At 38.9% G+C, this 127,207-nt stretch overlaps 9 protein-coding genes across 12 annotated transcripts; 6 read left to right on the forward strand and 3 right to left on the reverse strand.

The window, feature by feature from the left end:
* Nucleotides 1-2,327: 2,327 nt before the first annotated feature.
* Nucleotides 2,328-64,804, forward strand: nexmifb (neurite extension and migration factor b). The gene is made up of 3 exons (XM_041991034.1): nucleotides 2,328-2,437; nucleotides 51,240-51,370; nucleotides 59,080-64,804. Exons 2-3 carry the CDS (start codon nucleotides 51,289-51,291, stop codon nucleotides 63,300-63,302), a joined length of 4,305 nt encoding a protein of 1,434 aa, XP_041846968.1. The 5' UTR covers nucleotides 2,328-2,437; nucleotides 51,240-51,288; the 3' UTR covers nucleotides 63,303-64,804.
* A 4,119-nt stretch (nucleotides 64,805-68,923) lies between these two features.
* rlim (ring finger protein, LIM domain interacting) lies at nucleotides 68,924-76,116 on the forward strand. Of its 2 annotated transcripts, none has more exons than XM_041990133.1 (4): nucleotides 68,924-69,047; nucleotides 70,099-70,329; nucleotides 71,965-72,072; nucleotides 72,179-76,116. In XM_041990133.1, the coding sequence occupies exons 2-4, from the start codon at nucleotides 70,161-70,163 to the stop codon at nucleotides 73,963-73,965; spliced, it is 2,064 nt and encodes a 687-aa protein (XP_041846067.1). In that variant the 5' UTR covers nucleotides 68,924-69,047; nucleotides 70,099-70,160; the 3' UTR covers nucleotides 73,966-76,116. The 2 variants fall into 2 exon arrangements, with proteins under 2 accessions (XP_041846067.1, XP_041846068.1); XM_041990134.1 differs by lacking the exon at nucleotides 68,924-69,047 and adding an exon at nucleotides 69,582-69,706.
* A 772-nt stretch (nucleotides 76,117-76,888) lies between these two features.
* Nucleotides 76,889-78,689, forward strand: glod5 (glyoxalase domain containing 5). Its single transcript, XM_041990135.1, has 4 exons — nucleotides 76,889-77,357; nucleotides 77,760-77,915; nucleotides 78,155-78,310; nucleotides 78,433-78,689. The coding sequence occupies exons 1-4, from the start codon at nucleotides 77,301-77,303 to the stop codon at nucleotides 78,574-78,576; spliced, it is 513 nt and encodes a 170-aa protein (XP_041846069.1). The 5' UTR covers nucleotides 76,889-77,300; the 3' UTR covers nucleotides 78,577-78,689.
* A 4,631-nt stretch (nucleotides 78,690-83,320) lies between these two features.
* LOC121643098 (cis-aconitate decarboxylase-like) lies at nucleotides 83,321-86,866 on the reverse strand. Its single transcript, XM_041990315.1, has 6 exons — nucleotides 86,802-86,866; nucleotides 86,333-86,387; nucleotides 86,013-86,200; nucleotides 85,533-85,625; nucleotides 85,153-85,358; nucleotides 83,321-84,587 (listed from the first exon to the last, which is right to left on the reverse strand). Exons 1-6 carry the CDS (start codon nucleotides 86,817-86,819, stop codon nucleotides 83,660-83,662), a joined length of 1,488 nt encoding a protein of 495 aa, XP_041846249.1. The 5' UTR covers nucleotides 86,820-86,866; the 3' UTR covers nucleotides 83,321-83,659.
* A 322-nt stretch (nucleotides 86,867-87,188) lies between these two features.
* On the forward strand, nucleotides 87,189-92,032 carry LOC121643093. The gene is made up of 11 exons (XM_041990310.1): nucleotides 87,189-87,229; nucleotides 88,127-88,301; nucleotides 88,397-89,860; nucleotides 89,941-90,033; nucleotides 90,113-90,217; nucleotides 90,342-90,451; nucleotides 90,550-90,741; nucleotides 90,825-90,987; nucleotides 91,099-91,264; nucleotides 91,382-91,476; nucleotides 91,559-92,032. The coding sequence occupies exons 2-11, from the start codon at nucleotides 88,145-88,147 to the stop codon at nucleotides 91,642-91,644; spliced, it is 2,631 nt and encodes an 876-aa protein (XP_041846244.1). The 5' UTR covers nucleotides 87,189-87,229; nucleotides 88,127-88,144; the 3' UTR covers nucleotides 91,645-92,032.
* A 4,603-nt stretch (nucleotides 92,033-96,635) lies between these two features.
* LOC121643094 lies at nucleotides 96,636-101,432 on the reverse strand. Its single transcript, XM_041990311.1, has 9 exons — nucleotides 101,359-101,432; nucleotides 100,704-100,817; nucleotides 98,957-100,621; nucleotides 98,738-98,837; nucleotides 98,512-98,660; nucleotides 98,298-98,410; nucleotides 98,096-98,185; nucleotides 97,672-97,794; nucleotides 96,636-97,578 (listed from the first exon to the last, which is right to left on the reverse strand). Exons 1-9 carry the CDS (start codon nucleotides 101,411-101,413, stop codon nucleotides 97,369-97,371), a joined length of 2,619 nt encoding a protein of 872 aa, XP_041846245.1. The 5' UTR covers nucleotides 101,414-101,432; the 3' UTR covers nucleotides 96,636-97,368.
* A 1,034-nt stretch (nucleotides 101,433-102,466) lies between these two features.
* LOC121643099 (glutamine amidotransferase-like class 1 domain-containing protein 3A, mitochondrial) lies at nucleotides 102,467-104,524 on the forward strand. The gene is made up of 5 exons (XM_041990316.1): nucleotides 102,467-102,547; nucleotides 103,050-103,162; nucleotides 103,329-103,500; nucleotides 103,610-103,811; nucleotides 103,903-104,524. The coding sequence occupies exons 2-5, from the start codon at nucleotides 103,055-103,057 to the stop codon at nucleotides 104,093-104,095; spliced, it is 675 nt and encodes a 224-aa protein (XP_041846250.1). The 5' UTR covers nucleotides 102,467-102,547; nucleotides 103,050-103,054; the 3' UTR covers nucleotides 104,096-104,524.
* Nucleotides 104,525-110,292: 5,768 nt separating this feature from the next.
* LOC121643096 (cis-aconitate decarboxylase-like) lies at nucleotides 110,293-114,455 on the reverse strand. 2 transcript variants are annotated; one of them, XM_041990314.1, is made up of 6 exons: nucleotides 114,321-114,455; nucleotides 113,902-113,956; nucleotides 113,338-113,525; nucleotides 113,044-113,136; nucleotides 112,714-112,919; nucleotides 110,293-112,048 (listed from the first exon to the last, which is right to left on the reverse strand). In XM_041990314.1, exons 1-6 carry the CDS (start codon nucleotides 114,336-114,338, stop codon nucleotides 111,121-111,123), a joined length of 1,488 nt encoding a protein of 495 aa, XP_041846248.1. In that variant the 5' UTR covers nucleotides 114,339-114,455; the 3' UTR covers nucleotides 110,293-111,120. The 2 variants fall into 2 exon arrangements, with proteins under 2 accessions (XP_041846248.1, XP_041846247.1); XM_041990313.1 differs by having other exon boundaries at nucleotides 113,338-113,528.
* A 216-nt stretch (nucleotides 114,456-114,671) lies between these two features.
* Nucleotides 114,672-119,337, forward strand: LOC121643092. 2 transcript variants are annotated; one of them, XM_041990308.1, is made up of 11 exons: nucleotides 114,672-114,697; nucleotides 115,400-115,575; nucleotides 115,671-117,161; nucleotides 117,242-117,334; nucleotides 117,414-117,518; nucleotides 117,653-117,762; nucleotides 117,863-118,054; nucleotides 118,138-118,300; nucleotides 118,518-118,683; nucleotides 118,911-119,005; nucleotides 119,091-119,337. In XM_041990308.1, the coding sequence occupies exons 2-11, from the start codon at nucleotides 115,419-115,421 to the stop codon at nucleotides 119,174-119,176; spliced, it is 2,658 nt and encodes an 885-aa protein (XP_041846242.1). In that variant the 5' UTR covers nucleotides 114,672-114,697; nucleotides 115,400-115,418; the 3' UTR covers nucleotides 119,177-119,337. The 2 variants fall into 2 exon arrangements, with proteins under 2 accessions (XP_041846242.1, XP_041846243.1); XM_041990309.1 differs by lacking the exon at nucleotides 114,672-114,697 and adding an exon at nucleotides 115,211-115,239.
* Nucleotides 119,338-127,207: the final 7,870 nt, after the last annotated feature.

The raw sequence follows: 127,207 nt of genomic DNA on the forward strand, positions 1-127,207 counted from the left end.
TCACTATGGTGATCATTAGCATATGTCTTGTACTTAACACTTGAAGTGAAAACATATTTAATGTAATAAATTTTACTCTTCTATTTCCAAAGTAATTTGATGTATGCGTGTATTCCTGTGTGTTCAGGCATTACAGAAGAATATTGATAGATATGATAAATAACCCGAACACTCAGAGGAACTGGTATTATATTAAAATCAAATGTTACATGTGACATCAGTTGTGATATCTGTGACTAAGCTGCAGTACAAAGACTCCTATTGTCTGTGTTTTGTTTGAGGTCATTGCATTACATTGTTTAGTGGATCTATATCATTGAATGCACAGAGACAGAGACCTAAAATGTATGAGTAGAGACAAACCTTTAATTGGGAATATACACTTCTTCATGCACATCTAAAAATAACAGAAACTTCGGCTGAAGAAAAATGGAAAACAACTTTTTGAGTTGCCCTTACATCTCTTCTACCAGAAACACTACACACTGATGTGTACCGCAAAGCTGCACAGCGCTCCTGGTGGTGAAACTGTCAAGAAGAGTTAGGTTTTTTTCCTTAAACAGAAAAAAAAGAGTGAAGTGAATTGAAGTTTCAGTCTTAGCCAAATAAGATGTTGCTCTTAACAAGATCATGGCAAACTCGAACCTCCTTGAAGAGTCAGAGCCGATGGGACTTTGGATGGTCAGCATCTTCCTTCATCTCTGTTCTGTTTACACACACCTTGATAAATTCAGATTCAGCTTAAACTTATTTAGCAGTTTGCAAGACACATGCTCAGGCAATCATAGCAAACCCTCCTCTATCTACAGAAACGGCATCCTCTTGTTCCCCCCCAAAAACGTCTATAATAGCAATCTACAAAAAGAATACCACTTTTATTCCTAAATCTGATTTATTTCTTTATTTATTCTGTTGGTGTTAATCAACTTTGGATAAACATAGATGACTTAATAACCACTTACTTAGACATTGCATTTGTCTGATACATAGAAGTTTAATAAAAATGCACTCTTCATCATGTGTTATTCAGATAACCAGCACAGATAACCCTACTACAACACTAAATCACATTTAAATAAGCAAACATTCCTCATTGCATGATTAATCATGTAAACATTATGCAAGCTGCTTCAGATTGACATTCTGTCAACTAATCAATTAACTGACTAATTGTTCTACATTTAGTTAAGGGGAGATTAGTAAAGGCAATCAATTTTTATTTTATGAATTTATTTCTCCTCTGTGAAAATAAAGTGGAAGGTGGAACCTGAAATATTATCTTAACCTCTCAGAAGTCGGAGCACCTGACATTTTATGGATTATTATGTGGTTATGGAGAAAATTACCAGCAAAGTGAAAATCATAGTCACTGTGGGGGCACACATGAAGAAGCTGAAACTTTGTAAGGACAATACCATACTCGTCTTCCACCTACTGTCATGTTTCAGATAATAATAACCTTCATACTACTGTAGAGTTTATACTGTAGCCTACACATCACGAATCATTCCATTTTAAAGAAAACATTTAGCCATTTTTTATAAATAACACAAGATTTTAATCAAATGGGTGATTCACTTGTTTATCTACTTTAGTCCCTCAAGTCTGTCAAAATATTGCATCCAGTCCGTGTTGTGAGCGGGCTTGTCATTCAGCGCACAGGCAAAAACATGAGTAGCCTATTCATTATTCATGTCATTGCAGTTGCCCTGTTATGATACAGTCTTATTTGGAGTGGGCTACCTGATTTGCTCAGCGCGTCCGTCAAAGCAGTGCGTGGCCCTGCGTCGGCTGGCTGTGCGCGCTCATAGGTCGCGCCGAGAAGAATCGGAGGGGGAGCTGGCACAGTGCGCGCCTACGAGACTGCGCGTCGCAAGGAGGGGGAGAGGTCCAGCTGCAAAAAAAAAAAAGAAAAAAAAGAAAAAAAAAGAAAAAACAGAGAGAGGGAAAGAGAGAGAGAGAGAGAGAGAGAGAGAGAGAGAGAGAGAGAGAAATACGCCGTGACAATGGCAACATCAAGCATCTCGTAAAAGGTAGATAAGAGGCGAGGGGGCGCCGCGAATCAGGAGTTTGAGAGGCGACGACCGCCGCTTGTCCCGAGAAAAGCGGCGAAATTAGGATATGCTGGCTGCCCTGTAACGCGGTTCCTGGATTACGAATTCTTCCGTAATTGAAAATGGAGCGGCGGGGGAGAGGAGAGTCGCGCTGTCTCCATCATTGAGAGGCGCGTCCACCTGCTATTACTGGAGGCCCGGGCTGCTGCTGCTGCTGCTGCTGGTGGCGGGGAGGGTGGGCTGGGGTGGGAGGGGGGTACATGCAAGGGAAGTGTTTGCATTTCGGGGGAAAGACGCATCTCTGATACTACTGTCCAGAGCAGCTGAGAAGGATCCCATTGCGACGGGGGAAAAAACGCAGTTTGGGCGCATACGCTCTGGAGGTAGGCAGTGAAATCGTTATTATGCTGCTCTTCAGCGTGCCGTGTGTATCTGAATAGGGAGAGCGAGCTCTATTAGGTATGCACATGACAGCTCGATTTACACACACAAACACACGCACACACAGGGTTATGTTCCTGATTTTTCCTGTTTTGGTCTGATCGGACATGTTTGTTCAAAGGAGAAAACACACCATGCATGCGGTGTAGTAGCAGCCCTACCTCCTTGGGACAGCTCTAGTAGCCTACATTCATTCGTCTCTGCTCCATCGATTACCCATTCCCTGCGAAAAATACCCCCACTTACTTAAAGCACGAGCTCAGATCCATTCGCTTTAGGCTCAGAAATGCAACACAAATACAGATGCCACGTGTGATTGTTCACATTGAAGGCAGCTATCTTGGACTGTTTGCATGTTTTGGAGACAAACAGTGGCCTGTGGACGTCATTTTGAATAAACATTATGCATCCGGAGTAGTTCTGCCCCAATATGAATAAGGAATGATTAAAGGGGAATAATCCATAGTCCAAACTAATGAATGATTCATGAATGGGCTATTGAAACCTAATGGGATAACACATCATCTTACAGCTAGGCCTCTTCACCGTGATATGGTGAATAAATGATTCATAAACGGTTTATAAGCACAAATTCCAAGAATTGGTCTTCACATCACCACAGCAGAGTGCACACAGGTGCGCCAAAGCATGTGTGAATGCCTGCGCTGTGGGGGTCACTAGATCAGTAGCTTACTGTGTCTGTGCTCCCCTTTAAGGACGCTTCATGACAGATGTTTACTGGATGTCCCAGTCAGCCACACCGTCAGCCGCATTCTAAAAAATAATGAGCTGCTGCAGCTCTGAACAATGGTCATGTGAGGGCGTAACTTTGGATAAAAGATTATTTAAATTGAATTGCATTTTAACAAGCTAAAAAATAATATTTTTTCTCTGCAAAGATGAGATTTTTAGATACGAACTTTGTGAATTTAGTGCCACAGGCAATGATGTGTACAGCACATAGTTACTGACCTGACATGACTTGCTTTGATGCAACCTTTGTTGCCTGTTTGACAGGGTGCTTTGTTTTTCTTCCTTGTACACTTTGGGTATGTTTGAAGTATTTGCTTTAAGATCATAATATAATGTTAAACTGCAGGGGCAGAGGGGCAGAAGCAGTGAGTTGCTGCCTGCTACTGCCCTCTCCTCTAATGTGAAGACAGCAGTGGAAAGCAGATAGAAGGCCATGCATTGATTGAGTCAAAGAAAGCCTATAAGAGGGACAAATTGAGTTGACACGTTGATGTGGGTGTCATTATCATGTGTGACGGCACAGTGTGCCATTGAGCCCGAGGCTATGTGACTTGGGGAGGGGAGAGGGCCTCTTTGCTCAGGCCGGACAGTCTTGTTTGAAGATCGTACATGTGGAAACCGTGATAGCTATCATATCTATGTATGTGTCTTGGTTGTGTAATGTGCGATCAAGCATGCCATAGAGATTTGTACATACTGCATTTGCCATTCATGTCTACACCTGGTCAGTCTCATTGCTTCCACTAAAGTGTCATTTTCTGTTCGGTTTAAATTGAGTGAGAAATCGGTCCAATTACACATTACAGCACCACAGCTCTGTTCCCCCGTAGCAAGGACAGCGCTGGCAGGTTTTCTGGAAATGTGTTTAAAATGCTGTTGGAGTATTATGTTGCAGTAATAACCAGCAGCTTGTGTACACAGGCTCTTATCTTTCCCTGTCCATGTGTGCTCGGTTGCTTCTCCTCGACTTCAGCCTTAGGCACATGTGTCAGGCCTCTGTGTCTCTCATATTATAGTCTCAATTATACTCAATAAGTCGATCCTCATCAGTCATCCCTTTACTTAGAAGTGGGCACTATATTTATAAACAAGGACTCTGATTGGTATTTTACTCACTGTATGTTGGGATCATTCTAAAGCAAAATGAAAGACATGCTGCAGTATCATAAGCAAGTGCTCCCAAATTAGTTATACTACATGTTCTGACTTTAACCAGGTGACATCTCATTAAGCACACAGAAAGGGCTTTCCTTGACTGTGTGACGCTGTGCTGTTTTACATCTGGAATGTTGGGGTTTTCTCAGATCACTACAAAGCACCTTGACTTTTTGCAATATACATAGAAGCACACTAAGCCCATCTGGACAGACTGAATTGTTCTGCACACTGGTTGTGTCAGGCCACTGCATGCTGAGGCCTGCAGTGTCGACCCCAGCCCTGTGTTTGGGCTGTGACATGCTGGCTGTGGCCCAGCGGAGGCAGTCTTTCTCTGTGCTGCTGCTTCTGCCGCTGCTGCTGCCGCTGCTGAGTTCTGTAATTAAAGGCAGAGGTAAGTCCAGGGGAGAAGGCTGGGCCCTGATTGCTTTTCATGGCTGTGAGGAGGGAGCTGCAGCGTGTCATGAGGGACTGAGTCGCTGCTGAGCTCTTTGCTGCCCCCCCAAAAGACACAAACAATGCTTCTTTTGCACTTGCATGTGCACACACTTAAACATAAACTGCTGCACACATTTACACACAGTGGCTGACAGAGGCAAAAAAAAAACAAAAAAAAACAAAACATCTGTAGCTGACAGGCAAACTCTGCTAATCTACTTAAAAGAATGCCCTCCTTTTAAAAAATATGTGTCAGTATGAAATGTGCAGTGCTGAGGCAAAACTGTTACAGCAGAGTGATGTAATGGCTCAAAAACAATGCAATCAGAGACATTAAGGAGTTTGCTGTTTATTGGCTGCTCTTTGGCATTGACAGAGCAGTTGATTGGACTAAGTGTAGATGTGAGCAGAGAGCAGAGCTGCCCCCCTCACCTTCATTTCTACAGCAGAAGCTGAACCGATGAGGGCTGCTATGCACTCTTAAGGCCGAGCAAACACAGACTTGCTCACTTATAGAATTTGGGTGGGCCCCATTGCCTTTTAAAAAGATGAGAAAAAATGGCCTCCCCTTCTCCTTTCAGTGGATTCATTCATGTCAGCTTGCTGGTTAAGAGGGTTTACACTATCTTACAAATCCTTTCAGAGAGATTCCTGTGGAAGGCAGAAGGAGCAGGAGCACATAGATTATAGGAGGTTGAAAAAAAGGACAGAGAGGGAGGCATTTTGGATAAATTTCGAATTCCAAGTCCAGCCTCGTTCTTGTATCGTATTCATGAATTAGTTCTGCCAGGATAATTAAAGTAATGCATCAAGTTTCCAAACATGAACAAATAAAAGTCCAATTAAACTGGGGTCCATTAAAGTACTTTTCCCACATTGCCTACTTGATCTCAGTATGTAGGCTGGTGGCCACTGGGACCATGAGCAGGCAGGCTTGACGTTCATAGCTCATTTCCTGCTTCCACATCAGACCCCCTTATATTGCAGATGGATAGATAATGTGAAATTTCCCCAGATCTGTTTGCACTCTCTCAGGCCCCCTTGAATTTCAGCTTGTGGGATTCTTGAAACAGATAGCAAGACCTGATGCTGGGAAATTTAAGAAGGAACTCAAAGGTGGAGATTTAATGCAGTGGACACAGGTGCAATGATGAGAATGGTGTGAAAGCAGTGGAGTCGCAACATGTCTTAGAAAGGGAGGAATCTATATGACAGTGCTGGATTTTAATTGGTTTCACACAGTGTGCTTCTATGTATGGTTCCCTTTGTAATGACACACATCGTGGCAATAACGGCTCTGTTTTTTGTTATATAATAACACTAATAGATTCCCCTTGTCTGCAATGCCCCTTGTCTCATTTGAACATATTTTTTGTCATGTTGGAGCAGCAGCAGCTCTATATTCATGTAACATTGGACACATACACTGTCAGGGTTCTGAATACTGGAATAATAAGCCACCTTTATTAGTCTTATTTTTGATTTGGAGGCTGGGAAAAAGTGGGGGTGGGATGAAATAAAGGGCCTGATAAAGAGAATGGGAGCAAAACATTGCAGGATGCATTGTAAAAGAGGGAAAACAGGATGAGAGGAGGACTGGATGTGGTGGGAAGATTAGAGCTAGTGCAGGACAAATTGAGGGCGAGGGGACAGAAAAAAGGGAGAGACAGTTATTGTTGGAGGTGGGGGGTTCAGGGTGCGTCCAGTACAGCCAGTTGGAACAATCAAATGATCGTAAGAGAGACAGTGTTGTTCCTATGGGAGGGAAGCTTGCTGTGCCCTGGATGTTTCCCTGCACCTTTCATTTTCTAAATGCTGTTTTGTCTGTTCACCACTTAACAAGCCACCAGTGCCTCAGAAAGGAACCATGCTTTATTTGCTGCTGTACATAATTACCAGCCATTCAAGACAGGCTTGTTTTCCACTCTAAACATTGTTGGGAATTTATGTACAAATAAGTGACAGGCTATATTTTGCAGGAAATCTTTTTGTAGTTGAGTCTGTGAAATTTATGTCACTGTGGGCATTCAGTCAAAGATCTGTTGTAATTCATTTCTCTTTAATTGCACCGCTGTTTGTGGAGACGTTGCCATTTGTGCCCTTTTCAAACATTAGTGATAATTGAACCAAATAGCTGCTTTATCAGAAGTTGTGGCTGATGTAGAGAGCAAAGTGACAAAAGCCTGTTTGGCAGATGCAATGGTGTTTCTGTCAGATAGAGTCAGCTGATGAAAAGTGCTTCACTTTTCATTTACCATAGCACGCTGGAGGCCAAACATAATCCATGCACAGCACATCTTAGCAGAAGTCAAATGTTTTTGAATATCCTAACACTGAGAACTTGAATTGGAATGCATACATGAATTTCAAGTTGGATCTGACCCTGATCTGTTGGATGATGTTGCTGATGATACAACAGCATGACTGCTATTCTACTATGGGTAATAATTATAATCACTCACAGTTAGTGGTCCTTGTCACCGGAGTGGGGCAAAATGGAAATAATAATTAGGACTTCTCATTTCAGATGCATCACAGGAGAGTGTATGAAGTGTGTCGGGTGGTTGCTTGACTTCTAGGATGTACAGCTGTGTGTATACTCACTGTTTTCCCACTGTGTGTCAGGTCCAGCAAGTCACAGTGAGAATTTCTGCTAGCTCTGAGTTTCTTCTCAGCTTTGTGACTCCTGTTATTTTTTTGCAGTGCATGCACATACACACACACATCCCCCCACACACACATACAGTATATTTTACATTATGACAGTGACCCAGTCATTGCTGTCATAAACAAGTAACTAATTGTAGCATGAAGAGTCTTGAAGGGCCAGGATGTGGGCCTGACATTTATTCTCGGCTCACCCTTGACAGCAACATACTGTGACATGCCGGAGCTCTGTCTTGTGCAAAAAGACATTTTTCAACTCACTATCTCTCACTGCTCCTCTAACCCATTTCCCCTAGTCATCATTCAGCGACACTGTCAGAATACAGCCCACATATATCACAGCTGAGCCTGTAAAATGCTCTCCACATGGAGTCAAATATGCACCTCAGTGTAGCCGTCGCTGATAAAAGAGCTAATTCATCACTTAGTCACACAAAGCCTTATAGAGTCTCTGTGATATTTGGCAAATTGTTGGAGTTCAGGATCTTTGAATTTGCTGAATAATTTCCAGGCTTTCTGTGTGATACCAGTATTGGCTTTTACAGTTTAACTTTATCTTTGACTTGAGTAACCTGTTTATCTTTCACTTTTTCTATGTCCAGTTTAAAACAGAGAGAGAAAATTTAAAGTAATACACATAGATAGGCTTTCTCATTCTCTCTAATTAGGCTTGGAATTTAAAATATTATGACCTTTTTCTAACCCACTTTGTGTTCATACTTAATTTCTAAACGTAGTTGATTTTAAATAATAAACTGTAATTGAGGTGAACTTGAAGTTTGGCTGCATTGTCTTGAATTAAGGACATTTATGGAAATCAGAAGAAGAAAACTAATCTGCAGTTATTTAAAAAAAATAATAAGACAAAGAATCTACACTAAGCTGTGTGCTGTGCTGTGACTTATTTGGCTATCAACTCATTTCTCAAATGTCTTGAAAAGTTTGCTGGACAGAAGTCAACAACTAATTAAACTATCCTTAACTGCAGTCCAATGAAGAGAAAATTCAAACCTGAATGTGAGATTGGTTTTGTAATGTAAATGCGATTTGGTTTGTGATTTAACCCTTTGAATTACAGCTTCCCCAGTGTTAATGCTGAATATAGTATATGAAAACATGAGATGGAGGATTACCACCTGAGATGACATCAAAATATGAACTGCTCTATATTCTAACACAAGGATGCAAAGTTGAGATATGAATGGCTTCACTTACCAACTGCAGGATGCAACCTATAGTCAAAACACTGAAGCCAGAAGTTTACATTTCCTCTAGAACAAGTTTATACTTTGTCCTTGGATGAAAAACAAAACAGTCTTGTGTTATTTATCTTCTTTACATCACAATACATCATTTATCTCTCTACATGTTTTCTGTGTTGCACACATACAGACACATGCATGCACATGCAGGCACATGGAGAGCACATGTTAGGCAATATGTCAAAAATCAGATACAAATGTGTGTTTTTAAAACTCTCCCAGTGAGGTGAAAATGGAAACACGTGTTATGCTGAGGACTTCATGTCCATCATGAGAGATGCAGCTCAACAAGCGGAATCTACTGTCATTGTACTAGCTAATTTCTGAGTCATATTAGATCCAAATAGATCCAATATTCTTTTCAGGTTTATTAGCATTAATCTCTTCTCTGGGATCTGAACTTAAAGAATATTAAGATGAGTGGTTCCCAAACTGGGGGGCAGGCCTCCCAGGGGGGTCCCAGAGTTGTGCCATGGGGGCGCAGCAAGGCTAAATAAAACTTATAGTTTTTGCTCTGCTAGCAAAACATCGACAGTACCAATGAGCAAACGAGGATGAATCAAGAACAGAGATTTAAGCAACAACAACAACAAAAAAGACAACAAAATATGATGAGGCATATCATGCCCAAACCTTGACCAGGTAATAGTCAAGTATTGGTAATGGTGAATAGTGTCAAGAGACACCACAGAAAAAGTTTGGGAATCATTAATGTAGAGCAACTCAACTTATTAAAACTGTTAGCAAAAATGAGTCTGCGCTGAGGTTTGAAAATGCAATGTGACTTTAAAGCTGAGTGTAGCTGTCACATGATGTCTATATGTCTGTTGCACAAGATAGAATTACAAATTACGGGAATTATGACTGAAGCAAGTGCATTTGTAAAACTATGGACCTGCAGGTGTGATTCCTGGATCAGGTGTGTCGTGTAGCATGAAAATGAATCATTAATACATGCATCATGCAATACTTCAAATAACAAATACTTGAATATATGGTACTAATCTGAGGTGCCTTTAATAAGGACTCCGGTCCAACTCTGGACCTTTAGCATACTGGATAATTTTGCAATGGGCACAAAAGCAGAACTCAAAATTTATTTTTAAGGTTTGTGATATTGTTGATCATGTTTGTTATATTGTGGAGCACTAATTGGTACTTTTATTGTTGTCAAGTGCTGCCCAATCATGTTGATCGATTAATCTGACTCAGGTATGCTGCAGCAGAAAACACCCACAAAATGCAGGGCAGTGGCCCTCTAGGATCGAATGTGCATGGACACCCCTGTCCTATGTAAAACACAAGCTGTCCCCTGATAATGATACTGATTCCAGTACTTGTATTTAGAAGCTTAATGTGGTCTGATAAAATTTATAAAATCTACTTTATTTCCCTGGCATCTTGTGAGTGCTGTTGTGCTTGGAGAATCAGCTATAAACAACACAAATATTGCAGAGTGATCAACTACACTGCACTGAATGCTAAATATTGTTTAGCCTAGCTTTGCATTCTGCTTTAAATATATTCTAGAGGAAATTGACAGGTTATATAAGCTTGGATTTTTTTTTCTATTATACTGTGCTCTTCTGACGTAAATGAAAAATAATGATATACATTATTAATGAAATACAAGATGGCATAGATAAATGGAAATTATAAATGTCAGCTCTCTGAATAAATGAGGTTGGGTGAGTGAACATGACCGACACACATTTAGTAAGTTAATGTTTATTGCTTGAATCATTTGACATGGGTATGCAAACCTCTGTACAAGCTGAAATAAAATGTTGCATCCCTTAAGGGCATTTTGTGAAGGGAGGCTAATAGGTTAGCAATGCACATTGAGCTTAAAGCCAAAGGATTCAATAATATGAAGGTAGTTATTAACCAGGTTTCACTAGAGAATGCCCTAGTACTTTTTTAAAATTAGCATAACCCAGCTTTTACTGATGGTTCAGAGTTGGTTTGAGCAATCCAGGAGCATGTTTATGTTACAGCCCACATGATGATGCACATTACTACTGTACCGTGCTTCAATGGGTTGCAGCTGTTTTGGTGACATTAGGAGGATCTGTGCACATCGATGTGGAGGTTTTATTGCTCTAACTGATCAAAGCATATTGTCAGCTGAATTCAAAACTTTTGAGCTGTAGAGATGGCACCAGTGTACAGAGGTGCAACTTGCAGACATTGTTTTATAGTTATGTTTTTATTCTGGGTCCTAATTACCTGCGAAATTCACTGTACACTACTGATATTTGCACAAAACTAAAGCAGATTAAAAGACTTGATATTTACAAGGGAACTCTTGAAAGAAAATTCAATAAAAATGCATTAAAGTTTAATTTAGCTAAAAACTGAAGTGATTTTAATGTATCCTTTATTATTGTGACAAACCTAAAAGTCCTTTTTTATTTAGAACAGATCCAATGTGCAGCTGTAAAGCACTATTAGAATTAAACAGCAGGTACTGTGTTTGAAGAAGGAAATGCAAAAATAAACACTTTCACAAAGGCATACAGTATAATACAACAACTTCCTGTAAGCTTTCCTTTCTTGCATATTTTAAACCAACAGCATTGTTTGTTTTTAATGATTTGTCTGAAAAACTTTCACATCTTCCATCATAACAACTTGACTAATGTCATGCAAAAGATCCTGTTGTGGTGATCAACAAAGAAAGCTGATATTGAATTTGCTTGGCGAGACATAACTGCACTCAAAAAAGAGAAACAGCCTGTTAGTCCAAGTTTCTCAATTGTAACATGTAGTTTTAACTTAAGAAAATATGACTGTAAGCTTTACATGAATAGCTTGTGTACATTTTAGGTAAAACATTACAACTCAATATTTACTTAATTAATTCATGTTGAACTAACATGAATGAATCAAGTTCAAAGACAGACATGGGAAAATCTCGGGCACTATCGCGAGATTACAACTCCAGAGAAGAGGAGAACACAGTGCTCTGCAGATGAGGATCATGGAAGGTAAGCTGGAAACTAATGTCATCCAAGAAAATTAATTACTATGCTTGAATGTATCTAAATATATATTTATATATACGTACATAAATTTAAGTATTATTGGATTAATCGGTTTATGACTGTACAATGAGCAAAAAAGAAAAAAAAACTAGCTATCGGCCATGATGTAGGTAACGACATTGTGTAACGCTTAATTAGTTTAATGTGTTAATGTGTTACTGCAGTTTATGGCAGCTGATGTTTGCGATATCGTAAGTTCACCATGTTGATGACATTTCAAGATGTATTTGTAATGTGTAAAACCAGAAGTAGAAAGAGAGAGAATAATTTTCAACGCTTTTGAGGTAACACAAATCTATCTGAACAGATTAAAACCTAGGCACTGTTATATGTTGAATCTGTCATCATCAGAACATTTCTTGAGTTGATTTTTTTTTTCATTTGTTTTAGCATTTCAGTAACCTATGGTAAATTCCTCTGCAGTGAGGTTTTAAAAAGATACCAACTATAGAGCTGACTGTAGCTATCAAATACTGTCTAAATAATTGTTTCAATATGTTATATTCACACTGCAGTGCTGTGAGGGAGAGGCTACATAATTGGAGTGATTTGTTAATTTTTTCATTTGTTATTAATTATTGTTGAATACGTTTTGCAATGCAGATTTGAAGATCACAGAGATTTTGCATCACTGGCTGGTAAAGCTTTTACGAATGTATGAAACTCAGTGATTAGTCAAAATGTGCTTGTTATAATGTGGTCAGCACATTGTTTTATGAAGTGTATTGAAGTGTGCGATTTTTCCACAACCTGTTGAAATTACATCAGAAGGAGTGTGTTCAAAAAATCCACTTTTAAAGAAAGGCTGAAAACACCAGAGATTGAGTAGAATTAACAATTCTTTGTTTAGCCAGCAAAAAGAAAAATGGTAAATGGTCTGTATTTATATAGCGCTTTACTGTACCTGGGATGATACCCAAAGCGCTTTACATTATACATCACATTCACCCATTCACACACACATTCACACACTGATGGCGGAAGCTGCCATGCAAGGCGCTCAACCACGACCCATCAGGAGCAATTAGGGGTTCGGTGTCTTGCCCAAGGACACCTCGACATGAACTCGACTTGGCCGAGGATCAAACCTGCAACCCTTGGGTTACAAGACGAACGCTATACCTTGCTGAGCCACACCGCCCCTAAAGCAATACATATCTCTTAAGAGGAGGTCCATCTTAGCCTTAGCTGCTGAGCTCTAGTACAGGAAGTGCAGAGTTCTCAGGTTCAGCCAGAAAGACCCGCCTACCTCAGTTATCTTCCTCATTTTATACTGATACAATGCATGTGGCTATGTGCGTGCATGTTGTGCGCGTTCATGTAAATGTGTATTTTTGCAAGGTGCATTGTTCCTCTTCTTGACTTTTCTCCCAGGCTGTTTTCCCACAGTCTTACTTTTTTTTTTTCTTTTTGCTAACAATTTAGGTGTTTTATTTTCTTTTTTCTGCTTAAAATGTTTAGATTAATTTGTGCTTTGGTCCAACAACACTTGATCAGCTCAGTGCTTCTTTAAACTACCACTTTTTAAGAAATGTGGAGGTGTAAGGAATGTTGTATATCCGTGTGTGGTAGACCTGAACTTCTAAAACATTTCAGAATACAGCACTTTCTGAGACAACGCTATCCATGTCCTCATGCAAATTGCCCTTGTACTTTTAAGACGTGGAATGCTTTGCGTATTCATTTGAGTAGAGTTCATCCCAAAACAAAGTCTTCAGAGATTCAGAAATTTTCCACATTTAGTTGTCATTTGTGTGCATGTAACAGCCGTTCTACAGAGAGAGAGTACTTTATACACATTGGGACTCATTTAAAGAATAATGAAACCGTTGAATGTATGTTTGAAGGTTGCACTTTTCAAATCAACATTTATGAAACGTTCCACTCACACAAGAATAGGAAGCACAACCCCCACAAACTGCAACATTTCAAGTCTGCTATAGTCACAAACACCCAAGTTTTACAAGAAGATTCCGACAGTCCTGGAGAGGTTGCAAATAATCATTATGACCCTGAGGTTCTGGCACCCAGTACATCTTCAAGCTGTAATGCAGACATGACTGAGAACCTGTTTGATGTATTTGAGCAAACTTTTGCTGCAGTGTTGTTCAAGTTGGAGCATTTTTCCCATGTACCAGGATCAAAACTGGATGAGTTTCTGGAGGAACTTAACTACTTGTTAAGATCAGCCACATTTCCATTCTCGATTAGGATTCTTGACGGTTTATTTAAAAAACATAGCATTACAACTGATGAATCTTTTATAGCAGAAGTAACATCTGTTTTCTGTGAATCGAACCCTTTGCTCAAAGCTATAGGAAAGAGTGGTGCTTTAAGTACATCTTTTCTCCGCAACCAGTTTTACAAAAACAAATTCGATGCGATACAACCTACTGAGTACACAGTTGATGCTAAAGAAAAGAAAAGTTTTCAGTATGTGCCTGTCCTGAAATCACTGCAGCAGCTGTTTGAAAGAAAAGATGTTGTGGATAAGGTAGTCGAAAATCACAGTGAACAGCAAAGAAAGGCGTCTGTCGAGCAACACGTTTACAGATCTTCTCAAGATGGATCACACTATAAGGATAGTATTTTTCTGGCAGGCGGTGAGTTGAGAATTTTGTTAAAACTGTATATAGATGAATTTGAGATTTGTAATCCACTGGGAACGTCTCGCAGGAAGCATAAACTTTGTGGAATCTACTGGACTTTAAATAATTTACCTGCAGGCTTACATTCCTCACTACACTCGATTTACCTGGCAGTCCTGTGCAAAAGTGATGATTTGAAGAAATATGGTTATGAGCATATTTTACATCCTCTTCTTCAAGATGTAAATACTCTAGAGCAAAAGGGACTTAACATTCCACTGCTTGGCAAATGCTTTAAAGGAACAATCCAGTTTGTCGTGGCCGATAACTTGGAAGCTCACAGTTAATCAGATTTGAATGAGAGCTTCTCCAGTGGTTATGTTTGTAGATTTTGCACTGGAACAAAGGTGGACATTCAGACAAGTCAGGTGAAGTCAGGTGCATTCAGTCTCAGGAGAAAAGAACTTCATGCCTTTCATGTGAAAACAGCTACACAGAGTGGTGCAAGTTGTTTTGGGGTGAAGAATCATTGCATTATCACTAAAACACTCACCCACTTTAGTGTTCACACAGGCTATCCTCCAGATGTCATGCATGATGTTTTCGAAGGCATTGTGCCAGTAGAGCTTGCATATTGTTTGGGTGTCCTTGTAAACAAGAAATATTTCAATCTTGAAACACTCAACAAAGCCATCTTTCATTTTCCTTATAAGTGGGGAGACAAAAGAAAGAAGCCACATGCAGGCCCACTTACTTTTTCAACAAGTAAAACAATCGGTGGGAATGGCCATGAAAACTGGTCCCTTTTAAGACTGCTTCCATTTATTATTGGGCGTTTGGTTCCTGAACGTGAACCAGCATGGGATGTTCTGTTGGACTTAAAAGACATAATAGGGCTTGTAGTTGCTCCAACACATACAGATGACTCAGTTGCCTATCTTGAGCTGAAAATTTCAGGACACAGACAGAAGTTCCATGAACTCTTCCCTCATGTGCAGCTAATCCCAAAACATCACTATGTAGAGCACTATCCTCAACTAATAACTAATGTTTGGTCCTCTTGTGGAGCTATGGAAAATGAGCTTTGAGGCAAAGCACATTTTTTTCAAGCAAATTGTGTGACACATCAACTGCTTCAAAAATGTGCCCCTCACTCTGGCAAATAAGCATCAGCTCATGATGGGATATCACATGAGACTGACCAGTTTTCAGAAATCTGCTCCAGAGGTCCCAAATGTTTCTACACTTCCAGTGGATGTTTTAAAACAAGAAATAGTGCAAGCTACTGACCAGCACTTCCCTGGAACAACAGAAGTTCATCTTGTTAACAGTGTGACAAGTAATGGTGTAAATTATAAAAAAGGAATGCTAGTTGTTCATGGCTGTACAAGTGGACTGCCAGACTTTGGGGAAATTCTTCAGATTTACATTGTGAATGACAAACCATGTTTTATTGTAAAGAGACTTTATGGGTGGTATAGAGAACATTTCAGAGCCTTTGAGCTGACATCTTTGGCCTTTGAAACGCTCATGATTAGGCTTAATGAACTGGCTGATGACTACCCTTTGGCAGATTATTTTGTTGGAACCACCTGAATGGTGACACTGAAAAGATTTATCAACTTATAAGATGTGCATATTATAAGAATATATATTTTTTTTCATATTGAAACCTGTTCATGTTGTAACCTATCATTGTTTTACATATTTAGATTGCTGAAACATGTCTTGACCTGCAAAGCTCCGGATAATCTTAGAAGAAAACAACTCACAAAAACTGATTCTCCCAGATGGAATTCCAGAATCTGTCAATGAACTTGCAGAGTTTACAAAGAAGCAGTTTGGAATAGAAGGGAGCTTCAGACTTCAGTATATGGATCCAGACTTTGAAAATGAGTTCACCAACTTGGACTCAGATTCAGATGTCATGGACAAAGGTACCCTCAGAGTAATTTTTAATTCAGAAACGCCTCACCTGCCTGATGGATCTCCACCACCTTCTTATTCAGCGGCTGCAGCCTCCCAGTCTCTAGATGACAGCTCTTCATTTGCATCTGGCAGCTCATATGACACGGATATCCTGTCTTCTCCTGAGTCAACCTCCTCACGGTCCTCCAGTTGGCCCCTTGTTTTCAACATTCCTCGGTTTTCTTATGAAACTGAGCTGCAGCTTGAAAAAGCCAACACTGCGTTCAGAGAGACTGGAACCTTGCTGAATCCTAATGTAAAACTTAAATCAGCAATCATGGATGGTTTGATGGAGACAATTGTCAAGTACAAAGTCTACCTCTCTGATGCCGAGTTCAGTGAAGTAGCGGAAGCTGTTATAACGGCGCATCCTTGCTTGAAAGAGAAATCATGAAAATCGTTTCCACCTAATTAATTTATTTATTTTCAACATTAAACATTTCAGTTCTTTAAACCAAATATCCTTGGTTTGAGTCAACCACATATATCTGAGTAAAGTAAACTCATTCTTTATGATTTACTCTGATCCTATTTAGAGAAGTCTTTTAAACCCTTTTAATTAATTTAGATTGTACAATACAATGAAGTTAATTTAACCGATGTAAATTAAGTTGAACTAACCTAAAGTATTAGTTTAAATCAAACAAATGTAAAATTTGTTAAACAGACACAATTGAACTGACTCACACTAGAAAGACAAAAATGAGTTGAACAAACTTAAATAAATTAGGTTGACCCAAATAAAGTATATTGGATTAAAACAACAACTTGTTTTATGTTGAAAAAGAGTAATTTAATTGTGTGGAAATGATTTCCATGATTTTTTAAAGTTCATTCAACAAATTATTTCTTTGAGTGTGTATACAGCTTTAATGTATCTTTTCCTCACGTACCTCATATATTTATTTATTTTATTACAATGTTTGTTCATCATATTTTGATCAAACAGCATTCAGTAATTTTATGAATGCACCGAACTCATTTTATATCAGCACACAAAGTGAAACTCCTCACTTTCGTGGTTAGTGATAGATATTGCTACGGTTACACCCCCTGTACCTGCATTCCCAGCACTTCTGAAGGACTCCCTGACGAAAGTCTGTCCTAGGCAAGCAACAAACGGTCTCATATGCAGAGTTCAAGACCGTCTTCAGACTGGTCTCAGTGTCACACATAATATACAGCTGTAGTTTAATAAAAGGCACAATACGAACTTTCTTTCAGCAGGGAAACATTTGTACTAGAGCCAAGTGTTAGCATATATCTGCTGTGTCCCTTGTTAATGATAAACATACATATTTAACCCATCTATTTGTTTCGATTTGTTTTCTAATAGTATAATCAAGCAGAATCTGTGAGATCAGAATTATCTATGTGTCAATATAATAATATATTAGAGATATGAAAACTTTTTTTTTTTTTTTGTCACTGCTCAGTTTCTGTCCTATGGGCTAAATAGTTTTTGAGCATCATAAAACCAGATATTTCTCTTTTATATTCAAATGAAGCTATGTACAACCTACTCCTTTGATATTTGTCTTTGAGGTGTGTGTATATGCTTGCGCATGAGTGCACCTTTTTGCCTTTTGTGTGCACTATTTGGGATTTGCTTGTGGTTTATTTATGCAGGTAATTCCATTGAGAGAGACTCTTTGTAAGAGTAGGGCTAGCCATAGGATCTAATAGGTTTAAAAACTGCTATCAAAGATGTATGCTGCTGCAGTGTTTTGGCTCAAGTGATGAGGCCTCTGGAGAGGTGGTGTATCTATGTGCATTGTGCATAAAGTATTTGCTACATGCCGCTTGTTTGTGCATGTGTGTGTGTGTGTGTGCATATATGCATATGAATTATCTGTTTTAGCGGCTGCCTGTGCTTGCAGAAGCCCTCTTTGCCGACTGTTAATCCCTTGCTACTCAGTCTATCTGGACTTGGTGACCTGACAGAAAATTAGCAGTAACAAACACTGTGGCACACAGTCTGTGTCTCTTTCTTATGCTCTTACAAATCTGCCCACAACTATTGAGACTCTACAATGAATGCAGTGACAGTCTGCCAAGCATTTGGAAACACGGATGTGTTTGCATGCACATGCACAAGCTTATACGGCCCCCTGAGCTTCTATGTGGGCATGGAAGTTTGTTATTGTGTATGCATGAGTCGGTCTGCGCTCATATCATAATAAAATTCTTTATATTTTTTTCCTTAATATGGGTACAAAATGCAAACAAATAAACACAGTTATTTGGATAAGACTGAGTGCCCACAAGGAACACATGTTCAGAGGACAAAGGCTTTATTGTAGAGAGAAAAGCAAAAAAAAAAAAAAAAAAGTAACAATTTACACTTTGACTTCATCTCTTGGGGCTTTATGAAATGTTAATTTAAGTTCCCATTATAAAATGTATTTAAGTGAGACTAAGAATTAATTCCATTAATCTTGGAGGCAGCTGGGGCTTCTGCATCCGTCGAGACAGTTTTCCGCTCCCTCCTGAGACCTGTGGGTTTTCCCATCACTTTTAAAATCAATTACCTTTCTACCTCCCTCACCACTCCAACTCTCTCTAAGCACTCTTGTCATATTCTTCATTAGGAAACCCACCACTTCACCTATAGCTCACAATGAACACCTAAACCTGAACTCTGTGCAATTTTAAGAGTTCACTCAGCATCTCTATCTGATTTATTAACATGTCTTACATGGTGGTGTACAGGTGCAGGCTTTTTTCAGAGCATGTAGGCTCAGATATAAATAGGAAGACAATCTATGGCTTGGTAAGACCTGTTAGTCCTATGTGACACTGAAGCCACAACAAAGGCATTTCTGTACCGCTGCTAAGGAGCGGCAGCAACCCATGGGAGAGATCATGTTATACTCCCTTGTGCGCCATCTCACAAACATCTCACTGCGCTAACTGAGGGGAATAAGCATGGATAGGTTTGACGGCTGCTTCCTATTTTAGTTGTCGGCAGGTAGGCGGATGAGTTGAACTGTGGAGGATCTCTGTGCAGCGAAGTCTTCGTCTAATTAGTTTGTCTAATTATGTCTTTGTGCTGGAAATTTCTCAAATTAGTGGTATCGTGCAGAATGTGAGCGTGCTCATTATGGTTGTCATGAGAATTGTTGCGGCAGTTGGAGAAGAGAAAAGAAAGGGAGAGGGAAAGAAGGGGTATCACTGGACGCAAAACCTCTCCGACAGTCTCAAATCCCCTTATCAAATACAAATATCTCAAAATGGGTGATGCGGCACACAGATTCATCCCACATTTTTATTGGGAAAATGCTACTTTTGCCAGTGAAACACCCTGTTCCCTCACTGTGCTGGGGCTGCAGCTATTTTTGGCAGACCACAGAAAAGGCATCCTTTGATTTACCTTTGTGTGTCAACTCTAAGAGTGTCACAGCATCTGGGATGTAGGTGTCTAACATCGAGGCACTTTTTGGCTCCTTGCAAGGTGCGACAGAATCATTCTTATTCACAGGGCCTAAAATACTGCTGTTTCGTCAAAGCTGGCAGCATCTTTGACACAAACAAGGTGTCTTTTTGCAATAATATTGATATCAGATCAGACACTCTAATATCTGACATAAGAGGGCAAGCCCTGTCTCTAAAATGAGTAGGGAAGTCCACAGTAGTAGGTAGGAATCAGTTGAATAAATTGAAGGAATTTTCATACCACAGATGGAGACTGGCCTCCATGTGAGACTATATATATATATATATATATATATGTATATATATATACATATATATACTTTTTTGTCTCAGAAATGCCAGGACTTCAAGTGAAACTCATCTTTTTTTCAGTTTCAATCTCAATGTTTGGTTAGGTTTAGGCACCAAAAGCACTTGGTTAAGTGTTGGATGACAGCATAGTTTGACTTAAATAAATTCACTCAAACATTATACCTTCTCTTGGAAAAGGACATAAAAGATATTTGTCGTGTTGGGTACATTTCTGAATTGTGTTTTGATATTTTTAATATGAAAAATAATAATTTGCTACCAGAAGAAGTTGGGAGCAGCGATCAAACAACTGATCTTTTAGTTGTTGGCCTATTTTTTTTTTTTTTAACCAGTTGCTTCATGTTTGTGGTTTGGCTTATTTTCGTCTCAGACAAAAGCCCATTTTAGACATACACGACTTTCTATTAGTCTGGTAAGAACTGAATGTGTTTGAAATGATGTCTGAATTGCTTCCCTGGTGATTTTCTTTAACATTTTGGGAGAAAACTGTACAAATTCTATGGGGTACCATTAACTAATACAGTCTCCTTAATTTAATGAAAAACAAAACAAAAAAAAAATTAAAAAAAGTTTTTCCTTAAATCAGTAACAACTGCATTATTACTGTAGTGCACCTGCAACCTCAAGTAAAGGTCTGACTGATTAATATGAATTGTTATAGTTGTATGACGAATTGTTTTGAGAAAATTGTGACTACATTGACTACTATATTGTACTTGACATTATGCTCCATCAAATCACAAATGCTAACATTAGATATGCCCATATCACTTCTACAGGTATGCTTTAATCACGTTTGAGGACCAGTAATAGACAAATGATCATTGTCTGAATCACTGGATGCTGTTGCTCTAACAGAATGATGCAGCCATTAGGCTCAAACATCTCATATCTAAATAAGACTAAAAATAAAAAAGTTAAAAAAGAAGAAAATTAAATGATTGCAATTTAGTCCTCATTAATTCCACTGCTCTTCCTTGTGTGTGGTAATTTAATGCAAAGAAGTCCTGACAAGGCAGCAGTGAACAGCATATTGGCTCCGTCATCACTTGTAGCTCTGGTTCTTCCGGTGACCCAGTGAAGACTGGCAACCAGGATCACCTCCATGGCTTTCCTCCCCTTTTTCCCCTTCCTCCCTTCTCCCCAGTATGTTTCTTACATCCCTCTTTCCCTCATCTCTCCTTCTCCATCCCCCACTCCTGGTCCTACAGTAATTGGTATTCCGAGTGGCAGCTGGGATCCATACAAACATAGCAGACAGAGGGAGAGAGTGAGTGAGGCTGTGTGTGTGAGAGAGAGAGAGGGAGAGAAAGACATGGAGGCAGTGAGAAAGAGAAAGCCAGCAAGTCAATACGCTGGTTCATTAGAGCACTGAGTCACAGTGGCCGCTGCCTCGTTTGTTTGTGTTTGTCCAATACTCTGTCTTAAGCAGAGCCCACCGCCTCTGTCCGCTCACACTGGCAAACCTGACAGCAACACTCCCCAGGCTGCCTGGTAGCCTGTGATATGGGCTTTTTTTTTTTTTTTTTTGCCTATTTGGACATACAGGCTAATGAAACAATTACTAAATCAATCGCTTTGAATTAAGCAGGAGCCTTTTTAATGATTCTCACCAGGTCTGAGTTCATGGCTGGACTGCGGTCAGCATGGAAATTGGTATATGTATTTGCTGGCCTGCTACTCCATAATCATGCTAAGATTAATTCATTTTTCACGAGTTAGTGTGTTATTAGAATACAGAGTCTTTGACTGAATTAACTGAGGTGTTGATGAGGCATGCAGTGAAAAGAAAAGAAAGAAAGAAAAAACAAAAAAAAAACAAACTATCATTTCTGATTACAACTGCGGATGTAAAGAGGACAGGCCAGCTCTCTAAAATGGGATTTAGAGATGAGAAAAACAAGAGGGGCTATTAGGAAACAAAAAATAGGATTCTGCTGTTATTGAAAATTTAAAAGTGGATGCCCCCCCCCCCCCCCCCCCCCCCCCAACAAAAAAGACAAAGAAGTGTTCTCTGGTCATGGTGAGCTGAAAGGAGACCACTTGTCAGGATATTGAAAGAGAGACAGAGAGGTAGGTTAAGAGAAAATTCTGAAATGACCTGCTCTGCTCTTCAAGGCTTGTTTATTTTGGAAGAAACCTTAATATGTCAGTGGCTGTGTGGTGGTCAGGCCGTGGCTGGCTCCTAAGGCCCTTATGGTGCACAGTGACCTCTCATTACCGCTGCTTGAGGGAGCGTGAAACGGAGGAGATCACTCCAAAGGGCAGCTGTATAGATGCGCCTAACCTTTTAAACCATCGGAATACGTCAACCATACAAATAACTCATTAACCTTATCCATTTAAATGGAAAGCTTCTACTTTTTTTCCTGCACCCCTTCTTCTCTCCAATATTTGATTAGTTTAATTGGCCAGTGCCCATGATGCAAATTGAAAGTCCTTTTGTAATGTGGTATGGCCAAGGAAGCCACACAGCCAAGAGATAGGGATTTGGCTTCTACACTAAATGAAGCTGGTTTAAAATTTGGGGGAAGGGAGAAGTAAAATAAAGGAGGTAAAAGCATGTTAGCATGTCTGTGTGTGTGTTGTTTAGGAAGTGGCCTCCTGCTCTGTCCAGCACAGGAGGGCATTGATTGAAGAAACTCAATAGCCGGGCCTTTTAATCACCTCGCTCAGGGGCTGCATTGTCCCACAGGCTTGGAGAATAAGCGCTGCTAATACCCCTGTGCATATGCACACATCCACTGGCTCCCAGCCCTTCACAGACCCACACATGCTCTGATCAATAGGCCTGATTACCAACAGAGGCCTTAGCTGTCAATTGTCCACAGAAAATCCTGCCCTCTTTTTCCAAACATTTTGCCAACTTATGCCTTCATTTAGGGCACATTTATGGCAAGTTTAAGGTGACCCGACAAACATAACAAACAAATTTTGTTTCTATATTTTATTTAGCTTAATTAGGGCATGCATTTACCATGAATCCATTCAATAAGCACATCCATCTTTGTTTCAGAGATGCAGCCATTTTTTGGACCATTGTATAAAGACCCCAGACATTCTTGGTGGTGTTAAGGTGTAGTCTCTGTGGTGGCCAATCCATGTGTGAAAATGTTATCTCATGCTCTCTGAACCACTCTTTCATAATTTGAGCCTGATGAATCCTGACAATGTCATTTTGGAATATGCCTGTTCCATCAGGAAAAAAAAAGCAAATATTGTTGGAAAATCTACTCATTAAATGTATTTAGGTATTTGGCTGACCTAATTTTTGGGTATATAATGCTGCTAAATGTAGACCTGGGCAAATGAAGAAACCTCAGATCCTGCCCCCACAGGCTTGTACAGTAGGTACAAGACATGATGGTTGCAACTTGCAATTTTCCCTTTTTCCATTTTTTCTGAGTCCAAATGTAAATGCTCCCTATAGCAAACTGAAGCCTTTGTCTTTAGTCTGTTAAAAGGCTTTCTAGAGGCTATGCATCTGTATAGTTCCATTAATTTAAATTCTCTTTGCATTGTGCATATGGGAAAAAAACTTAATTTTATTGTTAACATCCCAGTGAGTTAAAGCAAACAAAACAAATAAGTGGATCGTTTAAACTACTAGGGCTTAAAAAAACTATTTAATGCAATATTAGTGAGTTTTTTAAGCCCTAGTAGTTTAAACTATCCGTTTGTTTTATTTGCTTGATGCAGACCAGTAATTTGATCCTTCTAAAAAGAAAGTTAAGCTATGTATTTTCTTTGATCAGAGGATGTGCTGGTTTATTGTTTAATTTGGTTATTATATTATTTAATCATTGGTTTAATTATTTGTGTGTTAGGAGCAGATAATATGAGATTTTTCTTCTTTCGACTCCTTTTCATTCAAGCGTTTGAAATTTATGTTGTATTGACTTTTGTGAAGAATAAAATAAATTCTTAAAATAAATAAAAAATAAAAAGTGATTTTGGCATCGTTGTTTAAGGAATGATAAGCTATTTGCTGCATCAGTTAGGGTTAACTTGCCAGCACAAACATATTAATCACTGCAGTACTTTCTCACTGCAAGGCTATTACATTTTTGTTTAAGGAGGGTGCACACTATAGGATAATCAGGCCCCCCTTACAATCAAACCCAGCAAAAGCCTGATTGTCTGGTGGTGCAAACGACATTGTGCCCGATTTTCCTGTGGTGTGGGGTGTGTTAAGAGTGATTTTGTTCGGTCTGATCCGATCGTAAGGCCTCAGAAGGAGATATTGTAAATAATGAACATGTTTATTATTTATGACCAGACATCCTGTATTATGTGGGGTGCTCCTAAAGGAGCTGAGCATGTGCAGTGTGTAATGTCACACATACCGGAACAAAAGCCAATCAAGACGCAAGCTGACTGAGGAAGAGGAAGTAAAAACAAACAAAAAACATGACCCTCTGCTAGAGATCTAGATGATCTGATGAAAAAACAGCTTTGGTAATAGTAAAATGCCACATTTTTGGCAGTAATGGTGTTTTAATGACATGAAGAGTAATTAATTAGATTACTCATTACTGAAAAAAAGATCAGTGTTAGTAACGCTGTTATTTATAATGCCGTTATTCCCATCACTGGTAGTTAATAGTCTCCACGACTTTTTTCATAATCCTTTTTCTTTTATGTGAGTTTTTCAGAAAGTAAGAGGCCATAAAACAACCATCATTACTTCTTCCTGTTTGTCCGCCATGTTTGTTTACATTGAAGGCTCGTTTGACTACACAAGGTTTGAAATATTGAGCATGAAGAATCTGATACTCTGCTAAAAATTCTGTTAGTGTTTGATGTGCTCCATAGTGCACAACACACTATAAGATCAGAAGAGAGATCATGTGTGATTTGTCATTTGTTATCATCAGTGTGTGGTCTCTAGATCTGTGAAGGTTTAAAGAATCCTGCAAGGTGTGACAGCCTGTAGTGAAATCCAAGTGTTGACCTTTCATTTTTTATTACACATAGCTTGATTTATAGGATATTATGTTCCTACGAACATAGGGAAAATATATATTTTCTTGGCTTTTGACAGTTTATTTTGAACTAGCCTATTCAGTTTTCAGTCAAAATGACAATACAGTCATCAGGGCACTTTCCAATACTGACAAACTTAACAGTTCTTCTTGTGCTAGCACCTGGTGGAATTGGGGAGAAAAAAAAAACTCCCTCTCAGTGGGAATAAACTTTTTGCAAAACTAACGAGTCGATTGGCCTGCATCGTTGCTATGGCTTTACTAGCTAACACCGCTAATAAATTGTTTTCCGTGGTGCGAAGTTGAGCTTCTTATTTGTTAAGTCTCAATTCCAATGTGGCAGAAAGACTTTATCACAAGTACTGTTACAGCTACAGAAGGCTGAAAAGTAAATAAGCATCTGACTCGCTGTGCAGGGTCAGTAATACAGGGAAGGTCAGAACCCTTTCACTAGCATTTAAGCTAGTAGATCTTACATAAGCTAATTATGTTAGTATTAAAATCAGTCGATTGAGTATCATATTTGTCTTGTATCTTTGAAATAAAAAAAAGTATTTCTTTTTCTGTGAAAAGAAATACAGTAAAGTTAGTTGATCTAAGGTAATAGGCTAACTGATTCAATGATCAACCAATGCAATGTGTAGGAACAGGAATTAACACAATATGACTTACTAGAAATGTTTGGAACCATGGAGTAAAAATAAAATTTAAATTTCACTCAATATAAACCTTTGAGTCTACATTAATGTGAATAATCAACTGTGGAATTTTCAGTCATATTTACTGAAACGACACCTGTACCTTTATAGATCATCACTGCCATGTTTCTGTTATTCTGCTGTTAAATTTGAGCAGCTGTACCTTGAGGCAAACCTGAGTGTCAGATGACAAACATGTGCTCTCTGAGTCTAGCATTAAGTGCTGTTCTGACCCAGTTGTGAAGAAAACGTTTAGACTTGGGCCTACACATCAAGCTTCTAAAAATGGCATTTCTCTCACTCTGGTTTTCACTCTATCTCCATCTCTTCTCCCTCCCTCAATCTGTCTCTTTGCCTTCTTGGCTGTCATATCCCTTTATACTGTTTAGAAATGCTGTACATTGTGTTACAGGGTTGCGACTGATAGCCTGCCAATTTCAGCTGTGGCACATCAGAGAGGCCACCCCCCCCCCCCCCCCCCTCCTCAAACACAGAGAGAGACACATTAAAGCCGTGACAGTGTGCTCCTTTTACTGCTCTCACTGATTCCATATTGCCTGATTAAGTGTTTCACAAGAAAGCCGGTTTTTCATGTATTATCGAGGAAGACCACTTAACACGCAGTGGCCAAAAACTGCATCTTGATGCAGGAAAACACAGAAACTCCCTCCTGGTGTGGTTTGTTTTGCAGACATGCTGCAACCTCACAAGTAATAGGCAAGATTTATTGTTCTTTCTCATCAGAGGTTTTGAGACCATTTATATTTCAATCTGCACAGCCTATCAATAAGCCTCTAAGCAGGGTTTCAAAAACTAATAACATCAGTGACTTTAAAAGGAAAAACAAATATCAAAGAAAGGCGGAGTATTAGCAGCCAGAGATGGTGGGTGAATATCGAGATTTGTAGATGGTCTGAAGGGCAGAGCGGTGCTGTTTTTCTGTCCTACATCCTCATTATTACACTCAAACACCTACAAACACACTGCACACATATTCTTTTCTGACTAAAACCCTTCTCCTGTCTTTTCTCATTGGCTTTTTTCCCTCTGCCCTCCCTTTCCCTTTCCCATTCCCTCACTCTCCCTCTTTCTCTCCATGTATCTTCTTTCTTCTCCTTCTGTCCTCTGCCACCTCCCTCCTCCCACCCCGCCTGCCCCTGTCCTTTGGTTTTGAAGCCAAGTAAAGGAGTCGCCTTCTGAAGCAACGGGGAAATAATTTGTGGCTCTGAGAACAAAGGGAAATCTTTGCTGTGAGAGTAATGAAATGGATTTTGTGATGTGGATGAAAACTGTCTTCATTTTACTCTCTCATTTTGAAAGACAAAATACAGATAAAACACTGTAAAGAAAAGACAAAATAACAGCACTGTAATATCTGATGAACGAACTATATATTTCCCTTATAGGATCATGATTATCAGATTAATAGAAGCAGTTTTAAAGACTATAATGTGCAATCTGTTATGTTCACATATTGTTTGGAAATTCTTCAAAGCTCTCAAGAGACCTCTATGCTCACTTATTGAGCTGTTATCAATAAGCTGTCTTTGCCTTGGCCCTAGAGACTGGACAAATTAGCAAGATGAGAGTTGGAGTGCCAAAGATGTCATTTAATTTTTCGTTTTTTGATGTCTCAAACAGTGTGAAACTTCTTATGGGTCTTAACTTACACAGTATTTTTTCCAATCACAAACAAATAGCATTCCAGTATAGCCAACATGCTTGTTTTGCAGTTCTTCTCCTTGAAGTTGTTCGTGAAACATTGACAAAATCTAACCCAACTCATAGGAAGATGATACTTTAGTATAGAAATTTGGACTTGAGGTTTGAGTAGTTGTAAGTGTGGGCCTGGTTTGTTCACCATCTGGGAACTCAGCATGCTAAATGCTCAGGTGCTAACCTTGTCTGATGTCTGGTGCAGGGCAGGTAATGAGGCATACAATGTTATAGCTGAGCTTTTAATCTTGGAAAATTCACTAACGCAGGCCTGGCTCAACCAAATGGTAACAGTGTGGTCAGACTAAAACGAGTACCACAAGAAAGTGTGGTAATTCATTCGATCTAAGCTCTATTGATGGCATTTTTATTTTATGCTAAGAAATATAACAATTAATGCAGGTTTGTAAATAGTGTGTGGGTGTAATTTGAACTTTCCAGTGAGCCATGCTAGCTGTTTTCATTCCAGTCTTGTCAGCTTGATGTTTGGGACAAGGTTTTTCTAAAATATCAGCTTTATTAGCTGTTTGTTAACATATTCAAGCAGAGGAGTCAAAATTGTTTGTGGAAAGTGGTGGGTAAGCAGCTGTGAACCAGGTGAGTGGTGCAGATAGACAGGCAGAGGTTCTTAGCAGATAAAATGAAAAATACATATTTAACCTTGATGTTGATGAGCAGATTCAAAATTATTTTGTGCATTTACATGATGACTCCAGGGTAAGTTTAAGCTAACCATACTATAGAATATACATATTCAATATACCATAAATCTTTTATTTGAAAAAGTATCATAATCATAATGATTATTGTTGGCATGCAACACTATGTTTGTTATAGAAATATGACTGCAGTGCCTGAGATGTTTGAAACAAAATCTCTTTTAATACAGAATTTGCAGACCACACACTGAGTCAATGTACAGAAGTGATTAATGATATCTCCCAAACCAGTGTGACCCCCTGCACATACACTGTATTTATACATCATTATGAAACAATCAGTGAATGCTAATCAGAATACTTTGTGCAGCTAACTCCAGGCCACAGAAAAGCTGGAGACACAGTAATCTTTGATGCTGCAGCAGCGGGTAGTCCTGCATCCCTTCTGCAACTTCCTTCTCTGTCAACATGACTATTCGATCAAGGCATAGTAGGGGATGACCTCAGTTTCATCTCTGCTAGCTCCTGCAGTCACAGAGTTAGTCATCTTTCATTTTCCACCATCAGCACATTCCTTACACCAGCAGAAACATTTTCCAGCTTTAAAACCCTCATTGTATTAGAACTGATAGGCTTTTTGTCACAATTATTATATGCACAGTTAAGTCTAAGAAATTTCTTGAGAGCAATACATGTTATTGAATACATTAACAAGAGACGTGTTTAGATCTCTGGTTTGGTTTAAATCGCTATCATAGACGTGGTTTAGTTGCATGGACTTCAGTTCTATCTTTCTTCAAAACCTGAGCTTATGTTGTCATCTTGCCTTTCTGTTGGTCAGGAAGATCTCTTGAAACTAGATGGAGATGTGGTGCATGGACATTCAAGGGATAGTCCGGCTTGCTTGTGGTTGGCTTGTGTGTGTGTTGTATTTAGAAGTAGTCAGTGCCTCACCTGGAGTAGGCAGTGATCAGAGTGCTCCCAGTTTGAAGTCTAAACAAGTCAAAACTCTATACTACATACGTATATTTTTACACTCCATCACTTCTAAATCAGACAGTTGTTGACTTTGTTAGTAAACTTTTTCATCTGCAGACCATTCATATACCCACATGGTCCGCTCTCCATTCGATGTTGACCAGGCTTCAACACGCTGTCACACACAGACCACTATATGCAGACCCAGTACGTGTGGCTGTCTAATGAAAAATGTGGCACTGCGTCAAGATTTAGTGGTTGTAGTGTGTAGTGGTTGCTGTAGTTTGTGGGGTCAACAAAATGTCTGAGTGCTTCTGCCTAAAGCGTTTATTATTGAAGCTTGTAGAAAAAGGTAACCCAGCCGTTCAACTTACCATTTTATTTCACATTTTCTATGTTGCTAGACAGCATGTCATTACTAAAAGAAGCAGCTAACATGATGGCTTATGGTACTGCATCAACAATAGTTTCAGGTTTACAGATTCAAACAAAGCGTTTTATGTGGAATCAGTCCTGTCAACCTGTGCGCTGGGGCGAGTCAGACCTGGCTGTAGGAAAGAAGGGTTATCTGACATTTGCAGCACATTATTAGCCATTTGCTAACGTCGTCCATCCAAAGCGTCATGAGTGTTTGAGCAGAGTCAAGGCTGAGCAGTTTCTTCCTCTTTCAGGTTTCATAAGCTGCTAAAAAGCCAGAGTACCTCTGAAAATGTCATTCAAACTGCCTCTTGTTTTCTGAAGTCATGACATTCCTGTTGTGAATATGCATCAGCACAAGCTTTAAACTACTGGAACAGCTTCAACTAATCATTCTGTGCATTCATTTTTTAAAAATAAAATAAATTAGGGTAGATTTATAATTTTTCTTTTTTAAATTTTTTTTTAACCCTGTACTGTTGTTTTTAAGCAAGCTAAATGTGTCTTGTGCTTTTCACTGCTGCATCTTCATCATAGATTAAGGTTGCAACAGATTGTGTCTTGACAGGACATTCAATATGCACTCTTGTGTTATTGTTTGATCTTACCCAATAAATTTTTATGTAACAGGTCAAGAGACCAAGCCATTCTTATCCTAGAGAAGCATTTAGGTGACAGATTTTCTATCCCGACCATCATCACATCTCTGTGATCATCTTTGAGCACAGAGAGGATGTGAAATAGGTGGTGGCCCACACATACAGCCATTAATCACAGGCCCATAGGTAGTAAACACTCTTTGATGGTCATTAGAAAACAATTCTATTACAGAGGTTACTGTGTCTAGCGGTTAACCTTCCCCTCTTTGATGTATAGCAGCGTGAGTTTTTAGAGCAGGAGGGGGATGCGTCTTCACCTAAGCTGGAATGTCCCCCTTCAGCAGCTTTTGAATCGTTGTGCAATCATTGTGCAACCTTTTGTTTCCTTTCCCCAGTGCCCCTCCTGCCACCTTCCCATCATTCCTTTCCTCCCTCTTTTTCTCCCTCGCTCCCTCCCTCCTGTCATCTGAAATGTGCCCTGCATAAGTGGAGGCAGCTGCTTAAGTGCTGAGAGAGGGAGGAGAAGGGGAGAGTGAAAGTGGAAGGAGGGAGGTAAGGGCCGAGGAGAGAGAGACAGAGAGTCTGACTCACAGTTAGCTTTGCTTTCCCTCCCTGAATGCTGCAGCATCTACTCCTCCCATTGCACTCAAGGTCCCTCTCTCTCTTTCACACACACACAAATACAAATATTCTCATATATGCACACACACACACATTTTTGCAAGCATAAATAGGATGGCTTTAGTATTTTATTTGCGGTTTCGAGGTTGTTGAAAATAATTTTGTGCTGCCTTGGTGCATTATTGATTTGAGAGGATTTATTGTCACCTTGTTTTTCTTTTTTTTTGTGATAACATTTTAATGTGGACCCTCATAATTATGGAGGCTGTATTTGATGCAGCTACCAGTCTTGTTTCAGTCTCGATAGTGATGGCATATGCAGGGCTGCAATACAGTAAATAACACATGGGTAGAACGCTGACAATTGTGTCTGTCAATAAAATGTCAGATGAAATATCTCTGGAGCTTAAGGGCAATTTGGCGAGGGTTGTGCCTGTGTCTTTAGTGCTTTTGTGACAGTGGGCTTCATAGCTAAAAGCACACTCCCCTGCAGTGGAATTACATAGTGGCAGTGACGCCAGCAAGAGCCCAGGGCTTTTATCGGCTGTCATTCACAGAGGAGAAGCTGGATGGAAGCAGCAAGGCCACCATGGCATGGAACAGGACAAAAGCCCAAAGCTAGGCTGTAATTGTAAAGAAAAAACAGAATCTAACAAGGTCACAGAAGTGCTGCGGTGTAGCTGATGCACTGCTTCAGTGACATAACTGTGCAGTGGCCTTGATTCAGAAATTTCCCATCAACTGCATCATTCAGTGTGTATGAGATTTTACTGTTTGCACTGATTAAAGCACTAAAGCATGTGTCTGTGGGTGGGTGGGTCTGTTGTAGGTTTTTATAAGACGCATATTGTAAAGCATTTTGTAGAACGCAGCTAAGGTTAGAAGATGCTACATCATTAACAAATGCACTTTCTCTTCTGTACTGACATAGGTTAAATTTAGGATCAAACACAATATTTGTCCAATCAAATGTTTGAGGAGAAACAAAATTAATCATCAGTAGCCATTACTATAATTATTAAGTAAAATTGAACTAACTATAAAGGCATTCTTTATTGTTTCCAGATTAAAGAAAATTTCTCTTGCAGCAAAACCAATATTATCTAAGAGAAAACAAAATCTGAAAGCCTGGCAATTTATCTGTGTCATATTCCTCTGTTTGTAATGGAACAAAAAGAAACAAGATGTTCCTTCTTCTTTTGTTCAAAGATGTCGATCCTATTCAAAATGATCTCCCATATACTACGTGGAGGCAGTTGCATTGGCCTTGAGGTTTAAGGAGCAAGCTGTGAATGTTGCTGATGAAAGCTGCCTCTACAAAAGAGAAGCTTCTGCTTAGTTTCATACACAAACCAAGATCTGTTGCACAAGATGTAGAATACAGCTCTGCCTGCATTTGACCTCTTTAAACTGCTGGTATTCCTCGATACCAATCTTCATTTGCCGTGTATAATGTGCAGATGTTGTGACACAAGTTGCACTGGATACTTATACTTTGCTGTCAATAATCTAATTGGAACCGTGTGGGTAAAATGGAGAGAGGAGAAGCAGTTATGAAACCACACAAGTAAGGTATAGAACTTACTACTATAAAAAGTATAGCCATGAATTATTTTCTTCCTGACTTACTGAGCTTGTGCTCTTGTGGTAAAAAATAAATTTCATTTAATGTTCCACCATTAACATTAACCCAATGAAAATGATTAAGGTCAAGGTTTCTGACAAACTGAGAAATATTCAAGATCTGTGTGATTTTACGAGGGTTGCCTTAAATATTTATGATGAGAGGGCAGAGCTACGGGTCGTGAAGTTCTTCAGTCAACTTTGTTAGAAAGAAAAATGGGAAAGCAGATAGAAAACGAAAAAATGTCCTAATTTTGAGAATTTTGCCTTCAAAGAACTGTGTCCATCAGTCCTGCAAAGTTTTAACAGGTGGTGGTACAAAGAAAATTACATTTAAATGTGTATAATCGGTACAGGATGCAAAAATTAATCAAACGAAGATCATAGAAATATATCCAGTGTGGTATAGTCTGAAATGGGGACTGCAACAGGATCAAATAGTTTAATATTAACTTAAAAACTGACCAATCAAATCAGCTCTTTTGGCCACAGCATTTCTCGGCTTGAGCAAAACTGTTCTTTCCTTTCTTGGTGGGATGATGTTCACAAAGCTGTTTTAGAGGAGAAGAATGCCTCCTCAATGCTTATTATGGCTGAAATGACTGATAAGCACAGAGTAGTTTGTTCTGTCACAGTATTTTGTTTGTATTTATTGGAAATTCTTCTTGTATTTCATCTAAAATATTGATCAACTCCACACAATGAGCAAAAAATACATGCCGTTTCACTGAACAAAAAAATCCTTGTCATTTAGGAAAATGTTGCTTTTGGTTTTGCAAAAAGAAAAAGCAGAGTTTGCTTGATAAGAAAATGTCCTGAAATATTTTGTTACACCTACAATACAAAAGCTTGTTTTAATCTATAAAATTAATATTCTTTATTTTAGTCCTGTTGCCCTCTGATTGCGTGACACTCTGCCATTATCTAATTAGTTCTTTTTTCAGTATATTTTAAATGAAAGGTTTACCTTAAGGGCCTAACACACTTAAAAGACATTTATGTGATTAACAAGGAGTTTTTACTGCATAAAACTTCATTTTTAAGCCTTGTCTCAGAATAGGCAGAGACATAATACGTTTAATACCTGCAAAGGCTTCAGTATTCCAAAACATTATATACACTGTATAAATTATACTTGATTATATGCTCTTAATTAAAGCTAAGGCTTAGAGTACTCTGTGTTGCAACTAGTTTGGGTTGCAGTGTTATGACTCCAGTGATGTTAAGGCAGACTAGAAGGTCTGCTCACACACTACTGGCTGTTAGATATTTTAAAGCAACTTTTCATCAAGCTTGTGTCTGGCTTTGTTCTTTCTTTAGGTCTCATTTTCTGTGGCATTTACACTCACACACACACAAACACACACACATGCACACACATACTATGAACACAAGCCGACTCCCTCTTATTAAACACAACTTAACCAATGTTGCAACAGGCTCACACAAGAATAAAGTGCTCTTTATTTTTAATGGTATTGACATGTTGCAGGATTATGAAGCAGCTGTTTATTTTAGCATGCAGAGACTCCAGCAAAAGACAGGCCAAATGAATATGTTCACACCAAGAAAGCAACGTGCACACACTAAACAAAAAAACAAAACAAAAAAAAAAAAGAGTAGAAAATATCTTAGATTCGATTTAAGGAATGACCTGCTTTCTTTAGCTTGCGACTGCTTTTTTATTTATTTATTTTTTATGTGAAACTTGTTTAGAATTCAGGCCTTTTTCCTGGTTTGTCCATGAGTTGATTGCCCTGATTTGAAATGTGGTGCTAGTTAGCATAAATGCCAGGTAATTGTTTGATGAGACGTTGATTGCTATAGGTTAAAGTCAGAGTCACAAGTCTGGAGTTTTATGTTTTTACCATCCTAGCTGAAAGCCTGAATGTCAGGAAAACATTTGTTCATAATATGTGAGTGTGTTGTCCACTGAGGACTTAGAGAACTGCACACAAAGACGGTTTGTACCTATAAGCTTAACATACACAAGACACATCGTTATATCATTACTTCAATTATTACATCTTAATTATACGCTGTGGCATCTTCACTATTCACTCTATTAAAGCATAGAAACCGTCTTCATTTTAATGCTCATTAAAACTGAAAATGTTCCATATTACCTCTAGTTTATATTACATTTATTATTTGATTATCAGTGTTGGTCTTGGAGGGCTTTTTGCTAGCCTGCAGAATATTTTACCATAAGTGGAAAGTGAATGCTCATTGTTGTTGTTTACTGGTTTCTGCTGTGGCCATGTAATCATTTAACTACACACTAACTGTTATTGACATTTAAATAAGTAATTGCTCTAGTTTATGTCTTGGAAAATATCCATGGCATTGCTATAAAATCATTTGAAGCGTATTAAGTCTTAATGGCATTTTAATAGCTGTCCACATTGTACCAGTGTACTCCTGGTTCAAGAAAATATTCATGACACATTCATAATGGTCTCATAACAGCCAGTGTCAAAACCTCCCCCACATGACAATTTAACTTTATGTTAACACATAAATCTGGATAGTTTCCTTAAGTTTGATATTTGACCTGTTTTGTCATGTGTATGAACGATTTATTGCAATAAAAATGAGCAACAAATAAAGAAAAGAAAAAAAAACAATGCCAACTTTGCATTTGAGATGGAATAATTGACCAAATGGTACACTTTCATTCACTCTAATAATATGCTTAATTAGGACATGTAAGGATATAAAAATTACTTAGTCATAAACAAGTAATTTATATTTGTCAAATATTTGACTAAAATTAGCCTGAATTTCAACATCCAATAGTTATCTAAAACGAAGGACGCTTAATGGAAGCAAATACCCTGAATTCAAACGTTTGGGACATTAGAAATAAGATTAATAATGTCAAATAATGCTGATTCAAAATAAGTGCCCAATGGAATTTTTGCTCTCTGGGAGTTTTTCTAAGGGCTCATCAACAACAGGGCCATTCTGTGAGAGGAACTCTGTTATTTGGGATATGAAAGTCTACATGGGGAGCGTCTCTGAATGGCTGCCCTGGGCATTGAGGAGAACAAGGCACAGAGTGAGCTGCAGCAGGCAGCTCTGCAGAAGCAGCAACACTCTGTTATTCAGCCCTTGGCCTGTGCTCCAGAACATTGTGTGTACATCTGTAATCTTACCTACCCCCTGGGCTCACAGAGACCCCCGCTGCCGTTGATGCCACCACCACCACTGCTTTTTTTTTTTTTTTTTTGTCTCTCATTTTCATCTCAGTCCTCCTGTCCATGTTCTATTCCTCCTTCTCCCTCAGTCGCTCTCATCATCGCATCATCCTCTTTTTCCCTTACACAAAGATATAGTCAAGCAAACACACCCACACGCTTTCTCACATTGACTCCCATACACATACACATGAAGGGCTTTGAAGACAAACCATGTGTGAGATCACGCAGTCTTAATGTGTCAGGGCCACTACAGCCTGCTCAGTTTCTCTGCTTGTTAAAATGAAAAAAAGGAAAAAGAAGATATTACTCCAAGAAAATGCTTTCCATTTTGGGGTCATTGTCGGCTTGTTCGTGAGGCTTGCCCCTTTACCGCATATATTTGTGTGTGTGTGTGTGTGTGTTGAAAAAGTAAATGCTTTTTGTTGAAATTGAACTGGAGCTGCGAGTGTTTAAATATACATGAAGAAGAGGGATACATGAATGCGATCCTGTCCTGGATGGTGAGCAGTTATGAGCTGTGTCATGTGTCTGTGCTTTCAACTGCTCTGTGCAGAGCTTTCATCAGCCTTTGCCTCTGTCACTGAGACGCTCCCTGCTCCCTCCCTGCTCCGAGCTTCACTTCACACACTGTAATAAGGCATTGGTACGCTCTCTCCGTTGCCTCTGCTGTTTTGGCGCACCACTACATTGCAGTCCGAGTGTCAGAGCCTGCAGTTGTGTCAGGGAACGTGTGAGGCTCTTTGATGTGAACTGCTGTTATTTTAACCCATATTATCTGTTTATATATATATATATATATATATATATATATTTTTTTTTTTTTATTTTCATTTTCATTTTATTTTAAGTAAAAAAAATCTTTCAGTCTTTTGTCTTTGCTTTAACAGTCCAACTGTACAAGGTGTTCAAGGTATTCAGCTTGTAGCACCACAGCTATCTTTTCACATTGACAATCCATGTGATATATTGTCATCATCTGCTGTTTAATATGTACTGCTGCTCCCTTGAGGACAAGATGTGGCTGTCATGCTCTGGCTCGAGGTTATCATGAGATCATGCCACTGCCTGCACTTCAATAAATCCTTATTGCTCTCAATGCATTACCAATCAGTCACTATTTGACACAATTACTGTTGCATTTCTTGATTTTGGCACAAGCTACTGTAAACTATTTTTCTAGCTTCAGAGTTTGTGTGTTTATTTCTAATGGAAGGCATTATAAAACACATCTTTTAAGCTCCCACTGAGTTCAAAACAACAGGAATGTATTTTTCTCTTATGTCTTCTATTTCCTCAGACGACAGCAGCTTTCACAATTGAATCTGAATGCCATGCTTTTAGAGCCAGGGTTGTTTGATTATCCACAGACAGGGAGCTATGCTGGATTCCATTCCTTTCATCATGCTTTAACCAGTGTGAGCTGGCTCCCCTGTCGTATTTTATGAGAGGTGATTTTAGTGGCTCTCTTTTATGCAGATGATTTTGGCTGCCTCTCGCCGGTCTAGTCTTCAAGAGGTGGATATTGGTTTTGACAAGACAGCTAACCCTGCTACCTTCGCTCTCACCAGGCTGTCTTCCTGACGGCCACACTGACTGAATATTCTTGGCCATATGCTAATGTGAGTTACACTTAGTGAGAAGGAGGATGCATCTACAGGTGTTTTCAGAATGAGGCTCGCTGACAGGAATATTACGCCAGGGCTGGAAACCTCATTGACCCTTTGCTCTCCCACGGGGATGAGAGAGGCGTTACATGCTGCCACTGAGCCATATATGCTCTTTATATGCAGTAATACTCCCAGTTAATATCCACATTAGATGACAGGGGTCTACATGTGAAGTGTGTTCATCCAAATATAAATCACAGAGTGTATAATGGATCATGAGCTGTCACTTACAGGATTCTTTTTTCCCCCTTTCCACTGGTAAGTGTTAATGCTCTTTTTGCCTGGAGCTACTAAATGTGTGCACGTGGACTAGGCAGTGCTTGTTCCTTTCAGATAATAGCCACTGGTAAGCTGCACATCCCCATAATGTCTTCAAGCTTGAGACACTGAAAGTGGGGTGTAAATTTAGCAAATGGGGATAATAAGCTGTGTTAGTGGGATACTTTCAGTGCAGAGCCATAAAACCATATGTAGAAACTCAATCAACGGAGCATGCAAATGTACTGCAGAGGTCTCTATAACAGAGGCTGAACTTAAAGTTGCTTTGGCATTCATACAGAGTATTGCTGAGGACCTGGAAACCCTCTTGCAGGAGGGCTATCATGTTTCTGTGATTATGCTGAGGCTTGAACTATAAAGTCAGTCATACAATGTGTGTGTGATAAGCATGTATACTTCTGTCTCACTTTCCCTCCTGCCTAAGTAGAGAGCTTTGCACGATTGCCTGGATGAGTGTTTCCCCTCAACAATGCATTGCTATTGTCCACTTGTCCCTCCTTCATCTGTGTAATTGTATGCATGAAGTTTTAACTGTAAATCCCAGCTGTTGGCAGGTTGTTTCTGCAGTACTGAGTACTCTGGTAAGCCATTGGCTGAAGGCTATTGGTTTTTCTTAAGCTGGCAAACATAATAAAAGATAGCACAAAGAGGAGCCAGGTAGGTCTTTTTTTTTTTCCTTTTTTCTTTTGCCTCTCCAGTCGAATAGATTGTGGAAGAAAAGCAGCCGGCATTTGTCCCCCCTTCTCTTGCTGCTGAAACAGATAGAGTAGCTCTGTGGAATAAAGGAAATGCTTTTCTCTCTATCACACTCCATCAGCATTATTTACCAGACCTGCCAGTTGCTTTGTACAGCACCTCTCCCTGCCAAGTAGGCGACTGGCGTACAACCAGGGGCTAGTGACAACAGGCTACAGTGGAAAGCAAGGAGAGCTGTGTGGATGAGACAAGTCTATTCATTCCTCTCAGCGTCTGAGTGAAACAGAACTCTATATACTCATTCACTGAGGAGGATGTAACATTTTATGGATTTATTTATTATGCAATGTGGTGTAAATCATCACAGACCTAACTCTTTTCTTCTTCTATTTCTAAATTAGTGTAGAAAAACTCCATAGTATTAGTAGGTTTTTAATGGCTGTGATTAACCATATTTGTTGAGCCTGAGATGAAGTTAGAAAGTACATGCAAATCCATGCTTTGATTACATTGTGTACTGTATGGACTGTACCAGAGGTGAACTTTACTTCTCAGAGAGGCTGTAATGAATGCATGTTCCTTTTGTCATTTCCAGCCACACTCCCATCAGCTGCCATACAGAACCTATGGAAACATCAGCACACAGAGCTTGGAAACTGAAAAAAGTGATTTTTTTTTTCCACAGTGTGTCACAGATGGTGGGAAAGTCTTTGTAATGCTAATATAATATCACACTGCGTCGGCCTAGCTCTGCAGTTCGTTCTGTGTACCAAGCAGCCTGGCTGTGGAGTGATTTACCAGTATGGAGAGAAAAAGACCTCCCCTGGTTTGCACTGAAAAGGCAACGTGGTTGGTGGGTCCCACCGCTCGGCCTGCTGCGACTGGGCCTGCCTTGACTTTATTGATTCAGTGTTCTGTCCAGTGCTGTGCACCGTTAATTAACTCTGTCTCTGAATGTTTGTCACATTGTGCATGCTTATGAGAAAGAATAGTACCAAGGGGGACTCAGCATTAAAACCAGTGGGAAGGATATGGAAGGTGATTTTAAGAAGCTGAAGCATAAGAGCTGCTTTTTATCAGATTATTTTAGACTAAAAGAAAAAACTAATTGTAATGCAGCATAAATGTAAAAAAATTTCAAAATAGAATGTCTTTCTCCCAAAAAGCAAATATTTTAAGTTAAAGGAATCTAATTAGCATTGTGCCTTTTAATATCAATGTTATGCCACCTCCCAACAAACGAGCCAATGGCAGGCTACATCCTCCTGTGATAACCAATGACTTTGCACCCTCTTCCTTTGCAGCGACTCAGCTGCCAGAGAGGAGGAGATAGGGACATTGATGTCTTTCTCTGGCTGTGCCACGTCACATTGTTGTGTATTCGATTTCCAGCCCTCATCCTTGGTATTTGAATCACAAGGGGGAGCGTTTCATATCCTTGCTGGGAGAAGAAAGGGGATCTTGTCTCTCTGAAAGACCATGCTGGATTAAGGGGGTTATTTCCCCAGAGGGGGGATATGAGAGCGAGTGTCACTCAGACGGCACTCACACTGCCACTGCATGTTGCCAGGGAGCCCTATTTTTGACTTCTTCCACTCTTCTCTCCTTCATCTCCCACCATCATGTAATCCTGTGCATTTTGCTTTTTCCCCCTCGCCACTCCCTCGGTTCTGTGCCCATCCTCTTTCTCATCATGGCTACCGTCTCCCCTTCTTTGTCCCCTGCTGCTTCAGTGCTGCCCTACAGGGAATGGAGAATAGCATGGTTCGGTGGGGTGGTTGTTATTCCAATCACACCTTCTATGCAGCGAGGGTTCAGTAAAGTACAGAATAATTGGCAAGTTCCAGACAGCCATTTCTATTCTAGCGTGTGTGTGTGTGGCTGCGATGAGAGGGGGTCGCTGTAAGTGCAGCATTCAGAGGTCATTTTATTAATTTCTAGCTCTTGTGATACATGCATGGCGTCACTCTGTTTGTGAGTATATGTGATTTGATCTACATGCTGACAATAAATAAATAAATAAATCTTGCTACTGACAAAGAAATAAGCATCAAAGGAGAAATGGCTAAAAAATTAATAAATAAACTCACACTTTCATTAAACCAGCAAATGACATATTGGCTGCAGTCTTTTTGTTTTTCAGCTATATCGCTCAATATTTAAAATGGCTCTCCACCATAACTCCCTTAGTGTTTGTGTCTGGGATTGTACATTTTAGATAAAAGAATAATGATGCAAGGGCAGCAGATGTTTGGTAAACATACTCCTTATTAACTGAGGGTCATCCTAGGTCAGAGGTCACCGGTCATATGGGTTCGCCCCCTGTGAGAATCACTGACTGATAGGACTCTGGGGGTGATCACTGATACACATCAATGGAGCCAAGCAGGGCAGCTAATCAAGCAAGAGGGTAATGAGTAAGGGGGCCAGCACCAGGGAAAATAAACCAGTGCTATCTGCTGGAAAACACATTGACCCACAGACTTAATGGAACATGTCTCCCATAGGTGCAGTGCTCTATTGATTAGCCATTCTTGGCAGTTGTAGCCAACACTGATATTGAGTGTGATTTCACTTTTTTCCACCAGGCCTGCTGTTGGCAGGTCTGGTCTTGCGGAAGCTAAATTAAAACGGGTACAATATAACTCTGTGTTGCTACATGTTCTGTCTTTTTTTTTTTTCTCTGTGATTTCCTGCCACTGTACCTAGCACCATCACCACTTCTGATGCCTTTTCCTTGTGATCCGGCCTTACCTTTAAGGGCTTCTCATTACGAAGGATGGTTAGTTCCTACATATCTGCACACAGGCCACATGCAGCGTTAAACACAAGCGCATGCAACAAACATAGGCAGACAGATAATGGAATAGTAAATAACAAGATACAAATCCTTTCACATATTTATTTATAATAAGGACCACTTGCAGACAAGTACTCATGCACACATATGCTCAGTTGTGAAGAAAAGAACAGGCGGCAACCCTGAAATGGCACAAATGTCCATTATTCCAGAGCTTGTGTGAAAGAGGTGGAACAAAGTGGTGGTAATAAAAAATATTGATCACTTCAACCCATAAAGTGTCAGACAGGAATTGTTGTGGCAGAAAGAGGCATTGACAGAGTGCCTTTGCAGGCATGTAAACCTGCAAGACATTATGTCACCATATTAGCACTGATCACTGCAGTGTAATGGCCCCCAGTCCCCCCAGCCTGATTTAGATTCAGCACAGCAAATGAAGCGTAGCTCTAATAAATGCACCTGTTGGAAATATGATAATTGCATCTCTGATGGCTGACCCTTTTCTTCTTTTTTGTGCTCTTGCAGTAAAGATTATTTGATGCAAGGGCATGGGCACTTCTTTGTATGTATCAGGAGTTCAAAAGGTCGGTCTTGATTGTGATTTTTGGTTCTGTGTTATGGGGGTGTGGATGAATTTTCTTTATTTATCAGCAGTTACTCATAAATCAGCATCTTTTCAACTGTACTGAGTGGGAGCACTGAGGCTGTAACGTTTGTGTATGGGAATGTGTATCATGCCATCATGTGTGTGAGCTGCTTGCATGCACAGCCTCATTAAATACTCAATCGTTTCATAGGACTGACCCTTTAAGAGTTGTGGGTGGACCAAGCAGGATTTGCTCAAATGAGCAAATGAAAATGTAATGTGAAGATTTTTATGGTGTGTTAGCTCATGTACGTGCATGTGCATGCATGCACTTTGTACATTCAAACATACAATACATTTCAAATCTCTGTGATCAAATAATTCAGCTATGCATTCCCTCTGTGCTACGCTGTGCTTGATTCAACCTCCTTTGTACTGAGTGCTGGACTTGTTATAACAACCTCAGGCTAGTAGAAATGTTTTTTGTTAATGTCATCACATTAACTGGGTGCTGGCATACACTATCATGCACTATAGGGAGACTGCTGTACATGGGAGCAAGATATATCCATATATGCGTAAGGATGCCATTGCTTCTGTCTCATTAGCGGCAGTGCTGAGGCCCTGAGCTGCTTCTTGTGCTCCATTGGGACAGCTGATGAGGCCTGACTATGTGACCTTTAACAACCTAATCAACTTTTAACACCTCGCCTACCGCCTGCCTTATTGCCATTCTTCTCTCTGCCATTCACCATCATGTCCCCAGCCCTGCTGTTCTTTTCTTTTTGTTTTAAGCAGCAGTGTTGATTTCCTGGTCATCTGTACATGTAGGATGAAGCAGCATTGTCAACACATACAGCTGCTGTCTCAGGAGGGAAGCGAGGATGCATCGTAATCGCCTGCCTCTCCCCTCACTCTTGACCTTTCTGTTTTTTTTTATTTTTCTTTTCTTATCTCTTACTGTCCTCTTCTCCCTGCTGTTGAAGAGTTCAGGTTGTACAAAGGATAAACAGAGAAGCTGTTATCAGTGAATAGGTAATAATTTTAAACTCAGACATGAAGTATGAGCACTATGGACCCATGTTCCCATAAAAGTTCTCATAAAGCAAGTGAAACAGAATGGATGATTTGTAAGTTTAGCACTGTGAAAAAATAATATGATTCATTTAAAATGAATGGAAAAAGCAACTGCCATTGTCTGGGTGCAGCAAAGAATAAAGGAGACAGGAAGCGTTATAATACACCTCAGTGTGTCTGATAGGTTAATGAGGTTAATTACAAGTTTGATATTAATGTTAATTTGAAGATGACATTTCTGAAAACGATTCTGTGAAATTCACTTACATTAAATGTTAGGAAATTTGAGAGAATCTAAATAAATCTCAAGGGGAAAAGCATATTCTAAAGCACTGTGATCATCAGAAACAGATATTATGCATGAGCTTAGAAAAACTTTTGAGAGCTATTGTTATTAAAGTTTATTTGCTGCGTCCATAATTAGAGGTTAAAACTTTATGATAAGAAGACAGTTATTTTTATTACATCTGAAAGCACTGCATCCTATTCTTTATTTAAGAGGGACTGAGTGGAAAACTGTTCTGTGGTCTCCAGAGTCATATTTTTAAATTACTTTTGAAAATCATGGAGGATGTGTCCTGGAGGCTCAAGGGTAGAAGAACCGCCCTGCTTTCTTCCAGCTTGCAACTCAAAAAACTATAATCTGTTTTTGGTATGGAATGAATTAGTGCACATGACATGAGGAAGATCCAGATTTGTGATAACATTATAGGCAGAAAGACATATACAGGTTCTGGAGACAAATACTGCCATCCAGATGACATCTCTTTCAGGAAAGACTTTCTTTTTTTAACCGCACAATTTCACACATATGGCTCCTTAATCCAGGTGCGTAACTACACTACCTGCAATCTAGTCTTGTCACTTTTTAAAAATTCTTTCAACATTATACACAATAAGAACTTGATTTTTTTATTAAGCAAGAATGTGGAAATATTTCATTTTTAAAACTACAGCAACGAGTCCCTTCAGCTTCCAAATGCTTACAGAGTGGTTAAATGAAGAGGTGATGCAACACAGTCGTAAACATGCCCAACTCTTCGTTTTTTTTTTTTTTTTTTCATTTAATATGCATTGCTTGCACTTTGCTGCGATTAATCCTATATTTCTCTGAAATTAGTCACTTCTGTCAGTATCCACATTTCATATGTTGTCTTTGTTCTATTCTTAATATATTATTTAAAAAAAACCCTTACTGATGTTTTACACAATTTTAATACTTTTTTAGGACACCAGGCTTTATAAGAAAACAAATAAAACAGTTATACCTGTCTTGTGACAGTCATTGAATTATAAAAAAAATAATGACTTGACTTCCCACAAAACAGTGGTGAAATATTCCTTTAAATCAACATTAAACTAAAAGGATACATGACTTGTCTCAGTAACCACACACTGAGGTATAATTGTATCTTGACACGACATGTCGCTTATACCTTTCAAGAGTCCTACAATCACATTTAGTGTTAAAAATTAATGGCTTAAGTGGTCTTCTGATTTAAAAGCTGGATTCTGACATACATTCAGAGGTCTGTGCTTTGTTTTCTGAAGCAGACCAGGACCTTTGATGTTACAGTAGTTACAATTGTTCAGATCTGTCTCTGCAGGTTGTGCTGCTGATAAAGATCCTAATCCTGATTTGTAGTGAATCTTTACGTATCGGATGCTTCTCTGGCTCTTCAGCAGCCTGTGATTGACGATGATTATCTCAAGCGGGTGCCATATCTCTGCCATCATGGCCATGTGAGGAATTGTAGGTGAGGATGTTGGATCAAATACAGCACCAAACAGCTGACACAGACGATGCACAGTAGCAGAGGCACATGTCGGGTACAGCAACATATTAAGATATACAGATAAAAAGTTTTTTTTTTCTTGTTTGTTTTACTCTCTATCTCCTCATATAGCAGACGCAAAATCACATATTTGTCCTCAGCTGGAGCACAGCTTATCCCTGACAAGCAATCTTTTTTACTGAGTTAGTCGGCGTGGGTGTTGTATTAAAAGATGACTAAAACAAAAACATATAACACAATTCAAGAAACATGTGATGCTTCTTCTACAGACACACCAAGCATCCAATTCACTCATGTGTGGCTATTGTTGCGCATAAGTGACAGTTTTGTTTTTGAAACTGTCACTTACTGAATGAGAAAATGAAAACAAATCTGCAAAGATAGATGTTTGTATAGGATCAGTTAATAAAAATGATTAAATTAGTACAAAAAAAAGCAAGAGATGGATAATCATCAACATCATCCAATTCAGAAATGGAGCTCTGTATTTGTTTATTTATTTATTTTTTTAAGTAACAAAAAAAAACCTGAATGTCAAACTTAATTCACCTTAATTCACCAATTGGACAAAACCTAAAATCACACAGTTCTAGTATGTAAGTCATTAATTTACAACTTATACAAAGTCATCAAGAGGCCAATTAATATTAATGTAAAAAAATAGACAAACAAGGAAACAAAACAATAACGCTGTGCTTTAGCTACTAAAATACACACAAGTGTAAGCGTATTAAGGTATTAAATCACTAACCATAACTGCACATTAAAAAAATAAATATTGAATTTATTAAACAGTTTGAAGCTAAAAGATCAACTTGTAAACTTATAAAAGTTAACAGGCTGTAACATACCATCAATATAATGTTACTTCAAATTCTTAACAAAATAACAATATTTAATTACTAAAAATAAAAGTTAATGCCAACGCCTGCATATGGTGACACTACTGACATTAAGTGTGCCCACCCAAATTGTGCACCTGACTTCCTTCTCAATGATAGCAGTGTAGAGTAAACCATTTAATCTTACTGATGCCACCTTAGAGACTTTGTTACTCACATTGGGCATCTTTTAAGACTCAAATTAGTAAAAATAATAAATAAATAAATAAATAAAAAAAGGATGATCAGAAAAATATAATACCCCAACAGAAATGTAGTGGTGCACTACATTTACCTTGTAAGTCAAAAGTGGGGTTTGCTAGCTGACAAGGTTACATGTTAGCATTATTAGCATGACAAGGCATTTTGCTGCTACAGATAACTTAGTGATATGTTCACAGGCACAAAATGGTTAGTAGTAAAAAATGTGTAGTGTGACTTTATAAGACACAATGTGATAAAAAGAAAAACAAATCAAAACAATATCCTTTGTTATTTCACCCTTTACAGATGGCAGCCATGTTGGATTCTGTGGCGGTATTTTTTAAGGTTCCTTTATAAATCTGATTTTTTATTTTTTTCCCCCAGTCATAGTTTCCTTATAAAAACAAGTAAATCTGACTTTCAAGTTTATACAGAAAGCACGATTAATTTTGTACTGGATGCAAATTTTCTTCTGCTCTGGTTGTTTTTAGTTAATGGCAGAAGTAAGCAGTAGCAACAAATAAGATGTTTGCATGCACAGCTGCATAATTTCTAACCTACAAAGCTGTGTTCTATATGAGAGAAGTATTATGTTACTTACTGTTGTAATTTCTGTTTCAGTTATCATTTTGCATTTATTTGAATCAGAAACTGGAGTTCATTTGTTTTGTTTTGTTTTTGTTTTTTTTTATATTTTGTTTCTGTCAAATAAAGACCGGTTTCAGTATTAATAGCTAATTACATCTGAGTTTCAGAGGTTAAACCCGGGCATATACAAAAGTAAAAAACATTAAAGAATTTCTAATTTTATTAAAATCACCCTAGATCTTTCACTATACATGGTTTATAGCAATTTTTCTAAATGTATATTTTAGCTTTAAATATGATCATACTACTGAAATGTATTTGTGAATTCAGTGTGTATATGTTATTTTAGGAATTTATGCTGCCTGCATGTATTATTATGTACCTGGGTCTGTATTGGATTTATGCTTTTCTGTAGTCATACCATATACTGCTGCAACCTCTTGAGTTTAAGATTATTGCTGTGAGTTGCGTGTGAAGCAGGTTACACAGCCTGTCTGCAGCCAGTCAGTGAACCCGCTCTGTAACTATACACCTGTGCTGAAAAGAGGAGTCGCCATTTCAGTGCTGTCTGTTTGGATCAGTATTCCCTGTGGCGCTATGCCCTCTTTCAGAGCTCCTCTGTTGGTGATCTGTTCCTTGGCCCCTGACTCTCTCCTTCTGTTGACACAATGGGCCCTTTGTACCTACATATACTACTGCTATGGGACCTTGCCTAGTATTTCTTTGCAATTATACACAATCCAACTCCAGCTATCCCTCTTGTTGCCACTTCATTGGAGAGAAATGCAATTGAATGGAGGAAAAATGCACTGAAACAGGGACCCGGGAAGAGGCTTGCAGGAATTAGATTGTGTTGCTGATAAGTTCCATATAGAGCGGGTAAACACGTTCTTATCTTGTTATCCAGCTTACACATTAACACATGATCTGTGGAGGATGGTTTAAACGGATAAATCAAATTCTAATAATTCTGTTTGTCTTCCTCCTCTCTCTCCTCTTTGTCTCTATTTCTGTATCTCATCATGCAAAGAACCTCAGCCCACAAGCAAGAACAATGGAGAGGTCAGAAGGACTAGCCATTTTCCCCGCACCTGCTGAATGCTCCAAAAATGAGTACTTCAGTGATTATGTTCCCTAATGTGCGGTGTTTAAAGAGCAGTTTCCTGCAGCCGAGTTAAATGGTGGTGCCCTCTGTGAAGTATTAATGATGTGGATGGATGAATCAGGTCGGCACAAACCTGTTGACGGCAGCCACCGCGCTCTTTTAAAGCTGCACCCAGACATCAGGCTTAACCGCTTGGCAAATTGGACATGCTTGTTGGCTGTAGCTCCAATTTATGTGCACTCTCCATTGCAGTTAGTCCATCTTCATTATTGAAATAGCCTCTCGTCAGGTCCTGACAGAGTGGTGGAGATGGTAAAGGAGGAAGCAAGAGGGAGCGTACAGGAGAATCATGAATAATGTGGAAAATAAACACATTTGAGGCGCTAGAGCTGCCTGGCAGGAAGAGTGTTGGGAGTGTTGTTAAATGCCCTGCTTTCATTTTCTCTCTGCCTCACTCCATGTGATTGTATGTGCAGCTTCTGCCAGGGGTTGTTGATGCTGTGGATCCGCAGCCTTGGGGCTTTATCTAACACACATGCAATTGAACATACACACCTACAAGCTGCTCTCGGTGATGAGCTCTAGCAGCACCTCTGTGGCCTGAACAGCATCCCAGCTGAGTGTTTTGTCACAAGCACGCTGGAGACAGACTTCTCGCTGGCTGCAGTCTATTCCTAATGTGGTGTTGCAGTGCCTTTGCTATTTTTCTCAGGACTGTTGTATTGATAAGGCTGATAAGGCCAGGCGTAGCTCATCTCAGCCAGTCAGTTCCAGTTCATGCCTTATTGAAGGGCATGTGTTTATTGCCAGGGGTTGAACTTCAGTTTTTCTGTGATTAATCTAACTTGACCTCAAAACCATGTCATAGTTCTTTAGATGAACTTAAGTTGGGGCATGAGGTGTTGTGATGCTTCTCTTTGAAGTAAAGACCACATATTGCTGAGTCTCCATGGCCTGTCATAATTTCATTATCCACTTACAAAAAGCTAATGTATTTTTTTTAAATAGATGTCTAAATATTGACTTATTAAACAATATACCTTGGTACTACCCACAATGCTTAAATATGCCCAAATACATTGCACAATGCCTCTGCATTTTACCACAGATTTTAACAATAGAGGGTAGTTTTGCTATTGTCAGTGGTTGCACCAGAAGAGCAATTTTAAAAAGCAGCATTTTGACCTCAGGAACCTTTTCTAAGAAAGCAGGTCTTTTCCTCGGCCCCCTCCGTTTCAGCAGCAGGAACCAGAGGCTAAACAGAGTCCACAAGGGGAGGTTAAATCCTCAAAAAGTTCCCTGTTAAGAAGACAGCACTGCAGAGATTACCAAGGACCTCTGGAGAGGGACTTGCATAGCCCAGCATTTCTGATTTGTCAAGTTTTCGCAGCATTTCATTTCAGTCTTTCGCTCTCTGTCATGTCAGATTTAATATCCATCACTGCTCATACAATCTGATAGCCGTACAGCTGTTTATAAACACAACATTCAGAGTCAGACATTCATGCAGCTTCAATCAAATGAGGAGACACAGCACAGACTGCATGAACATCAGAATGAATGGGGATACAGAGCTTGAAAGCATTGAAATTAGAGCAATAGACCAATACTCTCTGGTAATATTACTCTGATTGTTTCACAGGGCTTTGCTCTACAGCACAAACACCTAAACCTCTGTAGAAATGTGTAATATTAGCAGATTGTAAGTGAATGGAGCTAACAAGCACTTCTTCGTGTTTGTACCTCCAAGTGGGAGGCAGCTGAGAAGACACAGCATGAAGTGAAAGGCTGCTGTGGTCTAGCGAGCTCCAGAATGAGAGATTGCTCCGACTGTGACAAGAAAACAGACTAAGAGTAGTAAAACATAATCTCTGATTGTTTCCCAGTGGTTATAAGACTCAAGAAAATACACATAAAACCTGACAGAAATGTGTATGACCACATTTTAAGTGGATGTTTTTGAGGTGAACTTCACCTGTTTGCGGAGTACTCTGATCAGCAGCGCACCCCCTGCCTCCACCTCACACAACATAGACATCAGCAGTTGTAACAATGATGTGATTTCGGGCTGTGCTGTTTCTGTTTCACAACAGCTGTGTTCTAAATTGTGGAAACATAACCCACAACTCTTAGAAGTGAGTAACTGGAGTTGATACAGCTGAAACAGACTTACTGGTTAACTGTCTTTGGAGGCTCCAGCAAGCTACCTAACCTAGCCAGAGTGTTCTTTAAAAAGCTCAACAAATGATTCATTTAAACTTTATTTAGAAACATACAGTAAAATGTAAACTTTAATTTAAAGCATTTATTATGAAACCTTGTATTCACCAATTTAATTTAAAAGCTTTTGCTGAATGTGTTGAAAACAACGGCATTATGGAAAATTTGTTTAGGTCACAAAAAGATTGTAGTAATTCCACTTGAATCAAACAGTCTGTAGACTCTTAGCAAGTGTAAGGCAGAAATATAAAACTATGAACATAGAGTGGAATTTTCTGAATTTTCTGAAAACATCTGAGATGGGTACAGGCCTGGCTGACCACAAATTAATTCCTTATTGTGGCTATTTCAAATACATCTTTATTTTTTAAAATTGTTTTACATTTATTAAACAGCACTTTGGTCAGCTGCTTTTAAAGTGCTTTAGAAATAAAACGCTACAGTATGGGACATTATTTGGACATTCCTGTTATATATCACACACTTTAGCATTTGTTAAAGCTGCCAACACCTACAGGACTTCAGTTAACTGCAACCTGATGTTTTCTTTAGGCTTCAGCAGTAGTACCTCAGCAACTCATTCCAGTTCAAATGTACATTTCTCCTTTAATATGTGGACTAGCATTATTAAGCTATTATACATTACTACAGGGCACCTGTCCCAGCTGCAGTCACTAGTAGATGTGATGGCTCATGAGGTAATTACCTACTGAGCTGGTGTATTTGCAACTGTAAGCTGAGACAGGGGTTCCCTTCAGGTAGCTCTCCCACTCAGGTCAGTGAACAGCTAATGACATTTAGAAGAAAGAGGATGAAAGAGATGGCAGTTGGTTGTAGCCAGTTGCACACTACCTTTGTCTTATTGTCTACCGTCTGTCTTAATCTCCCAGCAACCCTTTTCACACCACAAGGAGATCATGTTATTAGATCCCCTCCCATGGCTCATTTGTCATCCTGTAGCACTGCTCCTCCAGAGAGGGACTGCAGAGGAAGAAAAAAGAAAACAATATAAAAACCAGGAGATCACAACATCCAATGTTCATCATTTACAGACCAGAGTCTCTATCTTGTTCTTTCACAATCACACTGGATTGATATGCTTCCTTTACCACCAGTTTTAGCTTCACCGTCTCAGTTGTCTTGAGTTATACCATAAACAGTGCATAAGCTCACACACACATTCTCACACATTCTCAGCCTCCACTTTATCATCACAACTAGCTATGGTAAAAAGTAGTCTTAAGTATTGCCACAACCTCAGTTACATCAGTTGAATCTTTCCTCTTTGAGCCTGGTTGTTCTGTTGCTATTGGGGGAGGGAGTCAGCTAATTACAATAAACAAATATGCTCAAAGCTGCCTATGTGAGTTCGCACAGGTTAACAACTCTGCTATAAATGTTAAATGAATCTTAAAATAGGACAGTATGGCTTACAGTTGCCATAGAGATCTCAGCCTGACTGTGTGTACTTTCTTGGTTGGCAAAGTTTAAATTAATCTTAGACATGAATCTATGATACAGAGAAGAAATGAGTGATTGTTTTGGTGCTAAAAGTGCCTCTTTGATATCTATATAATGAGGCTTTTTCTGCATTGACTAACTTTGTTTTTACCCTCACTTTGCTTTGTAATAAAAATCTAACTCACTGTCATTAATGTTATGTATTAGACACAAGGCAGTCATTCTTAAACAATACCCGTTATGTCTTTCTCTTTCAACAGGTGGGACAGTCAAAATGATGCGTGGGTGGTGCAGCGTTGAGCCGTATTGATGGATGTGTTAAGAGACAGCAGTCTCACATTGATCGTGAAGACTTCAGAACCAGAGAATGCAAATACTGTGGAGAACACAGGTAACAGGAGCCTTTTTTTGCCATTAATTCCTCATAAACTTGACAACCAGCTGATATAACTTCAGCAGCATGTAAATTTTGTTCTTTTAATTCTTCGCAAATTAGCTTTGAACATTTAGAGAAACTTTTTTTTGTTGACGTAAAAGAAGAATTGTTTTAATTTACCCAGGAATATGCAAGCGCTTGAATATTTCTCCTGAATAAATGAAAGCTTTGAAGAGACAATTAGTATTAGCACATACCCTGGAACTAGCTTCCTTGAATTAGTTTTTTTGTTTTATCCTCGTTTTTAAGCTCTTTGACAAGAAATGGGGGAGCGTGAAACACATCCTGTCTTTTTAAAATGAGAAGTGGAAAAGAAACATTAAATGGGGCTTTTTAAGCTATTGTTAATCCACTCTGCTCATGCCTCCACAACTCGGAAATATGGCATCTACCCTCTACCATAAAAAATTGCAAATGTGTCAGCAGGTGCAGCCATTAATGCTGTCACACATGTTCACATTCATTAGCCTGGACAAAAAAGGCCTGTGGGTAAATGAAGCTTTATTTAGGTTTATTCTTTTTTTATTTAAGTTTGGTTGTTGCTATCATACCTCTCTGTGAAGATGTTAACATAAATCATCTGTTCTATCTCAGCTTTCCTACATATATTCCATTTCAAATTATAATTTCTTTTCTATATGCATATAATGTCTCAGATTTCTAGGCTACTTATTTTTTAACCACATATATGTATTACGATAAGATATGGTTTTAAACTTCTATTGTTAACATGAATGTTAAACTCTAACCTTCTATTTTATTAAGTTCCAAATTATTGCCAGGAAATTGCAGCAGGTGCCTGACAGACATTACAACAAAATAGAGATCCAGAGATCTCGAGAGGGAAAAGGGAGGGTAAATGAAGGACAGGAAAGATGAACTGTTAATTAGGAAACACGAATTGCTGTGCATAGTTCCATCTCTGTCAGGTTGCATGTCAGTGCTCCATCAAATACAGGTATGTTTGACGTTGGATGCTAACAAAAACATGCAGTAGAACCTGCTGCACATGGTGAATACTCACAGTTCTCCATAAAATCTCTGGAAAACATAAGCATCTTGTTTAAAGTTAATGTGATACACAGTTAGAGTGAAATTCCAGCTTTGTGAAACCTGCAGAAAAATATTAATCCACAGTGAAACATGACATTTAGTAAATTTTTCTAGTTGATTAGAAAAACAAAATGACCATCTAAATTTACCATCTTCAAAATCTCCTCCTGATCAATACTTTACAGAGCTCTGGAGCAGACTTTTGCACTTTTTTCTTCACTTATGTGTCATAAACTCATTTAGCATTAATTCACACAAAATATTACTTTTTGTAAATAAGACAACCTGCCTTTTCCTTTTGAGGTGCTTGTTTAACTGTTTAACTCTGCAATGTCATACGCTACTGTTTTTCCACCATGTTTTAATGTAATTTACTAAATTTAACTAAAAATTGCTTGATAACTGTTAAATAATCAATTTTTCACAGGATATGTGCAGCATTTTATGTTCATTTTATCTGTAATAAATGCAGCCATAGTGCTATAGTGTCCCTAAGTAGAATAATTTTGATATATTGTAAATAGTTCACTTTGAAGAAATTAATTCTATTTCTTTAATTGTAGCATGATTGCAGTCTGGATTTGGCACAGCTTTTAAGCAAATGGGGTGGATAAGTTTTGAAAGTTATAAAATAAAATCATAGAGGCAGGACAGACAAACATTGTTCATTCAGTTAAATGCCTGCAGCCCAATTCTTTTTTAAGGACCCACCAGTGTGCACATTTACCAAGTCTCATTTAGTGACGTAACTTCTGACCCTGTTATTCACCTCTACCCACGTTTGCATAGCCAGACTAATCTCCTTGTCTCAACAAGTACACCTGGTACATTTAATTATCTCACAATCGTTTGCCTTTGGTATGGGCATAAATTAAGAGAGTTTTTCTGTAATTCACAGTTTATATGAGAAATGCTGCAATAAAATCAAGTGTCAGCATACCAACAGATGATGTTTAGAGGATGTTTTGCAGATAGATTGAGGAAAATACTTGTATGTCCTAAAACTAATAACAGTTGATTTATGTGGTGCTATACGCAGCATTGAAAGGGTCTTTGTGGTGATGGAACCAGTGTTAAAACATAAGATTGACCGAGATGTTTATAACCATCCATACATCCATAAAATCAGAACCATTCAGTTCTTCATCAGAACTGGACGTCATTAAAAACAGACTTTTTTTTGTGTCCGGTTATAAAGTGGATTTTGGAAACAGTAACAAGTTTGCTTCTCCTGGATGGGGAAGAGAATGTCACCTGAAATATGTGCCCGATTAGCAGCTGTATGCCAGTTGCCAACATCCAGTGAGAGAGACTTAACCAAGCACCACAGATCCTAAGATAAGGTTTATCTTAATGTTTCAGCTCTGGCCAGGCTCAGTGGGGACTGACGGGTCCCCGCTGTGAGCTTCACAAAGATTATCCTCAGCACTCGCCTGCTCCTCAAGAGACATCCAGAGGAAGCGAGAGGGAGAGAAAGTAGGACCATCAAAAAATAGAGGAATGGGTGAAAGCGACTCCATTGAGCAAGAATAGGGTATCTCTTTGAGCAGGATGACAATGAATCATGCTGCAGTTACTCACCACTTAATATGAACATCCTGTACTGACTGGATTGATCCTCTACCACCATTCACAAAATGTCATATAGTGGAGATGGAGTGAGAAAAGCTTCTGTGGCTGACCGACCAGCTGGATGAGTGAACACCCCAGGCGGCTGAGCTGCAGAACGGCCAGCTCTGCATTTTACGGATGTAAAAATCTCCGTATAACGGGGATAAGGAGCTGGAAGTTCTGTGTGTGTGAGCAGAAAACGGTGGAAGAATAGATGGAAAGTGGGATGGCTGGAAAGAATTATTTCAAAAAGCCATTAAAAGGAGGAAACGGTCATGTCAGCGGTTTTCATTTGCGTTGCTCCTCATATTGTGAGATTTGATCTAATTTATTTGGTTGCTTTGGATGAAAATGTGAATTTAATTTGGCTAAATATCTGGAATACATGGTCTTCATGTAAGACTGTCTCGTACATTTCTGTTTTTATCACATTTGTACGGTGACTGTAAGTAATGAAAGGAAAAGGCTTGTGTGGCATCTGACACGTTATTAGATAGGGCCACAGGCGCCAACTAGTCTCTCTGCTCATGTCCATGACCATGTCCCTCGGCATGGGCTTGTTTTCCTGCAGAGCTGCCTGGCACAGAGCAGCTCAAGGTTTACCTCAGGTGGATGAAGTCCTGAGTGTTATAGCTAGAAACAGAGAAAGAGAGAGAGAGATGTGACTCTGAGAGCTCAGAGTGCTAACTGGTCTGGTCTGGTCTTAACTAGTTTGGCGGTGGTCGGGCTGTCTAGCATGGCTGGGCTTGGCAGCACTGGGGATCAGAAGATCACCACCACCTGCCAGCAGCCGGGGTCCTTCCATATGCTCAGTGGTGAATGTCCATCGCAGATTGCATGAACTGTGTTGCATCCAGCCTCAGCTTCTATTCAAGGAGCATCTCTGCTGATAACACCATTACAGAACCACAACTGTGTTGGGTTGATATCACAGTGTTTTTTTTTTTTCTTTAGCGTGTGTACTATTCTCTCCACAAGCTGGATATTGAGTCCTGGCAGCAGTAAGCATTTTGGATGTCTATCTTGTGTACATTTGCCCGTTCTGATGCAGTAGTAACATTATGCTGTACCATATCAACGAAAAATGAGGCTGCTGATCCCCCTTTGACCTCTAATGTCAAACTCGATTTGTCAGCTATAGTCATCGCTGCAAGACCTTGTGTGTGTATAAGTGTGTGTGCGTATGTGTGTGTGTGTTTATGTACCTGTCTGACTGACTGATCTGTGGCACATTCTGAACAGCTGAAGAGCTAATGGTCCAGCTGGAGACAGATGGCCTCTCGATAACACTATACCCCCAAGCCAATACTCACACTCTATCACTCTCCCTCTTATACACACACGCTTACACACACACATGCGCATAAACACTCATGAGTGTACACACGTTTTTTTTTTGTAACATTTGAGGCTGGTTAGGATAGATTGTTAATCCATTATAAACCTGGAAGAAATACATTTCTCAATATGAGTTTAATGTTTCACGGCCATTTTGAACAATCTTTTGGCAACATTAGGTGGCAGCTTAGGTTTCTTGCGAGCACAAGGGGGATAAAGGCTGTGAAAATCTCTCCTCTTTTCTGGCCTTTCCTGTTTCTTTGGCTTTACCTCTTTACAGAGCTACCAAAAGAGATAACAAAATTTTTCTTTACTTTTGTCTTGAGCTTTAGAAAATCTGCTGTCCACATATAATTTAAATATACACAATTAAAATTTCAATCAAAATTTGAAAGGATTTTAAAGTCGTTTATAGAATAGTAAACATAGAAAAGTGTCTAAATTGAGCTTACACAGGAGCATGTGTCAGTCACATGCTTTCGCTCTGAGGTCATCCTGGCTCACAGACTGAAAGGAGCTGATGGCAAACGCCTCGCTAGGATGCTTCTGCCGCCTCTGACAAGTTCCTGCTATCACAGTTTTCTGACTCTTGAGAAGAAAATGCGTGAAGAATTATGTTTCTGCTGAGGTTTTTTTTATTGATGGACAACAGTAGCGTTGTTGTATGCAGTATGTTGTTAGCATGCGTTCTTGTTGCTCTAGTGTGTCCGCAGGCCGCAAACCCAGAGAGACCGGCTCTCAGAAATTTCATTACCTCATTAAATCCCTCGCAAATCAAATCCATATTCAAAGATTTACTCATCACCAATGCAACCATGCCCAATGCTGTTTGCTAAGCAGTCATCCCCCTCAAGCATTTATCACTACCTCAATAGTGATTAGGCGCATCCATTCTAAAATGGGGGTTGTTGCTAGTTAACCTCTGTGAGCACATTAATTGCTGTGCTACATTTTTCAATTTTAATTTTTTTTTCCTGGCATTGTATTAAAGAATATGTGTGAGGCAGCAGCTTGGGATTGTGGAAGGGGAGGCAGATGTAGATGATATTGGTTATACAGTCTCCAACATATGGGCCTGTCGTGTCCCATGTGTACATACCTGCCTGCGCTGCTGTCATCTAATTATGCAGAGCAAACAAAGCGATCTGCCTGCTGCTACAAGCCTGTTTCTCTAAGTTTTGATTGTTATACATCAAATGGGCGTCTTCAACTGATTTAGACATTGTCACAAATTACTTCTAGTAAAATCACAAAGCTGTACTTTTAGTTTACCGATTGCTGTTATTGTTGCTGCCAGTCTGTGTAATTTCATGGTATGTTGGCACCTTAAAGCTAAGTTAGAAATGTACCTAAAAGGAAGGTGAAATAAAGCACGACAACTGCATTTTTTTACATATGTGAAGTAGAGTGCAGAGATTGCATATAGCTATATCATGATATGGACAATTTATGGATGTTGATATTATAAAATTGACCTCAATGTTGGCATATAGTGCCCTTCAGTTTCAAACGTTCACACCATTTCCTGAGGTCTAAATGAAATGGCCATGGCATGCTTTACTCAAAATACCACAGCAGGACAGTATAACAATCCAACATTCGCCACTATAAATTAAACACTTCTGTTCACATTCATCTGCTTAAAGGTGTTAAGTGACCCACCTACTACTCTACCCCTCTTTCCTGCAGGGTTCCCCTCCTTTATGACAGGTAGTACTCAATAATCCTTGAATAAAAGTATCACTCTATGAAAGCACATTAAATGAATAGCTTGAGAGCTCACACTAGCACACAGAAAACTGATCTCAAACTATCACTAACCTGACAGAGAAATACCTCCGAGGCAGTTTTATTCTAAAATACTTGCATTCCCCTCGTCTACAGCTCTGCCACGGACAGTCAGTGTTTCTCTTTTAGGAATAGTCTTGTGAGTCACGCTTTGAATTGGCCCAGGTTGTTAAAACACCGCAACACATAACGAAACAGCCAGCTGGCAGGTTTATACTCCAGTCAAATCTCATGTAGTAGTTCATCCATCACATATTGTGGCTCCATAAACCCAGGGCTTCACTGTTTCTTCTTTCTGTGTTTTCTGTAGGTTTTTAGAGGCCAGTCCTAAAAAATTATGCTTAGATTGGTAAAGAAGAAGTTTGGTCAGGTTATACTGTAGCTGAGCCAGTGATGGTGCATTCGGGTCAAATGGATAAGTTGGACTTTCCTACATTAAATATGAAAAATAAATAAATAAAGACCACACGTTAGAAATCAGATTACCTTGTGTGAATTTAAAACATCAAAAAGCAGCTTGTTTGATCATCAGCAGCTCATTTCTATCCATCCATTTTCTGCCGCTTATCTGGAGTCGGGTCGCAGGGGCAGCTGCCTAAGCAGGGAAACCCAGACTTCCTTCTCCCCGGCCACATTCACCAGCTCATCCGGAGGGATCCCGAGGCGTTCCCAGGCTAGCCGAGAGATGTAGTCCGTCCAGCATGTCCTGGGGCCTCTTTCCAGTGGGACGTGCCTGGAACACCTCACCAGGGAGGCGTCCAGCAGGCATCCTGACCAGATGCCCGAGCCACCTCATCTGGCTCCTCTCGATGCGGAGGAGCAGCGACTCTACTCTGAGTCCCTCCCGGATCACTGAGCTTCTCACCCTATCTCTAAGGGAGAGCCCGGCCTTGCTTTGTCATCATCATAGGGGTGATTTGAGCTGCCGAGATGGCAGCTCAGGGAGGAGAACAGCTCATTTCTTTCCTAAATAAACTGTTTAACTACTGATGAGAATTTGCTATAACAAAATGGCAAAGCAAAATGCAGGAACTAAAGAATTTTAGTTTAGCACCTCTGTGGTACATTGAATGCATCTTTATCTCAGTTACCCACAGCAAATCTGAACAGCTCACTGAATGACAAAGTGGAAACAAACAAACAAAATGCCACATTTTTTTCTTCCTGTTTTTGAGTAAAAATCTTTTCTTTTTTTTTTTCTCCCACAATATGTCCCCTAAATTTAGTTATTATATTACGTTTGGGTTAGACTTAAAGTAGCCATCCAGTATAGTGCTGTTGTATATTTCCATAAACTAGCTGATTTCTGTAATACTAATGAACATATTTTCTGTTGTTTAAATGACCACTTTGATCGTAATATCTATACCATTTACTTGCTATTATACAATTGAATGAATGTTACATTTCTGCAAATCACATGCAAGTCGCTAAAGACTCATTTTCACTCATGCAGAGACATTACACTGCCTCTAAGCATATGATGTAACTGTTTATTGTAGACTATTAAATAAACTGCTTACATTTCTAAGAGCTCTTTATCACTTCAATGTCTGTCTCCAGTTTAGTTTCAGATGCGGCAGGTGACTTCACTTGTCATGTTATAGAGTCAGTTTTTACATTTAAATGTCTGACAATAATGGGTATTAAGTTATCGAACTTGAGTTGTTAATGCCTCTTATTGAATCTGGTACAAAAAGTGATTAAGTAATGTTTGAGACTGGCATCACAAAATGACATCTAGTGCTCCAGGGGGATAATTGATACTAATTACATTTGAGCAGCCTAGAAGAATGTGAGGGTAACTACAGAATAAAAACAATGTTCAGACTTACAGTTCAAAGAGCTGAAATCTTTTTCTTTTTTTCCTGTAGGAGTATGTGAGCAGAGTGGTGAACTGAGTCTGTGCGGGCTAGTCGATGCTGCTCTCCCTCCATCCTCCTTACCTTCTCCTGCTGCAGAGACTTCACAGCGGCCCTGCCTGACACACCAGAGGACCACTACCACATCACCATCCCTCCCCCTGCCCCTTGTCGCTGACCCCTCTCTGGACCAAGCAGTGGCCCCCTGCCCTCCCTCCAATGACACTCCATCCCCTGTAGTCCCCCATCTTCAACGTGCTCCTACACCGCTTCCCACCCCAGCTGTAAACTCCTGGGACCCACCAGGAGGTACCCAGAAAACTTCCCTTCCGCTGCCTGTTGCCCTCCCTCTGTCAGCTGCAATGATGGAGCCTGGCGCTGTCTCCACTCTGACTGAGGAATGTCTTCTTCAGCCTGCCCGAACCTGCCTTGGTTGCTTTATTGAAACACGGGATGCTGGTGACGCCAATTCCATCCAGAATCCACCCCATGACCCCAACGTCAACTCCGATACAGACCCTGGACTAAGTGTTCGGATAGGGGATGTGAGCCGAGAGGACTTCTCTGACATCAACAACATCAGCATCCAGTGCCTGAGCCATGCAGGGGAGACAGTGAGTCACTATGGGGAGCAGCTCCTCTCTGACCAGCTTCTTAGCTTTCCCCTGCCAAAAGCCCCAAGTGAGGGCAAGAGAGCAGATGGGAACAAAACAACAGAGGAGTGTGATGACCCAGAGGATGATGCAACAGCTAAGAACTTGTATGAGGGACTGTTACTGGACAAGGTTAGTGGAGAAGAGGTCCTGTTGGCTAATGCCAGTCAAGACTGGGGTTATTTTGAGTCTTTCATCAGTGAAAGTAAGATGGAACTGCTGGACCTTTGTTCTAAGAATGAACTATCTGTCAACCTTTTCTCTGAGGAGGATGTTGACAATCTATTTGATGATGAAGATGATGATTCAACGTTAAGCAGTGATGTCTGCTCTCTGAAGATTCGTTATGAGTCTTTCCAGGACAACATGAGGGAAAAAACAAATGTGCTCCAGGAGGAGACACAGTTTAACTTCTTCCCGAGCGTCCTGGCCAACTGTGCAAAGAAAGATGAAGGAGCATCAGTCTTGAGGAGGAGCACAGAGGAGCTACAACCCAAAACGGATGAGCTCATTGTGGAGGCAGCACAAGAAGGGAAAGCTGGGGACTGCAGTGGTAGGAGCCCTCTTGATGGCTCTCAAGGCTCCCCTATGTCCACCTCCAAAGTCAGCTACCTAATAGACTTTAATTCCACAGAGGAGTCAGGAGAATTCAGTGATGACAGCTCCTGCACTGGCTCCTCCTTAGACACCCTGCAGGAGGGCAAGTTTAAAAAGGGTCACTCAAAGAGATTCCTCAGTCCCTCAAACCCTCTGAATTACGGCTTGCGTTCCAAGAGAAAAGTCCGATACAGTGATGATTACTTATATGATGTTGACTCGCTTGAGAGTGAAAAGAATGCTGAGAAAAAAGAGAAAGCTCCTTCTGGTCAGAAAGAGGAGGAAGATGTAGACTGGTGCCCCAAAAAACGTCGGAAATCTTGTCGCAAAGAGCCGCCCGTGGTCATCAAATACATTATTATCAACAGGTTTAAAGGAGAGAGACTCATGTCAGTGAAACTGGGCAAGCTGGACCCTGTGGATGCAACTGTGAGCCTAAACGCTGACACAGTAAGCAAATATGAGACACTGGCTCCTCTGAAGGATTTCTGGCAGGAGAAGCAAAGAGAGAGACAGGAACAGCTTAAGCTGGCTGCCAGAGATAAACAACAACGTGGTTTTCATCTAAATGGACGCCATCATCGCCCTTTCAATTCTAGTCATCCCAAAAGGAAATACAAGATTGCAAACAGGCTTAAGGTTCAGAGGATTCACACTGTGGAGCAATCAGCAACAGCACAGGGCTCTCCTCTCTCTGATCAGGGCCAGGGCGGTGTCACTAAAGAGGAGGCCACCCCTACGGTAGGAGAAATAATAGCAACCCCATGCCTCCCAGTCACATTAGAAACAAACTCTATCATGCACACAGTCACAACCAAGAGCCGCTCCCAGGAGAGGGAGGAGAGGGAGGGGAGGAGATTGGGAGGAAATAAAACAGTCAGGATAAGAAAATTCAAAAGCGAAGCCAGGCTGAGGAGCAAGAAAATGAAAGAGGCAGAAGGAGAGGAGGGGAGGAGCGTGACAAATGAAACGGATGCCTGTGTCACTGCGGCACAGATTGAAGACCCTACTGCTGGGGTAGAACAGGCGGGCATTAGTTCAACTACAGTCAAACCCCATTTCTCTGACAATACCACCACTGCTCATGCATCTGAAGAGAAATTTCCCTTTATTTCATCCACCTGCTCTGCTGAAAAAGCTCCCTCCACAGACGAGGTGGAGACGGGTGTCCCTGTCATCCCAGGAGGCTACCTGCAGACCCTGTTAGATGCTACAGACTCCTCTGGTGAAGCAACTATCTCCTATTTCCCCCAGCAGTCCTCTAGGCAGCAGTATTCTTTGGGGCTGTCCCTGGAGGAGAAACAGTTTGCGTCTCTCCAGCTCGCTCAGAGCTGCGTCCTCTCCCCGCCCTCTGAGTCAGAGCTCCAGCAGTCTCCCCAGAACTGCCCTAGCTTCCCCCAGATGTGGCACCCACAGCTCTGTGCAAGTCACAGCCAGAGCTTTGGGCCTGAAACCCCTGAGACTCCCATCTTACCCAACAACTTCCCAGCTGCTGTGCCCCTGAATGACAGTCTGCCAGTGTCTAACTACAGCCAGCTGAGCCCTGAGGCTGACAGGTTGCTTTATGAGAAGAGCTACCTGACTGAGGCGGGGCTACAGCCTGGGGCAGATCTGCAAGTGTGTCAGTCTGCCTGTGTAGAGGGCCAGGTGCAGTACCAGAGAGGGTCCCTGTGCACAGACAATGGTAGGCTCATCAGCTATGACTCAGTGGGCTCTCTGTCAGCTTCCTCCAGCAATTACAGCTCTCTCAGCCTCAAATCTTGTGAGCGAGAGGGTGAGGAGGAGGGCCGAGACAGCTTCTTAGCTCATTGCAGTCCTAAAGTGGTGATTCAGCAGAGTGTGGATGCCCTTACCCCACTCAGGGAGTCCTCAGACCTGCTGGATATCTCTAACTTCACTCCTGACAAGTTCAGACACTCATCACTGTCAGAGCTTTCTCCTCCTGAGACCCCCAACCTGTCCCCCCAGGTGGTGGGGCGTGAAATGAAGATGGCAGGGAATGCTGGAGAATATCAGGATGTGAATGATATGACTATGGACTGCAACAGGGAGGTAAAGTGGAACTGTGATGCTGTACGGCAACAGGAGCACACAGCAAATGCCTACACAGTGGAGGAGAGTCAGTTTCCACTGCACAACTTTAACGGTCAGGATGTCATAGGTTTAGATAAAAAGGAGCTGGGAGCTGCTGAATTTGATGAACAGACTGGTGAGATTTTGGCTGGTGCAAAAAGCATAAAATCAAAGAGGAAAGGGAGTTGCAAACAGACAGCTGCAGGACAGAGTCAAAAGAAAGCTCGGGCTCCCAGAGCTCCCAAGGCAGAAAAGGTCAAGACTCCCAAACAGAACTCTCGGTCCACCAAAAAGATAAAGGCCATGTTAGAGGGCAAGGCAGCAAAGAACCAGGCAGGTGGTTGTGGCACAGGCCTGACTGACAGTAGCAGCACTGGGGACTGGCCTGGCACTGGCTGGTCAGAGAGTAACAGCCTGGTAGCAGATGACCAGAGAGAATTTGAGGAACCCTCCAATATTCTGTCCAACATTGTCTCTGGCATGGCTGAAGTCCAAAGGTTCATGATGGCCTCCATTGAGCCACTGTGGAATCCCATGTCTGAGGCCTGCATGCCCTCCGAGGCCAACAGCCTCAACCTAAAGACCCTCAAAATCTTGGCAGGAACAGAGGCTGACCTGAAGAAAAAAGGAGCTGTGTTAACAGGAGCTGGCAGAGGCAGAAAGGCGGGCGGAAAGGGAAGCAAAAACCAGGCCAAATTCACCCCCACTCATCCCTTATTCCCTCAACTAGCGCTGGGCTGTAATATGTTTGATAAACCCAACTTTATTAACCCAGGGCCTGCACACAAAAAGCTCTACCGTCACAAGACAAGTGCAAAGTTCCCTCGGATTGAGACACTGAAGGGGAAGCGAGCTGAGAGAGACCCAAATAAGGACATAGCACTGATGACCTCTTTTGAGAAACTGAGGTAATATTTTGTTATCAGCTGCTGTTTTTCCCCTTTCTCATCCCTTCCCCCCTCACTACCTGCTCAGCCCTCCCTCCCAAACATACCTACACTGAGGCTATGCCAGAGCTGCATGAGTACTACGTTTCCCTTGACTCCTTCCACTTCCTTTTAACCCACCTGAAGAGGAAATTAATATCTGCATGACAAACTTCTTGTACTTTGCAAACTACCTATTGAGTGATTGTGTCAAGCTTGATTGAGATTTGAAACGACCATGGCTGCATTTTTTTCTTGCTTTTGTTGTTTCTGCTTTGTTTGTTCTTCTTATAGTCGTTTTTGTTTTACTTTTGTCTGAAAAAAAAGAACAAGCCTTGAAAACAGTTCAGTCGCCTTTTTGAAGAACTTTGTTTTTGTATTTTCTCAGCAAAACTAGCTCCCCTGAATTATATATTTATTTCCCTTTCCCCTAAAAATGTAGCTATATACACAAATGCATTGAGTGACATCTACGCACCCCCCCTCCTCATCTGTTTTTGTATGCAGAATATGGATGTCCTGTTGTTGCTGTCCTTCATACACTGCCTGGCTCATTGCAAGAGGGAAACCTACAATTAATGAGCTCTATTTAAACCCAAGACATCTTTACCACACGAGATGGGACCATTTTGTATTGATGACATATCAGACGTTGTCTTTTTCCCCCTAAGAGTTGGAATAACTCCCATTTCTTTTAATTGAGCATTTCTTTCTTTCTTTTTCCCCTGGAGTTTAGAGGAACTGGTGATCAAAATTTACATTTTTACGCCTTGCAAATTCATAAAAGCTCCACCCACAGAGTATTTTTGTCAATGTTGTTGTACAGGGACATGCAATATTTGCAAAAAAGAAAAAAGAAAAAAAAGATTATAATCTTAAAATCAATGTGCCAAAAGTAACAATGCTGTGTAAATGACCTCTTATATATGTGTGAATATTGGCTGTTCCTCTTTTCTATCCATTGGAATATTGGCTGCTCGGGTTGGAGACTCCTTACAGAGACTTGCAACTACAGGAATTCTTTGAGACTTTTTCTCTCTTCTCTGATGAAAGGCACCAACAGCTGGCAGTGGTACACCACCACTTACTAAACCAAATCAGAAAGACTGAATTCTCCTAGTTTCCCCCACTTTGTTTGCCAAATTCAATTTACCTCAACATCGCCTGGCACTGAGAAGCAACAAAAGAGAGGCAAAGGGGAGATCTGCTCTGAAGGCCACTGCAGAGGAAGGAGATGAAAAAAAAAAATTCAAACAAGCTCTCTGGACCAACGAGAGTGTAGTCGTGTATATGTCTGAGGGAAAGCAAGGGAGTTATTTGTCATTTGGGGCTGGGCCTCACTGAATAGCTGTTTGTACTGGAAATTTCAGGCAGATTATTACACACAGAGATTCTGATGCATGCATCAGCTGTGAATGGACAATTTTGCAGTTTGGTTTATTGTGAATGTGAAAGCAGTTTTCAGTACAAATGGAATCAGTAGTCGTGTAAATGAAGGAAAGCATGTCTTTGCAATTGCTCAACATGGAAATTTTACTTCTGTCTTACCTGAAATGATCATTTAAAACTGTAACATTCTTATTCTCGTACATTTTATTTCTTAACACTGCCTTACTTTATAAGTTGCGCCACTGGTGTCTCATATTATTGAGTTTACTTTTCATATCATGTCTAAATTGAACCTCTTTTCTTTTTGGTTTACAAGGTACCTTTTCTTTATAAGTCCTTTCCTGTCATTTCAGTTTGAATGGGTCAATATTCTGGCAGAAAATATTGTCACCAGTAATTCAAAGCCACAAATAGAAGGGCACAAATGGAAAAAAAAATCATTATTACTATCTGATCCAGTGTATTCCCCACGTCATTACTATCAATTACTTTGGGCTCATTCACTACCTCAGAGCACTGAAATAAACATCTAAAAATCCACCTTAAAATGAACCATACAATCATATTTAATCAGGTATAAAATCTTTAGAATTTACACACTGAAGGGATTTCAGGAGAAATGCAGAGCCAATCAAACAGTTACAGAGTGTGTTTTACAAACATGTACTGAAACAAGGCTTATACTTTCTCTGTCTTTTGAACAGTAATATGATTTTTGAACATTGCAGTAATTACATGAGGCTGCATGGAGATGTGCGGGCAAATTGATTGATTGATTTGAAAACAGGCCTTGTCACGCTGGATATGGCAATTCTGACACACAGGTTATAGTAATTGATTGCTTGCATAAGGCATAGATCATAATCAATCTTTCTGTGTCTATTTCTTTTTTTCCCCCTCTCTTCTCTGCCATGATCCTTTGTTTCTTTTTATTAGTGTATCAGGGTTAGGACCAAGACAAGCTGCTGATGGGAAGCTTCACATGGGCTGCAGGCCCATTTAGTCTGCCTTCTCTCATTTCTGCCTATTGTCAAATTGAATGTACTTATCCGAGTTCATAATCTTTTGTTTTCCTTCTTTTTACTTCTATTTAAAAAATGTGCCACTGTTGAGCTGCCTCATGTTAATGGTGCTAAGAAAGCTGACAATTGTTTTTTCAGTCCTGTTTGAATTTTATTTTATTTTATTTTGTTTTATTTTATTTTCCCAGAGTTAACAAAAGAAGAAATGCAAAATAGATTAGGTACCTAACCCTCTTTATGAATGTATATTAAAATGTTATGTTTGATGTATTCACTTCATGATTCTTTGACACTGATTGGAATTACTTTTGCTCTTTTCATTAAAAGATTACCGAGCTTTATATATACTGTCTAGAGTTGTTACCAGAAGGAATCTTAATGAACTCTTGACACTACAAAATCTTGTATATTTTTTGTGTGCCAATTTGTAACATATTTTGTAAGTGTATATTTTTCTTAGAAAGTGCTGTGAAGTATTTGTGTGTGTGAGTAACCTTTTATGCGCCTCTGTGGGCAGTGGAAAGGATATACAGTGACAAGTTTCTGGTTTTAAAAACCAAAATATGAAAGTATCAACAGAAAACTAGAAATATTTACATTTTGTTGGGAGTTTTGTAATAAGACCATGATCTTGTTGTGAGAGTGTTGTGTTACTGTGCAAAACACAAATAAGCAAAGAAAAAAAATAAGAAAACTTGGAAAAAAATATAATTTGTGAACAATTTGCTGTTTTATAGATTTTCATGTAAATTATTTGAGTATTATTTTGTTTTTTGTTTTGTTGTAACTGTTGCAAAGGTTTTAAATATTTGTGATCAAGCCTGTATGGTGATAATGTAATATTGGTAACTTGCTGAGTTTTGTAATAATGTTTATGGAGTAAATATACAAATTAAAATAAGATTTTGAATGCTGCTTTCTGAAGAGAGTTGGGTTGTGTTTTTTATCGCCCATCTAATACTAATGTCAGGACCTACATCACATTACATTACAGTAAAGACAAAACCTCCAAATTAATAAGATCTCTGCAAACAAATGCAGCCAACACAAATTAGAAATAAGAGAAGGTTAGGAAAAAAGGTTATTAAGTCTTATTATTATAAAGTTGTTTTAAGATGTGAGGAATGAAAGTTAAGTATTCCATTTGTTAATCAAAGCATATCTGATGGATATATCTCCATCTCTGTGTTGCAGCCATAATAATAGTAAGAGTCAAATTTGTTTGTGCCATGAAACATGCAAGCCTTAATATTTCCAATTAGTCTCTCCGTGTTTGATATATTGGAAAAATCTTGGATGAAAGTCATTTTAATTTCTTTACAAGTCTGACTTTAGCTCATGTTATTTTAATGTCATATCTAATTAGCACTCAGGGTCAGGCATTGCAAGAGTGACTGCTCATCCATAACTCTGAGCCTGGGCTGCTGTGGTCCACACTGCAACTCATCCTGGCATGCTTAATTGGAGCTGGGGATACAGTCTCGCACCGTAAACAGATCCTGTGATGTGTGCCTCCAAATTTGTCAGCTGGTATTAGCATTGTTTTTCTTCTTTAGTCACCCGTAGCAGATAAGGGAGCAGTCAAATTATAAGATGGAATGTGTAATGCAATAGATGAAGTACACCTGTAGTTATTAAATGAGATCCTGCCTGTTTGTCCGCATGTGCTTACATTGCATAGATGGATATAGGCTGCTCTGTCACTAAAACAACTGTTTGCATTTTACTTATTTTTTATTATTACTAAGCAGAGTGATAATTTGACAGAATTAGCATGTCTAATTTAAAATGATTGCAAGTGTACAAATGGCATATAAAATCAAGAACTAAGAAGCAACATAATTACTCCACATATCTTTACGTGGGTGGCAGATTTGTTAAAATTTTACATATATATTTATATATTTTATACATGGCTTTGCAAACTAATCTGATGTGTTCAGTCCACTGAAATAATTTTATACTACCTTGAAGGTAATCCTGTTCGTGTCTTAGAACAACAGCTTAAGCCATTTCAAAAGGTTTCAGGAGCTGTCTAAGATTCAGCTGTAGCATTAACTGACGGAAAAGGGATATTACTCAAAGATGAGCCCTTAATCAGGCAGCATGGTGACATGGTGGTTAAACATCAATCTCTCGCTGCAAGGTGGTTCCCAGTTCATATCTTGTCTTGGGCCCTTCTTTTCTCTGTACTCTGGCATCTTTCTACAGTTTGAAATATGCATGTTAGATAAATGGCGATTTGAAAGTAGTCTAACGGGATAGGCTCCAGTACCCCCGCGATAAAACAGGTATTGAAAATTAATCTGAGAGCCCTTAATGGGGAAGTGAGTGGTTTAGTCTGGTCTTCATCTCTGAAAGATTAAAGAAAACAACACAAGAAGTTGGAGTTCTTAGTCTGCAAGTGAAGAAAGGATTCTCAATCATGACTTCAACACTTTAACCTTCACAAAAGACAACTTTTTATAATTAATAATTATAAATAAATAACTTTTCATTATATCATTGATCTAATAAAATATTACACAAATAACCCTACAATGTTCAGTTTTTTTATGTTTCTGTTGAGTAGTGGTAATTATAATAACATCAAGAAAGGAAATGTGGAAGCAGTAAATATGAAATATGCTTGTTTATTTATTTATTTTCAGGTTTTGCTACATCAGTTTTGGGGGTACCAATGACCGTCAAATAACGATGGTCAGTCAGTATAGATGATACTGTGTTGCACATTAAAGCGAAGAATGTCGAGAAAAAACGTGACCTGAGTAATGGCGGCCATGTAGTCCAGATGTGCTTTAAGTCAAACACTGCTGCTGCTTTGTCCCCAGACTGAATTGCACAGAAGCTGAGTATTTGCACTTGCAGCCGCACCGTGCCGCTACAACCGCCGAGCACCACCCATGTCAAAACAAACGTCCTTTCTCTGTGCTTACGTGATGCCCAATATTTTTCCCGAGCACGGTCTTTCAGGCAGCCTCTTGTGTCACACCACGGAAATACATATTCTGTATGAATGAAAATGCATACATATGTACTTTTTATATAAATTCTATGTATTTAAACAAACCTGTCTCATTTATTACAAATGACAGACATAAACCTAAATGGAAAATACAACATCTGTGTCTGCCTGGAAGAACAACGTCAGGGAAAATATAATCATAACGTGCGTTTCCGGAAGATCATTACAGCCTTCCTACAAGAAAGAAAATGGAATCCTAAGATCGCACTCTGCCAAATCGTCAATCCTTCTCTCAAAACATCTCAAACAAATAACTGTGTCCTCCGATTATATTGTTACTAACATCGCTGAGCAGGTAATGTATAATAAATATAATGACAGACGAAACATTCCTTTTGATTATCATTATTGTAACTGCCCAGCCAATTTTAGCTTGTTCGCTCCGGTTTGGTACTGTCTGTGAACGTCACTGGTTGACGTCGTTAGCTTGCAATAATGCTAATAGTAGCTAAATATACATTCAATGGTATCACCGTTAATATATCTAGAAATGTTGAACAATAAACAGCAGTTACATGGTGTTGCCCTTCATAGTGTCATCAAATGATAAATATCAAGTTGATGTAACTGAGGAACGGTGGGGAAGCTACACTTAACTAAGATTAGAGATCGTGTTTGCAACGTACATAGATAGCGTCCAAATTAAGTAGCTCACTAGCTAACCAGCTTAGCGTATCATAAGTTTGAACATCTAATATACTTGAATTAGGTCGAAAATACTAAAGGTACATAAATATCTAATTGACTGTTTTATCAACCAATCCACGGTTGCCTGTGTAACTGGCTAAAACAGTCATTAGTACATTACTCTTAAAGCTATTGAAGTTGTCAGCGTTAGCGACGTTGCACAATGCTAATACGTAGCTAGGAAACGTAAGCTAAGCTATACGATGCCATTTTGTTTTTATCTCGACTTTGACCAACACCAGGCTCCCGATCGGACTTGAAAACACAGTAATCATTATATTAATGAAACCATCTACAGTATTTGATTAGTTGGATATTGTATAATTTTCAGGATTAAACTGTAAAGTGTGCTTGATTACAAAGCAAGCCACTTTGTTTGCTAGTGTTGGTTTTGTTGTAATGCTAGCATGCTAGTACGCTTTGTAACCATTAGACGCGAGCCTCGCTAACTTTAGCTAAGTGTATGCTAACTTCACATATTGAAAGTATTATGTTGATGTGGTGTTTTGAGTTTTTTCCTGGATATGTTGCTATTCTCTAGTTGTCTACTAACCTACCTATATGCATTCCATATGTAGGTATATTATAAGATGTTATATAAGAGACTGCATCTCTTTGAAAACATTGTGAAAACATTCTTAAATAATCCTAATCTGCAGGAACTGGATCTTGTTGAAAGTTGGAAAGCTTCCCGTTGACCACCTTCATCTTGTCAGAGTCCATGGAAGGGTCGGACAGTATAGAACAGGGCGGCAGTGACCAGCCAGAGTCACAGCGCAGAAGGCAGCTTGATCGCTTGGACAGAGAGGAGGCCTTCTACCAGTTTGTCAACAATCTCAGTGATGAGGATTATCGCCTTATGAGAGACAACAATCTTTTGGGCAATCCAGGTAATTTAACAGTTAATTGAGTTAGTCATGGGCTTATAAAAGATATCCTATGCTGTAAAAAATCCCCAGTTTCTTTAATCTGTCCTGCCTGTCCATCCCAAATTCCATATTTCCCTTCCAAGAAAGAGCGTGTCTGTGTGTGTATAGGTGTATATGTATGTATGTATGTATGTGTGTGTGTGTGTGTGTGTGTGTAAAAATCTAAATTCTCCCTAGGAGTGAGTGTGAGCGTGAATGGTTGTCTCTCTGTGTTGGCCCTGCGATGGACTGGTGCCCTGCCCAGGGTATACCCTGCCTCTCACCTGCTAAATGCTGTGTTAGGCTCCAGCTTCTCCGCGACCATTAATAGACGAAGCGGTGGTATAGATGATGGACATATGTATATGTACACATTAGGAGTGGGGCTAGATTAAAAAAAAAAAATAATTACAGGCTTTGTAATTAATTAATCTCAACACTTTAGAGAAGTTCTTTCTGACATATCTCTGCTGTCGGCCAAAAACCTACCAATCACGGCTGAGTCAATGTAGGGGAAATGCTGAGATATACAGGTATTCTTTGAGGTGTTTTAAAAAGTGAAATCTTTTTCTATAGGTATTCACACTTTGTTTCTCTGTAAATGTATCTACTTTTCTATCTGTTTTGGGGGGGTGTGTATCTCTCAAAATCTTTGTATTTTTTTCTTTATGTGCTCATCTTAAATGACATGTTGACACATTACTTGAAGGAGCTGCTAACCATAGGGTGAATAATTTAATTTTTTTTTTTTTAATTAAGCCACCAGGGCAGGCACACCATGAGTCCTGCTCTGTATTGTAGGTATGCTACATCTGTTGATGTTCTTGCACTTCATGATGAAGCAGGAGTTGGCTATATGTTGAGAAAAGTTGGCTGGTGTGATCTGACTCCCTGCGCATGAGTACAAATCCATGTTTTACACTGATCTGACATAGGCCCCAAGAATTGTGGTTATGCTGACATATTTGAACTATTTCCGCAAGTTTTTATGATTTAAAAGCGTTTTTAAATGTCAAGGAGTAGTCTACAAAACAGTCATAGCACATTTAAAGACACAAAAATTTGAAATGTAACATAACATTGATCTAAATATATTGACCAAGACCTTAGTCAGAAGCCGATAGCCCCTCCCATCATCCCGTGGACAGTCAAAAGATGTCTAAACTATTTCCCTGGACAGTTGGAGGGGAATGAAAGGTTGGAGCATCTGTCAAGGAGAAGGCATTTATAGGACAGTAGTATGCCCTGGTAAGTCTAGAGTTGTTTTAGTGTTGTCCTGTTGCTGTCTCCAAAGAAAAGCAAACACTCTATGCATATCAAAACTCAACAAAATGGCTTTTATTTATTTATTGTTCTTATTTGAAATCACATTAACTTCATTACTGCCACATATGTGACTGTATGTAATATGTTTTGCTGTCAACTTATCTTTTTCAGTGTATTAACGCTAATGTAATTTTCATTTTAGTGAGTAAAGTTGTCATTTTCACTGAGCCATCTGTAATGTCTCTCTTCCTGCTGGCTCAGAGAAGAGTGATTGAACAAAACAGGAGAGTTTGGTTGATTGATAAAAGTTAATCTTCCTTGTCTTAAAATGTTTTTTGATATCTCTTCCAGGGGAGGTAACAGAAGATGAACTCTTTAATAGACTTCAGCAAATCAAAGATGGTCCAGAGCAGCATAATAACAACAACCCCACTGCTGAGAGTAGTGAAGATCCAGTTGGTATGTTTATTTGTTATTTTTTATTTTTTTTTATTTTTATCTGCTTGAATTGTTGTCAGAAATTGATGTGATTTGTCTATTGTTAATTTTGTCTTTTTTTTTCCAGAGCAACCAGAAACTTCTGAGGATCCTGCTGGTGGGGATAGCCTTTTAGACTGGCTAAACACTGTCCGGCGCACAGGCAATACAACCAGAACCGGGCATCGTGGAAACCAGTCTTGGAGGGCTGTAAGCCAGACCAACCCAAATAGTGGTGATTTTCGCTTCAGCCTTGAAATTAGTGTGAACCGTAACCTGGCTGAACAGCAGGCAGCTGCTGAAGGAGAACAACAGCCTTCTGAACAGCCTTCTGAACAGCCTCCTGATCAGCCTTCTGAACAGCCTTCTGATCAGCCTTCTGAACAGCCTTCTGATCAGCCTTCTGAACAGCCTCCTGATCAGCCCTCTGAACAGCCTCCTGATCAGCCTTCTGAAGAGCCTTCTGAGACTCCAGAGGTGGCTGCAAATCCTGAACCACAGGTTCCCATGGAGACAGATGTTGTGGAAGAACCCGTTGTAGAGGAACTGGCTGTCATTGTGGAGCCAGAGCCTGAACTTGAAGAGGTTGTTTCACCAGAGACTGTACAGGAACTTCCAAGCCCACCGGCAGCCCTCCCAGTACAAGCTCCGCCTTGTCCTTCTCCACGTAGAGGACAAAGGAGAGCCCGCAGCCGTAGTCCAGAACCACGCAGGACGAGGGCCCGTCTAGCCAGGAGTCGTTCCCCTCTCAACTTGGATCAACTTGATGGTCTACCTAATCCACGGCATCCACACAACTCTCATAGTCCCAGTTCCTCCACAAACAGCCCCCCTGTGCCTCAAGTGGAGGGCAGTTCTCGGACTCGACAACATGTTCTTTCCAGACAAAACACAGCTGACAGCGATGTTCAGCCACTAAGGGCTAGTGCAGAATCAGTCCCAGAGACCCAAAGCAATGGTTCTCAGGAAGGAGAGACTACAGGGACTGAAGGAGGTGGAACAGGACGTCGTCCCCCTACTATAATGCTTGATCTTCAGGTGCGTCGTGTGCGTCCAGGCGAATATCGGCAAAGAGACAGCATCGCCAATCGTACCCGCTCGCGTTCCCAGAATTCAAACAACACATTTCTTTATGAGAGCGAGCGCGGTGGATTTCGTAGGACTTTCTCTCGCTCTGAGCGTGCTGGCGTAAGGACCTATGTCAGCACTATTCGAATTCCTATCCGAAGAATCTCTGATGCAGGTTTGGGAGAGGCAACATCAATGGCTCTTCAGTCGATGATAAGGCAGATTATGACAGGCTTTGGTGAGCTTGGCTACCTCATGGACTCAGACTCAGATTCTTCAGATTCAAACCGGGGAACCAGCACACCTGCAGACTTGGAAACCCTTAACAATCCAGATGCAAATAATGCTGAAACTTCTGCTGCTGATGTTGATGAACAGCCAATTACTGCTGGAGTCAGGGGAAGAACAGTTGAAACAGATATGGATGAGAGCCTTGCCTCTAGTCCCCCGGCCTCTGGTGGCAGAGCTCGACCTAGACCACCTATCAACCTAGAGGAGCCCAGCTCGCTGCCCTTCTTGCGACTTGCTCACTTCTTCCTCCTAAATGATGATGACGACGACCAGCCTCAGGGACTGACCAAAGAACAGATTGACAACCTCTCCATGCGCAACTTTGGTGAGAGTGACGCCTTGAAGACCTGTAGTGTGTGCATAACAGAGTACGCAGAGGGGAACAAGCTACGTAAGCTTCCCTGCTCTCATGAGTACCACGTTCACTGCATAGACCGCTGGCTCTCCGAAAACTCCACTTGCCCCATCTGCCGCAGGGCTGTTCTGGTCTCAGCAAACCGAGAGAGTGTGGTGTAACTCCTAATAAACAACTAGCCTTTTTTTCCCCCTCAAATTAAGTAAAATATAAGATACTTTCAGAACACGTCTCCACTGTTGAAACATATTTCCGTCATATTGTTGGTGAGTTTGACCATAAATTTGCAGGTTTGATTTGGGATGCTTTGTCCTGTGACATCAAGATGTATTCTGATTTAAGACATTTACTGTTGCTGTCCAGGATTGGACACAAGCAATGCATGCTGTTGATCAACCTGTTGCAACCATGCAGTGTTGCATTGCATCAAGCCATGCACACAGGCTGACCTCTATATCATAATGAACTCTGATTACAAATGCTGCACACCGGCAGGTAGTTCAGGCACTTGAAATCTAATCTTTTGTATTGAATCCCAAATAGCGTCTTGCATACCATAAGTCAGGTAGAGGCACAACGTTTAGTTGAAGCAGTTCAAAAGTATTAGCTGTAAATAAGCTTGTAAAAATAATAATTTTGAGTCATACTTTGTATCAGTGAATGGATTTTTGGGTTATTCCTCATGAAGATCTGGCTCATGTTAGCTGCAGTGACTTAAAGAATCCATAAATTTATAAGTAGCCGATACCTGCGTGCATAGCAGAGGTCTGTAGAGATTGTGATGTCCGAAGGATGGAACGCATAAATGGGTTTGCAGCTTCCATTGTAACTTGTACTGTTTTTTTTTTTTCTTTTTTTTTTTTCCCCCATTCACCTGATGGAAATGGGGAGTTTCCATCAGGTATTGTAGTTTCCAGTACATTGAAAACAAACTTATCTTTTGACTTTTGGAAACCTGCACGTAGCTTTGGCATTTTCTTGATCATATTAATGATTCAGAAAGAAATCGTTTTGAATTTCCCCAACTACATATATTAAAAGTCATTGTGTAAGAAATTGAAATGTAGTTGCTTTTGCTCCCCTACTCATCATTTTCTTTTCTTGTACAATGATCGCAAGTCACTTTTGTTGAATTATCTGTTTTTTTTAAACCCCTGCTAACAAAGTTTTTTTTGGTATCATCAGTTTAAGGACCAGAAATGGACTGAAATGGAGATGACTTACCTACGTATCCCAAGCAAAAAAAAAGATCCAACTGTACAAGTTGCTGCTTATTTATCCAAAGCTTTTATTTGCATCTGGAAATATTCACATCATTGTCATTTAGTCCAAGTTTCAGTAGAAAGTCATGACATTTTCCCCATGTGCCCTCTAACTGCATCATGAGCGAACGCTCCAAACTGGTGTGCAATATGTGCAAAGTAGGGAAATGCAAACCAAGATATTAATGTATACTATTGTTAAAAATGGTTGTTAATGGCTAAAATCTTAAATGAAGACTTATTACCCTTTACAGTATGTGTTGAAATTAATTTTATTTAGAAATTATGTAGGTTTTAATAGCGTTGTTGATAAACAGGAACACTGACTAATGGAAGAAAAGGGCATCACTTACAGTGCCATCTTGTCATGTTTCTTGTTTCACTGTTTGATCTCTTAGCCACAACTATTATATCCCTTTATGGGACAAGAGTTTGAATGCAAGTTATTGTTGTTTACCACACACGTCAATTAAATGTACGTTCCCTATTAGGTCAAGCTGATGTTTGGCCTTGTTCTGTGACCCACCCAGTGCAGTATGTTAACTGGGTGTTCAATAAAACTAACCGCTGAATTAAACAAGTTATGCCATGAAAGAACGAATCGCAGGTATGTATTCTGTACTTTTCATCCTGTCAAATGATCTTATGCTGCATGCAGGTGCTCACATTGCTGGCTTTTAGTTATTCAACCTTTTAATAATCTAACTTTTCTCTACCATGTTCTTTTTTTTGTTTTTGTTAGAGATGTGATTTTTTTTTAACAAAAAATCCTATCTTAACATCACCTGTCCTGTTGAAGTCAGTTTGTTTTGCTCTCTGAATAGCACCAAAGTTGACTTGTTTATACCAAACCATGTAAATTCAACTCAAAATCCAGTAATGAAGTTGAAGTTATTTGCAAATGTTATAAACCAGTATTTTATTTACAATAGAAAACACCTGCTGTAGAAATACATGGCACTATTTAATGAAAGATATTGTCTCATTTTGAATTTGATGGCAATAGCATGTCAAAGAAGCTGGGATGGAGGCAACAAAAGGCAGAGGTACTAAAAAATCTTAAGGTGTTTCCACTTATTACCTTAATTGGCAACAGGCTAATATTGAGCATAAACAAAGCACCTTAGAAAGGCAGGAGTCTGAAGTAACCCCAAAAGTGCAATGATTTGAAAAAAATGTAAATATTCTAAAGCAGTTTAAAATAAATATTCCTTATTGTAAAATAGCACATTCAAAATATTTGTTTTCAAAATCATAATTTCAAAAGATTTAAGAGAATCTAGAAACATCTCTGCATTGGGAACATGGCTGAAAATTAATATTGGATGCTTGAGATCTTTTAAGCTCTGGCTGTACTGCTTTAACACCAGGTGTCACTGTCATGGGAATCTCTGCATGAGCTTAGGAGATTTTCCAGAAATGAGTCAACACAGATCAACATGCATATCTAAAATTCAGATTTAAAGCAGTCCAGACCCAACAACTGTTATTATTTGATGCAGCATGGAAAATATGACAAAATCACGGGACTGCTGAGCAGCTACAATTAAATGTCAGATAATGGGACATTTTTCCATAGATCCAGCAACTGCCTTTCTCACTTCCCAAATGTTTACAGACTTGATAAAATGCGTAGTGGTTAACTTATTCATGTTTCAGGTATCTTTTTGCCTGCTGCTGCCATTGAATACAAAATTATTTTTTTCATGAAATGTCTTGCAAGTTGTGGGGGTGTCAAACTATTTTGATTCTCATGAGGACTTTTCCACCTGATTTTAAAAAAAATGTATTTATTTATTTTACGGAAGCGTAGAGCTGATACCCAAATAAAAAGGGACCTTATTACGTTATAACTTGATAGTTTTATTGTAAAAACGTGAAACTTACCATGTTATAACTTGATAAGGTACATTTTATTTAAATTTGGAACTGGGTTGATTGCTTTAGGCTTCCGTAATTTGTACGTATTTATTTTCGAAGAAAAGATTTATTACAAGCACATTTACTGGTATGATTCAGGAGGTTCGATTTATTTCCAGCTTAAACATACTAATTGTTGGCATATTTGGTAATAGTCCTTGCTAGACTAGCTTATTATTACAAGCTCTTGGGATAGAAATAAAGCTCCTACACTAATTTTAAACTTGTAAAAACGCATAGGTGGTGATGTTGTGCAGTTGGATCAAATTGAACAGAACAAGGAAGTTCCCGGATGGTGACACACTTCAGCAAGGATGGCGCTCCGGACAACTGGGATTCGTTTGTTGCAATTTCACAGGGCCTATTTCAAGGTAAATCACATAATTATTTTTCCTTTTGAATAAGTCCTCACTGTTTAGCCTGCCGAGTTTCTAAAGTCCGCAGTGGTTTGAATGTAATATTTGTGTGTGGACTTCCGCGTAGAGACTCTGCTACGATACCGTTTAATATAACTGGCACATATGGTGCTAAGAGGCTAGAGTTTTTTTTCATTATTGAAATGTTAACATATTTCATTTTAATTATGGAACTGTAGTTCTATGTTTCTGTAATACAACCTTTATTAACACTTAACTGACTCAACTGTCGTCTCATGCAGCACACTTTCACCACGGAGTGGCGCTGTTTGCTCTTAAATCAACTATTTCATTTTATGTGCAGCTGTTCGCTTTATCAATCATTTTAAAGTGGCTTGTCATCTTGCTTTTTTGTAGACAGTCTCAATTCAAGCACCGGGACTCGTCCGATTCAAAAGCACCAGCCCCGTTGAAGTGAGCCATCTCGATCATTTGGTGTTGACAGTGAAAAGTGTGCCAGACACAGTCAACTTTTATACCTCAGTTCTTGGCATGGAGGTGATCACTTTCAAGGTATATGCTAGTTCATTAAACGTCAATATATTAATGATAATAGCAGTTTCATAGGATTCCGAACAATTTTGACAGACTTACTTATAAAATTGGTAGTAATTTAAGAGGATTAATTATTTGAAAAAGACTAAAGTAGAATTTCTTCTGGGTTTAGTTATATAGAACATCCACTAGATGGCAGGCTTCGATTGTAAGTCAGCTTGTTTTTCTTTTTTTAAACGCTTGCTTGCATTTTCCAGGGAAACCGTAAGGCGCTTGGGTTTGGGCAGCAGAAATTTAATCTTCATCAGCTGGGCCAGGAGTTTGAACCAAAAGCCAAGAATCCAACAGCAGGCTCAGCAGACCTCTGTCTTATCACCAAAACCCCTCTGACTACAGTAGCTGAGCATCTGAAGGTACTTCTCAGCCACAGACATAACTGCATGACTAACATGGCATCTTGTTGACCTTGTGTGTCAAATTAACCAAGTATCAATGAAATGCTGAGTGTGACTTAATGTTATGTCCTTCTCTGCAGATTTGTGGGGTTGAGATTGAAGAGGGTCCTGTGGAGAGGACAGGTGCTGTGGGGCTCATTACTTCCCTTTACTTTAGAGATCCTGACCACAATCTCATTGAAGTATCAAACTACAGCCAGTCAAATGCAGAAGGTTCTTCTTGAAACTTGTATTTGTATAAAGTCAAGCTCAATGTTATTTAGAAATTAAGACGAGTGAAAAATACTGTTTCCAAGAGAATTTATTTTCAGAGTAAAATAAAATGTTTTAACACATACCAGTGACTCTGGATTTTCATTTACCCTTTTTTGGTGCCATTAGGTGAAGTGTGAAAAATGAAAACTTGTGACGGTGGTATCAACAGACCTTCCCCCTTTGTTTGGTTGTGCTATGTTGGAGATAACGAGTTTGCACTGCACAGATCAGAAGTTTATTACAAAGACTTAAGATATTTGCAGGCAATTAGATTTTTCACATATGTTTTTTCACATGTTTAGATTTTTATAGATTAATTTCAGTAACATTAAGGAGGCAGTGGCATGGTCCTAAATTCATTTTGCAGAAGAATGAATGTCCTGCTGGAAAGGTCAAATCTTCTGGCTCCAAAATGTCTTCGCATCATTTAAGTTATGCAAACATGAGTGTAGCCAACCTGCCTAGTTCATTAAACTACTGTGTACATGTGAGAGAGAAAACAGCGAAGAGAAAACATTGCGTAATGTATATGGCGTGCTAACACTTTATTAAAGTATCTAACACGTCACTATTACTAATTTTCCAGTAGCTGGACATGTCACTTCCTTCTGTTGATGATCTGTCCGGGAAGCTGAAACAAGATATATGTTATATGGTTTCACATGATGAAGATCAGTTTGTGTTCTCCAGAAATTTTCCCACATTTAGAGCTTACATCCTTGTTTTTGTCTACTTTTCACATGCCATTGACATGTATATGACAGCCAGTCTGAGATAAAAGCATTCTTTATATCAGGGAAAAAGTCCATTCTTCCTGCATTTTCTGGCTGAAAAGCTGCCTATTGCTAACTAACAAAAGAGCCCTGCCCTGATATTTTCATGTGGAAACTCTATCTATAGCACAGCTATAGAAAGTCTCTAGATGTATGATGTTGCCCCAGTTCTGTATTGCCTTATTTGCTGTGGCTGGGGGGTGAATATAGAAACTTTACTCTTGTGTTTCACTTCTGCTGTAGTTGAATTCTCTAACCTGTTGACTGTCTCAGTGCCAGTGTGTTCGGGTTAATGCTACACCTCAAGCTCTTTGTTGCCAGGCATTTCAAAGCAGTTAATGTTTTAACCTTCTGAATTTGTGTTTGTATTTGTTCATGTCATCACAGCTAAATGTGGTCCAAGAGAAATTTGCTGTTGCAGGAACTTCTGCAAAGTCGTTTAATTTAACTTTTTTTTTAAATAACTTGTAGGTGACAAATGAGAAGAAAACTAATTATGAAATATCTCTACAAGATTTTGGGCCTTAATGTCAAGTGAGAACTGCTTTCATGCATTGAGTCTGAAGTCTCTGAAACCCTGCCAGAGGAAAACACTATTATTCTAAAGGATTTTCTCTCAGCTTGTCATAACGGTGGTTATGGAGAGTGCTCTGACTGTTAAGGCCATGACAAATGTCTGTTTATTGGATACTTATTATGTTGTTTTGTTTACAATCTGTCCATCTACATCCATGCAGATGTGTCCACGGTCATATTGGCCATGCTGACACACACACACACACACACACACTAGGCAAACATACTCAGAAGGTGAAACTATACCACCTGTGTTAACAAATAAACATCTTTTGTCCAGTCATTATTTCCATCCATCCATCCATCCATCCATCTGTCCGTCCGTCCGTCCAGCTTAAATCAGGTGAGAGGTGAGCCTAAACAGGTCACTACTTATAATTGTCTTAGGTTTTTTTTTAATCTAACATCATCGACAAATAACTAACCTTTCAGACGTCTTTTACAACTCTTATAAGAACTTGTCCTGTTTTCTAAAAGGGTTTGCTTTGTTCATCATCCTACCATTTCCTTATTGGTCTACCATATACTGACTCTCCAAACTCAACAATGTCCTCATCGTTTCCATGTTTCCTTATTTGTCATTCACTCAGTGACATCTTTTTTTTCATTGTACTTATAAAATGCTGCCTGTAGACTTTACCTTAGTTGTTTTGCTTATCACAGACCACAAAATAACTGTGGGACATCTTTTCCCTTTAACACTATTGTCATTGTTCAGACTTACCTTTTATGGCTCTTTCTTAATATTCACATGTTCACCATGAAAGCACATCCCCTTCATTGGTTTTCTCTCACGTGTCTCAAACCAGTCTGGGCTCATGAAATTGTTACTCACCAAGTTATATATTTTGTTATTCCAGAGCATCTTTATTTCTACTGTGTGATTTGGCCCAATCATAAACAGAACAGTTTGGGATTTAATTTAAAATGAGATCATAAATAACACGTGAATAATATTTGATTATTCAGCCATACATGAAAACAAGGTGTGTTATGTATCAGGGGGCCAAAAGACTATGGTTTCTCAATTTTCTGACTGTCACCCAACAAAAACCACCGATCAGCCACTGCTGTCTGGAAACTCCATCCTTGTCACAAGTATGCTAGGTGTAAGGAAGCTCTGATCTGAAGATAGTGCACTGCTATCGCATTGTCTCATTTGGTGTGGGTAGAGAGAACATGAGAACTGTGCACGTGCAATCCATGCCTTTTGTATTTTGAGTCTCTCCCATGTTGCACCAACCTCCCACTTCATGATTCAGACTCAGCTCCTTTGCATTTTCCTTGTTGGTATTGTTGCCCCCAGTTAGATTTCTTATCTTGCTATTGTTTTCCATTCATGAAGGATAATCTAAAGGTGTTCACCTAGTTTTGACTGGAATCGTTATCTTTGATGCAGTGTTTGACAGATAGAGGCCTTTCCCGAGTCTTGCTATGTTGGGAGTTTCTTTCCACCATCTGTCAGCAAATGTTTGCTCATGTTACAGCCTCAGGCCTAGGCGACATAATTGTTTGGATTCTCTATCGTTTTGAAGATCTTGAATTTACAATGTCAGCACAGTATCTGTGATGAGTGGCCTAAAAAGAGATGTAACTATCAAAGAAAACCCCCAAATCTTATTTATGTTAAAATGAGATTGAACTGAAATTAATCATGGTTGTTCTGTTGTTTAAAAGTATTATGAACAACAGATATACAAAGCTAAAACTGGTGGCTTTTTCTAAAAAGACTGGACCAAATGAAAGAAATTGATGCTGTTAATTAGCTCAGTTAGCCTCTACAACTGACTTTACAGGCTGCTTTGACGTTGACCAAACTTACAAGCGTTGCTTTTAAACTGTATCTTACATTTCATTTAAATTATAAACGTGAGTGTGCTTTCCCCTTTTAGTTTATCATTCATTTTTCCATGCATATGCCCTAAGTTTCATGTTAATGAAATTGTCCTGTGTTTCTGCAAGACACATTAACAGAAGATCAACAGAGCTGGAATGAGGAAAGTGCTGTTTCCCAGCACTGCTCTACATTTTAACAGACTCTTTTGTTTGCATTTGCTATGTATAAACGACAATTAATTCTGTTTGTCCTTGTGATAAAAACCAGGTGGAAGGATGTCCTAAAACTGGTTCAAATGGATTTATTGGCTCTGACAGATTTGTCTTGTGACAAAAGGTAGATATGTTTACTTTCTTTGAAAGGTTTACTTTTACTGCAGATGAGTCACAAGTTATAGGAAACACCCGAATCTTTGGCCCACACAGGAAAGGGGATTTGATAGGTCTGTATTTCTGTGGGTGAACATTTTGCTGGTATTGTTTGGGCCCACTTGGTCTGTTCGAAGGATCCCTGCAAATCAATGCACAGCTGTTCAGTCACATTTGATGACCTTCATCATCATGAGTGTGCTCTTTGCTGGGAAGACAAGTCCACTCTACACGACTGGAGGCTCACAGAATTGTTTGATGAATAAAAACGAAATAAACATGCTAAGACCTCGATAATAACCATGTCTCAACACAATTTCATGCTGCAGATTTTGGACCTAGTTGTAAGTTCACCATCGTCATCAAATCAGAAAATGAGAGAATGTGTGTGGGAAGTTTTGACTGGATGTGTCCAGGGAGACTTTACTTTATTATTGTACTTTAATTTCTCACTTTTTTTTGTATCTTACACTGCATAAAAAGTTTGGAAACAGCTGTTGCTGCATCATCTTTCTGGTTGTTTTCTGTTTAGAAGCCCTTAGTTTAGCATTTAGCTGTGATTTTGCAGCAAGAAGTCACTGTACTCATCCAGACTCAAAGTTCCCCGCTCACAATAGCGCACCACTTTATAACTTTTAGTGCTAAAACTATTTGATTTAGGTATAATAAAAATTTAACCCGTTAGTCATGGCAGGAAAAATACGACTATAGAATCCAAAACAGGTCCTCGAAAATGCTTCAAGCATATTCAGTTCACTTGTAAAAAAATCAAGATGGGTGTTCAAGGAGCTTCATCTTCATGGAAGTCGGTTTTATTGATCAGCCCAGAATGTTTGTTTTCTTTGTGTTAACAAGCTGTGTGTTAAGATAAAGACTGTGACTGTGAATATGTCCTGAATAAAAAAAGAACACTTTTTCTGACTCTGAAATTTTCTGACTCTTATTTATTTATTTTTTGTTTAAATAAAAATCTCAGAATGTGATTTATCTTTAAATATTATTTTATTAAAATGAAAACATACAAACAAGACTTATTGAATTGGACAATATATTATTTCAAGACATATTAAAACAAAAGATTTAGTAAAAAGAAACAAACATTTAAAAACAGTAAATGTACTTTACAACATAAATATGTAAAATCAGTGAATATATAAACCTCAGTTTGTCCTCCTATACAATGTTCAGTCCCATTTTCTTGGTCACAATGTAAATTTCTAAACAGCTAAACTAAAACAGTAAAATGTCTTTTTTTTCCAGTGAACATTGACTGAATATTTCTTAACATGGCCCATCATGGTCTTGGTTCTGGTAAATTACATAAACAGTTAAACATGCTTTTCTTATAATATCTTTTATTGTTGGAAGTGTGGGGTTTAATCTGCAGCTGTACAACCGTATAATTTTAAATATATATATTTGTAAAAATTTGCATAGGGTGATATTTTTGTACTCATGTAAAATAATATTTGTTTTGTTTGCAATTATATGCAGATCTTCACTGCAGATGTGAGAGAAGTACCCTGCAGTCTCCAAGTTGGTCCAGCTCCTCCACCACCTCAATCAGCTGCTCGACCCTCTCTGAAGGAAGCACCACCTCTGCATTGTTTCTGAACTTCTTCCTCAGGCTCTCATTGGTCAGTGGGTTGCGCCAGTGACCGTAGAATGTGTCACAGCGCCCCTTAATAATGTCTCCACCAACAAGTGTCACCTGGACTTCTCCATACATGCGGTTGAAATTAGCAGGATTGTCGTGTGGATGCTCCAGACGGACACGACTCAGCAGGGCGAGCAGCTCAGGGCGGCTCATGGCAGCTGGGGTGAAGGACTGCACGGTCACCTCACCGTCCAAGAGAGCGCTGCAAGCATTAAATTGGAAGGAGTGGCGTGCCTCATGCTCAGACTCAGGGAGGGGTCTGTTGATGTATTTAGACTGGGGGACTCTGAGCAGGATGTCCTGGACTTGAGCTGGGGGGACTTTACCAGGACCGACTCCCACAAGAAGCTCATGGACTGAGGCTGCAGCATCTGCCACCCAGTGCATCCCCAGATGTGCAGGGAAGCGCTTGAAGCCCATGTCCTGCTCCTCAAGCAGGAATGTATGGCCGTCTTTACTGGGTGATTCTAAAGACTGTGGCACATAATCTTCATAGAAAGCATTAAACCCTGCCACCCCTGCAACAGCATCCAGAACCAGAGGACTGGCCTCCAAACCTCTAGAGGCCAGCAGTGCAGCTTCAAGCCCCAAACGTGCGGCATTGCCAATATGAAGGGGTTTAGACTGGGTGGCAGCATTAGCCATTGGGGCTCCAGCTAGAGAAGCAGCTATAGCCAAGGCATGACTGCACTGGGAGGGATCCAGAGACAAGAGGCGAGCACAGGCTGCTGCGCTCCCCATAGTACCAACCACACTGGGAGGGTGAAACCTGTTAAATGAACAGAGACATTTTACTCAGTTGTTTTGGAAACATTTTCCTCTGTGACTAATAAACCATTTCAAATTGGTACATTACATCATTGCAGTCAGAGTGAAACTCCTGACTGAAAAGACTTTTGTGTAAAGCTTCTCTTTTACGTGACTTTCTACATGCAGTGACTACTTGTTTTATGGGATTTAAAGTAAGGAGATGTTTACTCATTTCAAAAAAGTATAAAAAGCCAGTGAATTGCCCGGAAATTACTGCTACTGAGTTGGCAAAACACACCCAAACAGAAGTTTCCGAGACATTTGATATTTATGGCAACGCTGCCAACAGAGCCTCTGCTGTCTCTGCTCCTTGCACCTCAGCAGCCTCCTTGTAAAGCACAGTGCAGAGATAAGAGTCAAAACTTGATGTCTATAAACTCAAGTGGGTGCATGCAGAACATGCCTTAAAAAAAGGGTTTTATATCACTTACGGAGACATAGTACAAGACAAAACAAACTGTAATGTTGTTCTCGGGTTAAAAAAATAGAGTTTCTGTGTCCTTTCTTAACTCTGAAGCACTAACCTTTTGGGGATGTTGTGGGCCTCATTGGAGAATCTCATTAGACGGCCCTGGATCTCGATGCCAACATTAAATGCAAGCAAGAAGTCCAGGCCACTAGGTTTACTGTTAGCTGGCATCATGTCACTGAGAGCTAGCACAGAAGGAAGGACGGCTCCTGAGGGATGAGTGGCAGGGTGCCATGTGTCATCAAAGTCCATGGAATGAGTCTACAGGCAAACAAATTTTAGTAATCAAATACTGGTTGCACATGTGGAAAGTAATGTTTAGAAAGTTCTCAAGCCAGTTAATTCTCTTTAAATAAATCCTTCCTGTACAGCAGATTAGAAACAGTTGCTGTATTACTGAAAAGTGTGTCAAATGTTTTCTCACTCTATACTTACTGCAATGCCATTGACAAAAGCTGCCAGTGTTGGAGACAGCCTGATGCCCCTGTGCCCATACACACTGCTGATGTTATCGGGGGCGTACATGTACTGGGGAAGGAAAAGGACATGTAAACAACACTTACACTCTCAGTGTGTATGATTACCCACACAAACACACACATTAATGTAAACTTTGGGTCTGACACACTACAGATTATGGGGACTGAATAAGTTGTTATTGAAAGTCATATAACAAACAGCAACGTTTAAAGTTCATCAGAGATGAAGAGAGAAATAAAAAACAATCTGTTCCTGAATAAATGTATTATAATAACCAGATGTTTTGTCCTTTCATCTGTCCACACAGTGTGCACTGACTCAGCACTACTGTTCATATAAGGTCAGGCATTTGCTTTCATCTGTTTCACAGTGTTATATCAGACAAGATGTTGATAAAAAGTTAATTTCATCACTTTTCTGTTCTCTAATTCTCACCTGGCAGTGCTGCAGGGCCAGTTCAAACACCTCTGTTGTGCTTCCAATGAGGCCGACTCCAATGCTGTCCAGAACCATCCTTTTACTGCGGTGGAGCACAACAGGAGATAAATGCTGGGGCTTAATTTCACTGATGAACTTCCCAAAACTGGCTGTGACTGTGTCCTCTGGAGCTGGACGCTTCAAGACTGGAAGGATACAGTGAGAAAGAGAAATTAAGAAGAAATAAATGTTAATATTTTTAAGTAATAAAGTTGACTCTAATAACAGGTAATTCATAGAAGTAAAATGTTTCTTAATGTTTGACAACATAGGCTAACCTTCCACCGCAGACTTATGCAGTCCTCTGACAGCTTGCACTGGTCTAATGCATTTCTACAAGATTAAATGAGACAGAAGACAGACACATGACAGACTGTTAGAACACATGACAATTTTCTACTTTTTCTTTTTTGAACCCAGTGAATGGGCTGCAATCACTCTAATGAAAATCATTCAGCCTGTGATCCTGTTTGAAAGAGCAATTGTGCTGCTGACATGGTGCTGTAACAGGTGTGGTCCAGTATAAGTACTCCTTTACTACATGCTCACAAGAAACTATCTATCTATCTATCTATCTATCTATCTATCTATCTATCTATCTATCTATCTATCTATCTATCTATCTATCTATCTATCTATCTATCTATCTATCTATCTATCTATCTATCTATCTATCTATCTATCTATCTATCTATATATATATATATATATATATATAAATTAAGGAAATTAAAGAAAACATTTTACCTGTAGCGTGGAAAGCATGGCTTCAATCTGGTATTTCTGTCAAGTTGACTTTCTTTCTTGTTTCTCTTCGATGCAGCAGCAGTGTGAAGGATGCTGATGCTTTTCTGATTGAGAAGCCACCTGCTTTTTATAGTCTAGAGCACACAATGGTCACCAATACTTGGCTTAGAGGAACAGGGAAGGGCAAGTATATCCATAACAATCTCCCGTCATATCAACAGGAATTTCCACAGTAGTCACCACCTTTGTGACAAGCGATCATCATCAGAGGAGGAAGGAGTTTAAGGCTTTCTCAAAGTCCAGTGATGTCAACTCTCAGTCTGGGAATTTTCAACTCCGCCTACACAAAGGGAAGCCTTATTTATAACAAACTTTCAGCCCTGCTTCAGCATAACTCAGCAGTTCACCTGTTTGAGCATCTTCACCAGGTAAGACTTTATCTTGTTTATTTTATTACTGAAAAGGACAAAGATTTTGGCACTGTCTGTAACTTAGAAACAGCCTGAAACAGATGGCATACTGTCTTTAGGGGGTAAAGTTTTTTACTGAGAGATGCTGCATGAAAATACAACAATATTACAGTCAAAAACTATTTGCTTAGATTCCAAACCTTGAACATGTATAACCAACTCAGTTTGAAACAGTAGCTGTTTCTGGAGTTAATAGATTTCAGGATTAAAGTTAAATATAAAATGCTTTCCTTGGGGAGCCTGACGACACTGTGAGAGTAGAAAAGCTGAAACAGCCTGCAACAACAAAAGCTCAGCCCACTCACTGTGGGGGAGGGCCAGAAAGTCTCAGGTATCAGTTTTTACTGAGGTTTTTTTTTTACCTCATATGATGCGTATGTTGTTTAAAAGCATGTTAATGAATGTGTAGGACCAGAAAACTGGTCCTATTAACTCATTACTCACTGCATTTTACATCCTCCATATGCCTCTAAGCCTATTGTCACTATGTCACAAATTTGCTTTAAACCGCTTCTGGCCTTTTTTTTTCTTAGAATTTTATTTGTTTATTTATTCATTTTAATGTAGTATTATGTATGCATTTGTATTTATTATTTTTATTTATGTACTGTTATTAATGTTTTTAATATTCAGTTGTATTTGATTACACTCCAGTCATTTTGGTATATTTTTTTTCCTTATTTTTTCCTTTATTAATTTTTATTTTGGTATAACTGTTAGTAATTAAGGCATTAAAGGGTTAAGCTCATAACACATCCTGATGCAATACCATTTTCATAATAACAACATTATGATTTAGTCTGACATTAATGTTGTGCTGTCTGTGTGTGTTTCTTTTCTTCTTTATAACTGCAGTGGAACTAAAAAACCATCATGGCAGCATCGGACGGGTTTCCTGCTAGTTTCTATGGGGAACCAGGAGTGTTGGGCATGTTATCAAATGGGATCAGTGCATTCCTTGTACTTCTACAGAACTTTAATACAGCTCACTCTGGCATTGCACCAGTTGGAGTGGAGAACATACTTGCAGGTAAAACCTGTAGTAAAATCTGTAGTTAAAAGCAAGACGTTATATTTAAAAGTTATATCAGGATAGTTTACAACAATTTACAACACTTTTTACAGGTGTTCATCTCATCCTGATTGGCGGTATCTGCCAGCTGGTGGCTGGACTGCTTTCCTTTCGGAAGTATGATCACCTGAGTGGCACTGCTTTCATTGGCTATGCCGCTCTTTGGGGTAGTTATGGAGCAACCCGAATCTACAATGGTGCCTTATTTCATAGTCAAATGTCAATGCTGCATCAGCTGATAAACATTCCCTCCAACTCCACAGAGTGCCGCTTATGCCTGTCCATAGAACAGTCAGCAATTGCAGGTCTGGTCCCTTATATCCTGCTGTCCTTTCTCCTGGCATTTTGCTCTGCCACAGTCAACTACATCATGCCTTTTGTTTTTGGGGCCATCACAGCCACTTTAATCTTTGAAGCAGTAGCTGTAGTAGCAGGTTCCTGGGCCCTTGTGGTCTCTGGAGTTCTGGAGTTACTCATCCTGCTCTTTGCCATCTACGGTTCAGCTGCTCTGCTCATCAAAGGTCTGACTCAGCGTTTAGTCCTTAAAGGCTTTGGGACCCCTCTCTTTAATGTCCTCCTGCTGGGAACCACCAACTCAGCAAGTGCCCAGAGCATTGGCCAAGAGAAGAAGAAGAACACAAAATATGCAGAGCCTATGGCCTTGGGTTTCTTCTGTGACTCTGTTGCTCCTTTCATCTTTGCTTTCTACAGTTTTGGGTACATGAAATCATTTGGTTTAGGAGTCGCTTGGGTATCAATTGTCTCAGTTGCCCAGCTGTTCTCCAGCTACTATGCTCATCTGCGTCAAGATTGCTACCACACAACTAAGTTTGGATTTCATGCCACATACTGGCTGATCAAGGCATGGGACGAGTTTGTGGTATCTGCTCTGATAGTGCAGGAGAATCAAGTTGTCTCTGGGAGGGAAGCAATGGTGGGAAACTGGTTCTTTGTGGTGGCAGGCTTGGTGCTCTGTGTTGGAAGCCTGAACATGGACGTCCTAGAGCTCATCCACAACTTGCTCTTTGTCCTGGTCACAGTTGCAACAATCCCTCAGATCCCCTTGCAGGATTACTACATCTTCTTTGGTGTAGCTTGCTCCCTGTTCACTGCGGCCTCCATCTATGGCACCTTCTCGCGTCTAATAAACACCATTGCAGAAAAGTCTCTCATCCCTGTCGGAGCACAGCCCATCAGCACTGAGCAGCTGAAAAGTGCTTTAATGTGCAGAAAGTCTGGACAGGAAGACCAGCAGGTGCTGCCCCAAACTGACCAGACCTCAGATGCTCTGTTCTATCTTTCAAACGGGGTTGCAGCTCTTTCAGCGCTTCATTCAAGTGTCTCCAGTATGAATTCTACCCTCCTTCATATGACTGTGCCCTGGGTCCTCATCTCTGGAGCAATCATCCAGGCCTACGTCAGCAGGCTGCAAGTCACAGGGGGTGGCCGCTTTGGATCCGTAATCTCATCCATCTATGTGGTTGTATGGGCAACTTGGACCTGGTTTAGATTTGCAGGTATGTCAGTGTATGATAATAAACTGACATTTTAATCTCAGATTTCCACAAGATTCTCATCCCAAGTCGTTGTTTTCTAGGCGACCAGCTTCAGCTCTCAACAGAGGCAGCTTACGGATTCACAGCAGGAAGCATTGCTTTGTTGGTTATTAATGCCTTCCTCATGTTGATTGGTAAGGTTGATTCATTCTTTTGATAAAACCTTTGCAGCTTGTTTGGGAATGTTCCTTATTCTCTTATAATTTGTTTCAGCTGCCTACAGGAACCTGGTTCTGCTGTTTCTAACAGCAGTCATGGAGGTTGTTCTGGTCTGCTTCCTGCTCTCCACTCTTCAGCAACTGCCATATAAACTTGAAAGTAAGTAACAAACAAACAAAAACAAACAAAAAAAATCTTAAACCTAGAAATTGTCTTTAATCAGAATATTTAATGTGTCCACCATGTTGGTCAAGCATAATCATTATGATGCAATTTTTGACAGTGGCCATGCTTGGACTGGTTTCCATCATTTGTATATATGGAGCTTTGGCTTCACTAGTAAACTGCATCTTCTCACAGAGAATGCTTCTGATGGGTCCTCCCCTCATTAAGGTATACTGACAAACTTAATATTTCCTTTCTTTTAAAATATGTTGTAACATATCCTATACTTTATCAAACATCTTTCTTTTTCTTTGTCCTGTTTGTAGGAAAAAGTAAAACAAGAAACATCTACAGAGCCGCCCTGTCCAGTGACCAACTCTCGTCTCACCAGTGGTCTCTTGAAGATAGCTGGTATTCTGGAGGAGGGAGGAGTATGTGGTATTCCCACAGATACTGTGTATGCTTTGGCTGCATCGTGCAAAAATCCTCAGGCAATTGAGAAAATCTACAACATTAAAGTAAGAAAGAAAAATTGGGTATCTGTTATGCAAAGCATGGAATATTTCATGTAACCTTACTTCTGCATTGTTTTATATTTCAGGACAGACCAGCAGAGAAGCCTATATGCATTTGCATTTCCAGTGTAGAGCAGCTGGTGGCAGCCAAGCCTCCATTTAGTCCTCTGCTGTGGGAATTTATGAGGAACGTGTATCCTGGAGGCATTAGCTGCATCGTCAGCAAAGGAGACTGGCTGTTAAGACTGGGTAATTAGTGTAAAGCCTTTAAATAAAACAGTCACAGTTTGGAATTCGAAAAAAATAATCAAAATATATTATCAGTAATATTATCTGTAATCTTAATTATGTCTTGTGCAGGAGTTGGACCAGCTTTTGACCGTGTTGGTACCAGAGACAGCATCATGATCCGTGTTCCTGACCACACAGTGACTGGCCACTTATGTGACATTACTGGACCTCTTGCTATTACATCAGCCAATCCCAGTGGAGAGGCAGACAGCACCCACCACAGCATGGTCATCAAGTAAGAATCTCATTTGTAAAGTAACACATTTGTAAGTGTTTGTACAGAAAATTGCATAAAGAAGAAATGCTATGCACATACATTAACAGTCCTTATCTACCATTTGTTTCACCACAGTCGACTGGGCCACAAGATTCAAGGAGTTCTCTGTGATGGGGACTCAGACGAAGTTGTTGCATCCACTGTTGTCAACTGCCTGAAGATTGATGAAGGCAAGTGCATGATAACAACTCAGCCTTTACATTTTTATGTTTCATTAAGTACATTCTAACTCAAGTTAATATCTTTATTCAGGTACCATCACCATTGTGAGAGAAGGGTGTGTCCCGGCCATTAAAGTCCAACGGATCTTTGACAGAATTAAAAATACCATGGTGTGAGTGACCCTCATGGCAGGTTTCCTTCAAGTCAAGCTCTGCTTTTCATTTCAACTTTTTTTTTTTTAAATAACTGTGGATGTTTTATTTCAACTAAAGCACCAATATTGGTTATACCAATGCCACTGGAAAGTAAATGTTTTTTTACATGAGTTTTAGCTTAGATTCCAAAGCTTAATGTAAATAATGTTTCCCAGTGTTGTCATTCAAAACCTGCATGAACCTGATCTAAAATTTTTTATAAAAAAATGTTTAAAAATGTTTTAGTTTGTAAATTATTCTGTAACTGTGTATTTATGTATTTAAATTATGTTATATGTTGTAATGGAGTTCACACATTAGATTTAGTTTTTGGTGTTGGAGAACAATGTTCTCGTTTGATGTATGTACATTTTTGGAGCAAAAAAATTCAGTGAAAATAAAGACAATTTTTCCACTGATACTGTGTAAAGCGCATGTCTGAAAATCAAAGTTATTTTGTGAAGAATATAATATCAAGATTTTATTTTCAGTATAGTTATGATTAAGTATGACAATGGAGTGTGCTAGAAACAAGTAGTGAGGAAAAAAAATGATGTAGCTTAAGCAGGAGGAACATTTAAACAGGCAATTCAGAAATATATTTATCTGATGAATCAAAGGCTAATACGACAGCCTTGACCGGTTGTATCCAAGGTTTCTATAAGATCAGTCTCAGCTTTTATATGTCTAACATATGATGGCAAAAGAAACATGATGACAAGCCTATAAACACAGGAAAAAACTATAAAACCTATACACCAAACATCAGTTTAATTAACCTGAAAAAGTAAAACCTTTCCTGGGACTAAAACTGAAACCCGAAAGGCATATAAAAATTCTGACTACTGTGCTGATGTTAGTGCTGTAATATTTACATGCTTCACCTGATTCTCAGACAAACTCCCAGAGAACATGTAAGTTAACTTCTGCTTAAATGATGTGTTAAGTGGAATGAGTGAAAAGTAATTGAGAACCAGCTGTGTTTATAAGGAATGCAGGAAAGCATTTTTTTTTTTATTGATAGAATCTTGTACAAGCCATTTGATGTTTTATTTAGTGGCAAAAGTAAACCCACAATGTTTTTCTACTCCTTGTGTGGTGTCTTGTTGATGCTGTTACCCACAATAAAATTGGGTGGGAGTCTGTGGGTGACATTTGGGCAAAATGCTGATCAAATGGTACAGACAGGTATGTCCAGTCCATGAAATATACTGCAAACGACTTAAACAAGCATATGGAAACTGTAACATAATTATGTTTTAAATCCACAGTCAGATCTGCAAATCTGTGGGGCTGTACTTTGAGCTGACTTGCATTTAATCCAGTTACATTTAATATTGATATTATATCAATTCACAACAGAAGACATCTCATTTCAGCTCTTCCTAAAGTAAGAAAAAGTAAATGTAATTTTGAAAAAAATCATGCAGAGCCAGACTTGGGGATCATGGCTACTTTCCTCAACTTGTTGGGGTGACAGAAAGAGAAAGAAAAAGACCTGAAAAAAAGGAAAACAAAACAAAACAAAAACCCATAATGGATAATCAGTCGGCTCCGGAGCCAGAAATACTTGAAGAAAAGTATAGAGAGACAGAGCAAAAAAAAAAAAAAAAAAAGAAAAAAAAAAAAACTTTAAACTTTAAAAAGTCTGCAGTCTTATATTAAACATTCAGAGGTTCGACTTTTAGATCTTTTCCAGAGAATTCCGTGTGTTTGTCAATGTGTTTCAGTTTCAGAAATTGAGTAAATTTCCAGAATGGGTGTCTTGTTGGGTAAGTTTTTCCACTGGAACATCTTCACATTCCTCTTTTGTTAACCTTTCATGGAAGAATTTCCTCAGACTGTAAAGACTGAGTAACATTTGACTTCACATTTATAAAGCAATGGAAAAATGAGCTTGAAAACGATGATTAACCTGTTAGATCTTTTTCATACAATTCAATAAACTGATGAAATATCTAATTAAATTTTGATTTTTTTTTTTTCAGGATGCAAGATGTGACATGAATGTGTATTAACAACAAAAGAAAGTTAAATTCTAACTGAATATACTCAAAAATTCATTATTATGATAAAATAATAATCATCCTGTGAATACTTTTATCTCTTTAAATAATCTTAAAGATTATAGTTTTCATATAAGGAAAAGTGATAAGATGTTATGAGCAGAAACTGTTTCAACCGTAAAAGAAATTTTATCTTTGTGCCTTTATAAGAATGTAAATGGCAGAGTGAAATAATCATTAACAAGGAAATTACCCTTTTTTTCTTTTTGTATGAACAGTTTGTTTATTTCCTCATACGTCACTTTTAAAAATGCACTTTAGAACTTTAGAAGTTTCTATACTGAATTTATGGTCACAGGGACACAAATAGCTTTTGTACCTGAGTGACTACCAGGAAAGATTAGCAGAAAAGTTTAAAATCTGACATGGTTGGACGTTAACAATTTAATGACCCTAAAAGAACAAAACCTTTATAAGTTGAAGGTTTTTTTTTTTCTTTCCAGGTGCTTCCTGAATGAGAGGACTAAAACATAGCACACATTCTGAAGAAGGAAGGGTAGCTGGAAAAATACACCTTACACACCCACATTATTCTGACTAAAGTGTTGATGTCACCCTTAGGTCCTTGTTATTATGCTTTTCTAAGTTGTTTGCAAGTATGGTCAGCTGTGGACACAGCCTGTAAGACCAGAGCACCTGTTTCCTCTCTGATTTCCATGAAGCCGCCTGGGCGTCAGATAAATATACTTTTACTTGATTGTTGCTGTTTGGTTTCTGGTTAATTTGGGTGGCTAAATTCTGCTGAACTTAAAAGAGTCATACTTTCAGAAAACTTTCAGAAAAATAGATGCATTTTCACTGCAATAAATGAAAAATAATTAGGAAATTCTCTCTGTGACTGTTCATTAATATGATGAATGATCTTTAACTGTAATTAAAATACAGTACATTTTCCACTAACATCTTCCCTGAACTCCGTTGCTAGTTTGCTGCAGACAGGACTTAACTGTAACAACTTAACAGTTGTGATTTGAATCACCTCACTTAATACACTCGAGTGTGAGCTGATTTTATTCGCTGTGATACCGAGGGTTGACAGTTCGATCCTCGGCCAAGTCGGGTTCATGTCGAGGTGTCCTTGGGCAAGACACCAAACCCCTAAGTGCTCCTGATGGGTCGTGGTCGAGCGCCTTGCATGGCAGCTTCCGCCATCAGTGTGTGAATGGGTGAATGTGATGTAAAATGTAAAGCGCTTTGGGTATCACCCCAGGTACAGTAAAGCGCTATATAAATACGGACCATTTACCATTTTACCATTCATATTAGTAATGAAAAGATCTTTTTCTATCCCCAAGTAAATGATGGGAAACACAGTTTGTGGAGTTTGTTATGAGAAGACTCCCTAAATTTAATCGAAGTTAAAGGTAGGGTAGGAAATGTTGGAAACATGGTTTGAGCAAGCTACATTTTGAAAATACACAACTTAACCGTCCAAACCCCTTAATTCCGAATTCCCCTGAAGCCACGCCTCCAAGGCCCAGAAACGTGCAATACTTGTTCCTGAGGGCTCACGAGCGCTGGGCAGCATCGATTCGCTAACCGCACACAGATTCAGCCAGATTCACCTAAAAAAATTCAAACACATTTGAAATACTGCCACTGCAGTCGGACATGGTCTGTTCGCCTCACACGTTTGAGTCCAAACCCATCACACACTAATAGATTTCTGCACCAACTTGTTATGCCAACAGCCTGCAACTAGTGCAAACTAGTAACAACAACAGTTGGAAATCAAGAGGAAAATCTAGCAAAAAGTTGTGCGGTGTGTTCCCAGCTTTTTTTTCTTAGTAAAAACAAACATTATAGTATAACTAACATTGCACTTCGTCCAGTTCGTTTTATCCTCTAACTGGCTGGATAGTTGTTGAAATGACAAAATAATGCCAGAAACCAATGAATTATCTCCAAAAGTCATGAAGACATTTTTTTCTTACTAATCAGGTAGAAACAGGGCCACCATGCCATCACTTTGCAGCACTTTCTGCTGCATCAGTTGATGCCACTGCTCAAATACCACGATGATACACATTCTGGTCTTGCTCCACTCTCCTGGGGCAAATGGTAGTAGACATATCACCTGCCAATCTTTTAGAACAGGCCAAATCATGTCAAATTCCAATTTATTTTTGCATTGACAGAAGGTTGAACAAGAGATTATAAACCTCATCTCAACACAGACACTGAAAAAGTGATCTATGCGGTCTTTGTGGCCTCCTGATTATTGTTTTCATAAAGACTAAAATTGAATTTATCTTTACAATAATCTCTGTGTCTTTACTCTTTATTTATTGTTTCTTACCTGCTTTCCCAGCTTATCTGTAACTTTGCTGGGTCATATCATAAATGGGTCTCATACATTTTATTATTATGAGTTTGAATAAAAGCTCTAGGTGCATACTGTGCCTCTCAAAACAGTCCTGTAGAGCTGGTACAGTTTTATGTGTTCACACACATGTAACAGGTAACAGGCATTCCAAGAGAGCAGGCCAGTTTGTTGTAAAACAACTCACTAAATAACAAATAAACATATTTAAAATATTTCCTCATAAAATGAAAGTGTGCATTAAAATGATGAAGACTGAACTATTTGACTGCCTCTGCAATACTTTTGCATTTACAAATATTTTTTTTACTTATAAAACCTTCACTGTATTACATATGCAGTGTTTAGACAAAAATATTTAATAAACAACAAAGTAATAAACAACAATGTAAATTAATAAAAAGTAAATTATTTATGTTGTCTTACAACTCATGTAAAGTGAAAGCCAAGTACAAGTCTTTATATATATATATATATATATATATATATATATATATATATATATATATATATATATATATATATATACATATATATATATTTCATAAAAAATATTTTTATTAAATGAAATATTGGATGGTAATTTCAGGGTCTCAGATTACAGTAGGTCTGAACATCCATGCGTGTTTATCAAATGACTGGAAAATGAGGTATGGAGTCACTCTGAGGTGGAGTGGGTGTATACAGGAATGACTGTGTCAACAGGCTACTTGGGAACATGGCTTATTAAAAGAACTTCAGTGGAAAGTCTTATACGCCTGGATGTAACTGTGGTTTGCTGTACTGACTTTCAGAATAAGTATAAATGATGCGTTAACAATTGCAAAATGTACCGTCTCCACAATTTAACAATCTTTTTTACATTTACTAATTACTATTTTCTCTTTTTCATCCCACATAAATTATCTTCCTTGATCTTAGTCAAGTTTTGATTTGATATTATTTATGTTGTGATGGTACAATCAGTTTACTTAAAAAAAAAAAAAAGGGGCAGAAGTCTACAAATGTCTTTATGAATGTGTTAAAAACAACAACAATAAAACCATTACATAATTACACTGGGTACGCAACAGTTACTGCATTAAGAAACAATTCAACAAATGTTTCGTTCAAAGTGCTACAAATTTCAGACAAAAAAAGACAAACAATACCAATGAACAATGTACATTCCTCAGAAAATATAAATTAAAAAGTTTTCAGTCTGTGTGCATAAAATATCAGTGGAAACCACCATAGTTCCTCCAATATAACAGTTATTTGTGTACATTAGAATTTAATTTAACCATCGGAAGCATCATGATAAAGTACAAAACATGACTATTTTGACCCTTTTCTGAGGACTGGACTTTGTTCAGGTGAAGCATAAACTGGTGTTGAGTTTCCACTTCCTCTTCCTGACTCTGCCGTGTCGTCCTCTCCTGAAGTTGTCTCCCTTTGTACGTCTGGTAAATAGAGGTCATATTCAAAACCAGAATTCAGATGACCTTGTATGTGCCGATTTCGAACCTCCTCAAAAATCTTAAGAACCTTGAAAGGGGGCAAGAAAAAGTTGTATGTAGTAAAATTAGCACACAGCAAATTACAGAAATTAATAGAACAAGTAATGATGCTTTGCATTACCTTGGATTTTGGAATGAGACCCACTCTAAAGAAACCAATGTGTCCAGTTTCAATCTTGGTGCAGTCGACCACCGTGGATGCAATGTTTTCTGGGGAGGGTCCATCACACAACACTCCATCCACCTAGAACAAGTAAAATTCACATGTAGCTAATGGAAACCTCTTTGGTTTAACATCTGACTGAAAGAAACTATGAATGCAACTCTTTCTCCCCGTCCTCCTGTTGACAACTTTGTGGCTTCTTAAATGAAATCATGTGGAAACACTCCAGTGAGTGGTATTTTTCTCCTGAAGCTTTTAGCTGCAACATTTTACTGAACACCCTTATGGGCTATATTTAAGGGTATGAGCAAAAATAAATATATATATATATATATTAATAGGAGGACTTGTTGATTTAATAACACTTGATTTCTGTCATTACCTTGTCTCCAAGTTTGGCATAAACTTGGTTATGGTGAGTTGTGTCTGCTTCGCCTGTGGGGTTGGCTGAGGTTACAGCAATGGGCCCCACCTACAAGAAATAAATTGGATGGTCAATGAATTTTCATTAATCCTGCCTTTTTAATTTATCACTTTGTAACTGGAATGCAAATAAAGATGTGCAGCTATCAATATCTATTCACCAGATTAATGAGGTGTGTTGCTACTGCACAGTCTGGATTTCTGATCGCAATGCTTTGTGGAGTTCCTATATGTTTGGCTGCATCTCCTAAACCAAACGTGTCCATCCAGGGACCTGTATGAGACAAGAAACCAATATGATGCTCATAAATCCCAACCAACCATTCATGATGAACCCATACATAATGGACCACTTGTAAATGTGGATACACTCACCTCGGGGTATGACCATACTAATAGAGGACGGCCATGCAGCCTCCATGAAGTCCAGGAGCAGTGGGCTCAGCAGGTGTCTTACAGGCTCCAGCTGTTTGATGGAGGAGATCCACATGGACATGGGTCGGTCCTCGGCTTGTTTTTTCACCCTGGAGTCAAAAAAAGGAGAGAGATTCACTAAATGGATCTAACTAAGGTTATTGTAAAAAAAACAATAGAAACCTACTTGTATGCTTTGACAACAGCATCTGGTCTGTTGCAGGCTGCTACCAGCACATAGACGGTGTCTGTTGGCATTCCACATATGCCTCCATTTTTCATGATTTCTGCATGAGAAAAGGAAAAAATTTAATTAAATTAAATTAAATAAAAAAATAAATTCAAATACAGCAACTAAACAAGTGTCTTTTTTCAGAAATCAGCACCATTGTCTTTTATTTCTCACCTGCAATCTGCTGGACTGATGTGGCCTTGCGGGCGGGTACATGTGGACATATATTGGCCCCTCCCCCTACCCCACCCAGCTTGACAAGAGGTCTTCCTAAGGGGATCTGGGGAGACTTGAAGGTGCTGTTGAAAATGTGTGCCAAGAAACAGTAAAAACTGACGAGACCAAAGATGATGGTGACTCCTATGTCATAACCATAAGGTAGTGCACCCACTGCATCCAGCAGAAAGCTGATGAGTATGAGCTGAAAGGTGAACGCATAGACAAACCAGGTAACGTTTACAAACAAAGCTGCAACTGTCACTAGAAAGTTAAACAGCATGAAGCTAATGATCCCAACAGCCACATTGAAGCCTCTGGTTTCACCGTAGAGGCCACCGTATCTCGTCAGCCCCCACACTGTCCACATCACCCCGTAGAGGATAAAGACTGTGCTCTCAAAGGTTTTACCCCGAGCAAATGCTACTGAACCACACAGCAGCTGCAGCGCCCCACCAGCCACCACCACCCAGGGCAGAACCAGCACAGACAGAGGATTTCTGGCACCAACTGTGGCTGTGATGGCAAAAGCAGCCAGCACACTGCAGGCATGACCCAACACCTCTGCATCTGCATATTTAGAGTAGCCCAGGTGAGGTGCATGTTGTTCCTTATCATGAGCTCTGAGAACAACACTTTGCATCTTGGTTACTAAATTCTTGAAAACTCCCTTTCCTGTAGGAATCACGATACTGGAGACCATGTTGAATGTAGTAATAAAAAGCATGATGGTAGATGCTACAAATATAGCTGCCTGTACACCCTGAGTGCCCCCTTGGAAGAAGCCTTGAGGTTGGGCTGCTATAGAAATACAGTAGGCTACAAAAAATAACTGGTAGAAACCCTCCAACAAACTCGTCTGACAGCTGAACAGAGCCAGGATGAAAAAAAGAACTGAAAAGACAACAGGGAAAGGGACAGGAGAGAAAGGCTGAATGGAATAAAAAGACAACAGAGCACTGTAACCCTCTGCAAACTTCAGCAGGGCAGTGAAACCAAAGAAAGTGGCAGCTAGAGTGTCCATAGCTCGGTAAAAGAGGACACACAAGCCAAGCTGGAAAACTCCAGCTGTCCACAGCCAAGGGACATGACCGACATAGAGCTGGGGGACCACACCTAACAGGGGACAGGCTAATACAGAAGCAGACAACAAGTTCATCACCAAACCTGCAGTTACTGCATCACTGCAGCGCTGGTTCTGCTCAGATTTTTCCTTCAGTCCTGAGTTTGGAAGTCCCACTTTGCCTTGAGTGATCAAGGACAGCAGTTGTCCAAAACCAAAATAAACACATACTAAACAGACAAGGAAATAATTAGCAGCTGTGGCAGACTGGCCAAACCCTGCAGCTGAGAGGCCAGCAATTTGATGAGCACAGGCTAAAGAAATGCCGACAGCTATAAGAAACAGAACTACTTTCCTCACAAAGACAGCAACACTGCCTATGATGAACAAGGCCAAGGTAAATGCTGCCAGACCAGGGACTAGAGAAGATTTCAGGTCTGTGGGATGAAGCACCATCTGTCCTACCAGGATGTACACCAGACCTGAACCACACCACAGAGCAGAGACAGTCAGACACAGAGCAGAAAACAGCTGGGCGTGGGACAGACTGCGATGGACACCTAGGAGAGAGAAGAGGCAGAGTCAGGAGATGGGAAGCAGCTAAATAAATAAATCTGTGAGCATAAATAAATCAAAACAAACCTGCATAAGCTACAATAGCAGCAATGATGAGGAGTAGTATCCCCAGAGCAGTGTAAGGGATGAAGTTTTTCTCAGAAGAGCTGGCATAGCTGTTCACCAAAAGCAGGAGCGAACCTGTAGGTCAACACCAAAGGTATTTTCCTGGACTGTTTGTGTGGGCTATTAAGTAAAAATACATGGATTGACTAACTAACTAACTAACTAAACAAATAAGATTTAAAACTACAAGTATTTAAAATGTACTTAACTCATCTACAACTCACGATGATTGAACATATTTATTTTGACGATATTTTATGAATTCCTGTTGCTTACTTTAAATAGTCAAATCAATTTCATAATCTCTTTTTTCACTTTAAATCACCAGAGGAGGAATCAGCGGAGGATCACTTTGCCTAAACTTTTTTTGGTTAAATAAAGCTTTCTAACAGACTCATGAACTTACTCAACCTCTCAACTCAACAACACTATAACAATTCTCCTAAAATGTGAAGGAAGCTGGTTGTCATCAGATGCAAACAGCAGACATGTGCAGAACTTTGATGACAATAAAATGTAGATAATCATAAATGGAAATTAATATTTCTTAACTAATGATTAATAAGAACGTAAACACCAGTCAAACACTCTTTCCCATGTAAAAATGACAACTTACCACTAAAGATGCCCAGGATGCCGACAGACACGTCTAATGTGCGCGATTGAGCCATGGTAGCGATGTTTCTCTGCCCAGTGTTGAGACTGGGCTTTATACAGCTGTGTGACGTCATCACGCAGGATAAACAAGGGTTGGAGAGCTGCACGTTGCGGGGAAATAAGAGTCCGGGAAAAGCAGTAGCAGAAGGAAGGAAAGACTCTGCTGTAAGTGATACAAGTTGACTCCTCCTTCTGCGTTTTTCCCCCAAGGATAATTAAACCAGGTCAATTTTAGAAAAAAACTACAACGTAAACGTCATGCTTTAGTAAAAAATCTGTACACACTATAAACCCAAGATATTTCTGTAAATTGAAATGTTAAAAAATTCACAAGCAAGAAACTTTAGGGCACATAAACAAAATGTCATGATTTCTTTTGTAATTTATAAATATATATATATATATATATATATATATATATATATATATATATATATATATATATATATATATATATATATATATATATATCAGTTAATTTTCCTTCATAGAACTAAATATTTTACTAATACAAGACTATATAAGCGACCCAGAAATGATTAAGTGGTTTAAACTTCTCATCGACATAATGCCAACAGTAGCGTGATTCAGCATTTTATCGCAAGATGTGGAACATATATATATATATATATATATATATATATATATATATATATATATATATATATATATATATATATATATATATTTCAGTTAATCTTCCTTCATAGAACTAAATATTTTACTAATACAAGACTATATAAGCGACCCAGAAATGATTAACTGGTTTAAACTTCTCATCGACATAATGCCAACAGTAGCGTGATTCAGCATTTTATCGCAAGATGTGGAACATATATATATATATATATATATATATATATATTTCAGTTAATCTTCCTTCATAGAACTAAATATTTTACTAATACAAGACTATATAAGCGACCCAGAAATGATTAACTGGTTTAAACTTCTCATCGACATAATGCCAACAGTAGCGTGATTCAGCATTTTATCGCAAGATGTGTAACATCGAGCCAATGATGTCAGTAGGGAGGAGACAGCCGACAGGACTATAAAGGCAGCCTCAGCCTTCAGAGCCGCCACACTTCCACCAAACAGCACAATTACTCCGTGAAACAGGACACCACCTACTACACCTGTTCAAGGTGAGCGCTTGTCCTTATCTTTGTTTCTATTTGAAACGCAATACGTTTCATAGGTTTACTGCAAATTAATTGTAACGTACCGATCCATTTCTACGCAGACTGGAAGGAACACATTCTGCTTCACACGTTTAACTGTCTTTTTTTTTTTTTAAACAATAGTCAACTAAAGCAGCCTACTACAAAATATCTGAGGAAGTGCTGACTCTACGTTAATGTCTGAGACAACTCAAATATGTTTATTCATTACTAAGTTTAGTCTTGCACAGACAAGTGTCTCCTGTCCCTGTAACTCATCAGGTTTCAGCGCAGCTCCATTTCTCACCTGGATGTGTACATTTTTAATAAGAACATGCAGTCGGTGACTGAAGAGCAGTTCTTGGCAATTTCTGTTCTATACTACAGGAAAACAAGAGTTGCACCTTTTGATCTAAAACGGATATTAAAGCAAGTTTAAAGGGATTTGGTAACTTTAAAATAATTAGCTTTTGTGTGTGTTTTACAGGAATCATGGCAAAGCGTGTTGCAGTTATTCTCTCAGGCTGTGGAGTCTATGACGGCACAGAGATCCACGAGGCCTCGGCTGTCCTTGTCCATCTGAGTCGTGCTGGAGCAAAAGTAAGAACAAGAAAGAAAAAGTGCCAGTTCACTATAGCGTTTTTTCCTCCTTTTTGTTTTGTCAATGTTAAACTTCTAAATACATTCTAAAATTCATTTGGCTTACACATTTAGTCTTTACAGAAACTTTGATTCAGAGTTTAACACGCTGATGTTTGATTTTTAGGTGCAGATGTTTGCTCCAAATGCAGATCAGATGCATGTTGTAAATCACTGTGAGGGGAAACCTACTGAGGAGAAGAGAAACATCCTGCAGGAAAGTGCCCGCATCGCCAGGGGTGATGTGACTGATCTGGCTAAGTTAGACGTCTTAGCGTTTGATGCTGCCATCATCCCAGGTGAGACTGTCTGAGCCAAAGATAACCACAGAGTGATGTATATGATTGTCTCTTTAGTTGATCTCCACCTCTTATGATTTTCTAAATGAATCCTGTTGTGTTCAATCAGGAGGATTTGGTGTGGCTAAGAACCTGAGTGACTGGGCTGTGAATAATAAGGACTGCACCATCCAGCCACATCTAGAGAAGCTCATCAAGGCTTTTCACAAAGCTGGAAAGCCTCTGGGCATGTGCTGCATTTCTCCCATCCTGGCTGCTAAGATCCTGCCTGGCTGTGAGGTCACCGTGGGGCAAGACAAAGAGTGTGACAAGTGTGTGTGGAGGGGAGAAACAGTTTATAATTATTGCTATTTTTGGACATGAAACCGTTTCAGTCAATGTTTCCTTTCATTTTATCCTCAGGTGGCCGTATGCTCAAACAGCAGGAGCTGTGAAGGAGATGGGATGCAAACATGTGAACAAAGGTGTGGAGGAAGCTCATGTTGATGTCAAGAATAAGCTGGTCACCACCTGCGCCTTCATGTGCAACGCTCCCTTTCACCAAGTTTTTGATGGCATTGGTGTCATGGTTAAAGAGACACTGAAACTGGCTTAACAAGAGTGTTACTGTTATTGTTTGTATTTATATTCCATGAAAAAAAATTTTTTTTCCCACAAAAATTTAGTTAATTATCAACATGCAGTTTTTGTTGGATTGGAAAATAGATGTTACTCTAACAATTCTGTCAAAGTTTTAAAATTTTCAATAAAAACTAAAATCTTTTGTCACCACAATCTTTGCAGAAAAAATTATTTATTTTTTTTCCCCCTCTGATGGCAGTTCATGATTTGCACTACAAATAAAATAGTTTTAAGGCTGCAATAAATGCTCAGTTTAGTTACTTTGTAAAAATTTCCATATAAATGCAGTTGTACCAGAAACATTTCTGTCTAACTGCAATATTACAGTTATAATTCTAATTTGTTAGTGTGAGCTATACAGGTGTTTTTGTCTTCATTTGGTTTAAACCAGAAGCTAAAGCAATCCATAGTATAAAAGGTTTTTAGGCCTTTTTGTTTCTTTAAACTCCATATATGTGTGTTTTTTTTTTTAATTTGCTCAAATTGTACAATTTTGTGGACATTTCTAGAAATAAAGATTATGTTGTACAACCAAGCAACACTGGCCAACACAAGACGTCCGCCTTTGTGAAGGTACTGAATTACTAGTTAATGTGAAGTTATTTAGAAATTATTTTAAACAGTGAACTTAATTAAATATCCACATTTAGTAAACATTTAAAAAGCTCAGTATTACATGCTGTTGAGGCGTTTTATGATTAACATTTCAGAAGAAATTCTTAAGATTGTTAATTAAAAAATTTAATATTTTAGAAGAAATAGATTATTAAAATAAAATTAGTGACAAACATTGAACAGACATTTAACTGAGATGTTCTTATAAAGCATAAAAACAAAAGCTGCGTGGACCCCAGTAATAATTTGAATGCTTTGTTGGAGAACTTGTTGGACTGGTCGACTCCATTCACCCTGAAATTTCCATAGACTGTTAGGATCAACAGTCAACAAGATAGATGTCTGACATCCAGAGCTGAAAATATGTTTCACTTTTATTAGTACAGGAAGGAACATAATGGATCATAAATTCAAAGCACCTCTTCTGGGATGTGTTTGAAATATTTTCATAGAGAAGAAGTCCATCATCAATCTGTTAAAAAAAAACAAAACAAAACATATTTTTCATTTTATGGTTCTGTTGTTAGCTAAACTGTTTAAAAACTGTTAGATTTAACAGAAAAATAAACTTACAGACATCCAGCTCTCAGAGAGCAAAACACGGCTTCCTCCATCTGCAGCAGCTCTTCTGGGATCTCCTGGTTGACTGACAGCATGTTTCCAGGGTGGATGGCTTGGCAACATGCCAGAGCAGTGGGTGCCTTCATGTAGGGCAGAAATGTCAATAAATAAGGAAAAATTCTAATTTTGATTATTCATTTAAACCTGTGGTTTGATTTAGTTCTCATATACAAAAACAATTAACTAAAAATGCAATACCCATACAATATAGGTAGAGCTTACATAATTTACAGGATACAGGTTTGTTTGGTCTGGTTCATCTCCCATGGATACTGAAAGTAACCGTTAATGGCTGTACTACGTGTACTCTTCACCTGTGGATGCATACAGATACATTTCAATCCCCCTCATTTAAACATCAGGATTTTACTAATAGATGAAATATCCTTATATCTGTCACATCTGTCAGTTCTTTTCTCAGCTCTCTCTGACTAACTCTTTTATTTTTCTGCATTATGCATCCTCAGATGTTTGTTTGCTTCTTACCAAATTCCTCCACCAGGTTGTGCCTCAGGGTTTCTGTTTCAAGACTAGTAACTTTGAGGCTGATGGTGATGGTAGAGGTTGAAAAGCTAAACAAACAGGAAAAGGATATTTCAAGAATGAATAAATTATTAATTTATTTAGTTATTTTGTGCATATGTTATGGACAATATGACTGTTCTACAGTCTTCTTTTGCTCTCTGAGTCTGCCAAACTTTTCTGTGGCTGAGGTTACATCATGCTCAGAGCTCCTTTTGTCATGATCATGGGCCGTGTTTGCGTATTGATCATGTATGTTGTTTTTTTAGTTATGATTTTGGTTTATAGTTCTGGTTTTTGTCATTTTTAGTTTTTGTTTTAAGATCATGGTTTGGGTTTTGTCATGTTAAGTTTGGTTTTCCCTCATGTGCTCTGTGGTTTTTGTTTCTGGCTCGTTAGAACACCTCGTCTAATTATTCTTCACCTGTTTCTCATTGCTCCCTCCGTGTATATATGCCCTTGGGTTTCAGCGACTCCTTGTCAGATCCTTATGTTGCATACTCCCTGTTGTGTGTGGTTCCTTGCCTTGCATCTTGGCAATAAACCATTTTACCTGCATTGATCCTGCCTGTCTGCATTTGGGTCCTCACTTCCGCCGCCACACGTTACATCTTTTGGAAACTATTCCTGAGTCAGCATCCTGAAATGTAGCCATGTTATTGTCTTATCATGTGATCACACATTTCCCCGAAGACAAAAAGACAGGGAAATCGGTGACAATGCAACATATGACACAACACCTGGATGACACAAGCAAGTTTTGTTCTATGGGTGAGGTAAGCTTTTTACGTGAGTCTCTTTCTTTGTTAGGTATGTTCGGGGGGGGGGGGGCATGCCTAACAAGTTTTTCCTCGAAGAAACTTGTTAGGTATGTTTTTACCACCAACATGACTTCTGCATCATCAGGAAACAAATACTGTGATTCATTGGATGTTTTCTGCTTTGCTTTGAAATGAGTCTTGATGGAGCCAAAGATTTCACAGAAACTGATTACAGTGTCACACCTATTACCCACTCATCACAATCTTATATTAAACCTACTACTACTACTACTACTACTACTACTACTACTACTACTACTACTACTACTACTACTACTACTACTACTACTACTACTAATAATAATAATAATAATAATAATAATAATAATAATAATAATAATAATGTAAAAAAGAAATAATGATGACTCATTACAGATAGACCTATTTCACATGAGAGTTTGAAGATGGATACAGATTTCGTACATAAATTATGTGCCCTTCATCCTAACAGAATCCAGTTTAACAGAGGAGACACAATATTGTATTAGATTATACATGTATGTGAGTCAAGATGTTTGAATCTGAATGTTGAGGTAAAAATCAGAGACAGGTGTTTTCAGTCAGCTGATGCAAGGGGGGACTTTGTTATTTTTCTTCTTTAATAGAAAGCGATCTATCAGAGACTGAACTAGATCACACACACACACACACACACACACACAAAGGGTTTCTGAAGAAAAGAGAGGTTAATGTTCATCATGGTGGAAAAGCTTACAAAACCACCTGTAACATATTTGAGTTTCAACAACCAGATTGTGTACAAATGGAAAAATTTAGATAAAACAGTTTTCCTCTACAGGAAGGATGGAGGTATGTTGGTTGAAGACATAAAAAAAAAAGACAAACTAACCCTCTTTGTTAATGTTTAGGAGTCCCCAATTTTTGGGCTGCAAGGCTGTGGACAGCAATTCACTGTGGACGAGTGACAGAATGACCACTTTGTTTCTTTTAGAGAAACAATGTCTGGAGAAAGAAAATCACAACCTTCCAGCCTATAGGAAACTCATATCAACCGGGGAAACTGACTGTGGCATGGAAATGTTTTGGGTCTGTGTTTTACAACAGTAAAATTCTGAATTTTGACTTGCAGCAGTGAAATCAAATTAATGTACTAAATTAAACGTACATTAATAAATTAATGTACGTTTAATGTGGAAAATATTTTGTTCTTCTAAACTGATCTTTCTGTATTAAAATGTTTGTCTTGTTTTCAACTGGTTTCTTTATTTACTTTTACTAAAATCCAATTTTTTAAAATTTTTTTAAACAATGTTTATTTTGAAGTTTTACAGGAAAGTAACCACAGACTAAAACCAATGAAAACAACCATATCCTAAAAGAAGAATCGGCTCGGTCTCATGCTGTGATGAAGTTCATAATGGACATTTAAGAAAAATCAGGCAGAAGCCATATTCCAGCTACAATAAAGTTCCCAGCTTATAGATAATCAGACTATCAACTTAATAAAATGCTCTGTCTTGCAACATAAGTCAAAATACAGTACAGTATGACAGGTAACGTCATATCCAAGGTCTCTAGAGTATCTTGGATCTTTAGGACTGCCGTCATCAGCTGTTTAACAAAGTAAGTATTTTGAGAAAATGATTAACACAGGAAAATCCCCGATCACTCAGAGGGCAGTTAGATTGTTGTGTGGAAACACGTCAGTGGGTCAGGTTCAGATCACGACAGCTGACCAGGAAGCAACAATGACCAGAAATACGTTCAGAATACGTTTATACTTCCTTATCTGAATTTATGTCATTGCAAACACAGTTTATTATTAAGTGGTTATGTGGCAGTTTGAAAACAGCTTCTTAAAATAAGTGCACATAGAAGTAAACACTTATCACAATCAGATGATGAACACCTGTCACCTGTTGTATTAATACAATCTAAAGAAAAACACAACTTTAGAGGGATGAAGAATCAGTGCAAATATTAAGTTAAATATGGGTTTTCAAAAAGTGTAAATAAAAATCTATTTTAATCGTTTTTCTTCCTCTGTAATGATGCTATAGAACGCATCCAGATGAAGGTTGGTATGCATTATTTTTAGTTTCCAATGCATCTAATGATTTTTATTTCACCAAACTGAAACTCTTTTAATAATCAATCTGACCCTCTTTTTGTAAGATCATGGTTTTTATCTCCCTTAAAGCTTCAACTTGACTCTTTCACCTTGTTTTGGTGCTTTGGTCAGAGAGGGTGATGCTATTTTTTTTTTTACACTCTCTTTCCTCCCCCAAGATGTGCTGCTCATTATTTCTGCACAGGATAAGCTCTGGGTCCTTGTTTGGAGGTGTTTTTGTATCAACGGTGTGTCTGTTTCTAAGCTTTTTCAAAACACAATTTTCTTAAATTATTGGAGGATGTGGAGCTGAAATAACTGTTGACTAATATTAAAACATGTTTGATTTGGATTTTATTTTAGATTCTTTCTTTGAATCTGCACCTGCATTGCTTGTATATTCTATATGAAACCAATTCAATTTGATTTAAAAAGAACTGCATGAGCGACTGCTTAATCATATGTAATTTGAGTTTGATCTGGTTAAAGATTAGACCATAGATTAACAGAAGAAATGCTAAAAGCTTGGCACATCTTTCCTTTTTTATTTTTCTTTTTTTAAGTTGTGCACGTCCTTCCTAATGTTTGCATGAGTGCAAACAATTAAAGCTCATTTCAGAAAAGAATAGAAGCATAATTGTCATTGGACACAGAAACTTTGTTTAGCAGCAAAATCCTGCAGCAGCCAAATATGAAATGTGGATTTGTACATATATACAAATGAACAGGCCCATATATATAAATAAATAACATTTAAGTCACTGTGCTGAAATAAAAGTAAATGTGCAGCTAAAAAATGTATAGGATTATTGAGAGTGCAGGGGTGGGTGGGTGATGGGGGCAGGGGGTTCATGTTTCCTGTGGTAGTCTCTTCACAGCCATGGGGATGAAGCTGTGTTTGAGTCTGCTGGTCCAGATTTTTATGACTCTGAGCCTGGCAGCAGGGAGGGTGGAGAACAGAGTTCTTGCTGTGGTGCGACTTGTTTGCTGCATCTCCTTCCTTGTCCTTCTGTGCATACTTTGGCTGATATTCTGTTTCATGAATCTCACTGACACAAGTGATCACCATGCAGTGACCTTTAATAAAAGCCATATCTTTTTCTTTTTGTGAATTTCTAAAAAGCGCAGACTGGCCTCTTGGTGGTGCAGTTTGCTGCTTTTTTGACGTTTCCCTTCAAAACATTTCTTTACCCGGCAACAATGATTTGACATCTTGAAAGGAATACTGATCAAAGAACGCTCATAAAAAACATTAACTAAGTAATAACTAATTTAAGAGGCTCTATTTAGAGACAAATTAAGGTAGACTGAACAATATGTCTATAACTAAATATAATCCGTTAACTATTAATCTTAAAATAACAATATTTTGTGATTTATACCCCTTGTTTGTGCCTCAGCTTTTATTAAGTACTCAAACCTGTTTTAATGTGTTACTTTACACATAAATGAAAGCAATCCAGTAGAATACAGACTTTCTTCATTTATTATTACATTTTAGACCTGGTGCATGTTTCTCTTTCAAGCTCTGTGCAACATGAGCACATTTTATAAAACCATTCTTAAGACAGTTTTATGCTTCTAGAAGATGAAAAGTTTATTTAAAAGATGCTACCATCTTTCAGGGATCACATTAATTGTTAAAGGATTAAAAAGATAAAACATTAATGATATACAGAAACAATTTAAAGTACGCAAGTCAGTTTATTGACTCTGCTTTGAGAACATATTAGATCAGGTTCCTTCACAATCTCATATAATGTAGGGATTAACAAAGTTTTAGCAATACAAAGACATTAAGATAGGTAGCTCATACTTTCAAACACTCATAACAATTTATCAGGTTTACAGGCAGTTCTCACAAAAAGCACAACAGTTAGTCTGAAGAAGCAAACTGCTGTAAATAATCCTTAATATAAATAAATCCCTGCAAGAGAAACATTAAAATCTGCATGAGAAGGGCTTTAAAGACAAAAGATTCCTCCCTAAGTGACACAAGAAATCCTAAGAAGAGGACAAGCTATATACAGATGGAAGACAGCTGTTTAGCAGTGGAACATATGTATGTGTATATATATATATATATATATATATAATTTTCTTTTCACATTTTAGAATTAAATTAATCTCGTGGATTTGCAGCCATTTTCATTTGTCCTCATAAATTCTAAACTCTTGGTTTACCATCGAATTCTGCAAACATTTGTGTGCAACATTTTAAAACATATATAGTACTGTTTTCAACATTGCCATTAATATTAAAAACCTGTGATAATAATTGCTAAATTAACATTTTTGTTTTTAATATGATGTAAAATGTCTTCTGTGTGTCTGTGCATATTTGAATCTTCACTGCAGATGTGAGAGAAGTACCCTGCAGTCTCCAAGTTGGTCCAGCTCCTTCACCACCTCAATCAGCTGCTCGACCCTCTCTGAAGGAAGCACCACCTCTGCATTGTTTCTGAACTTCTTCCTCAGGCTCTCATTGGTCAGTGGGTTGCGCCAGTGACCATAGAATGTGTCACAGCGCCCCTTTATAATGTCTCCACCAACAAGTGTCACCTGGACTTCTCCATACATGCGGTTGAAATTAGCAGGATTGTCGTGTGGATGCTCCAGACGGACACGAGTCAGCAGGGCGAGCAGCTCTGGGCGGCTCATGGCAGCTGGGGTGAAGGACTGCACGGTCACCTCACCGTCCAGGAGAGCGCTGCAAGCATTAAATTGGAAGGAGTGGCGTGCCTCATGCTCAGACTCAGGGAGGGGTCTGTTGATGTATTTAGACTGGGGGACTCTGAGCAGGATGTCCTGGACTTGAGCTGGGGAGACTTTACCAGGACCGACTCCCACAAGAAGCTCGTGGACTGAGGCTGCAGCATCCGCCACCCAGTGCATCCCCAGATGTGCAGGGAAGCGCTTGAAGCCCATGTCCTGCTCCTCAAGCAGGAACGTATGGCCGTCTTTACTGGGTGATTCTAAAGGTCGTGGCACATAATCTTCATAGAAAGCATTAAACCCTGCCACCCCTGCAACAGCATCCAGAACCAGAGGACTGGCCTCCAAACCTCTAGAGGCCAGCAGTGCAGCTTCAAGCCCCAAACGTGCGGCATTGCCAATATGAAGGGGTTTAGACTGGGTGGCAGCATTAGCCATTGGGGCTCCAGCTAGAGAAGCAGCTATAGCCAAGGCATGACTGCACTGGGAGGGATCCAGAGACAAGAGGCGAGCACAGGCTGCTGCGCTGCCCATAGTACCAACCACACTGGGAGGGTGAAACCTGTTGAGACAGACAGAGATACTTGTTACTTGTTTCTGGAGCCGAAATGTTACTTTTCCCTTAATGTGTGTATCATTAGTGCACATTATATTAACAGTATTATGAGTATTAAATGTTTCATCTGCAGAATGCAGAAGACATGCACATGATATTTTGATTTAAAGGAAGATCTGCAGTCAGAGCTGTTATATGATGTTTATACTGGAGATCAAACATATCCTGTCTGGACATTGGATACCTTTTGAATTTTGCAGGAAGAAATAGTGCAACAAGGAAAAAAATCCCCAATAAGATGAAGAGGGCTACATGCAGTACACTACAGGAACTAGGACACCTCCAAAATATCACCTAAAGAAACAGCTTTGAATTGCTACACTGTGCACTAGAAATAGATACTTATATAAAACCAGCACAACTGAAGTACTTGTGGCCTTTTTATGAGACCACAAAATGTCTTCACCACTTAGGAAAAACCCTTAAAAACACCTCACATCATACTGCTTTTCTTTTTTCATAAACCATAGTGTTTTTCTTTTCAGGTCAATTAGAAATCTGCCCAATGTAAAAATTTAAATACAACATTTACAAACAGCTGAAAAAAAGAAAAAGACATCTTAAAATAAAATGTCCATGTTTAAGCCACATTTGGTGACTCATGCTCTCACCTCTTGGGGATGTTGTTGGCCTCATTAGAGAACCTCATTAGTCGGCCTTGGATTTCAATGCCAACATTGAAGGCCAGCAAGAAGTCCAGGCCACTAGGTTTACTGTTAGCTGGCAACATGTCACTGAGAGCTATCACAGCAGGAAGGACGGCTCCTGAGGGATGAGTGGCAGGGTGCCATGTATCATCAAAGTCCATGGAGTGGGTCTGCAGTCAAAAGAAAAAAATATCATTGTTTTCTAATTATATTCTCCTGTTGGGTTTATACTATTATTGCACATTAAATATCTGTAGTTTGGTCATGGCAGTGGGTTAATATTTTCTTACTTACCGCCACTCCATTGACAAAAGCAGCAAGTGTTGGAGAGAGTTTAATGCCCCTGCGTCCATACACAGAGCTGATGTAATCCGGGCCATACATGTACTGAAAGTAAAGACACATGCAGTTGTGGCTGTGGTCAGAAGTAAATCAAAAATTAATAATGTGTGTAAATATGTCTCTTTAAAAACTCTTATAGCTGTCACAAACTCAAAAAGGAATATGAATTTTTCCCAAAAAGGAGAAATCCCCAATATGAGCGTGTAAACAGATTTACGTATGTCAATATAAATGTTGAAATCTCACCTGGCAGTGCTTCAGGGCCATTTCAAACACTTCAGTAGTGCTACCAATCAGACCCACTCCAATGCTGTCCAGCACCATTCTTTTGCTGCGGTGGAGAACCGCAGAGGACAAGTGCTGTGGTTTTATCTCACTGATGAACTTCCCAAAACTTGCTGTGACTGTGTCTTCGGGGGCCGGGAGCCGCTGAACTGCTGAATGAAAGTAGCAGAGAACATTTAATAGGACAAAATTTTTAATAATGTGAATGGAAAGACTAGAGTATCATTATAAACATGTTGCAAAGTTTATAGAGTTCATATTTAGAAAAATCCTTGAAACTGAATCAGAAAAATAGTGAATCTCCTTCATATTTACTGTTGTTGTGATTAAGAGTTGAAGGAGTTTAATTTATACAAAATATTACATTTTTAGAGGACTTTTAGATGTACTTACAATTCTTTAGCAAACTGAATTAAATATGCAAATAAAAGTTGATCCAAGAGTGGAATCAATTAAATATCTACCTTTCAATCATTATTCTACCATCAATATGAGGTGCTGACCTCCAGTCTGACAAATACCTACCTTCTGCTGCAGAATTATGCATAGTCCTGACAGCACTCACAGCTCTTAGTGTTTTCTATGGAGAACAAGTAGAGAGGATTAAAAAACATTAACACAGCAATTTCTGTTACCTTGATGAGTAGCTGATATGAGACATGCAGGAAATTTCTGTTCCACTTCGTCAGAGTAAGAGAAAGTTAAACCATTGTCTTGGAACACAATAGCACCTCTGTTATAAAAGATGCCTTTACGAGGTCACGTGCTTGGTAAATTTAGTGTTAAAATGTTTTATAGTGGCCTGTGCTGAATACATTCAGTTCTTTTAAAAAGTTCCCTAAAATTGTTATAATTTTTATTTACCGATAAGTGTCTGACAAAGCAGGATGCCTACCCTTGTTTGTCTAATTAAAGTTCTCTGAAATGACTTTATAAATCTTTACCTGTAGCTTCAACATCATGGCTTCACTGTTTTTGTCTTGTTGCCTTCTTGCTTCTGTCCGAAAACGTATTTTCTCTTCAGCGCTTCTCTTCTGGCTGTGCAGTGGAGAAGTTTGGAGTGATGCTGTTCTGAGATTGGGAGGGTGTCTACCTTATATAGCCCAGGTTGCCTCCACAAGAGCTTGCTACAAAAGGAACAAGGAAGGAGGGGCATGTAAATGAAGGTAGGAATTTCCAACTTTGGGTCATTTCAAATTGTGATGTAAGTCAAGGAATTTCTTTCGGACTCCTCCTACAATCAGGTGAGTCTTATTCATGACAAACCTGCATCTCTTCCTCAGTATCACCCAGCGCTTCATCTCCTAAGCATCTTAAACGAGTAAGGCTCTATTTTTTTGCTTCTTACATATTTCCAGCAGAGCTAAATGTTCATTTCATGCAAGCTTTAAAAAAAACATACTACAGGTTTACTGGTTTACTTTTATTAATGATTAAGGTATTATTCTTAGAACTTGTGGTAAAGATATTGTAAACAAATTGCTCTCAAAGTTGTACATTTAAAATAATATTTTCTGGGGTAGATAATGGCATTTATGATTTAGGGTCATTTCTTTATTTTTTTTAGATTTCTATAAAGTAAATAATAAAACCTACATTAATTGTCTGCTGAGAATTTCAAAGTAATTCTAAAATATAAGCTAAATAAAGTTGTATTTTATAATTGTTGGATCACAACTATGTAAGATCTTTTATAAATGAGACTTCTAAAGAAACTGAGGATGTGAAAAGGACTTTCCAGTGAAATATATATATGAATATTTCTAAAGGTTTTCTTAAATCAAATGCACCCTAGATTAAATGCTTTTTATTGGCTTAGGTCAGCAAGGCTGGGGAACTCTGCTCAAACATAAGATAAAAATTGTGAGTGTCAATTATGGAAATCTTTCTTAAAAACAATTTGCAGGGTTATGTCAATAATATTTTTAGTTAAAATTGCGTTATATCACTCTAACTAGTAGGCATTAACAGTGCAAATTCATTTATAAATCTACTCTGTTGTTTGTACTTTCTCTTTTACAAGTACAATTTGACAACACATCATGGCAGCATCGGACGGGTTTCCTGCTAGTTTCTATGGGGAACCAGGAGTGTTGGGCATGTTATCAAATGGGATCAGTGCATTCCTTGTACTTCTACAGAACTTTAATACAGCTCACTCTGGCATTGCACCAGTTGGAGTGGAGAACATACTTGCAGGTAAAACCTGTAGTAAAGTCTGTAGTTAAAAGCAAGATGTTATATTTAAAAGTTATATCAAGGTGGTTTACAACAATTTACAACACTTTTTACAGGTGTTCATCTCATCCTGATTGGCGGTATCTGCCAGCTGGTGGCTGGACTGCTTTCCTTTCGGAAGTATGATCACCTGAGTGGCACTGCTTTCATTGGCTATGCTGCTCTTTGGGGTAGTTATGGAGCAACCCGAATCTACAATGGTGCCTTATTTCATAATCAAATGTCAATGCTGCATCAGCTGATGAACATTTCCAATAACATGACAGGCAACACGACTTTGAACAACTCCACAGAGTGCCGCTTATGCCTGTCCATAGAACAGTCAGCAATTGCGGGTCTGGTCCCTTATATCCTGCTGTCCTTTCTCCTGGCATTTTGCTCTGCCACAGTCAACTACATCATGCCTTTTGTTTTTGGGGCCATCACAGCCACTTTAATCTTTGAAGCAGTAGCCATAGTAGCAGGTTCATGGGCCCTTGTGGTCTCTGGAGTTCTGGAGTTACTCATCCTGCTCTTTGCCATCTACGGTTCAGCTGCTCTGCTCATCAAAGGTCTGACTCAGCGTTTAGTCCTTAAAGGCTTTGGGACCCCTCTCTTTAATGTCCTCCTGCTGGGAACCACCAACTCAGCAAGTGCCCAGAGCATTGGCCAAGAGAAGAAGAAGAACACAAAATATGCAGAACCTATGGCCTTGGGTTTCTTCTGTGACTCTGTTGCTCCTTTCATCTTTGCTTTCTACAGTTTTGGGTACATGAAATCATTTGGTTTAGGAGTCGCTTGGGTATCAATTGTCTCAGTTGCCCAGCTGTTCTCCAGCTACTATGCTCATCTGCGTCAAGATTGCTACCACACAACTAAGTTTGGATTTCATGCCACATACTGGCTGATCAAGGCATGGGACGAGTTTGTGGTATCTGCTCTGATAGTGCAGGAGAATCAAGTTGTCTCTGGGAGGGAAGCAATGGTGGGAAACTGGTTCTTTGTGGTGGCAGGCTTGGTGCTGTGTGTTGGAAGCCTGAACATGGACGTTCTAGAGCTCATCCACAACTTGCTCTTTGTCCTGGTCACAGTTGCAACGATCCCTCAGATCCTCCTGCAGGATTACTACATCTTCTTTGGTGTAGCTTGCTCCCTGTTCACTGCGGCCTCCATCTATGGCACCTTCTCGCGTCTAATAAACACCATTGCAGAAAAGTCTCTCATCCCTGTCGGAGCACAGCCCATCAGCACTGAGCAGCTGAAAAGTGCTTTAACGTGCAGAAAGTCTGGACAGGAAGACCAGCAGGTGCTGCCCCAAACTGACCAGACTTCAGATGCTCTGTTCTATCTTTCAAACGGGGTTGCAGCTCTTTCAGCGCTTCATTCAAGTGTCTCCAGTATGAATTCTACCCTCCTTCATATGACTGTGCCCTGGGTCCTCATCTCTGGAGCAATCATCCAGGCCTACGTCAGCAGGCTGCAAGTCACAGGGGGTGGCCGCTTTGGATCCGTAATCTCATCCATCTATGTGGTTGTATGGGCAACTTGGACCTGGTTTAGATTTGCAGGTATGTCAGTGTATGATAATAAACTGACATTTTAATCTCAGATTTCCACAAGATTCTCATCCCAAGTCGTTGTTTTCTAGGCGACCAGCTTCAGCTCTCAACAGAGGCAGCTTACGGTTTCACAGCAGGAAGCATTGCTTTGTTGGTTATTAATGCCTTCCTCATGCTGATTGGTAAGGTTGATTCATTCTTTTGATAAAACCTTTGCAGCTTGTTTGGGACTGTTCCTTATTCTCTTATAATTTGTTTCAGCTGCCTACAGGAACCTGGTTCTGCTGTTTCTAACAGCAGTCATGGAGGTTGTTCTGGTCTGCTTCCTGCTCTCCACCCTTCAGCGACTGCCATATAAACTTGAAAGTAAGAAAAGAACAGCAGCATTCTTAACTCTAGAGAAAGCTTTTATTTAAAATTATAAAACTTGACACATTATGTGACACTATGTCCATAGACTTGATTGCATTTAAGAAAAGTAACTGTTTGTTCTTTCACAGTGGCCATGCTTGGACTGGTTTCCATCATTTGTATATATGGAGCTTTGGCTTCACTAGTAAACTGCATCTTCTCACAGAGAATGCTTCTGATGGGTCCTCCCCTCATTAAGGTAAATATTGACAAACTTAATATTTCCTTTCTTTTGAAATATGTTGTAACACATCCTATACTTTATCAAGCATCTTTTTTTCCCTTTGTCCTGTTTGTAGGAAAAAGTAAAACAAGAAACATCTACAGAGCCGCCCTGTCCAGTGGCCAACTCTCGTCTCACCAGTGGTCTCTTGAAGATAGCTGGTATTCTGGAGGAGGGAGGAGTATGCGGTATTCCCACAGATACTGTGTATGCTTTGGCTGCATCGTGCAAAAATCCTCAGGCAATTGAGAAAATCTACAACATTAAAGTAAGAAAGAAAAATTGGGTATCTGTTATGCAAAGCATGGAATATTTCATGTGATCTTACTTCTGCATTGTTTTATATTTCAGGACAGACCAGCAGAGAAGCCTATATGCATTTGCATTTCCAGTGTAGAGCAGCTGGTGGCAGCCAAGCCTCCTTTTAGTCCTCTGCTTTGGGAATTTATGAGAAATGTGTATCCTGGAGGCATCAGCTGCATCGTCAGCAAAGGAGACTGGCTGTTAAGACTCGGTAGGTTTTAAATGGAGGCTCCATCTAAAACTTGAATTAACACACACATGCTGTCATAATATGCTCATCTAAGAACTAAGAAATGATGGATACTCTTGTTTTATATACTTTGCTCTTTCAATATAAAATGAAGAGATAAATAAAAAGATTTTTTTATGCAGCACTTGTGAATATCTATCATCAGTATTCAGCTTAACTTTTAATGTGTTTTCTACAGGAGTTGGACCAGCTTATGACCGTGTTGGTACCCGAGACACCATCATGATCCGTGTCCCTGACCACACAGTCACTTGCCATCTTTGTGATATCACTGGACCTCTTGCTATTACATCAGCCAATCCCAGTGGAGAGGCAGACAGCACCCACCACAGCATGGTCATCAAGTAAGAGTCTGTTGTTTATGGAGCCAGAATGGCTTTTAGCTCTTTACAGAACAGCCTTAGTCTGTGTCTTGACTATTGTTTTTCAGTTGGTTTATTTCTTATTAAAATTGCACTCTAGACTCACTCTTGTTATCTGCTTTTCATCAGTAAAAATTTCACTATTTTGTATCAAATATGTAACTTAAGTGTGGTTTAAATGGTATTAATAACCACCTGCTTTGCCACAGTCGACTTGGACACAAGATCCAAGGAGTTCTCTGTGATGGGGATTCAAATGAGGCTGTCGCATCAACTGTTGTCAACTGCCTGCGGATTGATGAAGGTTTGATTCAAAATAGGTCCTAAATGTTCACTTTTTTTTTTTTTATTAAAGAAGAACACTTATTCCACCCTTTCTCTTTTCACAGGAACCATCACCATTGTAAGGGAAGGCTGTGTTCCTGCAGTAAAAGTTCAACAGATCTTTGACAGAGTGAAGAGCAATATGCTGTGATGATCAACATCTTTATTTGAGGCTTCTCCTGAACTCTTTCCATGTTCTGCTTCTTCTGTTTTTGGGTTTCCTTTTATTTACTAAAATGTTTTTAGGATAGTATCTTGTTTAGTTATATCCATAAAACTGTCATATGTTGATATTAAATGTTGTACTGAACTATTTACATAATTTTTGAGAAAATAAAATAAAACTGACATAAAATAAACTAAAGTTTCATCTTTTTTAAAATCCCTTCACAGATGACTTAAGATTTTATGAGATACTAAAAGAAACATTCAAAGAAAATTCTGAGAGAACAGCATGGTTCAGAAACATTTCTCCTGCTTCAGCTTCTTTTAATGTTAAATCTACATTCATGTTTTAAATTTTAGTGCAATGAGAATTATTTGCAACCCCAATTACAGAAAGGTTGGGATACTATATAAAATAACAATAAAAACAGAATTCACTGATGGCATATCTCATAAATCCACATGCTATGCCCAATAGAACATACACAAGTGAGATCTTTTATTTTTTATTTTTACTTTACTTTACTTTGTCATTGCAAGCAGAATGATGCTCTGGCAGCTGTGTTGTGCTGAACAAATCGGCTTTGCCAAGAGGAGCTTTATGGATATGAGGCCTCATGGGGGGGGGGGAGTAAATGAAAGACAGTAGACGAGAGAGAAGAGATGAGCGCTAGAGGTGATCGAAAAATAAAAGACAAGGATATACCATATATAAGGTAACAACATCAGCTGTTACACCTGTAAGACAAAAAATCCAAAAAAGAGAAAAAAGGAAAAATACACCTGCAACATCTTTAAGAAACAAAACTGACAATCAATAAAAGCATCTAAAAAAGATGGACAAGCTGTAGAAAAAAGAAAAGGAATGTCATAACAACAAAAACATCAGAAACAAAGAAAAACAAGAACATAACTGTAGTTTTGGTTATTAAACCTGCAAATGACACAGCGACTGTCTCAGCATGCAGAATAGTGAATAACAGGAAGAAACAGTGATCAGTGATTGTGTAAATGCAACTAGGCCACCACAAAGATCAGATCCACCCAGTGGGTCCCAGGAGACCAGCCACCCCCCAAAAGCTCATATCCCAGCCAGCCCGCCACCAGGATGACCTGATGCATGGTCCCCCCAACCCTGTGCATGCAGGCAGATACCTGCATTAACACACATGCTAGCACACACCCTGCCCCTACTTTTCCCCACCAAAGCCAGTGCGTGGCTCAGGCCCCAGTCCCCCCCCCCCCCAGCAAAGTGCAGCAACCCCCAGCAATACAGCCAGCCGAGACACCTGGTCAATAGATCAAACAACCCCCTACCACAACCACCAACCCCTCCCTCCCTGCCTACCCCTCGCTTAAGCATGTTGTGAGTATTTTTGTTTGTTTGACATTAAAATAGAATAGAAATACTTTATTAATTCCTTTGGAGAGTCTTCAGGGAAATTCAGGAGCCATAACCACTTAGATTTTCTCCAGCTACAGAACTTTTACCTTAAATTAAAAAATGAACTGGTGACAGAAAAAAAGAGAATTTTACTTGGACAAGGATTAATCGAAAGAAAAAGCTGCGGAAAAAACCCCCCAGAAACTTGTGATGGAAAATTCATCATCAGGACGATCAGGTTCAAACAACAGCATCGTTGTTTAATACAGTTTGAGGAACTACATACGTTACAAGATGACACATCCAGTAAAAGTTTCTCTGAATCTCTTTTGTTCCAGAGGAGCAACTCCTCTGACTTCACGTCACATCTGGTCCTTTGCAGTTTCCATCTCTGTCTAAAGACAGTTTAGAGACAGAAACTGGTTGTTTGAAATAATCTGCTTTTATCAATCATTTCCTTACATTATTCATAATTTATAGGCATGACAGTATTATATTATGACATATCCTTTTAGCACACACAGATCACATATAAACAACAGTTTGTACAATAACTGGACTGAATCTAATTGGATTTGTATATTTTCGGTTTTGATTTACGAAATCTTAAATTATTTATGCTATGAAATGTTTCCATGTAAATGAAATGAAATTAATAAACAAATAAACACAAACTTTACCAATAATAAGTGACAGCAAAGATGAAAAAGGAAAGAACTTGAGGAAACATTTAGTCAGCTGTGGGCAATTAGTGTAAAAACACATCTGTGTTGGATAGTTTCCCAAAACCTTCATGTTTAAAACAATTAGAAAAAATTTAATCTTTATGTTTTGTAGGAAATGTTTTACTTCACTGTTATGTTGAATAATTCTTCCACAATTTAGATTAAACATTAATAATCCATTTCTAGGAGAAAATATGAAATACATGCATCATCTGCATTACATTTGTTTTTATCTGAGATACACAAGCAGGAATATATGTAGCACATCTGAACATAGGTGTAAGTTAGTAATAAACTAGCTAGAAGGACAAAGTGCGTTTGTTGGGCTTTTCTTTCCACCTTTAACTAATAGATGAGTGATGAGCCTCAGCTGGAAACTGTCCTTTTACTTCAGCATCATCGATGCAAACTGCAGTAAAATCCTGATGCCACTGTCATTAGCCCTCTCTGTCTTGTTTGTTGATTTCTGTTACTTATTTTGTAATTTAATTACTTATTTAAGTCTTTCACCTACAAAGTAAAGCAGTTTATTAAGACTTAAAAAAACGAAAAAAAACCAGAGGCAACAAAACAGTTTTAGGTGAGGAACGTAGAGGAATTCTCTAGACATAATATATGCATTTAATGTCTACATGTGTTTAAATACTACAAATGCAGTGTATAAATCATAGCTGGCTTTTAGTTTCCAAAACTCTGTAACGGGAAATGTATTTTCCAGGAGACTGGGCTGGGCAGATACTCACAGAGAAATATCTTGTTAAGCCTGTCTTCCCTTCACACCTGTTCAACACTGACGTGTGTTTTTATCCCGTTCATCTCATTAACGAGTCATTTATCATAAAACACATTTCTCTGTCTTTGTGCTCATTGTATTTGACTGTCATGTGTTCGTCTTTCTTTACATTTTTTAACAATTCAAATTCCCAAACATGCTTTTCAGTGTCTCACCGTGAGATAAAATCTAAAGAGAAATAGTCAAGTTTTTTGCTGTGTCACCTTAAACTAAATGATAAAAATCAATACCAATCAATAAGATTTAAAAGCAAAACAGGCCACAAAAATATTAAATATATACAAGTTTCAAGCAGTAACTTTCAAATATTTATTCTTATTTATTTCTTAGTCATTTAAAGAGTCTCTGAAGCATCATGTTTCCACTTCAACAAACATATGAAGGAATAACAGATTTAACAATCTGAAGACAAATCTGTCATTTTCTATCTTTATATTGTTTATGTTGAATATTTATTATGATATGAAATATTTTCTCACCTCTAACAATTTTATCTCTTTAATCTGTAGAGAATATTTGGAGCTGTGAAGCTCAGCATTGTCTTCATGTATCTTCAGGCCATCTGCAGTTTCCAGCTCCAACTCCAGAAAATGTTAGAGAATTAAAGATCATCAGCACTGAAATATAAACTTGATGCTTGTCTGTAAACTTGTGAAATTTACTGGCACCATAAATATTCCTGAAACCAGTTTTCTGTCTTAGAAGAACATAAAGTCTAAATTTTATTATTGCTGTTAAGTAATATCTTAACCCTTATTTGGTGTATTTTAAAGTTGGTTGTACCAACATATTTTATCTTTTAATGGTCATTACAAACAAGGATGGACTTATTCTCATTATTTTAAGTTTCTTCTCTTAAGTAATGAAATTTATTTTTCCAGAACTTTTGACCAACATTCATAATTGAAATGATGATGTATGATGAAGTTTTGATAGCCTGACTTTTTCTTAAAAATTGGGATTATATTAATGTAATTTTAAAGAATTGGACTGAGTTGTTTAAAACTAGATTCTGATTCATTTTATTAAAATTTACTTTAACAACAAAACGGATAACATTAAATTTAATAGCATCTAATTAGACATGTATTGAACTTGTTCACTTTTCATTTAAGTAGATCTTGAAACGATTTTTGTTATGAAGCGGCATCATATAACTGGACTGAATTAAAATGAATTAATACAAAAAATTATCATGCAGGAGAGCAAAGCTAAAAAAATGAAAGAACTTTAAATATGGTGCAGAAAATCTGATCTACATCAGGCCTGAAAGGTGAAAGGACACACACATCACTCCAAGTCTGAAAGGAAGATACGAACATGTTGCAACAGTCTGAACATTTAACATCTACAACAACTCAAGTTTAACTCTTCACAAGTAGAGAAATGAAGGAAAACATTCACCACCTGCACATTTCCTGAAAAGTATTTAACAATGATCTTGTTGTTTGATGTCGTTGTTCCTGATGATTCATCCTCCATCACTTCCGCTGAGGGACGACTGACTAAAAAAAGCCTTTTGAGTTTCACCACTTTCAGTATGAGCTGCTTTCAAAAGTTCTCTAAGTGAAGAAACAAGGATGTAACATCTCACCTTGCTGATCTCATCAGTACACAAAAGATCCACTGATAATAATAAAGATATTACTTCATAGTATTAATGAAAAAAATTCGTATTCAAGACACAGAAGAATAGTAATGGTGTGAATGACGTTTTATGACAGAAACAGAGGCGAACATACTGAGGACGTGTCACAGATTTATTCCTGTATTTCCTTGAGTGTATTGAACAATGATGTGTTATATAATTCTGTTCTTCCTGATCGTGAGTGTTTATTTTGTATTTTATATCCCTTTGCCAAGATGCCACAGAGTTATTTATTCAGTGCGTGTTTTACATACTTTACAGGTTCACATCAAGTTGCCTCAGTGCCTGCTTGTAGTAAACTACAGGAAATGGAAACAATTACCAAATTCTGCGTCTTTCCGCTACGTTTTGGACATGTCAGCAAACTACAACATGTGTGCAACTTCTTTTGAGAGGCTGGTCAGATGATACATGAAAGAAAAGTTGAGGTCTGCAGCCGAGTCAAAGTTGTTGGAGATTTTTAATGACTTTGAAATATAAAATGTTCCCGACCTCAGTTTTCCTGGGACAATACTAAACGCTTTGCTACTTACAAAATAATGTTAATTTTGCCACATGTATAGGACTTATGGCTTATTTGCATATCTTATTCCTCTTTGGGGTTTTAGGGAAAATCTTCTAAAACAAGCAGAAGAAATCTTCATTTTCTTGTTGGCAATGTGACAAACCTGTTGAGCTTAAATGAGAAGAAGGGCCACCCAAATATGGTCTCAAACCTTGCTGTTGTAGATACAATCTCCATTATCTGTTCCTTTTGTTCTTATTTTATCTTTAGAATCATTGTGCAAACTGCAATAAGTCCTGAGACCACAGTTCACAGCCACCTCTGTTTAATTTGTTGGTTTTTGTTCCTTTTTTAATTGAAATTGGTGGTGAGTAGAGGAATTCTGGGGAAATAAAATATGAAGTTAATAGTTGCATTTGTTTAAATAGTACAAATGCAGTTAATAGATGATAATTGTTTCCAGTTTCCAAAACTCTGTAACGGGAAATGTATTTTCCAGGAGACTGGGCTGGGCAGATACTCACAGAGAAATATCTTGTTAGGCCTGTCTTCCCTTCACACGTGTTCAACACTGACGTGTGTTTTCATCCCGTTCATCTCATTAACGAGTCATTTATCGTAAAACACATTTTTCTGTCTTTGTGCTCATTGTATTTGACTGTCATGTGTTCGTCTTTCTTTACATTTTTTAACAATTCAAATTCCCAAACATGCTTTTCAGTGTTGAGATAAAGTCTAAAGAGAAATAGTCAAGTTCTTTGCTGTGACACCTTAAACTAAATGATAAAAATCAATACCAATCAATAAGATTTAAAAGCAAAACAGGCCACAAAAATATTAAATATATACAAGTTTCAAGCAGTAACTTTCAAATATTTATTCTTATTTATTTCTTAGAGTCATTTAAAGAGTCTCTGAAGCATCATGTTTCCACTTCAACAAACATATGAAGGAATAACAGATTTAACAATGTGAAGACAAATCTGTCATTTTCTATCTTTATATTGTTTATGTTGAATATTTATTATGATATGAAATATTTTCTCACCTCTAACAATTTTATCTCTTTAATCTGTAGAGAATATTTGGAGCTGTGAAGCTCAGCATTGTCTTCATGTATCTTCAGGCCATCTGCAGTTTCCAGCTCCAACTCCAGAAAATGTTAGAGAATTAAAGATCATCAGCACTGAAATATAAACTTGATTCTTGTCTGTAAACTTGTGAAATTTACTGGCACCATAAATATTCCTGAAACCAGTTTTCTGTCTTAGAAGAACATAAAGTCTAAATTTTATTATTGCTGTTAAGTAATATCTTAACCCTTATTTGGTGTATTTTAAAGTTGGTTGTACCAACATATTTTATCTTTTAATGGTCATTACAAACAAGGATGGACTTATTCTCATTATTTTAAGTTTCTTCTCTTAAGTAATGAAATTTATTTTTCCAGAACTTTTGACCAACATTCATAATTGAAATGATGATGTATGATGAAGTTTTGATAGCCTGACTTTTTCTTAAAAATTGGGATTATATTAATGTAATTTTAAAGAATTGGACTGAGTTGTTTAAAACTAGATTCTGATTCATTTTATTAAAATTTACTTTAACAACAAAACGGATAACATTAAATTTAATAGCATCTAATTAGACATGTATTGAACTTGTTCACTTTTCATTTAAGTAGATCTTGAAACGATTTTTGTTATGAAGCGGCATCATATAACTGGACTGAATTAAAATGAATTAATACAAAAAATTATCATGCAGGAGAGCAAAGCTAAAAAAATGAAAGAACTTTAAATATGGTGCAGAAAATCTGATCTACATCAGGCCTGAAAGGTGAAAGGACACACACATCACTCCAAGTCTGAAAGGAAGATACGAACATGTTGCAACAGTCTGAACATTTAACATCTACAACAACTCAAGTTTAACTCTTCACAAGTAGAGAAATGAAGGAAAACATTCACCACCTGCACATTTCCTGAAAAGTATTTAACAATGATCTTGTTGTTTGATGTCGTTGTTCCTGATGATTCATCCTCCATCACTTCCGCTGAGGGACGACTGACTAAAAAAAGCCTTTTGAGTTTCACCACTTTCAGTATGAGCTGCTTTCAAAAGTTCTCTAAGTGAAGAAACAAGGATGTAACATCTCACCTTGCTGATCTCATCAGTACACAAAAGATCCACTGATAATAATAAAGATATTACTTCATAGTATTAATGAAAAAAAATTCGTATTCAAGACACAGAAGAATAGTAATGGTGTGAATGACGTTTTATGACAGAAACAGAGGCGAACATACTGAGGACGTGTCACAGATTTATTCCTGTATTTCCTTGAGTGTATTGAACAATGATGTGTTATATAATTCTGTTCTTCCTGATCGTGAGTGTTTATTTTGTATTTTATATCCCTTTGCCAAGATGCCACAGAGTTATTTATTCAGTGCGTGTTTTACATACTTTACAGGTTCACATCAAGTTGCCTCAGTGCCTGCTTGTAGTAAACTACAGGAAATGGAAACAATTACCAAATTCTGCGTCTTTCCGCTACGTTTTGGACATGTCAGCAAACTACAGCATGTGTGCAACTTCTTTTGAGAGGCTGGTCAGATGATACATGAAAGAAAAGTTGAGGTCTGCAGCCGAGTCAAAGTTGTTGGAGATTTTTAATGACTTTGAAATATAAAATGTTCCCGACCTCAGTTTTCCTGGGACAATACTAAACGCTTTGCTACTTACAAAATAATGTTAATTTTGCCACATGTATAGGACTTATGGCTTATTTGCATATCTTATTCCTCTTTGGGGTTTTAGGGAAAATCTTCTAAAACAAGCAGAAGAAATCTTCATTTTCTTGTTGGCAATGTGACAAACCTGTTGAGCTTAAATGAGAAGAAGGGCCACCCAAATATGGTCTCAAACCTTGCTGTTGTAGATACAATCTCCATTA

Source organism: Melanotaenia boesemani, chromosome 7, assembly GCF_017639745.1.
Source record: "Melanotaenia boesemani isolate fMelBoe1 chromosome 7, fMelBoe1.pri, whole genome shotgun sequence".
NCBI classification, from domain to species: domain Eukaryota; kingdom Metazoa; phylum Chordata; class Actinopteri; order Atheriniformes; family Melanotaeniidae; genus Melanotaenia; species Melanotaenia boesemani.

Excerpts from the sequence above, each read along its gene's own strand:
- nexmifb (XM_041991034.1), top strand. The coding sequence starts at position 51,289 with ATGGATGTGTTAAGAGACAGCAGTCTCACATTGATCGTGAAGACTTCA. Across the intron at positions 51,371-59,079 it reads AAATACTGTGGAGAACACAG|GAGTATGTGAGCAGAGTGGT; the intron begins GTAACAGGAGCC and ends TTTTTCCTGTAG.
- rlim (XM_041990133.1), top strand. The coding sequence starts at position 70,161 with ATGGAAGGGTCGGACAGTATAGAACAGGGCGGCAGTGACCAGCCAGAG. Across the intron at positions 70,330-71,964 it reads CAATCTTTTGGGCAATCCAG|GGGAGGTAACAGAAGATGAA; the intron begins GTAATTTAACAG and ends TATCTCTTCCAG. Across the intron at positions 72,073-72,178 it reads GAGTAGTGAAGATCCAGTTG|AGCAACCAGAAACTTCTGAG; the intron begins GTATGTTTATTT and ends TTTTTTTTCCAG.
- glod5 (XM_041990135.1), top strand. The coding sequence starts at position 77,301 with ATGGCGCTCCGGACAACTGGGATTCGTTTGTTGCAATTTCACAGGGCC. Across the intron at positions 77,358-77,759 it reads TTCACAGGGCCTATTTCAAG|ACAGTCTCAATTCAAGCACC; the intron begins GTAAATCACATA and ends GCTTTTTTGTAG. Across the intron at positions 77,916-78,154 it reads TGGAGGTGATCACTTTCAAG|GGAAACCGTAAGGCGCTTGG; the intron begins GTATATGCTAGT and ends TGCATTTTCCAG.
- LOC121643098 (XM_041990315.1), bottom strand. Across the intron at positions 85,359-85,532 it reads CTTTTGTCAATGGCATTGCA|ACTCATTCCATGGACTTTGA; the intron begins GTAAGTATAGAG and ends GTTTGCCTGTAG. Across the intron at positions 84,588-85,152 it reads GCCCACAACATCCCCAAAAG|GTTTCACCCTCCCAGTGTGG; the intron begins GTTAGTGCTTCA and ends TTCATTTAACAG.
- LOC121643093 (XM_041990310.1), top strand. The coding sequence starts at position 88,145 with ATGGCAGCATCGGACGGGTTTCCTGCTAGTTTCTATGGGGAACCAGGA. Across the intron at positions 89,861-89,940 it reads GACCTGGTTTAGATTTGCAG|GCGACCAGCTTCAGCTCTCA; the intron begins GTATGTCAGTGT and ends GTTGTTTTCTAG. Across the intron at positions 91,477-91,558 it reads CTGCCTGAAGATTGATGAAG|GTACCATCACCATTGTGAGA; the intron begins GCAAGTGCATGA and ends ATCTTTATTCAG.
- LOC121643094 (XM_041990311.1), bottom strand. The coding sequence starts at position 101,413 with ATGGCTCAATCGCGCACATTAGACGTGTCTGTCGGCATCCTGGGCATC. Across the intron at positions 100,818-101,358 it reads CATCCTGGGCATCTTTAGTG|GTTCGCTCCTGCTTTTGGTG; the intron begins GTAAGTTGTCAT and ends GTTGACCTACAG. Across the intron at positions 97,579-97,671 it reads GTCTCATTCCAAAATCCAAG|GTTCTTAAGATTTTTGAGGA; the intron begins GTAATGCAAAGC and ends CCCCCTTTCAAG.
- LOC121643099 (XM_041990316.1), top strand. The coding sequence starts at position 103,055 with ATGGCAAAGCGTGTTGCAGTTATTCTCTCAGGCTGTGGAGTCTATGAC. Across the intron at positions 103,163-103,328 it reads TGAGTCGTGCTGGAGCAAAA|GTGCAGATGTTTGCTCCAAA; the intron begins GTAAGAACAAGA and ends TTTGATTTTTAG. Across the intron at positions 103,501-103,609 it reads TGATGCTGCCATCATCCCAG|GAGGATTTGGTGTGGCTAAG; the intron begins GTGAGACTGTCT and ends GTGTTCAATCAG.
- LOC121643096 (XM_041990313.1), bottom strand. Across the intron at positions 113,529-113,901 it reads GCATAATTCTGCAGCAGAAG|CAGTTCAGCGGCTCCCGGCC; the intron begins GTAGGTATTTGT and ends ACTTTCATTCAG. Across the intron at positions 112,049-112,713 it reads GCCAACAACATCCCCAAGAG|GTTTCACCCTCCCAGTGTGG; the intron begins GTGAGAGCATGA and ends CTGTCTCAACAG.
- LOC121643092 (XM_041990308.1), top strand. The coding sequence starts at position 115,419 with ATGGCAGCATCGGACGGGTTTCCTGCTAGTTTCTATGGGGAACCAGGA. Across the intron at positions 117,335-117,413 it reads TGCCTTCCTCATGCTGATTG|CTGCCTACAGGAACCTGGTT; the intron begins GTAAGGTTGATT and ends AATTTGTTTCAG. Across the intron at positions 118,684-118,910 it reads CACCACAGCATGGTCATCAA|TCGACTTGGACACAAGATCC; the intron begins GTAAGAGTCTGT and ends GCTTTGCCACAG.